Source organism: Poecilia reticulata, chromosome 20, assembly GCF_904066995.2.
Source record: "Poecilia reticulata chromosome 20, P_reticulata-male-v2, whole genome shotgun sequence".
NCBI lineage: Eukaryota > Metazoa > Chordata > Actinopteri > Cyprinodontiformes > Poeciliidae > Poecilia > Poecilia reticulata.
In genome coordinates, this window is record NC_088849.1 from 2,941,531 (window position 1) to 3,065,778 (window position 124,248).

General features: G+C 41.4%; 3 protein-coding genes and 2 long non-coding RNA genes across 11 annotated transcripts; 2 read left to right on the forward strand and 3 right to left on the reverse strand.

The window, feature by feature from the left end:
* Window positions 1-6,764: 6,764 nt before the first annotated feature.
* On the reverse strand, window positions 6,765-65,894 carry arhgap12b (Rho GTPase activating protein 12b). Of its 5 annotated transcripts, XM_081601495.1 has the most exons (19): window positions 65,706-65,893; window positions 58,921-59,675; window positions 23,206-23,478; window positions 20,230-20,370; window positions 20,046-20,126; window positions 19,516-19,638; window positions 18,128-18,202; window positions 16,750-16,811; window positions 16,352-16,433; window positions 16,089-16,196; window positions 12,917-13,021; window positions 12,733-12,831; window positions 12,547-12,649; window positions 11,571-11,690; window positions 11,395-11,493; window positions 10,818-10,895; window positions 10,588-10,722; window positions 9,528-9,633; window positions 6,765-7,803 (listed from the first exon to the last, which is right to left on the reverse strand). In XM_081601495.1, the coding sequence occupies exons 2-19, from the start codon at window positions 59,596-59,598 to the stop codon at window positions 7,629-7,631; spliced, it is 2,643 nt and encodes an 880-aa protein (XP_081457621.1). In that variant the 5' UTR covers window positions 59,599-59,675; window positions 65,706-65,893; the 3' UTR covers window positions 6,765-7,628. The 5 variants fall into 5 exon arrangements, with proteins under 5 accessions (XP_081457621.1, XP_081457622.1, XP_008436655.1 ...); XM_081601496.1 differs by lacking the exon at window positions 18,128-18,202 and having other exon boundaries at window positions 65,706-65,894; XM_008438433.3 differs by lacking the exon at window positions 16,089-16,196 and having other exon boundaries at window positions 65,706-65,892.
* Window positions 7,813-10,795, forward strand: LOC103482335 (uncharacterized). The gene is made up of 3 exons (XR_536436.2): window positions 7,813-7,903; window positions 8,853-8,971; window positions 10,709-10,795. It is a non-coding gene; the product is annotated as an uncharacterized LOC103482335 (long non-coding RNA).
* Window positions 65,895-67,582: 1,688 nt separating the features above from the next.
* Window positions 67,583-87,401, reverse strand: LOC103482337 (kinesin-1 heavy chain). 3 transcript variants are annotated; one of them, XM_008438439.3, is made up of 26 exons: window positions 86,720-87,401; window positions 84,996-85,083; window positions 84,842-84,915; window positions 83,985-84,089; window positions 83,853-83,901; window positions 83,701-83,756; window positions 83,374-83,461; window positions 81,927-82,051; window positions 81,704-81,808; window positions 80,834-80,979; window positions 80,502-80,650; window positions 78,736-78,938; window positions 77,962-78,030; window positions 77,642-77,848; window positions 77,411-77,554; window positions 75,800-75,982; window positions 75,492-75,609; window positions 74,623-74,678; window positions 74,368-74,477; window positions 74,186-74,287; window positions 74,038-74,098; window positions 72,710-72,781; window positions 71,588-71,689; window positions 71,233-71,446; window positions 69,646-69,757; window positions 67,583-69,509 (listed from the first exon to the last, which is right to left on the reverse strand). In XM_008438439.3, the coding sequence occupies exons 1-26, from the start codon at window positions 86,843-86,845 to the stop codon at window positions 69,503-69,505; spliced, it is 2,871 nt and encodes a 956-aa protein (XP_008436661.1). In that variant the 5' UTR covers window positions 86,846-87,401; the 3' UTR covers window positions 67,583-69,502. The 3 variants fall into 3 exon arrangements, with proteins under 3 accessions (XP_008436661.1, XP_008436660.1, XP_008436658.1); XM_008438438.3 differs by having other exon boundaries at window positions 67,583-69,506; window positions 75,800-75,988; XM_008438436.3 differs by having other exon boundaries at window positions 75,800-75,988; window positions 86,720-87,396.
* Window positions 87,402-91,503: 4,102 nt separating this feature from the next.
* Window positions 91,504-120,417, reverse strand: gfod1 (glucose-fructose oxidoreductase domain containing 1). The gene is made up of 4 exons (XM_008438442.3): window positions 120,159-120,417; window positions 119,587-120,059; window positions 95,629-95,822; window positions 91,504-95,430 (listed from the first exon to the last, which is right to left on the reverse strand). The coding sequence occupies exons 2-4, from the start codon at window positions 119,837-119,839 to the stop codon at window positions 94,690-94,692; spliced, it is 1,188 nt and encodes a 395-aa protein (XP_008436664.1). The 5' UTR covers window positions 119,840-120,059; window positions 120,159-120,417; the 3' UTR covers window positions 91,504-94,689.
* Window positions 104,273-114,468, forward strand: LOC103482339 (uncharacterized). The gene is made up of 3 exons (XR_536437.3): window positions 104,273-104,490; window positions 105,155-105,284; window positions 114,386-114,468. It is a non-coding gene; the product is annotated as an uncharacterized LOC103482339 (long non-coding RNA).
* Window positions 120,418-124,248: the final 3,831 nt, after the last annotated feature.

The window sequence follows — 124,248 nt, forward strand, 5'->3', positions numbered from 1 at the left end:
TCAACTGGCGATTAACGTGCACTTTAGATGCGAAAAACTTAGCTGGCAAGAATATATTAGCAGTAGCCTCAACCCTTGGAGTCACAGAACGCAGTGAAGAGGTCTTAAACTTTTGCCTGACAGAAAAGCCTGCAGGAAAAGAAAAGAAAAAAAACATCCGACCGATTGAATAGGGCAGCCACAACAAAATGTAAGCTCTGTGATTAATATATTTAAACCCAAGTTTGAGTTTTTAATTTGAAACCCTTTAAGGTCTTAATTTAAAAATAAATCAGGAAGCACAGGCACACTGCGAGCACTGGAGTAGAGGAAGTCATGAACATATACAAATGCGTGTAAATTATGGGCAGAAACTAATGAACAACAAAAATACAAAAAAGGAGCTTATGGCAGGCCTCTCATCCCGACTCCTCCAGGTCCATGTCCATGGAAGTCGTGAAGGTGGGCAGCTTCCCCGAGCAGCGGGAGGGGCCGCGGGGGCGACGGGGAGATATGAGTGGGTGCCCTCCTGGCTCGGCCCCGATCCCCCACGTCCCTTTACTCATCCCATCTGGGGGCAGCGAGCAGAAAAGAAAGCGAGAGCAGGAGCCGAGACCCCCTGGGGAGAGATTAGCACTGACAGCACAACAAAGAAGAATGATGCTAGGGGCCCTGGGCTCTTCGACAAATTCAAATGTAATGTATGGCTTTGACTGCGCCAGCGGAGGATCAACATAATATATGATCGACCCACTTTGCGGTGCGCTCCGTTGGCAGTGATGTAAAAGCGATTTATGCCCGTAAAAATGTGCAGGCTAATTAAGTAAGACGTTGGCACGGGAGCAAATCCAATAGGCTTATGAGAGAGCTGGCACACCGGCCCGGCCCTCGCTCTGAAGGTGAAACCTGTTGGAAGGCGCGAGGGAGGGAAAAGTTTCCCTGTCAGAGGTCCGCGTGATCACATCAAATGCAGATGGCCGCGCGCGTGTGTGGCTGTTGATCCCTTAATTGAATTCTTGTTTGCGACAGCGTCATGGGTCCGGGGCCTCTGTAATTACAGGAGGAGGTGTGTGTTGGGGGTTCTCCTCCAATCAGACAGCTGTGTTGAAAAGGCTACGGATGAAATGTCCTAATTACAGCCTCGGCGGAGCCCGTCTGCACCAGGGGAGTACATGCGCTGTTAGCTAACTGATTCTAGAGCCAACAGTGTTAATGAGACACACACACACGCACACACACACACACACACACACACACACACACACACACACACACACACACACACACACACACACACACACACACACACACACCTTCGTAGATTAATCAGAGCACCTAGTTTCACTTCGTCTTTCCGTCAGCTTCCAGCTCACATCTTCATCCAGGCCTCACAAAAAAAAGAAAGAATAAAAACACTTCCGTTTTCAAAATTAAAGAAGCTGAATCCTGAATGTTATCAAAGTGTAATCATTGTGTAACAAGAAGTCCCAAAACTCAGTGGAATGACAGTCAAGAGCTTTTCGACTGTCACCAGGATCGCCTTGGGATAAGCCAGAGTTGATATTTAAATCAGCAGGAAAAGGTTTTAAAATTCCAAACTTCCTCTCCAGCTCTGTGTACGCAGACAGACACACTGCAAATTATTGTCTGACTGTTAATTTCCCCAGACCCTCATAGCAGCTGCAGCAGGTAGACCTCAGAGGTGCATCATGGTTTCATCTCCCCCCTCATCCTACCTGCTTTATTTTTTTTTTTTATTTTAAATCAGAAAGACTTATTTTAATTCTCCCAGACAGCAGGAGGAGCAGGTGAGGAAGAGGAGGCCCTCTGACTGTTGAGGTGTGCGAAGCCGTCCACGGCTAAATAAATAGATATTCTGGAGAAAGGCCATTATCTGTCACGGAGCGCTGATACAGTCTTGCCTTGTATTTATTGCCTACTTAATGGACTTGATTGTATTACTGAAGGTAAAGGAGAGGGGGGGGGAAGGAGGGGAACAAATCCCTGCCAGCTAGAAGGTGCTTTCAGCATCCTGCAATTACCTTATGTAAATCCTGGCCCGGAATGTTGATCCACTGCTATTTAAAATGCATTGAATTTCCATGGAAAATGATCCACTCCTGCTGCCTGAAGCTCATTAATAACGACGACGAGCCGGTCTGACATTTGGAATACTTACACGCTTGCTTAGCATCGCCATGCATGCAGGAACACAGCTCTGACAGCACATTTGGAGAAAGGATGGGAGCGCAGCCCGACAACTCACCGCTCCGACAGGAAGTGGTGCTTCTTCTCACTCAGGGTGTGACGTTCGGGGGGTGTGTTTGTTCGGTCTGTAACTCTGTTAAAACCGAAGGGTAGGAAGTGTGTTAGCCTTCAGACGTTGGCTCAAGTAGCTACTGCAATTCCATGGCCACCTAACCTGACAGTCGTGGAGCATTCTGATACATGGAATACTTCCTCAGAAAAGTACAGAGTGTAATGAAAAGAAAGTGAGATGCAGGTGAAGTTTCTGTAGTTTTCAGCTCAGTTATGATTGCTAACTTTGCTTTGACAATCTAAAACAATGATATCTGTGTTTTTGGATTATGCCTGCAGAAAGTCAGACCCAGTCAAGGAATGCTACTGCAGTCATTTGATGATTAATAATCATCAATAATTGTGTCATCAGCATAGAGACATAGCTATACTCTGTATTCAACCTTTTTGGTTTTCCCCATGTTCCTCCTCACCATGGAAAAAACAAACAAATAAAACATTGGACCATCTGTAACATGTCCATATTGAGCAACAGAGGACTGAGGAAGGAGCCTAGAGGAATCCCACGTGACTGATGCTCATTTTAATTTCTAATTGCCAAATAACAGTGTCCTCCCGGTTTGCCAATGAAGGGTGACTTTGTTACAGAGCTACTGATATTTTTTGTCTAAATTAGTTAACTAGTAGTTTGATAAATGTAATAGAGTTTATAGTACCTAAACTCAAGTGATGACCACAAAGAATTTTGGAATTTCTGATGAAGTAATTTTTAGAGTAATTCTGTTTAGAACAACTTTAAAACTTGAACAAGCAAGAAAGAAAATCAGCTAGCTTGTGGTGAATGAAAGTCGGTTAACTGTGATTTTTATAAACTAATATTCCAGCTCATTTTCTTTAAGATGTTGCAAAATCACATTTTTGGGGATTGGAATTAGGGAAAAATTGTCGTTTGCTGTTTACTTTAATCCTGCATGTCTACAGATTTTCACTATAATAAGTCCTAAATTGGGTGAGCTAAAACTCAACTGTAGTAGGTTCTGTTCATGTGTTAATTTTGCGTGGGGTGCACTTTAAAATAAGGTGAGCTTCAGGAACACTCAAAGGTTAAAGGTCATTTCAGAAACATGTTACTGAGTTCTTTGAGTTCAGTTGGATGTAAGGGTCATATATATCATTCTTCGAGTTTTCTTAACTTAAAATATTATTTTGTTTCAACCTTAAAACAATATATGTAAAGGTTTCCTATTAAACTTGACTTTTTTGTGCTATTTTTGAACACAATTTAATTTCAAGCATTTTCTATTGTATGAATAAAGTATGCAACAGTCAGTTGAGATGGGAAAACAATGAATATGGCAACATATTACTATTAGAGGACGTCAAAATGTAAAGTGAACAATTTGAGGCGAAGGCTCATTTGAAGCTCTGTGACGAGTTTGTTGCATTCAGATTCTGGAAGCTACTGCATCGTGATTAACTTACAGTGGAGATGAAGTGAGTTTCATAACCAGCCTCTGAGCCAATCAGGTGCTGGCTGGGCTCAGGGTAGAAAGTGGTGTCTAAAATACAAAGATGTTCACCACAAAGTGGTGGAGGCTCCCTGTCCGGCCGGCCGCTTCGCCCACAGCCCACCTGCAGCTGCAGCAGGAGTGCTGCAGATCCATAAATCTTTCATGCTCCATAATGGTTCGCTCACATTACCTGCCCACACCTCGGCCTCCACGGAGCGGCCCGGGCCGCCGCTGAGCGGGTCAGGCCCGCTGTGAGCATATGGAGCGCTTCAAACATTCAGGGCTTCGCCGGGCGCCGAGCTGCGGTCGCACCCATGAATTATAGAAATGATCTAATTGTTTTCTCATTTGGAAACACCGGTGGGGAGCTAAGGGGGGGGTAGGGCAGGGTGGTTCACCCTCTCCTCTCTCTCAACTTCAACAGCCTGCGGTTTTCAAAGGGGAGAGCCATTCAGTGCTGCCTGCCTCCAACACGGTTGTTGAATCCAAGGTGGTCCGTCCTGTCAGAGCGAACCTGCAGCTGAGGCGGCAAGTCGAAGCTGCTGGAGTAAATTAACAGATGGGGAGGTGGGGTTGGGTTGGGGGGGTCTGATTAAAGGGGAACACATGGTGAGGAACGTCTACAGTAGACTGAGAACGTTCTGAAGGATAAGGATGTGGAGGGAAGGCTAGAGATTTTACCTTATACACCAAATCAATGCCTGATGTTAAGTTGTGTTTGAATGATATTAAATATTAAACTGAAGCTACAAAGTGGTAACATCTCATCAGGGATTAATGTGGTTTAATTCACAGACAGTCTGGTTCAGTCAGGTGGCAAAGCAGAAAGGATCCTGGATCAACTTCTCTGAACATCTTAACATGGCCGTGACGTTACATAACTATGGCAACAGTGAGACTTCACCAGGGTTATTTGCTGTTAGCTTAGCTTTGCAAGAGTGTCTGCTAATAGTTCCAGGTAACAGCAGACCTTCATTGGACATCCTGCAGTTGATTACTAGCCGAGTCTGGGGCATTTTAGGTGTTCGGATCAAAGACAGTTTTCCATTTTCTTCAAGGTGTTTTTCATTTTAAAACGTTTAAAGTTGTCTTCCTGTCAACTTTCTTCATTCAATCCAGTTTATTTAACGCAAATTTATGAAGCAATCCCTCATACCGAGAATGCATGTAGCAACAGTGGAGAGGAAAAACTCACCTTTCACATGAAGAAACCTTCAGCAGAACCTGAGCCTGGCTCAGCACGAGTGATCATCTGCCACGACCGACTGCAGGTTTGACAAAACAGATACTCCAAAAAAAACAAAACAGAAGAACTGATCCAACTTGATCATTAGAGAGCTGAAGTGAAACATTTAAATAAAACATGGATGTCATTTCTGGTGGAGTCAGATTGGCACACACTGCAGATTATCACACACTTTGCTGAATCAAGAATTTCTGTCCACTACAAAAATCTGAAAGCAGATAGAAAATAACTTTGAAGTTATCCACTTACAAGCTTATTAAGATCTAATATTTACAGGATATCCTTAAAGCATATTAGCGCAGTATAGAAGCCTATTTATAGCTCTAATGATGTTCAGACTTTAACTCCCCCATGTGGTCAAACTAGTAATAAACCAGCAGCAGACATGATGCTAATTCAATATAGAAATGTTGGCTTTGGTTTGACCCCACCCACAAAACATTAGCCAATTAACAGAGGACTCGCAAACATAAATATTTATAATTTCTACATATTTATAATGTAGAAATGATATGTTATTTATATATTTTTTTCCTTTTGTTACATAGCAAAAGAAAAATAATATGGAAAATATAAATTACATGAGGTTTTTAAACTATTGTTGTTATAAACATCAGCACAGCTTGTTCCTGGTCTTCCATTAGCAGCAGACCAACAGAAAACACAAACGGCAGCATTTGGCTCCAAGCTAGCAGCTTCGCTCAGCGCTCACTTCGCCTCATGCTTCTTAATCAAACCTGGCACCATGGCAATTACCTAATTAGACATCAATTAATCGTCAGGCGTCAGCTCCACGGCCACATCTGACCCGCAGACAGAAACAAAAGCCCCGGCGAAACCGACGGCGACACAATGATGGAAGTCCAGGGGGTCAGAGGTCAGCCTGCTTTTCAGAAAATCTCCAGAAATGAATTGCAGTTTCATTTTCATAATTAACAGGTAGAGGAAATAATTGATTAGGATGTGAAAGATTAATCAGTCAATTCAATAAGCAGGATCTCCATGCTGAGTGGATTATTTCAATTATGTAATGACAGAGAGAGAGAGAGAGAGAGAGAGAGAGAGAGAGAGAGAGAGAGAGAGAGAGAGAAAGAGAGAGAGAGAGAAAGAGAGAGAGAGTGAGAGTGAGAGAGAGAGAGAGAGCTGCAGAGCTGACTGGGGGTTAAACACTTCCTCACCTTCTCTCTGCTGCTGCTGTCGAACTCACTGATGAAACCCATCAGACATTTGCATCCATTTCTGATCTGTGAGGAAAGCTGCTGATATTTTGGCAAAACTCGAATTTCTCTTTAAGAACATGATATACATGTACAGTTTTCAAAATACTCTAACATTTCTACTGTTATCAGTCCATTTATAATAAGAGTAGAGGTGATATGATAAGTAGGGCTGCACCAATTGCAATTTATGACCAATCACCAATCTTTAAAATGATTAACACACAGATACCAGTTTCTTAAGTCTGAAAAGTTGCTAAAAATAGCAATAAAGTGGCTTAATTGGCAACAGTTGGGTGACAATTTTTAACTGCACATGTGCAGGGCAGACCTGGTGGGCTCCACTGCACATGTGCAGTCAGCCACAAAGGCTGTGGCTGATTTTCAGAACTGCAGAGGAAAATTAGATTGATGGATAAAATTGGTTTCACGTTTGCGTATCGGTTAATCAACAAAAGGACATATAATCCGATTCCACTAATTATAAAGACTTTAAGCTTGATACCAACAACCAGCTTCACTTTGGATCCACCTGAGAAACACACCTCCACATTTAGTTTGTCTGTTTTATTAGACATAGCAATTCACAAACAGCAGTTAGCCGGAAAATTACATTCAAAGTGTGCAGCTGACCATGCACAAACACCTCACACACACAGAACTACCAGTCCATCAGCACTTTTCCATCCACAATTGATGCTTTTTTTAATATATTTAAATTCATAATCTTCCACTGGTTTACCTTCAAAGCATACACACCTCAGTTACAGGGACACTATTTTTTTTTCTTCTTTTTTACAACAACGCTCTGTACAAACGCTCGGCAACGTGTTGGAGGGCATCCATACAGCGTCTGCTGCCACGCTAGCTTAATGACGAGGAGATCCGCTCCGTTACGCGAAGGTCCTCCGGGAGGAGGCCGCAGAGTTTATGGCTAACACTGTTAAAAAGCGGATAGAACGAGTCCCTCACACAGAACCAACCCGGTTATGAAAGGCGGACATGATGCCAGGTCCTTCCTGATCCCCTCCCACCCGGAGTTCAAAGCGGAGTGGCCGTTTCTGATTCCAAAGACTGACCACGAAAGATCCAGTGTAAACACTCAAAATTCATCGACTCGCACAGACGGCCCACACGTCACCACGGCAACACTCTGAAAGGCTTTCTCTCAACCGCCCGCTCCTCACAGCAGGAATGGCAACTGAAAAAAAAAAAACGGGCAACATCTATACATCTATTTTTATTCCTAAACTCATCCCCAGATTCTTTGTAAGTGCAAGACTTTTGTAAACTGTTATTTTCCTTTTTTATTTTTTATTCCTCCCAGCTGCTTGGTCCACAGCGTCGTTCAGGAAACGGGACAGAAGTCTGTTAGGGAAACCCGGCAACGCTCTTCTTCTCCTCCTGTGGCTTCTTCTACCTCCCAAACACGCCTTCGTACTCCAGCAGGATCAGCTCCACGATCTGGTTCTGGTAGACCATGTGGACAGCGATGTTGCCCGTCTCAGTCTCAGGCCGCAGCAGCGTGGGTCCGAACACGATGGCCACGCTCTGGGTGGTCATGCGGTTGGCCTCTCCGTGCTCGATCACCCTGCAGAGGGAGGAGAGTTGGAGCCTTTCATATGCATCACTGGGCTGGTCGTCACCTATTGGCCGCTACCGCTAGCACCTTCAGGCGCCATTACTACGCAGTTAAGTCCATGAAACCATTCTGATTCAATGATGGATTATTTCTCATTCAATTTCTATAAAATATGGCTTAAATTAAAGTTGACAAAATTGACAATGTTTTGATATTTAATATACTAGATGTCAATCAAACATTTTGGTTTCTGTCATTTCTGTCAAGATGTGAGGACTAAGCAAATTTCTCTCATAGTGGTCAATAATTTAATTGTGCATAATTGGCATTGTAGGAGTCATGGCTTGTCCAGATTGAACAAACCATGGCTCCTAAACTTTATGAAATATTTCATCCTGTTTGATGATTGTGAAGAAAATCTCCATGTTCTATTAAATGAGGTAATTAGTCCAGTTGTTGTAGTTTATTGAACTTTGAGAAACTACAGGAAAGGAAAATAATGTCGGTAAAACAGGGTAGATCAACTCAAAACCACCCGTAATCTGCTTTTTCTCGATCCATGTGTCCGCTTTCATCTACACTCATGCTCGTTGCTATGGCACCCGACTGATAACTCCACCAGCTGACAGGGCAATGATTACGTTTAAGTGCATCAGGAGGAAAACACAAAAACATTTCCCTAGACGAAAAAGTAAAAATCTGAAAACACAGTTACAGTATTGTGTTGTAAAGCATGATGTCCATTTTGGATCATTAATAAGTGGTCATGTGAACACAGCGCTGCTTGACTGGCTCATTTAAAGGCCTGCTCTACAGAGAGTCGGTGTGTGAGTCGCATGTTTTTAGGGTTAACTGAACCAAAACACAGTCAAGCTAGCATAACTGACCCAATTCCAACTTTCTCTCTCTCTCTCTCTCTCTCTCTCTATATATATATATATATATATTTTTTTTTTATTAGAACAATTTACCTTCCTGTGAAATGTGCTACCCCAGAACCGTGTTATGTAATTGTCAGTGTTGACAATTAATAGCAAAACATTGCGTCTCTTTTTCAGATTCCTTGTGCCATCCTCCTGACCAACCGACTTGATGCACAGCAGTGACGCCTGTGTGGCACACGGTCAATCATGTGACGTCCAATGCAGTGATGGTGAGAACGGGAGCAAATATAGAGGTAAGATTTGTCTCCAGCGGCTTTAGGTGAATCTGTCTGACAGTTCTTTGAGTTTAGTTTAGATTTATGTAGAAAAACAACATGGCTGCCTTCACACACAGCTTCAGGGCTTTAGATGGAGCGTGGAGGCAAACAAACGCTCCGAAGCGCTGCGGCCTAAAGCACAATAGCCTTTTTTAAATAGAATCTACATCCCTGCATGCAGATGCTCAAAACAATAACATATTCATGGGAGGGAAGGGGGAAAAAAAGGCAAATTAAATCCGCCTGCCGATGTACGTAAACATCCGCTTCATGCGCTGAATGTCACGCCATAAATTTCACAGAGAAACACCTACTTCCTAGGTGCTGAATTACAGCAAACACAGCGTCATATAAATGCAAATTGGGACGCGGCAAATGTCATTGTGAGCGTCTGATGTAGCCGGTGGCTGCGCCGGGCTAAGAATACACACCGGCTGTAGCGTGTGTGTGTGCTGAGAGGAGGAGCAGCGGGGGTTTAGCCGTCTTATTTCTGACGACTGGTGTAGCTGTGGTCTGTGGGGGCGGGGCTTACCTGCGCAGGTGTCTGAACAGGGCCTGCATCGTGTCATGGTTGGGTTTTGGCAACTTCTTGATCAAGTCTTTGACTGAATTCACTCGCTGCTTATAGTCAGAGCATTCTGAAGCACACAAACAGACAAAACAAAACAAAACAAAAAAAAAAAACAGGTCAGAAGCGCCCTCTTGTGGGTACATTACCAACTAAAACGTTAAAAGGATAAACGGTGCCGAGTTCAGCTCTTTCATGATTACAGTACCTTGCTCAAGTCATGGTCCATCTTTTTTTATTGGAATGTTATCTGACTGACCAACACAAAGGAAGTGGAAGCAAAATAATCCAGGATTTTCAAAATTGCCCATACAATGTGGCACCTTTTCAACCCCTTTTAGTTTAATACCCAAAATTAAAATCCATTGCTACCATTCGCCTTCATAAATCACCTAATTGGCAAATAATATCCACCTGAGTGTAAATTAATGATTAATTATCCAGAACACGCCACCTCTCCCCTGCCCCACTGTGCAACATGGTGTTAGCCGCATCATTCTTGGGGAAGCTGGTCAGAGATGATGGGAGGATGAATGGAGGGAACGCTGATGGAGACTTAAACTGGGGTGGAGGTTAACAGCCTAAACATACAGTAAGAGCTGGATCAAAGCATATTTATGTGTTAGAGTGGCCTAGTCAAAGTGCAGACCCAAATCAGAATCTTTTCTCATCCAATCTAAGTGATATTTCTATGTGCAGGTAGACGTTCCTCTGAAGACCTGCAGCTTTAACTGGTGGTTCTACAAATTTTTGACTCAGGACCTGGAAACTAATCCAAGCCACACTTTTCAGACTTGTACTTGGTAATGTGCTTAACATAATGAACTACTTTGTCAGTCACATAAAATCCAAAAACACACAATGACAGCTGAGATTGTAAAGAGAAAACATTCAGGGACGGTGAAAATGCGCCGAAGAAAATATAACTCGTGTTGTATTTTTGGTCCCCAATTTAACTAAATCTACTGAACTATGAGGTGTGAAACCACCCTCAGAGTATCCAATGCTGTTATAAGTCACTTACTGATGGCGTTCACAAAGTCGTTGAAGGAGCCGTATGTGAAGAGAGGCTCAGGAAGCTCTCTGAAGAACATCTTGAGCGCGCCGGTCGTGACGTGGATGTCCTCCCACTTACTGTCGTTCAGGTCCACCTTCTCATCTGACACAAGGAGGAAACGATCAATAAGCCACTGATCCCAGGCAGGTTCTCCACAGCACACACCAGAGGTCCGGTGGAGCCGCACCAGGCCTTACCGTGATTCACAGCGAAGCGGAGCTTCTGGATCACCGCCAGGTTCCCACTCACTCTGTACAGGCCGTCAACACTGAGACCTGCACAGGTGGGAGAAAGAGCAAAATGTGCTGAGTCATAATGAACCTACTCAAACACTGATCTGCTTTTCATCCTGAAACAGAGAAGCGGCAAACTCCTTCATCCAGGAGCATTTTGTGTGAAGTCAACAGATTTGAAAAAGTTAGATATTAGCAAGCCACTAGATCTTTGTGTGTTTCCTGATGCTGTATAAATGTTACAAATATCTCATACTGAAGTTGTGTTTTTTAGATGCTTTTTTAACTCAACATACTGGGATAACAGAAGAAAAGGAAAAGAAAAGAAAAGAGGTTAAAATGGATTCTTACTGGGTCAGAAGTGCTCAGATGTTTTGAATTCTGTTGTTTTGAGTTATATTAAAGAAATGTCCATTACTACACCCTAGACAGGTTACACTTCCTCTCCAGGTGTGGTGCGGCCAGATTAAGGAACAGTCAGATGAATTCTAGGTGGCACTGTGTGTGCGTGGTTTAAGGATCTAGTCCTGGCTGACTGTACCTGTGTTCTCCACATGGTCGATGCACATCTTGACGAAGTTAGGTACCGACGTGCTCTCCCGCTGACACAGACTGCTCAGACTGCAGCCAAACACCTGGTCTGTGGAGAGAGAGACAGTAGCTTATAGCGGTGGAAGTGGAGTATGCTGGTTCTGAGAACGCATCCTGGCTGCTCACCTTTGATGTACCCTTTGTCTCTGACTGCCTGATAGGTGGGTCGCCTTATCAGGAACTTCTTCAGCTTCATCCTGGTTTTTTTCTGGTCTGATGAGTCCATACTGATGGAGTTCTTCATCACTGAGGAGGCATAGGAGGGTGGAGACACACGGTGTCAATAGGAGCAGTTTGTCATTTGGGCAGTTGACATCAGAAAGAAGAGTATAATAGCACAAAATATTTAAAGAAATGTGCCATGAACAAGTTTTCTGTTGCTTTCATATATATTCAGTCAGTGGGGAGTTTATCCCGCCTTCTGTCCTGCTGCTCTGCAGGTTCAGACGATGGGACAATCCCACTGGTCTTAAGGGCTCTGGGAGGAGCCAAACTACGGCAAGAACCGATTTTGATCGGTTCTTGCCGTCACAGTTATGTGACAAATTTTTTTAAATTTTGTTCTCTGCCACACATGGTCCACCTCTTCTTGTCACAAGAACTTTTCTGCCCCCCTCTGTGTGATTGATCAGAATTTTGTGGGGGTGTTTGTTTATGCAGAAAAAAAGTCCCAAGTACTCAACTTCCAAAAAGCTGGTTTTTCAGCCAGAGAGTTGGATGGATAGTTTTGAGGAAGAATAGTCAGAGGCCATGATGCTGTATAGATTCTGTACTGTTGGACCAAAACATCAAACTCTTCCCACCTTGGTTCTGTTCTGATGCATGTTTCATTGGCAATTTTTTTTTTCCAATAACATTGAAAAAGGAGATATTGCAGCTCATTAATCATTATTTCTTCCTAGGAACTTGTGAACTCGCAATAGTAGCTCCTCTCTGCCATGATCGCTGCTTCCTATACTGCTGTAAACCACACATACGGTATGACAAACAACATAATGTACACTGTGTATGTCCTGTGGACTTTGAACGGTGGGTGTGAAAACGGACATCAACTGGTCAACTTTTGTCCGACCTTGCTGCTGGGCCTTTCAGTTCGACTCACCTCTGTTCTTCTTGGAGTCCCGATGGTCCTTCTCTTTGTCCTGTTTCTCAGCTCCCGGAGACTCGGGCATGTCTTCCTCAATGGCTTCATCAGACTCCCACGCCTGGCCCACAGGAGACATCAGTTTTTATTTGAGCTGGTGTTCACTGCGACTGAAACCTAGATTCAGGTATGAGTAGCACTTACATGAGTGTTGATGGTCTCCATGAGGGCCCGGTACCAGTCGTTGATGACGCTGTCGATCTCGGACTGGATCAGCAGCTCCATGCCCTGACGGGTCTTCAGCTGAAAGAGGGAAACCGTCGCACGTCAAAGCTGGATTTCAGACACAAACGAGAAAGTGGAATCTGGCGGGTCCTGCTACGGATACCTCAATGACGTGTTTCTTGCTCGATTTCTCCTTGGAAGCCCACTCCACCGATGCTCCACGCAGATCAACCGTGAACTCGGGCTTGGACTGGTTGCTGCCAAATTTCTGGAATAGAAAGTTGGGATACAGAATGAGCCAGAATATGACAGAACGTGTTGGCGTTTCCGGCAGGATTTAGTCCAGTTAGAGGCAAAGAAACGGGATGAGGGGAAAGTTTGGGTCCAAGATGGGATGCAGCTCCTCAGGGTATAGTTTCTGCTCAACATTCCACAGAAAGCAAAAGCACATCATAAACCATTGCATTACCTGACAAACAAAGCAACTTTTCCCTCCATATCTCACATTCACATTTATTGTTAAAGGGGAAAAAAATCTACAACACCACGCATTTAATAATTTGGCTCACAAATTAGACCAATTTTCTGTTGTGATTTTACCATTGGACTGTCTTCCACATGTAGTTAGTGTTTGTTAGCATACATCATGCTCTACACTGCTGCACTGCCTTGCAAATCCATTCCCAGCCCAAGAACATTTTTACATTTTGTCACCTTCCAAGGAAAAACTAATAGGTATTATTGGGATTATTTGTTATACGACCAACACAAAGTAGAGCACATTGTGAACTGGGAGGAAAATGGCTTTAATTTTCTTTTAGCACTTGCAAATCTGAAAAGTGCGCCACATATTTTATTCCCAGTCCTTTTGTCTGAAACTTCTGAGTCAGGGGTTTCCAAACTGAAGCCCAGGGGCCATTTGCAGCCCTTGGACTGATTTTTTTTCTGCACGCTGACCATAATTCTGTGGTATTAGATTATCCTTGTTTGTTGTTGCTGCTGCTGTTTTATAAGAATGTTTTGATTGTAAAACTTTGAGATTTCTGTGAAAGCATGTCAGAAATAAAATGTGTCGTTATATTTATTGATACAAGAATGGTATACATTTGACCACATTGAAGACTTTGTAAGATGAAATGTTATGTACAACACAAAGTATTATTTTTTTAATAATCAGGCTACTTGGTTTTTGTTAAACTTAATAGTAAGTAGAAGCACAATGTCTAATTTTACTTAGAGAGCAGATATGATCGTATCAAAGTTAAATTGTAATTAAACTCAGTTAAATGTAACTATTGTTTTTTTTGGTGTTGCTGAAGAAAGACTTCCATAAATCCAGGTTTTGTTGATTAGAATATATTTTTTTGTTTACATAGGCCACAAATATTCAACATTCCTTTTACTAAGGTGAACCTGTCTATGTTTTGGTTCTACATGACTACATCATTTCAGATCATTGTCCTTCAAAATAAGACTACTTGTTTCACTGAATTATTTCCTGTTTAGTTTGTCACCAGTCTGTCCCTGCAACAGACTGGCCACCTGTCCAGGGTGACCCCGCCTCTCGCCCTGAACGTTAGCTGGAAATAGGCACCAGCAACCTTCCCAACCCCACTAAGGGACAAGGGTGCAAGAAAATGGATGGATAGTTTGTTGGTGAGCAGATAAAAAAATATACTAAAATTTAAAAAAAAATGTTTTTGGCATTTTCATAGTCCTTATGGCAAAAAGCTTTAATTTCATGCATCGCCTTCCTTCTACTTCTCAATGATGCACCACTTTGAATACATATTGTTGTGAAAAGGTGACAAAATGTGAAAAGTCTGAGCGGTGTGAATACTTTTCCAAAGCACTGAGTATCAAGCCAACTGTTGGTCTCCATCTGCAGGAACCATTTACTAAACATGACACCAGAAGCCAAGAGAAAAAACCTCTACAGGTGTTTTTCTCTGCTTTATTCCAGTAACTCGTGAACCAAAGCATGACCAGTGAGCTTTAGTGACCGGGTGAAGTGGCTTTTAAGAGCAAACACTGCTGTTCAAATACCAGGTTTATATGCTTCAAATAGATGAGATTAAGATAAACCACCTAAACAAACAATGTGACAGTTATCCAGTGCAATTTACAAAAAACAACCAAATCTCATTAAAAGAATAAAAATATGAACATAAAAAAAGTCGTATTAATTAACTTGCTTCCCTTTATCTGATGCTGTATAGAAGAACCTTCTGACTCGGTTTCAGCTCTCAGTCTGCTCTGGTTGAGCACAATCTCACTTTTTGACTTGACAGCATTGGTCTGCCTTCAACGGTTCCAGATCAGATTTTAAGAACATCCTGTCCACAATTCTCTGTTGGAGATCCCACTGATTTACCAGACTTTGGCTAGGCCGTGACATACTTTAATTCAAACGTATTCCATCTTCTGCTTAATCTTTGCAGGAGACACCTGAAGGTTTTGACTGCTGTGTGGAGCTATTCATAACAACACAATAAGACCTTTTTGTGTCATGTTACACGGCCAATAAGACCGTGTATTTTGACCTTTTACGGTCAAAATACATCTTCAATTTTCTAATCTTATTCAGCTAGAGGGTCTGAAAAGTTGCTAAATATAGTAACAAAATTGCTAAGTTGGCAACATTGGGGTGACTATTGTTAAACATGTTGATATGAGCTGGTGGGGGGGTCTGTCAGTCCATCCTCTCTCATAGAGCAATAGGGAACAGTGACTGATTTTCAGGGTAGATAAGATCAGTGGACAAGATTGGTTTTTCATGTACTTGTTGGATAGTCGCCCAAAATCAAGAAAATTGGAGCAGATCGATCAGTGCAAACCCAGACTGGGAGAATACTCCTGACTAATACTGCAATATAAAGAGCTTTGGATTCCTTTGTAGTCTCTTATTTTGTAGTTGCACTGATTTGTTTTGCACAAATCGGCAATCTCGAGGAAAATCTCAAATTCATCACTTGAACACTCAAGAGAACCGAAAGCTGAAACTGAATCAAAAGCTGCTTCAAAAGAGCATCAGTTGAAGGATGTGTGTATTTTTTGCATGAACCATACAGGATGTTGGTCCCATCACATGTGGAAACACTTTATAGATGCCATTAAGAGCCACTGCGCTTCACACTAAGGTTAGACAGGTGTTGCATGCCTTGTAGGGCTCTTTCACTTTGTATTAATGCATTAGGGTAATCACAGTCAAACGAGATAAAGCCAAGGGCCTCAAACAAACAAATTAATCCATTTTAGGGAGGGGGGCCATGACACACTAAGGGGGACACAAGGAGGCGCTAATTCATGCTGAGATGGGGGTGGGAGGGACATACGGCAACAGCCGTCACATAGGAGACGGCGGGGCGGGGCTTGACCGAGCGCTTCCAGCTGCTAAGGAGAGTGAGGAGCAGCTCCGGGATGGAGCCGCTGCGGTAGTACGACTTCAGAGAGGAGAGGAGAAGAGAGGCATGAACAGACGACACTGCACAGCAACAGACGGCTCAAAAGACAGGTGATTACTCAGAGAGAACCAAGAGAGCATCGTCACAGAGACGAACGGCCACGGAGCCGCTGAGGTGAGCTGACGGTTACGTACCCAGCTGGTGCTGGCGCCCTGGCCCTTGGCAAACAGGAGGGAAGAACCCTGCAGCACGGTCCAGGAAGATGTCCAGTTCTTCCTGTCAGACAAAACAACAACACAGTACAGTACTCTGCCCTGCAATAGCATTCACACCCGCTGAACTCTGCTGCATTCTGTCATGCCACAACCACAAAACTTAACATGATGCTGTCACCGCCTGTCCAGGCTGTTTCAGGATGATAATCAGGCCTTATAATCAGCTTTGGTCTATTCTTCCACGTTTCCCCACATATCACATGAAATCCCCAACACAGTCCATACAAATGTGTGTTGTAGCATGACAGAATATCAGAAAGTTCTAAGGGAGTAAAACTTTTGAATACTTTTCTGGGAAACAAACATTTGTGTCCAACCTGAGCTTCTTTCCATTCTCTGTGATTTTGGTGACATTAAGGACTCCACACTTCTCCGAGGGCTGAAGAGGAACAAACAGAAACAGTTCTGGTGTTGACATTTATCTGGTCAACACCAGATAAATGTCCTGACGCTTTACAAGCTCAAAGCAAAAGCATGCAGGGTTTCAATCTGGTGGCGAGGCATGTCATATCTGATTTCTACCAGCAGGTGGCAGTATTTATAGCTGCGTTAGCTGTGAGAGCAGCATTAGGCTGAGTTAGAGATCTGATCAAAAAGAAGGACTAAATGTACATTTTGGACTCAATAGCAAAATGTACAGTTATATCTGTCATATAAATATTGTATTTTTTAAACTTTGAAGTTTTAGTTTTGGTGCTGACACTTAATATAGTTCACCCAACAGAAACAGAAAGTCTTTGTTAAAACTGGTTTCTATTTTCCACACTATAGTGATCCACCATAACCTGAGGAAATACAAACAGCAGTTTTTAAAATTATGGGGTAATTTGTTAAAGTTGAGTCACTGACATCTATCAGTCTGGAAAAGAAAAAAAAATCTGAGTTTTGGACTCCAGTGAAGGACAGTGAGAGTCATTATTTACGACACAGAGAATCAGTGAAGCTTCCAAACAGCATGTGACAAACCAGAACTACTTTAAGAGGGCATCAACGATTCAACCATTAGGTCACAAAAGAAGACAGAATAGTGTCTGAATTTTTCCTCAACACAGAAAGCACTCCTTGTTCAGTGTTTGTTTCTGTTTAGTGTGTATATGCCGTCTTCTCAAATCCCCTGTTGGTTGTGGCGAACGGTCGTTCACACTGAGCCAGGTCCTCTGAAAACTGAAACCAGAGCACCACTAAAAACATTTGATCCAATTTGAATAATTAACTGAACTTGACTGCATTGTTTAATAACAGGATCAATCGGGATCTGTCCGTAAAGTTTACTTTCTCACAAAGCCAAGCTATTCTGGAAAACCTTTTCTTTTAAGTAAATGAAAACTGTTTGCATTTACTCAGGTTATCTTTTTCTTGATAATAAAAAGTGTGACAACATATCAGAAGCAGAAGTAATGTAGGGGGCACTGTAAGCGTTTCTCTTTTCACACAGAACTTCTCACCGTCTATAGTTTCTTGGAGTAGAAGCAGCCATTAAGCGATTAAGAGATGATGTTAGCCTGGATGCAATTAGAGATGTGACATGCAGTAGAGGAGACGTGAGCAGTGAGAGTGTATGCAGTGAAAGCCGGTGAGGTGAAAGCGGATGCAGTGAGGGCAGATGCAGTGAGGGCAGATGCAGTGAGGGCAGATGCAGTGAGGGCAGATGCAGTGAGGGCAGATGCAGTGTGCTATGAGAACGGGGATACTAACGGTTGAAGGGTGTTTAGGAGATGATGGGCAGGAGTCAGAGTCTGGAGAGCTCTGCTTGGGCGCCGAAGCACACTCCTACCAACACAAGGCACATCATGATGAGAGGCTAGAAAACTAGCAACCGACTAGAAGACAGAATGGTGTGAGGTTAGTGAGGACGAGAAAACCTGGAGGACAATCAGGACTTGTTGTTATTCAGGGTAAAGAAAAGGAAGGTTACGGTTTTAAATGAAACAATGTGAAGTAAGAGAGAGATAATGTTCTTTTCTTCTGCGCAAGGATTTATTAAGCAACTCAGTCATGTTTGCTGCAGAGCCTGAATGCATCCTGCACTTTCATTTGTTCTGAAAACACTGAATTAGAATGAATGAGCCGTTAATAACAGGCTGAACGCAACCAGTAGCACAACTAACTTAAACATTTAAAGAACCACCATCATAAAGAACCTGATGATCTATTTAACCAGGTGGCACACAGACAGGAAGGAGCCGTCAGGAATCCTGTCTGGAGTCATTCCAAACACAACATGAAAGCTAAAGAGATTACCAAGCTTAGCTTCATCACACTCAATGACCAACCGCCATCAGTAGTAGAAAACGAAGGACTGAATATTAGCAGCCAAGGCTACAGTTTACCCTCTAGGGGAGAAATGTTTGTTTACTCTAATCTGCTTTATTTATACCTTAACTAATTGCTGCTACAGGAACCAGTATTCTTAATTTGTGCTGATTTTTATTTTCTTTAACCTTTATTGACAACAAATTTTCAACAAAATTAAAACATCATCCAGCAGAAAACAGAGAAATATTATAAAACAGAAAAAAAATAAAAATAAAAGCATCGTTTTTTTAATTTGGAAATAAATAAATCTCATCCTTCCTGGGGATCTGTTCTGGATTCACAAAATACCAGCAGTCAACTTGGAACTCTTAAAGTTGCATATTTGTTTACACTGTGTGTTTATCCTGTTAACTGGACTTCCTGTTCTTCCAACTTTCTTTTCTAAACTTATACTTGACTCAAGTTGTGTTTTTGAACATACCTGCATACATTGGTACAAATATAAAATCTGTATCGATAGATAGCCAGATGCAGATATCGGTATCAGAAGTGAAAAGACATGGATCGGTGAATCCCTTATTGAGACATAACGCAGTGTTTTTAAACGTCAGCACACTACACATGATCACCATTCCGCCATCTTTACTTGGTGTTATTAAAAAGCCAAACATCTTGTTCTTTAGTGCAATATGTCATTCATCTTCACTTCTCCTAATAATTTCAAACAGGCTGTAAAATGAGAAAACTGAACTCAGAGTCTAAACGTCTGATGTGAAAACAGCAGCAGTTCTCAGATTCTGACCCTTTGCGACCCCTCCACCCGTTACCTTGTCGTTGAGGTCCAAGACGTAGGTGCTGTGCCTCCACTTGGTGAGGACGATGGGTTCTGGCTGCTTCCTTTCCAAACTCCGACTCTTAGGAACTTCTCCAGAGAGAGGGGAGATGTTGTACTGCAGGGATGTAGAAAACAGTTTACAGCTCTTTCAACGTTCACATAAAGTTTCCTCCAGAGGGTTCCAGCTACCTTACCTCTCCTCTAAGCACCCACAGCAGCATCAGACACATACCCAGAACATCACCATCCACAGGGATTTAGTATCGTACTCTGAATGTGAGCACAGTCACTCTACTGTTTGTTAAATTGGCCAATCAGAAGCTCTGCTTGATGCCTCCAGATTAGCAGGGGTGAAGACACAAATAGCCCACCCCAAACTACTTTCTGTGAACTTTAACCCCTCATCCTATTACAACTCTCTAAACGGATCCACACCCGCAGGGGGGAAAACAGGGATAATGATGTAACCGTCGCTTTAATCCACAGGAAGTGAAGCAGCTGGTGCTAACGAGCTAATCTCACCTTTGGCAGCTCCCACTCTGACCTGGATCCGTCGACGCTGTAGTAGTAGGGCCGGCCTTGCTCGTCCACGTGTTTGACCCACTGCGGATACAAACATCACTCAGCGTCCGGGAGCAGCGACAGCAGGAGATAACGTTAAGCTAAAGGTTAGCACGAGCGCCTGTATGCATGCAGAGTGTCCCACCTTCTCCTGTGTGTGTTCGGACACATAGAGGGTGTGTCCGTGTTCGTCCAGCTCCTCCGACCAGCCTCTAGGGGGCGACCCATACTGGCTGTCCGACTGGCTGGAGTGTGTGCTGTGGCAGTTCTCTTCAGAGGACAGCAGCTGAGCAGGACGAAGGAGAACACAAATAAATGGTAACTGGAACAGGAAGTGAATGTGATTGGTTGATTTTTAGACATGAAGGTGAAAGGTCATCTTTAATTCTCATGTCGGTGGTCAGATTCACAGCTGAGTGAAGCTATACACCACCTCTACCTTCAAATCGAATTAAATTGGTATCAAGCATTTGTGAAGCAAAAAAATGTTCATTTGTGCCGCTATCTATTTAAAAATATTTGTAAATGTTTCCAAAGGTCATCAAAGGTCAACCATCCCCACTCCCCACATCTCCATTTTGCATTTCGTTTGCAAAATCAAACAAAATGCAAAATCAACTGTGCTACAAAAAGTTTAGCTGTACAAACAAAAAAATTATTTACATCAATTTCGTTGAATTTTGCTAATGTCACCTCTGGAAACTGTTTTAAACATGATAACGGCACAAATGAACATTTTTGAAGCACAAACGCACAAAAGCATCACAGTTGACAAACACCATATTTTGATTGATTTTAGTTGACCTTGGGATTTAAAACCATAATGAGAATAAAATAAGTCAGTTAAATATGTAGTGACAGGGTTAATGTCATTCTTGTAAAACAGGCTAATCATTCTATGTGGATCTAAAATGAAAAGAAAATATGAGGATTCAAATTAAAATTGGTCTAAATTGGGAATTTACAAATTACCAATCATGTAACTGCTTAAAGGGTGTCAAACAGATTGATAGAATTAAAAAAAATAAATCAAGTTCTATGTGTAATTGTTGATCCAATTGTTGTTTAGACTAGATAATGTCTAAACATTTCTCATAATCATAATTTACAGTTTTTGGTTTGAGACAAAATAGGGTTGTCTTTTATTACATGACTGGAACATATTACAAGGGATCTTAATTTAACACGTATCATTAACTTTTCACACTATTGATATTTTACAAGCCTTTAGTGTAGCGGGTTACTTCTTATTAAACGAGGACTATTTGGTTGAATTTAATTAAAATACAAAAGATATACCAACACTTAAAACAAGCAATGTTATTTTTGACGGTTGAAATGTACAATGTGTTACTTTAAGCATTTCTTTAACTATTATGAAGAGGAGAACCTAAATAACAGATGTTATTGATATACTGATGCTCGGCTTAGTATGGGAAAAATGCCTGAGATATGAGGCAATGGTCTTCAGCTTCAAGGAGCAGCCTTTAAAAAAAAAAAAAAAAGAACATTCTGTTTACTAATCAGATGATGAACAATCTTAAAGAATCTTCCTTGCTCTCCTCATCACCTGTGGATGCTGCTGTGTTCCCTGCCTGAGGTCCTTGACTGTACGGTGTATCACTTCCAACATAGAGAAGGGCAGTGGTAGTGATGGAAACCATTACTCTCAGTTGAATGTCCACTTAATAAAATGTAAGAGAAGACTCCGGGACGAGCCGAGTTTCCTGTGTGGGTTGGTCTCTTATTGTGGACCACCATGTCTTTGGTAAGTCTGGTGTAGAAGCCAAAGGGGTGTTACAAGGGGTGAAAGTAGGGGGGTACGGTCGGGTACTGCGTACCCCTAAAAGATTTAGCGGGGGTACGCAGTACCTGCAAGAGAGGGGAGCGGCTGTCTGCTGTAAAAAATCAATGGGTTCACTGTGCAGCCGTGAGAGCACCCGCTAACCAACCGTGACTGGTTAGTTTTTCAAGAACAATCTAAAACACGACTTAATCAGTTAATAAATAGCTTTTTTCATACCGTTTCTGAACAGTTTAGGCTTTTCTTCCTGAATTGGAAGGCCTTTAACACTGTAGCTGGATCACTAATGAGAAACGTTTCTGCCACATCTCTCACTGGTTGGGATCAGAACAGATTCAGTTTCAGACCCATGGTGACTCACGTCTCCACCAGTTCTTTATTCTCTCAGTCATCTCCAAACCTTTCATCATCCCAACACTTTTACTCAGATCAACTCTCTCTTATCTTTATTTCTGTCACCCTTTAATTCCTCTAGTTTTTCATCCCGTTCCTTGAAATATTTCTGTCCTTTTTTTTCCAGCAGTTTGCAATTGAACTAACCAAGAACTGTCAGAAACAAAAAAAAAAACACAGTTTTTTGAAAACTTGACTGACAAAGGGAATCTTTTCCAATGATTTTAAAGCATCTTATCCAGGCAGGATGCAGAGGAAGAAGGCCATATAGTCCTAAGAAATAAAAATCTGCTGAAACGTCACAAGTTGTTGTGTGGGAGAGAGTAAGGTAGACAGGTGGTTAAAATTGCAGTAAAAAAAAAGGGATGGAGGCGAAGTCTGAGGAAATGACAGGAACAGTGAATATACTAAAAACATCTCAAGAGCTCATAATTGGACCAAAATAATACACTGAAATGCAAAATCTCCAAAATGCTGATCATTTATTGACTGTTTTTTTTTTTCATCAAAAACCGATGTTGGGCTAAACCTCCTTTAAGTGAAATCCTGCTGCAGTGCGTCATTACACCACATGGGGGCAGCGTTGGATGATTTGTCAGGAACAAACAACCTGACAGGAAGCCATAATTTCCCCCACATCAAAGGTTCTCTCATTTCCTTCCAGTCAGTAACCACAAAAACATTTTTACCACAGAGTTTTCATCTAGAAACATGAAAAACTTTGTCTATAAGTAACCGATATCTCTGATGTATATTAGACATACATTTTGAAATGTTAATATGTGACATTTCACAAGTCACATTACGGCCACACATTTCAATGTTGGTGTAATAAATGTGCAATAGAAAGTTATACATTGTTTCCACAAACAGATCTGAGAAGTGTGGCTGAATGTTTAGGGTCACTTTTGTCTTGAACAGTACCTCACTCTCCGCTGTGCCCTGGCTGTCTCCGCGGATGCTGCTGGTGCTGCTGCAGGCGTCTCTGGAGCGCGGAGGCTTCCAGGTGCGCTCGCTGTTAGCCCGGTTGTAGTAGAAGTACCTGCCGCTCAGGTCCTTGTGGGTCTCCCAGTCGCCCACAACGTGGAGCGGGGAGCCTGACGGGACGGGCGGCAAGCTGGACTGGGAGATCTTTAGCTCCTGGAGGTTGGTGTAGACCGGCGAGACGGAGCGGCCCGGACCCGTGGGAGACGTCGTCTGATGAAGGAGACGGCAGAACGGGGGTCACACATTGATTTTTGTAACGGTTACAAAACAGATAAATTGTCACAGAATATATTGCGATAAATTATAATATTGTTGTTTTGAGACCATTTTCAAGTATTATAATGGTGGCAATGGCATAATAATGAAAGAACACATTCTCAAAGATCAACAAACTTTAAATTATTATAAACCTTTAAAACTGGAACGAGAAGATATTTTAATTATTAAAAATAAATAAAATAACAGAACCAAAAAATAAAATTATCAATCACACCACACCAGCAACATACAACTTCAGATCTGATCAATGGTCAACAGTTGAGTAACATTGTTGGAATTAGAATAAATAAGTTCTTATAAATGAAAGAAGCTTAACAAATCCCCCAAGTTACTGGGACTTTTATTTTGTCTGCTTTTTATAGAAATCTCCCAGCATCCTTTGCTCTGTGCCGATGATCTTGTTGTCTTTACAAATTATTCTGGACATTTCATTTTTGTCCTTTACTCACATACATACATCCATATGAGACACACATGTTAAATGTTAAAACATTTTGATGTGGGGTCCACCAATAAATTAGGCAGCTGAACTTCAGCAGATCTCAAGTCCTGAGTTAAAGAAAATGAGAAAATTAGTTATTTGTTGCAGTGAATGTGCCACTACAGATGGAAAGAGGATCAACTGTTCAACGTCTTATTTTGAAAGTCATGGAATGGCATGTGGGACGGCCTGCATGGCAGCTGCTGGATAACATCAGGCGCCACATGTGGCTCTCAGAGCGCGTCTCAGTCCAGCTCTGAGCGCCGACGCCACATGGTCTCAGTCTTTAACGTGTCCAGTCGTATATCTATCAGCACAGAGAGGTCGAGCAGACCGTGGTATTTTAATAAGGGCAGCTTTTAAATGTGAAGAGTTCCAGGCAGAATAAAGGTTTACAAATTGCTTAAACACCAAAGAGCTAAAAGAAACGTGTTCGATCTAATCCCACAAAGCAGAGGAAGATTTAAGCTCAACTTAAATTTAGGAATAACTTAACATGTACCCAGCAGCGTAATGCAGACTTAGTGACCATATTTAGACATTAGATAGAATCTTTTTAAACTCATTTGAATAATGAACTGAACTTATTGTACTGTTTGTTAATGAGAACCAAGTGGAATGAGGTTGAATTGATTTTTTTTTTTTGTGAATGTCTCGAGACAATATTCGTTTTCAATTGGACTTATATAAATAAAGTAAATTGAATTAAGTATGTAGACCTAAACTTCAGATTCAAAAGATTATAATCTGACTTTTTTAGAAAAATGGGACCAAGAAGTATAATCTGTGCAAGCCAAACTGACCGATTTTGATTTTAGCCAATACAGATATTTATTTGGTCTAAACATTTGCTAAATATTCTGATAAAGTCACTACATCACCTCCCAAAAATCTCTGTTAAAGGCAGACTGTGGAGCAGGTGTTTTAGAACCAGCAGGGTGCAAAGAGGATGTCAGCAGATATAGTTGCATACAAGCAGGAGACAGAAACCTTGTTGTCTTAGCAACTGTTGTATATAAGCATTGCCTAAAATTGAGAAATGACATCCTGTGAGGGAGATGAAGACATAATGTCAAAAACAAAAGAAACATTAGCATGTTTTGCAGCAAAGCAGAAGTAAATAAAATCAATGGACTGTTGAGGACAAATAAAGTCTCACTGCTTCATGTTCTAGTGTTTGAGACATTAAAGAGAAACGGCATCCGAGGGTTTTGCAGAATATGACTGCATGGAGTCAGCAGTGCGTACACAGAGACGCCTTTCTAACATTAATGTCAGAAATCTGCGTTTCCATGGATATGGTTCAGAGTATTTTGGCTTCTGGAGCGTTGCCGAGTTTCCAACAGGAGCTGCATTTCCATAACAAATGTACACAAAACAGTGAATTTTCTGCTAATTTTGAAAAAAAAAATAAAATAAAAATTGTGCAATTGTGGTTTTTCAGTTAAATATAAATGTATATATATATTTTTAAATCAGACCTGAATAAGTTTGTTCACGTGATAAGTCATTAAAACTAGCCGCCTAGCCGGCTAGTTTGTATATCTAGTTTGATGACTGGAAGAATGCATCCGGTCATCGTCTTCTTGGTGGTTTACGCCAGCGGCCACATCCGGCTGGGATCAAATGACTCGTGTGACGTGAAATAAGTGTTTACATTGCAGTTTTGCAAAATAAACCAATTTTGATAGGGCCACAAAAAGACGTCTCATCCCATCGAAAAATTAGAGTAATTTTGAAACTCTTTCGGTTAAGCGAATTTATTTTCGTAATTCCAATCTGCGCAATTTTAATCCCAATTTTCATCCTGGGCGCCGAGTCGGCACCACGCCTTCACTCTGTGGTTTGTTCCAGGCGAGGAATGTTTGGAGGCAAACAGACTCCAGCCGGGAGGAACATCCACTGCTTTCAGCACACAGATTGGACTTCCTGTCGCTTTTTGGGATAACGGGAATATTTTCCCACACGAATGATCGTTTCATATCCTGCACACATGCTGGAGCGGAGCTGAAGGCCTGCTGTTTCCACTTTGGAGTCACGCCGCCTCTCTCTGTGTCTCAGACGCAGGACAGAGCAATGCGGCAAAGCAAGGAGATAATGGTGTGGGCTCGTGCTCAACCATGAGCGGCATGCTGGCGTTTCAACTTAGATTAAAATAAAATGTGGAAATGATCAAGTTCGAGCGCAGAAGAATGAGGAGTGGGGCCTGAATCGGTTTAAGGCCAAACAAAGCTAATGTAGAATATTTTTCAGAGCAATTTAAAAGTCAATTTTAGGCACGGCCGAATGTGTGTGCAGGAACAAAGCACTAATGTTTACAAGCACGCCATACCACATGTGTCCACATGATTTCAGCTCATAAATTAGTCATGCTGCCTTTATGGTGGGGTCTCTAAATGCATTTAATATAGTATTTAGGCTATTTTGTGCTGCAAAAACATTAAATTACTGGATATAAAAGGAAACTCAGTGAGACTTAAGCAGTAGTTGTTGGCATGGTGGGTGTTCTGTTCAGGTCTGGTTCAGGTGTAAATGATTCCATTCAACCTGGCTTTTAGTAGGGCTTTTATCTAAAAACATGCACTAAAACATGCACTAAAACAGGCCTGCTTTGTATTTTTAGTTGGTCTGGTCGATCACTGATCTTATGTTTTATCTGCCCATATCAATTTTAGCAGATACACCAAAGATTTACAACGGTGATCCTGGTAAAGATTCACGGTCAAAATAAGTCTGACGAGTCTGATGAGGTTTTTTTTAAGTTTAAGGTTTAAGGTATATAACCTTTTTTTAAAATTGAAATTATGGATGCATTGATTGTAGTTTTCTTGGCCAATACCGACCGTCTCTATGCTTTACAATCCATCACAAAACAGAGTAAAACAGGGTGAATATCAGACAATGAATGATTAAGACGAAGAAAAAGATGTACATGTGAAAAAAAAGTTGATATATACATATGTAAATTAGCCATAATTTACATTATGTATTCTGTTGTTGGTGTATTCTGTTAAACACCAACAACCAGAATACAGAGCTGAGTTTAGAAAGCACCTCTGGCCTCTGATGCTTGGAATCAGATTAGATGAATAGAACAGAAATATTATTTATTGTCCTACAGTAGCAAAAACTAGTTGTAGCAAATGCTGACTGTAAAAGAAAAGGTGCTACAAATCTCTTGATGGTGGCAACAATTTGAGTTTTTCGGAGCACAAAATGTAGTAAAATGACAGAATTCCACTAATCTTGCACAACGCGAAGCACAGCCCAAATGGGAAGTAAGGAGGAGATTAAAAAGCCCAGAAAAATTCAACATCTGCAAGCTGCAGGAAATCCTAAACTACGTGGAATGTTTAGCAGAAACAATAATGCAACAAGAAGAAAAAACTGAGAGATACAGAGTTACAAGAAGAAGAAAAATAGTGTAACAGAACTGTTACCAAATGATGCTCCAGCGTATACTTGGAGTGGACGGAAACCTGCGGTGACAACACAGTGATACTAGGCCCAAAATCAAATCAGAAAGTCTGGCAGAAAAAGAAAGTTAAAAACAGTAACAAAGGCCGAAGCGTTTCTACACAAACGGCTTCAATTAGTTTCAGGTTGCAGTCGATGTATAAATAGAAGGCTGTGTATGAGCAAAAGAAGTCCACACCATATGCTGAGACCATCTGACACTTGCGGGGAACACTTCTCTAAATGAATAATTGATGTCAACATCAAGTGTTTCGCTGGCAGACTGTGGCCGCCTTAATTCTAGCCTGTCAGGCCTCAGTTAGCAGCACATAAATACTACCTGGAAAACAATTTAACAGATTTCAGAGATTCAAAGGCTTTGCTGGCTGCAAGAGGTGGAAAAAAAGTTCTCCAACCGGAACGGCACAGAGACGTGACTCCTGAGGGGATGTGGACTGGTTCTGGATCAGCCTGACAAACGCAGGGCACCAAAGCACACTTCCAATCTGGCTAACTGCAAACACAAAAGCATTTCTATGCATCACGGTTGTCACCTTGCATGCCGGGCTGCACACAAACACGTCGTCATCATCCTCCCCTGCTCTCCGGTAGCCCCTGAACACACTGAGCGCCCGGCGCATGGCGATGCTCGGCGGCCATCAAACGAAACGCGAACACGCTTCTGTTTTCTCTAATGCTCTGAAATGTTCCGGGTGAGGAGGCGAGGAAACTCTAAACCTCGTTGCGACAGCGGCTGAGGGGAAGAGGATCTCATTACTTCACACACATATTTAACACAAGAGGAAGTGGTGTTGCAAGGTCCCTTTATAAAGACGTGCTGGCAACCCACTAATCACTAATATCACTGATATTGTGCTGTTGTTGTTGACCTTAGACAAGGACTATAAGAGAGATTGTGAAACGACGGTTTTCAGAAACAAGGATGCATATTGAGAGAGGTAGACATTAGTTTACCACCGACTGAAATAAAACTTGAAAACTGAAGTAAAAGAATCAGTTGTCTGCAAAACGGAAAACAGAGATGTCTTCTAACCGCTTCATTTGGACAAATTGGTATGCTTTAAGGCCCATTTACACAGAATATTCAGAAATATTATCACAGTTTTGTTTTCATAATGTCATGCACGCATCCATCCCGTCATCCAACCATGCATCCATCCTATTATCCAAATATGTGTCCATCTATCTCTTCATCCATCCCATCATAGAACATGGTATCTTGATTGAGTCGCTGCCTGACCAGATCTCTGCCCGGAGCATCTTCCTATAGGCAAACATTAAGAGGAGAACAAGACGTGTCAGAAAGCTTCGATGCAGTGGACGGAGTCCATCGGCCCCTGACAGGTAATTAGAACCTGAGCGGACCTGAGGAGTCAGGAGTGGAAGAATAAATGAGGGACGGATGGAACGATAGAATGAAATGCGCCGCTCAGTACATAGTTTAGTCTTGTTTTCAGCAGCAGCATGCCAGCATGGCCATGACCAATCATTTTCAGACTTCAGGTCGGTGCAGGCTGAACTACATTACAGCACATTATGTGAGTGGGAGGATGTGTGGGCACACCCTGCATGGAGAATGTAAAAGCAGATGAAAACAAAGGAACTGACTGGTTTGTAAATGGAGCAATGAAGGTCGTTGTTCAGCTCTCTGCATCCCTGATGCTTACCAGGTTTGCCTCGGCCCATTCAGAACTAATGACCCTCTGCTGCTGTATCATCCCCAGAAACCACTCCTCCAGGCGGTGCACAGTGAATTAAACCATAAATTATTCTGTGTGGAAAAAAAAGGCACAGGTCAGAGTGAGGGCAGCAGGGTGTGAGAGGTGCAGTTCCCAGTTACTTCCAGCAGGTGGTGCCCACAGAGCGGGAGGCGGGACAGAGCGGGGCTTGCTGGTAAGCAGGTGGAAGTCTGCATGTGATGAATGTGGCCATGAGGAGAGAGGAGTGGGAGGGTTTCCTATCGGTGTGCGCATGACAACGGGCCCTGCAGCGGTGCAGGGGCCACTGCCTGCTCAGCTGAACGCACAGAATCCAGTTCTGTGCTTGCTTAGATTTTTTATAACACCGAAACAGAAAATCTCTCATACCAGGGCGGAGCCTAAGTGCTGGAGGCAATGTGGAGACGCAGAACCCAACCACTGGCATATATTTTGGGACTGTACAATTATAAAACATTACTGGGAAGAAATACACAAAAATCTGGAAAATATCTTGAATATAAAAATACCTTTTAAATTTAATATTCTTATTCTAGGTGACACAGAAGGTCTACCTAATAACGCAAAATATCTGTTTTAAATATTAAACACGGCATGTAAAAAAAAACTGTCACCAGACGCTGGCTCCTCCCTGAACCTCCTACTGTAGAAGAATGGATCGAGTGTGTTAATGAAATCTATCAGATGGAAAGATTAACATTTCTAATTCGTTTTCAAATGAATAAGTTTATCTTCTTGTGGTCCAAATGGATCTCATATGTCAACCAAACACAATATTCACTAAATTGATGAGAATTTAAAAAGAAAGGCTTCATCCTTCAGGAAGTGTCCATTTCCAATATACTTAGTTACATACATAAAAGTATGGCTCTGCAAAACAATACTCCCTTGTTCCCCTTTTTGTTTTACTGTTTGCTTTTTGTTGTTTTTTGTTTGTTTTGTTTTGCTTTCGCAAATGGAAATGTAAGGAGAAGAAATGTATTAGATCACAGACTGAAAATGTGCTTTTGTAATCTTCTCAATAAATAAAGAATTTTAAAAAAAAGAATGTTTTAGCTACAGATGCCAATTTTCCAGCACTTCCTAAAGGAATACCATTTCACTGCATTTTCAGCCAAATAATTTTTATTTTGTTATTTTTCAAAAGGAAATGAATTCTTTATTTGCCATTTTTATATATTTCTAAAATAAGCATTATATAAACATTGTGTAAAATTAGCTTAATTAGTCAAATGAAAAATCTGCAGGGTGTGATGATTTTCTTTTATCCCATTACCCCATAAATCCTTGGAATAATCAATAAAATACATGACTACAAAGATAATTAGCTGCAGTCTAAAATTACTGTAAACGATGAAAACTGCTGGCAGCATTTCAAAGCTTTAGAAAATTCAGAGATTGGAAATCGGCTACAAAATTATGATCAGTGCTTCTCTGATCATTTTCATTAGACTCATGTAGTTCTAGATGAACTGAACTGTAACGTAGCACCTTTAGTCTTTAGGCGCACCGATGCCATTTTTTCACTTCCGATACCAATATTTTTGGTTTAGTATTGGCCAACACCGATCCAGTGCAGAAAAACAAGAAACAGTGCCAGATTGACTTCAAACATTTTATATTTGTTTTTTTTTATCAAATAAATTACAGATTTATTTGATAACTCTGCACAGCACATTTATATCCACCAACAGCTTCACAAGCTGGTCAAACATGTAAAAACTTTAATTAGTTCTGTCAGTGAGATTAGGAGAACAGCCAATAGAAAATAAATAATAAACATAAAAAATAAACTGCAACAAACCTTCTTTCAAATGGTTCAGAAAATGCTATTAAGAATTGTAAATATGATGCAAAATAAAAAATAAAGCATGACGTCCTCAGAGCACAAAGCATAGAATTAGACTGAATAGATGTGCGCTTATGGATCCGGCACACTGTCACGATATCCGATCTAGAATGATTTTCAATATTGGGCCCGATAGAGATAATATCAGATCAGTGTGTCTCTACTTTAGTGAGCGTTCTAGTTAAAGCCTGAGCCGTGGTGTGTGTCTCTGGGTGTTGTGTGTAATTGTATTTCACAAAAGCAGGTTAGTGGAAGCGTGCCACAGCGTGGTGACTGTGCCCGTGACCATGGAGACACTCGGCCAATCTGGCAGTCACACTGAGGAGCGTTTGAAGCCAGGCTGCGAGGGGTGTGTGTGTGTGTGTGTAGGGGGTGGGTTCAACCTCCAAAAAGCCACATCGATCTTCTCCTGCTCCCTCCGTTCTTTTGTCCTCCACCGCTCCCTTACTCAGGTTGCCCTTTTCCTCTCATCCTGCCCAGCCTTCCTCTGTTCTTCCTCCTCCTTTGTAGTCTCTCCCTCCGCTCCTGGAGGTAGGCCTGATGGCGGCCTTGTTCACATCCATATGACCAGATTAACCTACATTTCCACATGGCTGAGTGTCAGTCAGACCACATTTGTCCGACTCGGCAATCATCACATTTCGCTGTGCTTCACAAGCCGACCGACCGATCCCCTCCGGTCCCCAACCCCGAGATGCAAGAACTACTCACTGAAAGTCAAATACGGTTTTGGATTTTGCCAATAATTGGATCTGGTACGTATATGCAGAGTCGGCAGAGAATAAAAAATAAAAAAAACTAAGATGAAAACTCTGGTGTGAGCGTGAGTCAGCATGTTTTCATTTCACGTACCAGAGGATTCGCTGAGTTAACAGAGACGCGAGCAATTAACCTTTCGGTCCCGCGCTGATAACGCTCAGCTAAAATGTCACTTTGTCTGAAGAAAACATGGTGGCTCTGCTAAAGAGCTGGAAGCTGACTGAGAAAGAACTCGCTCAGAGGCCTGCGCCAAACTGGGTTAGTTGTACCAAAAAAAAACTGAAAATGACTGACAGGCGACTTGAAGCTTTTGTATGGAAACGACGCATATGACATCCTTTAAGAGAATCATGCTGGGTCGGAATTGTTCGAGCGACATTTCAGATCTTTTCGTGTCATCTGTGGGTGGAACAGAAGGAGTTTTACGGTGAGGAACAAAGCCTCGCCTCTTGAAATGTTAATGAGGAAGAAGCGGGATGCGGGTTGGGGGGTAGGGGGCCTGTAGCCACGTTCAGCCTGCAGCATGTTGGGAGACACTGTGGTTAGGGGAAGACGCAGTGTGATGCACTGCGCTGCATGTTGTGAAGGAGGAGACAAAACGGTGGGAATCTGGGACAACACCTCTGCTATTTCCAGCTAGGATTTTACCTGGGAGGATTTAATCACTGCAGCAGCATTTACATTATACATGTGTGCAAATCTGTGTCTGTTTTCCTTCAATGTAAAAAAATAAAAAATTTGCAACTGCGATGTTTCAATAAGAAATCAAGTTAGAATTCCACAAATAAGCTTGTTCTCTCGCTATGTCATTAAAAATCAATTTCAAAAGATTTTCAAAATTCATTCATGGTGCTGGCACTCGTCTATCAGCCAATCCGAGGAGACATGAGCGTCTTCCAGCGGTGTCCAAACATTTTGCAACACAAGCCAGAATCCCAAGTTTGAAGATTCTTGGGAGGCCATGTTGTTTTTCCCAACTTGAAACACAAAATTAGATTGTTAATAGATTATTTACGAAACAAATCTCTAATGTTACTTTAGATCTTTCCTGCCCACAGTGCCGCCATCAACAACAACAACGCTGAAGATACTTGGCTCATATGAATTATGACATTTATTTTCCTTTTTGGGTAAACAAAAGGAAAACTTAAACCTTAGTTCATCGTCTGCTGAAACTGACATGCACATGAGACAGAGAGAGAAAGTGGACTGAATCTGTGCTAGACCACCAGTCAGAGTTTGTGGGACGTTACGATAAATCTGCACTGCAGTTTGTTCCCTGTGGACTAGGACAAGGCGGCTCCTGCAGAAAAGGCCACTGATGAATGAATTCTGGCTGTGCATCAGATGAGCTGCCAGAACTCTGACAGCAACTATTTGTTCTGTTTACCAGCAGGCGGGGGGGGGAAAAACGTAATGCTGAACGGCTAAAGAAAAACTTCACCTTCTCTAATGAGACAGGCTTCAAATTAAACTTTTTATTTCTCCTTTTGGGTGAGCACAAAGACTCTGTGGGGGTTCAGTGGCAGTGTTGGGCCCGACACACTGCGCCTTCCTTACGGCGCTGAACGTTACACTTCACATCCTGACACTTCACGCTGGGAGAAGTCGGCTAATGAATGTTACGGCAGATGGTGTGCCTGTTCCTTCTCCGTTTATCGGTTTCGCAGACCGGATGACTGCAGTGCGCCGCACAAGGCAAGAAGAGAGCAGCGACAGACGTTAGCAGCTGCCGTCTGATCAGCCCGCCCTCGGCTCTGGCTATTAATGGATCAGGAACTGTATTTCAGGAACTATTTGCCTTCCAGATTTCTCTCTCTTTTTTCTTTTTTTATCAGGAGAACGGACCTGGAGCAGTGGCTGAGTGCTCAGCAGCCCAGCTAATGGCTAATCTTGTCCTAATACCTTCAGCTTCATTGGTTCAAGCTACTCTAGTGTTATTCACTTTCCACTGATTGGCTGGTTGGTGGAACCTGAGTGGACCTTCATGAAGTCACTTAAAGGTTCTACTTGTGTTTTTAGAGCAGCGAGTGCAGTTTTCTGGCTGATCACCAATCATTGAAAATACAAAATTTTAGCCAGTGCAGATTTTTTTTTTTTTTTGTCTGAAAAGTCGCTAAATAAATCACACTTTAAAAATTAGTCATTAAACTGTTTTATGTATTTGCTCCTAAATCCTGTATGTCTGCAATGGCACATCTTATGCAAGAAATAACTCATTTAATCATATTCCATAATTCAGGACTACAGGCCTACTAACAGAAAGACCTCAGTAGACCCTACAGTGTTTCCATTGGTCTGTCTGGTTGTGGAGTTCCTGAACCATCAAAACTAGTTGTGTAAAGATTGCAGTCTTCTAGCCGATCATCGACCTTTCAAAACCCTAATCTCGAGATTCAGATTTTTTTTTGTCTAAAAAAAAACTGCTAAATATAGAGACGAAGTCACTAAATTGGCAGATGTGGCCTGTTGGGCGAATCAACCAAAAAGGGAAATTCAGGTGAAAAGACTCAAAGATTTATAAATGTTTAAAATCTTGAAGCTTAGTTTTAAAAAAGCCAAAGTTAGGACGTCTACCGTTGTGTTTTTAATTACAGACTAGGAATGCACCAATCCACTCTTTTTCACTTCCGATACTGATACCTCAGATACTAAACCGATATCTGAGGTTTAGTATTAGCTGATAAGGATCCAATACAGAAAATCAGTGCTGAATTTAGTTCAAACGTTTCTTATTTTAAACAGACACAAATGTGCTTAACTATGAATTTAGTTGATAACTCTGCACCAGTAGAGCACACTGAAACACACCGACAGCTTCACAAGCAGGTCAGACATGTAAAATCAGCATAACCTTCATTTGTTCAGTCAATGTAGCTAGAAGTGTAACAGCCAATGTAAAATAAAATAAGAAACCTTGATCAAACATGCAAAAATAAACTGTAACAAACCTTTCAAATGGTTCAGAAAGTGCAATTAGGGATTCTAAATATAACGTGAAATACATAATAAAGCCTGATGTTGCTCAGGGCACAATAGATCAGCCTTTATGGATCAGGCACAGTTTTTCTAGTGTCGCTTCTTCATACTTGATGCATTTCAAATTCTTCTGTTCTGTAGATAACATCCGCAGGCAGAACAACTCCTTAAAAAGTACTCTAAGCACATGTAGGAAAAAGCCCGCCAGCATCTTCTCACCAGTATTGCTGTGGTTTTAGCAGTTCATTAATATTTCCTGAAATCTGCTCCGTTTACGTGAAAACCGACTGAGCGAAGCAGAGATCTCTGGGGATTGGTGGAGGCGAGAAAAACAGAGATAGAATGTAGAGAAGGACCGCTCCATCAAAATCATAATTATTCTGGTGAAATTAAAAACAATTCCTTCATAAACATATTTACACTCTAACAGTTGGTTCATTTGTGAAAAAAAAACTTTACACAAGCAATAGATGACATCCATCCATATGTGAATGTTTACATCTAATCCCAGAACAAACATGCAACAGATACCTTCACCCATCTGCTTTTAGAAAATCCAGTTTGAAAGTTTTCTGCTGGAAAACAACTCTGAGACTGAAGAACATTTGTAGAGCTGAATTCAAGTGAAAAGACTCAAAAACTTATGATCGTTTAAAATCTTGAAGCCGTCAATAATGTCAATTATGTTAAAAATATGAAATAAATACAGTTTCTGAAGGTAAAATATTCTAATTATGTAGCAATTTTGTGAGCTTAGTCTCATACTTGGCTCATCCAATAACGTCATAAATAATATTTATGGCAGTTTGCGGTCACTTGGTTTTCAAAGACGTGTGTAAAGTAAGCTAACTGTGGCATTCGAACTCATTAAACTATTAAAGTCTGTTGACTGTCTCTCTACATTATGTATTTACCAGGTCTCCACATGTCAGTTTTTGAGATAAAGAATGAAAAGAAATGAACAAAAGAACAAACTGTTAAGATCACAATAAGTGGTGAAATCAGGACAGCTTGTTTTAAAGATGTTTTGAAGACTTTAGCCAGCAGGTGCGTATGGGATTTTTTAGCTTCTTCCGTTTACAATGGAATTAGAACTTCCTGTAAATCCTGAGCAACCGAGAAGAAAATAAGAGGATGAGTCAGAAAGCTTACCGACAGTTTCTTGGCTCAACTACAGTCACATCGCTGAAGAGCTTGGATGTAAAAATGGAGAAAGAAGGAAATTAAGTAAATGGATGCTAAAATAAACAAGTCGGTTGATGCAGGAGAAGGCCTGGATGTGGCGAACACGCAAGGCACAGATGCTAAACAAGCATGTTGTTTTTCTCTCTGATATTCTAGTTTCTGTCCACATAAGAAATGCATTCAAGCCGTTTCCATGGTTGCCTGTGTAGACGGGAGACGCGTCTTCCTCTGCAAGGTTCTGATTACACTATTCTACGCATGGATGGACGATCAGAAACTTTTGTCGCTGGAACCGATCGCAGTGATCCGAGAAGAGATGTGGGCCAATTCAGAGTCCTGCTTTTATTCTTCAGAAAATTCAGTGCAAAGCTACAATTCACCACAATGACATGATGCAGTCTGTCGGGGTTCTTATTTTCTTTTAACCAATGAGATTTAGTCACAAGAAGAATTTCCTCAAGGTTAGGTAACTAGATAACAGAGATGGCAACTCGGGATTGAGACTTCGACTCGAGTCGCACTCAAAAGATTTCAAACATGAGGAAGATTTGTGCCATGAAGATCTGAGACTTCACTTGGACTCCTGGTGTGAGACTCAAGTCCTCAGTTTTTATCTCACGTAGTGAATAGTGAGTTAGACACTACAGTCGCTGTGCATGTCAGAGGAGACCTAGATGTTGTGGATTTGATGTCCAAAATTGGGGTGAAAGTCTTCAGATTGACTTGGAAAAAAATATCTTAACATCTCTCAACGATATTCAGAAAAGCAAAGTGGAAATCTTTAGGTATGTGATCAATAATAGTTTGACATTTTTATTGTTTTTTTCGGACATTGTGCAGCTGGCTCCACCAGAGCTCTCGCAGCATCACACAGTTCAATCAGAAGTTGTGTGTCACTCCAACGTGTTGAATCAGTTGCTGTTCTGTAAAATCAGACAATTTCCCCAAAACGTCGCACACTTAGCTGCTCCCAGGCTTGTTGGTCTGATGCCTGAATAAGACGCAGACTTCTACTCTGATTTGCTAATAGATTATTAGCGCTAGCACCATGACCTGTTTATGAATATATCTCATAAGTGCTTACATCCGTCACAGCCGTGATTTTTAATGACTTTTCATGTGAACAATCTTAATCGTGTGATTTCAATTTCATTTCTTATTTAATGGCAACACGGCAATTGCAAAATTGTATTTATTTTTTTTCCAACACTAGCAGATTATAGACAAAGATGTGTGCATCTGTAATGGAAACGTAGCTAGTGACTCACAGAGTGTGTCGGGGTGTGACGTGCCCCGGCTCTGCCGTGTGTCTGAGGGTCTATTGGTGCTGCGACCCATGAAGTGCAGAGACAGCCTGAGACAGAAGAGCTCTTGGTACAGAGCAAGACAATAGTCAGTCAGGCCAATAACAACAGCTGGCTGTCTGGCGATGACAAGAGGAGAGGTGGACAAGAGGGAGGGGGGCACTGTAAGGGACGGTTGATGAGAGGTGAGAGGTGTCACAAGAGTTTATTTACCTAGTCTAAAGGACGCAAACGTCCAGAAACAGGAATAAAGGAAGGGAACAATAGAGAGTAATGACACCTCATAAGGTGGAGCCGACTGTTGTTACTGTGGAGACGACCAGGAGGGGGCCCGGGGTGAGTGGGTGTTTGTAAGCTGTACCTTTGTGTTCTCCATCTTTCTTTCTTAAGGAGGCTGGTGTGACAAACATGGCCGAGGGAAAGAACCTCTACGTGTTCTAGTTTAAAGAGACGCTTCAATCATCTGTGCGCACAGGAAGCAGAGAGTTGATATTATGGGATGTGACAGCACCTTCAGGTTGAACACGCCGTGTTCGCAGACAGTCGTCAGCAGACCATTCAGGTTCAACTGCTTTTGGTCCCGAGTGAGATGAAGGTCAGCTCCTCTTCATGCTTATTACTGAAAACAGTCATCAACTTCCACTGTTCCCTGCAGGTTCAGGCAGCCAGCTGAGGCTAGCTACTACAGTAAACAAGCGCCGGTCAATTGGTTCCAGAAATCGGCCAGAAATTACAGGCAAAACCACAACCTTCAGTCTGAGTTTTGAAGGCTTCTGGTGTGTTTTGCTATGGCCTGTGCTTTGCTAGTTGGTGTTTTCTGTCATCAAAGTGTGACTTATGGTAAAAGGGTCTTCAGTACCTCCAGCAGAAAAGTTTCCCACAAAGAAAATTAAATAATTAAACCTGAAGTTTACACAAGCTCATCCACACTCATGCCATCTGGGTTTTGTTTTGTTAAATGTATCAATGCCAGATTATCCCAATGGGAATTTAAACCTTTTCCCCAATATTGACCCCTTCAAAAACCAAACCGAAACGACCATAGAATGGTTTAGACCAGAACTTTATTTCTGTGTTAGAATGGCCCAGTGAAAGTCTAGAGAAAGTTTAAATCCAACTGAATGTCGATAGCATGAATTGAAAACCCATGTAAACAGGTGATTTCTAGCTAATGTGACTGAGTTTTAGTCATTTCAGAAAGCAAAACAGGTACAAATTTCAGTCTCTAGATCTGCAAAGCTGGTACAGAAACATTCCAAAAGATTTGTAGCTTGTATTTGCAGCAAAAGGTAGTTCTACATAGTCGGACAATAAAACAATTTCCATACTTTCTTGAGACGCACAAAGTCGCTGTTTACAGATTCTAAAGAAAGCATAAAACTTTGTTTTAAAATATTTATAGCGCTGTTTTTACAGAGAGTGTTCTCTCCCAACCAGTACACTCCTGTAAGGATAACCGAATGTAGCTATTGGATGAATAGATAGATGGATAGAAGTTCTCCAACACACACAGTGTGACATACCCTCTGGCCAAGGTTTCCTAAGCATTTATTTTAAATAGGTTTTGTTTTATACAACAGTAATAGTGTTAAAGACAGATTTAGTTGTCGCACTGAAATCATCTTGAATCGCACGCGTCACTTTCACTTAAAATGGTCCATTGAGAAGGTGTTCTTGCAGAGTAGGTTTGGCTGTTCCGGCGCATTTATGAAGGCTGTCATTTTGGAGAATCATTGTACACGACGAGAATTAAAAAAACACCGCTTACTTGACTCATACACAAACCTCTTAAAGCTTGACTATAAAGGCTGAGTTAGTTGCTAGGTTTCCATTGAACGAGCAGTGAGGCTGATGTGAGTGCATGCATCTTTGTGAACAAAGAATAATGTGTCACACATGCTCACTCAGTGTGCGTTATGGCATGCACACTTGCAACTCAACAAAGTTAATGTGAACGAACCATACTGCCAGCCAATCACAGACAAGTATTTTTCATCTGGAGAATTCCTTGCAAATCCTGCCTTTGTTTGTATAAATAACAACCAATCAAAACCAGCAAATCAAAATACTACACCAAGATATTAGGAAAACACAAGAAAACTTAATAAAATTAAACATTTTATATTTGTACCATAAGAATGTTTAGTTTAGCATACAAATACTCACTTAGCATTGCATATCTTGTTTTAAGAGCCACTGGCTGATTAACATAAGATCTAACTGAAGTGCAAAAATTAACATTGTGCATTTTATTTGTATTTTTTACAAATATATTGAAATTTCCTTACAACTTTGAACATCTTTTACACAAAAATACAGTGGGCCGCTGGTGCCCCTACCTTTCGGCTTAGCTAGTTTCCTTAATTAGCTAAAACAAATTCTTTTAAAATAGAGTACATGCCAATTGTTTAAAAAGTATTTTGATACAACAATCTATTAACTAAACAGAAAAACAATTCATAAAAATAGAAAGAAAAGTGACTGAACATATAAATGACTCAGTAGTAAAACTGTAGCAGACCGTGTCAGCTATCGTGACAATGACCAACACCCGCTAACACCTGCTCTATTTATCTAGCAGCCCAGTAGCCCAAGTCTCCACACATTCACTTCCACTGAGCTTTCCATTGGACAGCACAAACCCAGCTACTCACAATATACTGAGGGCTCCTCAGGTATGAAAACATGGCCCAGCTCCCAGGACACCAGTCGGTGCAGGGTTGGGGGGACACAGGCGTCCCGTGCAAGTACGTGGCAGGCAAAGTCTCGCTGCATTCAGAACTTCACCACACTGAAAAGGAGGGGCTCTCCGTAGATGATTAAGGGATCTAGAGGGATCTATTTAGGGCAGTGGAGCTGGCCTTAAATAGCAGCTCTCATTAGCTGAATGACCTGAGCCTTTCAGAGACAGAGAGGCAAAGAAAATACGGAACCCGATGAAGAGAAACAAACAGAAAGAGTCCAAGGGGATAGCTTGAAGGGTGGCCGTGCTTTAGGGCCATGAACAGGTCAAAGGTCATGATCCCTGGGTCACAACTTCTGCAGTTCACACGGTCCACTTACAGTGACAGATGGTACGGTTAAATCAGTTCCAACTGCGACCAACAAACACACCAGCAACAGCTCGGCGCATCTGCAGCGCTTGGGGAAGAGAAGCCGAAAGGCGCTTTTTCACCGCAGATCGCATCCGAGAGCCCTCAGTCGGCAGTCACCGAAACCCACAGTGCGCGTTTACATGAGACGGGTGTCGGGAGAAGATTACAGAGATTTGATTTTGGGAAGGGTGGAGGGGTGAGTCACCAGCTGCGTGTGAGAGCAAAGCGAGCAGCCGGAGGTCAGCAAGAACAGATGAAGACGATGACCGCTACCTTCCTCGTTCTGTGCGTGGCAGATTAAGATTAGGAGGGAGGAGTTTTCTGGCCAGGTGACGTTACGACTTCATAAGAAAGTTGATGCTGTGTTGTTTCTCTGTGGAAAGTGACACCGATACGCCACTATGAGTGCACAGAGACATCCAGTCTGAGACTTTAAACGACAACACAGAACATTGATCAAGTCTTTTGATGTCAAGAGTGAGGTATACATTTTTTTCATCCCTCACAGATTATGGGATCTGTGTTTAGCCAGCAGCTCAATACAAACTTGTAACAAGGAATTCCAAGCAAGAGTGAATATTGGAATTTCTCTTGCATATTTTTAAAATGCCAAATGAGAAGTGATCTATCCATGTTAGATTTGCAACAATGAAAGCAACAAGTGACACATTTATTTCCGTCCTGAGCTACTCACGCTCTAAGTAGGATTATGAATATGGGCGTTCAATGGAAAATGTTGACCATCATGTCCAAAGCCCTTCAGCTCAGTCACAGGTTAAATACAGACTGAAGGGTCAAAGCTGCACACAAGAAGATGCAGGACGCAAATTTAATCCACTAACAAATTTCATCCATTAACAAACCCGGCAACCAGTTCACTTCTCTGGTATTTCTTCAAACAAAAACAGATTTTACTACAGAGTTCTTATCCTGAATGCTCAATCTTAGTATCAAAGTATCATTACTGAGATTGGATTTTGGGAAGGGTGTTAAGGGTGAGTATTTTATCAATCTTATCAACATATTACTCTCATTATTCTCGTCGGGAAAAAACAGTAACACTCCTTTCAGTTTTAGGTAGAGGTGCTCCAATTGAAGTTTTCTGGCCGATCACTGATCTGTAAAACCTGCAGAGCCTGATCATACCAAAATCGATGGTCAATGCCGACCATCGATTTTGGCCAATTTTCTTTATTTTAGAATAACTGTGTTTGCTAAATATATCAACACAGTTGCTAAGGCAGTAACAGTTAACTGCACATGTCCAGACATGACCTGGTGGGCTGGTCCGTCAGTCAGTCCTCTCATTTAAGAGAAAAATGGGACAGTGGCTAATTTTCAGACGTTTGTGGAGGGATATAAGATCGGTGGATAAGTGTTGACCGATCACCCAAAATTAAGGAAATTGGGTCTATTTATCGGCTGTTCCACTTATCTGTGCAGCTCTAGTTTTAGAGTTAATCAGATTCAACCTTCATTAATTATAAAATAAAAATGAAGCCAAATACAGAACTTATGTCTGACAAAAAAAAATAACTACAACTTCACTGACTCCTCAGGTTTTCGACAGGGAAGCTGCAGCCATGTGCTACTGATTAAAATACTTCATTAATAGGCCATCATCAGCATAGCTAACTCTGTTACATTCTGAATTTTAACCCAATGACCTCGCATAAATTATTGCTGCTGCCCAACAACCAGTGATGTGAGCAGAAAGTTTCTGCTAGCTCGGAGTCGGTGCCTCGGTCTTCTGTGTTACATCTGTAGAAAGATAAATGGAAGAGACAAAGACACGTGTTTCTGTCTGCACTAAAACTCCTGATGACATTAAGGGAAAACAGGGCGAGAGCTTCTTGAAGCTGCTAAGCATGCAAGTTATGGCACATCTGGTTGTTAACCTCAAAGAAATGAAGTTAATTGAAAAATCATAGCATACATAGAGGAATGCTTTAATCTCACAGAAGCATTTCGTCTTCAGCCGCAGGCAGAAGCGGCAGAGCGATGGCAAAAAGCAGTGTGAGCATCAGAGTTTGCATTAGGGACGCACCAAGATGAAAATTTTGACCAATAGTTATACAAGATATTAATATTGCTGTTATGGCAGAGAAACATTGATGATGGCTGCATATATTATAATAATTTCCCTTTTAGCACCATAAAAAAAACATCGTGCTGAATATCATTATGTCTAAGTTAATTGTTGGTTACCAAAATAGTATTTGCTTTTTAACTTAATTTGGAGTCATAAATACATATACAAAGAAAAGAAAAAAAATATTTCATCTTAATTTAGTGTTATAAATATTCAAGCAAGTTTATAAAAAATAATCAGAATTTGTCAAACAATACAACTTAACATGATAATATAGCATGATTTCATATAAATTTCATATATATTGAACTGGGCTAAGACAAATCGCATTGTCCCTGCTCTTACATGCTGCAGAAAATTTTTGTAAAGGTTGCGTTACAATTGCAGTTTTAAAAGTTACATTTGCCAAACAAGTGATGTGGCATACATGTTTACCGCGCAAACATATATGTTAGCGCAGTATTCTTTGAAAATGAGGCCTCATGAAGAGAATGTATAAATGCCAGCTCAGTTGAACCTGCTCTGTAGGAGTACTTTCCACATAGTCCAGTTAGACCGAACGGTGGTGCACAGAGTTCCAAAAATTGAGAGCAGTGGTGGAATGCCGCACTTGCCGTGCGCTCGCTCCCTCTTGCCTAGTTCAATGCGTCAACTATAAACCTAACTTTATTCAGCATGGATCGTGTGCTTCACCTTCACTCAAAATGCACTACATGAGTAGATTCGCCTTTATATGATCAGGTTTTCAAACAGTGTATTTTAAGCCTGGCAGGCCGCCAGGCTTTATTTGCATCCCCACCATGCTAAGCATTGTTAATTTATTAGTGGTTTTAATGTTTGCCTTTTTCAGACTTTATAGTTGGTGTTTAGGAATCGTTAATAGTGTTTTTCAATAACACATAAATACCTGGTAGCATTTTCAAATCCCCGTCAACGTTAAACCTTTTTTTAATTCATTTGTGCCCGAGCACCCCTACCACCGGGTTTAGCAAGTTTTCTGGAGAAAACCCTTTATGATCCCTTGATGAAGTTTCTTTTGGAGACGACTGCACAAACATAGCTATAACTCAGCCTTAATCAACTAAAGCTCCACATTCTCCATCTCCAGAATGTAACCCAGATAAGAGCCACCCTGCCACCCTGGAGCTGTGAGTGGCAGAATTCCTCACACATCCTCCTCCTTGCTGCTCCTGCACTCCAATCTGTCAGGCCTGTGGAGAAGCACATTGTGCCTCTGGAAGAGATGTGAAGGTTTGCAGATGGCCCCATTCAGAATGGGAGTATGGGTTTTAATTATTAGCTTCTTCCTGTTTCAAATTGTTATCACAGTGCTGAGTGAATCCACAGCAAAGCTGTAGGCCAAGTACCACTTCAACATGAAATACCTACAGCATTGGAAACGGAAACGGTCAACCCACAGCCTGTAATTAACACCACACACATACACACACACCCAGCCACCCACACACACACGTAACCACTCTACACACAGAGAAGCAGGAGTGTGTGCTCCCTCAGCTTGAGGTGAAAGGTATCTCTATAGGGATAAAGCAGCAAAAAAAATGCTGCTTTTCTAATACTGATCTGAACAATAGGCCACCAGCAGGTTATGTTGGTTCAGACCTCATTTTTTAGCTGTGGCAAATTAAAATGAAAACAAGATTTGTATTTGATCCAGTTTAATTGGCCAAGCAGACAAAAATAGGTGCCGCTAATATTTCAAAACTATTTGGTGGATTGTGAAAGCCCAAGACAAGTCTTAGAAAACTGTAGTGAGCACAGAAAGGCTACGAAGCCAGAAAAGAATAAAAGATAAATGTATGATGTGGAGTGCCTGGTATTTTAAAGGACCGGGAGACAGTAACATCATCTTCAAACAGGAAGGTTCAAAGTTATGTTAGATAGCGGAAGATTTCTGCATCTTTCAGAAAGACAATGAGGTCCATCACATTCATCCAAGGACTCTTCTGCGTGGTTAGCCAGTAAAGCTGTTCAAAATGAACAATGTATAATGTGATCCCCCTTCCTCACCTAAACTTGACTCAGAAATTATGGTTGCATAAAAATCACAATAATAGTTGCTCAATAATTTTATACATGTAGATATTCTCCTAAAAAGGCCAAAAGCTCACTTCCTGAGACATTCATGTTTGAAGTTTATTAACATTTTCGATTAACCAAGAGCACCGTAGTTATTTATTACAAAATAATCTTCAAAAACAATCCTTGCCAAATATTTGTCTAGAAATCTAATCTTGGTTTAAATTATTATTTCCTTTAGCAAAATGATCTAAGGCTAACACAACAAATAAGTAGCAAACGTTGCTACAGGCCATGTTAACTTGTGAAGGGCGTTTGTCTTTGAAGATTAGTAATAACGACAACCTAAGGCGACGTAGAGGAAAGGAAAGCAGGCTAGTAGGCTACACACACATCTACACACACACACACACACACACAGAGTTAAAAGGACATATCTAAACCTTTGGCCCCTCTACCCATTGGCCCACATACCATGACTCAGGGTGCTCAGCTGTGCGAGTTGGGGGTGGAGAGGCAGTGACAGAAAGATGCATTGTGTCACGGGTCATGGATCACTCAGCCCACAGCCCAGAGACTGGCAAGCTGACCAGCCTTCCCACTGCTCCCATCATTCTATGAATCCTCCCAGACGACAGTTCCAGTACGAGCCCAGACACTGTCAAAGGCATTGTCCGTGCAGTCCCTGCTACAGAGAAGGCTGCCTTGTCATCTCTACAGGCCCATCACACATTTAGAGAAACGGGTTTATCATAACCAGCATTCCATAACAAAAAAACATGACCACACAGTGACTTCTGAACAGCCTCACGATTCGCTCATCAAAACAGGCGCCTGCTGCCATTCACAACCTGTCCAGAGGGTCTGATTCATCTGTGATGGCGTCGCTACAAATCAGTGGAAAGAAATGATTGTACTGACAGTAGTAGCAGAGCCCACTCTTATACAGCAACAGGCTCCAATACCTCTGAGCAGAGGGGCCTCATCTCAGTTGTCCTCAGGGTGACCCATAAATGGGTCCTGGTGGGCAAATTGATTGTTACAGAGCTGCTTCTGTAGAAAGCAATTCAATTTCCACTGGGCATGTTTTGCCACATTAACAAGACTGCCGCCTTTGTTTTGTGGAAACAGCGAGAGCACGTAAAGCTCAGCTCTGCCTGCCAAACTGTCCATGGGGCCATTGACAGAATGTGTGCCGGCCAATGGCAAGAAATGGGGCAGTCGGTAACCTAGAGCCAAGAGATGGTCCTCTCCTGCTGAGGGGTGCTGATAGGCATCCAAACCATGGCTGCTACTTCAATAGCAGTTTCTAATAAGGTCAGTGGGTTTTGCGTCACAGTGACAAAGGGACACTGAAAACAGGCCCAAATGAGCCATTGAGATGATTTAGAGATGTTCCTACAGCATGTTCAAGAGTATATTAACCCCCCAACATCCGAGAACCACTCACTACCTCACTTTGTTGCCAGATAACTACTCCACATGATGTTTTCTTCCATATCTATAAATTTGAGATGCATCAGTCAAGCTTTTCCTAGACAATGCAAATCTAAGACTACCCCAAGGCTACTTTCTCATAGCTTGCCACCTCAGTGTGTGGGTGTGGGTGTGACTGGGTGAATGTGAAGCACTTTGTGGTCCTGTGGTCTTGATAAGGCGCTGTACAAGTACAAAACCAAATCAAGACAGAGTATTATGGATAACTGGGATTAGGCTATGATTTGAACCCAGGACCTTTTTGCTGCAATCCAAGTTTCCTAATCTGAAAATCTCTAAAGTGTGTTACCACAGACGTAAGAGAGTCACATTTCACATTGCTATCGTGAGTCGAAACAACCCCCATGTGCAATAAAGTGGCTACTGCCTGATTTGAATGTGTAACCATGGTTCCAAACACACTTTCCTTTCAGCGGCAGCGTCTGAAGAACCTGTGGATGGGCTGGCACATCAATAACAAACAGCTCCTTTAACTGAAAGAAGGGTCCTGACCCAAACAGCCACATCATGCTCAGTTCTAAGGACTCCAGATTACTCGCCTTTCAATTATTACTCAGGGTTTTGTTTGAGAAACAAAAGAGGAATGATGTGGTGAATGAGGCCTCGAAAAGGAGCTGAAACTGAGCAGCAGCTCTTCACCCATTTAAAAAAACTAACAATGGAAGATGTGGAGGAAGTCATTTAAACTTCCCAAAACTGTGGCAGCTTAAGGCATAACAAGGTTTTAAAAAGTTAGTGCTTCGAAAGCAGTAAAATGTCACTCATACCTTACCTAAGGTTTAGTGTTATTAATGAAGAGAAAATCAAAACAAATCTCCAGTCAGCTTTTATAATGCAGATTTTCTAAAATACTTGGGCAATGTCATCAAATCAAATTATTCTCAGGAAGTAATTTTTTCCATTGTTCAACATAAACTTTTTTTTTTTTCATTGAAATGTACCACAAACATATTGAATCAACTTTTCGTGTACCATTGCATCCCTAATATTACCTAATATTATAGAATTAGGTAATAACATACAATTAAGTGTTTGGACCAATGATTCACACATTTACAAATTTTTCTGTGGAACTTGACTTCAAATTATTTGCAAATAGACTGAAAAAAATTCCTGATTTTTTCCATAAAGGATATCTAAATATTCCACAGAAAATGCCACTTGGAAAGTTTAAATACCAAAACACAATGCTATTGGATACATTATTGACTTGCCTTCAAGCAGCCAATCCAGGGGCAGGATTCATCTTCCTTCATGCTGATTAGTTATACCCCCACGAGTGGTGATAAGGAAGACTGTTTCCACTTTTTGAGGTACATATTTTTTGCTTGCTTTAACTTCTAAAACTGACAATTGATGCCATCCAATTTCTGTTTTAGTCATAGCTGACAATGAGTCTGGGAATGCCCCCACTGAGAGTAAGTGATGAAAGATATGGGAAATAAAAGAAGGGGTGAGAGGTGTTGGAAGGGGCTTTATTGAGACAGACGAGATAAGCACATTGTCCAACAGGATAAGAAAGGTTGAGACATGCTGGTGTCTGATGAACAGGACCTGGGGGTGGGTCGGTGTGTATTAACACAGGAATGTACTGTATACAACCCCTTAATCCGGAATTGTAAGAAGATTGTAGAATGTGGGGGCTTCTTGTCTGGGCATCGGGTTGACCTGTGAACTTCTCTGTCCCACAGCTGCTGGTGCATGAAGCTTATCAAGTGAAGTCTGAACACTCCTCCAGATAGTTATGTTAGTGGAGGCTGCTCTGTCCCTGTGGTTTAATCCATGGAAAACAATATTCTACTAGCAGCTCTTATATTTGGAAGAACCGAAATCTCCCTGATATTCCCCTGGATCTTTGATGGCCCAATATGTACAAAACACAGAAAGTAGTCCTAGTGAAACTAATGTATCCTGGTAATAGGGATGTTTAATACCTACTGTATTATTTTCATCCTATAAAATACCTGGTGATCAGTTGTTTTGGAAACCATACATTTAAAGCAAGTCTGGGATAATAATGTCTTTCTAATTTGCGTCCCACTTTCATGGACTTTTAATATTTAGTCCAGTCTTGTAATTAGATTTAGTCCGATTTTGAAATTTAGTCCAACATATTCTCTTCCTCACAAAACAAAGCTGAACACATATGAGAAAATGTGATTAATTTGAGTGAGGTTCAGCATTTCAATCACATTTGTTTTGTCATGTTTGTATTATAATGTGAGATGGAGGGTTAAAACAATCCCTCCGATCATTTTTGGGCAGTGGTGTCAGTTAGCTACCCCAAGCTGAGGGATTTTAACTTTTTTTTTGTTAATTTAATCTAAACAATATTTGATAATGTTAAAAATATGTCAAATCACTTTGTTACTCATTAATATGGAAACATGAAAAGTGCAGGCAGGCTGGAATAAAAAAATGAAAATCTGCTTAAAGAACCCCATCAGGTCTACTCTTCTTCCTTTGGGTTAAAAAGGTGCTTGCTCTACCTTGGTAACTCTAAATCCTTCTAGATTTATCCCCACTGCACCGTCAGCCTTCATTAACCTTCGGTCAGAATTGCATTCAATGACCAAACAGGAACACATTGGGAGATCTGTGCACTATAGAAACAAGACCAGCTTTGGATACTTGGGATTGCAGTATTATGAAGGAAATGCCATGAAAAGACATAAACAAGATTTGTGTCTGTGTGAGCAGATGACTGTGATTGTATAAGATAGGACCAAAGTGTTTCTCAGCTGAGGAAATGAGCAGAAAGGATTTGGTTTGGTCAGCCTCCCACAGCGGGAAAATAATCACATCGTGCAACAGAAACAAAAACCGCACGAGAATGTCTGCTGGCATCGACATTGGAATATTTTTATTTAATTAATTTTCACAAATTTTTCAAATCCGTTATCAGAACAAACTATGACTAATTGTTTGTACTCAGTTTGCAATCAGATTTAGTTAATATAGTAAGTGGAGAGGGAAATAAAAGTTTGGAGTGACTCAAACAAACCTGTTTGTTTTAGACTAGATAATACTAAACAGAACAAAGTTCACTGTGAGCGACAGGAGGGGAAAACAAGATGAGATTTTGTAATGGTGAGAAAAAAATTCAAGTTGTTTCAGGCTCTACAGACACTTTCCATGCATGTGCATATGTGATTTAACAGATTTATGGCTACTGCTAGCAAATTCCTGCATCAATTTTTAAAAAAATGCTATAAAAATCATGACTGTGATCAAAGCTGAAGCCACAATGACTTTACATAATCTCATACTGCACTATGAAAATCCTGAGTATGCACTGATGACACAGGAGTGAAGTTGCTCCTTTCCCACCTTCTTCAAAATAAACTGGTGTCAAACGCTTGTGCAAAAATTGTTCTTTGTGCCGCTATCATATAAATAAATGTTTCCTGAGGTCATCAAAGGAGACTTCTGGAAACATTAAACCCCTGAACATTTACAAAATCAAGCAAGTTTGGTGTCAGTCAATCAACAAGATCGGTGGATAGATTTATCAGTAATTTTCAGTATCAATGAGGTGTTTAAAATGCGGGAAAAGGTTTGAGGAGTCATTAAAAACTACTTATTTTCTATAACATTGTGACATGTCTGCTGTTCATGCTGTGAGAGAGTGAGCGAGAGCAAGACTTAACAGTTATAAGAAAGGCTTACTGGATTATAGCAACGTTGCTCTTTTTTTGCATTTTTGAGCTTTAAACAGTTTTAAAACATGCAGACTTTAGAAATGTCAGGGTAAAGATTAGGGAATATACACATCGTTTTTTGAAATTCTAACCATACTCTGTCACCTCAACATCAAATGAAAATAATTGATTGCTTAGCTAGAATACATTTATTTATTGCCATCTTTACATTTTCTTATAATTTAGTTCTTAAAGAGAACTTTGAAACCAGACAAAATTTGAATCGACTGGCCAGAAGTCCAAAAAAATCTGAGATTTTAAATAGGTCGAAACATTCTGATTGATGTATTTCTAATAATAAATGTCATGATTCTCAAAGGACGTCCATCATTTCTTGACTATGTTTCACATTTGGAGCAACACAACAAGAGTTCCAGATTCATAACAAAATTAGAAACGATGTGAGAGTGGCTTAAATTGAGCCTGACTTCTAAAAATAATAATCATATTTCATGTTATAGTTTCTCCTTGCCATCATTTATTAAAACATGTTCTAGTGTCCATTTTTATGACTGAAAATCTGTCGCCCTTCAATGACAGGCTAATGAACAAACCGCCGATGTCTGCAAAGAGGTGATCAAACCAGCCAACGGTGCTGTGGGGAACACTGCACCATCCGTTACCGCTGGCATATCCATTTCACTAATGGACACCAGGAGAGTCACTCTGTCCGCCAGACATGAGGACACTGAAAGGCTGCAGGCTGTGCACTGCACACAACTTTGATCCCTGCTTCTAGTGTCTGTTCTTTCTCTGAGGCTATTTTTGTCCCGCTTTGAGGGAGAGTACAGAGACAATAACCTCAATCGGCGAGAGCGCCGTTGGAGAACCTTGTTGATGCTGCGGCACAATTGGACTTCCTGTGTGAAACGAGTGGAAAGCGAGCAGAAAGAGCGAGACTCGTCCACAGTGGGCTGGGTCTCTCCCTTTATCCTCCTTTGTGTTAAAATCTGGAGCATTGCTGCTCAGCAACAGATGCCGGTGGAAAGTTCTGAGGCCTAAAAAGTTCTGGAAAGTCAACGACACATCCATTCTTAAAAAAAACACACAAAAAAAACACAACGTAAAGAATGATGTTAATTACACAATGCAGCACACCTTTCCGCAGCGCTGCCAGAGACTCATTTTGAACTCTGGTGCGGCAGCTGCTACAGGAACCGTTTCACCGTTGATTGATTCTCAGCTCAGCTATTGTCTCTGTGGCAGCCGCGGTGCATAATTAAGGATATCAGAGGCGTATGACAGAGACAATACGTGCCCCTTAATGGCTCCAGACTCCTACGCTCTGATGCTTTCAGCAGTCCTCCCACATGCTGCCATCCAGCTCCATCTCTCCTGAGGAAACAATCAGCCAGAGCACAGAAACTACGGACGGCTCGCGAGTCACGTCTCTGACCTGCATATGCCTCCAACTGCTGCAAAATCTGAAAATGTGGAACCGCCACAAGATATAATAAGTTGGATCATCTTTCGTCTGAGATCTGTATGATCAAAAGGAGATGTGACAAAGTACAACTGATCAGATCGATTCAACGGAAGCTGGAAAATACCTGCAGCATGCAGCAGTAGAACAATTATTGGGAATGAAGGTCTAACATTGTGACAGATTACAAATGACAAAGGATCTCAATAAGCCTAAAATAGCATCTCAAAGCTAAGCATGCCGACATTAGCATTGCTGACAACACTAATGTTAGCATCCACAGTTTACAATTTTAAGGAGGACTTTTTTCAAAGAAGTTCCATGAAGGATCAAGGATTCCTGAAACACTTGAAAGTTGAGTATAACAGAATTCTACACCAATATAATGGTTTATTATTGTTACTATGATTATTATTATCAACATCTTTTCAATAATTTAGCAGCAAAAACATTTTTGAGTTGAAAATATTGCAATCAATTAATTACAGACCCTGTAATTAACTTGATTAACATTTTTAAGCAAGTCCCACCATTAATTAATACATATAATTATTTGGAATGTCAAAATTAAGGCGTTAATTCACATTTTTTAACACTGTAAAAGAAAAAAAAATTACACGCAATTAATTGCACAGGTTTCAGTATTTGTTGGACATCATCTGCGCTGTAGTTTGAACAAAATCTGTTTCAGACATTTCCAGTTTTTTAAAAAAGTAAACTGTCAAAGTAGCTCCACTCTCTCTCCTCCTCTCTTACTCGCGCTGCTCTGTGGCACTGCAGAACAGAAGCACTTTAGCACCGAGAGCACAGGAAGAACCATACAATTATTTTACTGTTGTAGACAAAACAATCTAGCAAAGTATCATTTTACATGCTGGAATTGACGACTAAAGCAACACTAAGCTACTATGAACAAATAAAAAACATGAACAACAATAAATACAACAGCATCAAAGACGTGTTAAAGGTTCCAAGGTTCTGCCAATCAACAGCCATGATAAAAACATAGAACCTTTGTAATGGTACAGAACTCTACTGAACCAATATCCTTCACTATTGATTGATAGAACATTATAATTCATTGTTTTCTTAAAAGTAAAAATTGATTAACTCTCTTTGGTTTCTTTAGACGGATTTGTTCCATAGATAGAAATACAACATGTCATTTGTTTAGTTCTAACTTTATATTTTTGTTATTATCTTTTTGTTATTTGTTGTTATCTAATCTATTTGTTATTATTTAATCTAATCCCCCATCCATCCATTTTCTTCCGCTTATTCGGGGTCGGGTCGCGGGGGCAGCAGCTTCAGAAGGGTGGATGGAAGGGTGGATCCTCTCAAATTATAAAATCTATCTCCTTTAATAAATCTTTTTTGCAATTGTACTGGTAATATACAGTTATGCATTTCAAAACATAACTTCCAGAATATTATAGTCCACCACGTTGGAAAAATTCATTTACTTTAAGTTAAAGAACAATGGATTTGTTGGAACTCCCTCAGGTTTTCTGCTTATAATTCTAAAAGCTTTTTTTTTTTTTTTTGCAAAAATATCAAATCAATATCAGCCAAGTTACTTGGATCAGGGTCAGAATGGGCCGTCATTTGCTATAGACTCTTAACTTCTTGTAAGTTTGGTGCTTTGCAAAGCAGAGACGTGATCAGAACAACTCAGTGATGCTGAGGGAATCAAAACCTGCTGGCTGTTCTCAGATCAGCTCAGTAGAACCTCATGGCCCATCTATCTGTTCCAGTAGTGAGAGGCCACTGTGGGGAGTGACTGGGAACTGGTGTGAGAAAGGTTCTGGTTATGTAACGGTGCGCTGACACAAAGCCATGATATTGCTGGTGTTGGAAGTCTCCAACAAGGTGAAATACCACAGAGACTGGGCAGCTCAGCCTGATTAGACCGGACCGGGTCATGAGAACGCAGAGGGAACACGAGCTGCGGCGGTTAGCTCAGGATAAATGAGGGCTGTACTATCAGAACCAGGCCAGCTTGGTGTCCTTCCCTTCTGCGGGTACATACCGTCCCGGTCCGCTGAGCCACTGAAGTGAGCCGAGCCCGGAGAGACAGGTGAAGGACTGGAGGAACCACAGCAAGCAGCGGGATGAGGAAGAGGAGGAGGAGAGCAAATGAGATAGGTGAAGCACGCAGTCATCTTCTTTTGGGAGTAATCGGCGCTGCGCGCTGCATCACATTCTGACAGGCGGAGAGAAGAGAGCTGCAGAAAACAAGAGGACTGACGTCGCTCCTCTGTCAGCCGCGTTCTTCAGTTACACGCCTGCTGCTTTCAGCCGTTACACAACAGCAGATATCTATTATCCTACCCCAGTGGAGCTGGAGCTAATTATGTGTCTTCTCAATACGCGTGTGTAGGTATGCAGGAAATTTAAACTGATTTCATATTAAAGGTTGGAGCTGCATGTGAGGCAGCCATGCATCAGTAAAGAGACCGCAGCCTGTTGAGAAGAGTTTAAACAGTTGTAATGGTTACCATTAAGACTGGGCGATATGGATCTCAAATTTTAACATAATATGTTGTGGTATTATTGTGATAAAGGTGAAGATAATGATTAAAAAAAACTATCACTTCTTTTTTAGGTAGGTATATGGATGTGTTAGCATGAAACAAACACCGTTATTGAAAAGCATTTCTGTTTAAAACAGGCTTCTTCAATACATCACTTGAAAAGTGTAATTTATATAAATGTAATTAATAATTTTTGAATGTATTGATATTCATTGATGCTCTCGTGGAGCAAACAATGGAGAAAATAGAGTAGCAAAAATAACATTTCTGATAAAATACTTTAAGTTTTGTTTTTTATTATTCACTGACTAAAAATACTTGTGACATCAATAAGTTCTTATGATAAGAAATTTTTCATAATAAATGATCAACAACATGATAAATGTCCACACCTTAAGTCAATTCAACTCCGTTTTTCCGTATCGGATCGGCCGATACTAAACCTCTAATATCGGTATTGAAAGTGGATCTTTAGTTACCATGGTAAAATATTTGAAAGTATCATTTTAAAATGCAACGACCATGAAAACTGTACTTGATTACATGTAATTTAATAAAAATAAAAAAAATCCATCTTTTTTTTTTATTGTCCATCATACAGCGTCTCAGATGCTTTGCAGCGCAAACAAGCAAAAGGCAGAGCAAGTAATACTGACCTCCCAGAATGCACCATGATCTGCTTGAGCCCCATTTCCATGGAACAAATCCGCTAAGTTTGCAACTTATCATTCATTTATCCGTGATTATCAATAACCACGAACGTGCAAATTTGACCTGGTGGTCGGCTCTATCAGGTCTGGCTGATTTGCGACGGAAGATGGATCAGATTGTGCCCACATGCAAATATCAGCCAATCGCCGAGCTCTCAAAATTGATGAAATAGGTTGATTTATCACCGTTTCCCTTATGATGGATGAAGAACAGAAGTAACCTTCTAGTTTTTACCAACAGACTTCAGCCCAAGAAAAATAGAAGAAAAAAAAAGTCTCATAAAGGAGTAGAACACAACAATCTCAACATGATAAATCTTTGGTCAATGTTTTACATGAAAACTCTTCTTAGCTTAGCATTCACAAAAAACCAAGACATGTTCTCAGCTGAGAACAGATGTGAGGATGAGAATAGTCTCCTCTAAAAATTACAGCTGAGCTCCAGACACAGGTGTGCAAGGAGGAAGACGAGACAGCAGAGGAAGGGTCGGAGACGAGCTGAACTAAGAAGAATGCAGGCAGGCAGACAAAGAGCCAGACTGTCACATGATCACACAGGATGCACCGTTTGCTCAAGCTTAATATTAGATTTACAGAGCTCCGGCACTTCCCGTTAGAAGGTAAAGCAGATCTTCTCTGGCTCAGCTCCCCTGCTGCCTCACTCTGCGTGAGTGCGTGCGTGCGTAGGCAGGGCTGGAGGTAGGAATCCCAAGTATGCAGTGGAAAACAAGCCGGGGCCTCTTCTTCAGCCCATGCTGCAGTAAGACTCAGCAGAGGAACACTTGTTTCTAGTGGGATTTACGAGGTCTTGGTGAAACGAGAGCGTGAACTCTTCTTGGACGCGCTTCAAAAGACCTTCGCTTATTTAGACGCTGGCTGGAGGACAGAAGACTCCGACTCCGCAGAGAACAAATCCACTCAGCAAAACATACAATTAGCCGGGAATTGTGGCAACGGATGCTTAGGAACGGGATGTTTCCATACAGTAAAACTGAGGTGCAATCTGATAGGCTAACAAACACCAATGCATTCATGCTGCTTCATGCGGGAGAAAGCTCTCGTCACACAGCAATAGTGATCCAACTCACTGGGCCTAAATAGCAGCGGTAAATTGATCAGCCCAGCCTGGGAGAGAAATCGTTTTCAAAGTGCACTTAGAGATCCCAGCAACCACACAACGGCCATACATTCCCACTCAATCTTCGCTCAGCTACGGTCAGCCTTACACAGGACGTGCTCAGGCTGCGTTTCTTCACAGGGCGATGGACAATCCATCAAAATCTGAAGACATGCTCAGACACTCATGTTCCTTCAACTGTATTGTTCTCCTCCGCCTTTAGCAGTGACCTTGTAAAGAAATCGTTCATCTCTCCCTGACAGCCATTGGGAGCATCGGCCGTTAGGGTTGGGTGAACACCCCAACCTCCTCCTCCTCTTCCTCCTTCTACTCCTCCTCCTCCTCGTTCTCCTTCCCATGTCCCTTCAAGCACTGCCAGCAAGTAAGAAGACCACACAGCAGGGCAACGGAAGCCAGCCACAAGGTCCCGACTCAGCTGTTTCCTTTTCACAATCTGTGCAGATGCATTTACAGGCCGCTCGTGTTGTCGTGGCTACTGGCATCTTTACAATGTCCCTTCTAGGAAATTTCACTAATGCAAGGTGTCAGATGTTTAAAGATGGTTTATTTTAGGGAAGTGAGTGATTAGTAATCACAGCAAACAGCCGGAGGAACAGACAGTTCTTGTTCTGAGCGATCCTTGTAGGACCACCACATGTGATGAAGGGTGTTGGTCATGTCACCCTTTCAGCATTTCCCACATTTCCGGTTTCTTACCTTTCGTGCAATGCTTTCTTAGGTATAATTAAGAACCAAGCATTTTTCTGTCCCACTTTGGAGACATTATGTACCCAACACGTCCACAAACTTCTGATCAATCACACAACACAGAGAATTCTGCGTGAAATAACTTGTCCCTGGCCAGGGGTCAAGAAGGGAAAGAGGAAGCCTCCCTACCAAAGAGATGATGCAATTTTCGTCAGGCGACTACGTCAATGAGAGCTGATTTCAGAGCTTCAGATGGAGCTTCAGGTGAGCCTTTAGTTGTTTGGAAAGACGGAAAAAGAACGGTATCCCGTAAGCAGGACTGTGCGACGTGCTTGTGATGACAATAAAAATCAAAGCAACCATTGCTAACCATTGCTAAATTCTACATCTAGTGTGAGCATCAAAGTTCATCCAACTCACTCCTATATCAGCATGAAGAGTGATGATGGATTGCATTTGATTTAATGCATCAGAACAATCCTTTGCAATCGCATTATGGCACACACTGAAATTGTATTGATATATTAGGCAGCTCTAGCTGTAAGACCTAATCTTTTTCAGTGGTAAGGCTGAAGAACATATTTGGCCTATAACACTCTTGGGTCGCTTGCTGAAGTGAAAAAATTTAAACACAAAGAAGTCAAGTGGGTTTTTGATGATTTTAAACATTCTGATGTAGAATGTTCTTGGATTTCAGACAAACATTTCTGGTTCTTGATATTATTATATGTTGAACTGGCACCCAGCAAACCATCAGTAGTAAACCTGCTGCTGAGGGAAAACTCAAACAAATATCTGCTAAACTGATTGAAGTCTTCTGTTTAAATTGGTACTGTTCTCTAGAAACTCTGCAGGAACCCCTGCAGATCTTGTTCACTGCAGTGAAATTAGGTGAGTTGAAAGAATTGCGTTTTACACTGAGTCATTTACACGCCTGGCAACAGGCCAAACAGAATGCCCTAACAGAACGCCACAAAGCAACCAGAAGAGAGTGGGAGTGGGTTCCAAACGCCCCTTTGACCCCAAACTGTGCTGAAGTCGACGGGGAGTTGTGGCTGAACGCTGTCAGCTGTGCGCTTTATATACACCCTGCCCCTTCTACTGCACCCCGACTATAAAAAGATGGTTAAAAAAAATATCGAAAGAGCTGCCAATGTTAATGTGAGTGGAGTGAAATGTGCGCTTATTTTGGTCTCTGTGATTTGACAAGCATGAAATAAATTCCTAACGTTTGCTGAAGACCGGCAGCGACAAAGAAAACGAGTCTTTCCTCGCCCAGATTGGACCCTTTGACATGAGTCCCAGACTTGACCCACAAATTGTTCAGCCATCATAACACTGGAGGCTCTGGAGCTGCAAACTGTGCTGCCATTCTCACATTTCCTTACTTCATACTGCACATCAGACATGGCGTTCGCGCTTCCACATGCTCGTGCTCACACAGTGGACCCCATGGCAGGGGGGTAGGGGTGATGACAGGGGGCTACGCAGGATCCTCGGCAGATTTGACCTAGTTTCTATTCAAGCCAGTCTCTTTGTTTGCTCCGTGGTGGAGGAGGCTGCTGCAGCAGTGCGTGGAACAAAGAACACAAGCAGCTTTTGGAGCGTTCAAACAAGCTGCCCCTGCCTGGATACGGCCACAGTGTGCAAACCGTTTGCGAAGGCGGTGCTGCTCGGACTCCCACCATGTCAAGGTCATGTGCTTTGATCTACCTACGCAGCAGACGAAGGGGGACCAACCACAGCTCCTGCCGACCCTCTCACCGCTCTCCAGACTCGGAGAGATGAGAAGGAAACCATGGAGGAGTGAGAGGAACTGATTTAGTTCAACACTTTCACTGGGAGAGAAATAGGAAGTCTCAGTTCCTGCAGACACCTTGCAGAGATTCTCTGCCTTCAAGCACCAGCCATGTGGTGACACCATCACCCATGTACCAACAGTGGAACAGCAACACAACTCACCATCAGCTGAGTTTGACTGTTTATTTTATTACTGTGCATTGCAGAGGTATTCATATCTCATATGTGTATTTTACTTGGATTTAGTGTTGAAAACTGGGGATGATTCTGGTTTATACAGTTTGAAAAGTCAATAAGCATAACGACAGTCGGGGACAGTGACTGACTTTCTAACTTTTGAGGTGGTAGATAAGATTAGCGTGCAAGATTGGTTTCTCATGTAAGTATCCGCTGATTGAAGATCTCCCAAAATTAAGGAACATGAGCCTAATTTAAGTAAAATAATATACTTTATTTTTAGAAAAGAAATTAAAATCTGAGAAAGGTGCCATGCATTTGTATTTAGCATTCTTTACCCTGGGAGGGTCAGAAGAGAGACAACTGTCATGCAGAACTTTATGATTAGCAGAAAATGGACACTACATTATCCTGAAAACACCACCCACACCATGAAAACATGTTTGTCCTCAGAGATGCAAAAGTTGAATTTTGGAGCCTAATACATGACAATTCAGTAACAAAACTGGTCAAATGCTGGAAAAGACAGACAATTTCGCAGAATGTGAGGAAACCATCTGGAATCTCAACTGAAAGGGGCGAATCTTACTGGGACAAGAGCTGATAGCTGAGATAACAAGGAGGTAATTTGAGATAATTTGACATTTGAGACGGGTACAATTCTCTGGATTATTTCCCTAAAACCACTAAACAAACCCATAGATGAGCATTCACAGCAGTTTCCTACCTGCATGTGTTCTGTTGAGCTGCTGCTCAGCTCGTCTCCAGACTCCGAGTCGTTGCGCTGTTTGACGGACCCTTCTCCCGGCGCCTCGCTCGCAGCCGAGCTCTTGTCACTGTCCGGACTTTTGCTGAGTCCGTTTCCCGCTTTGAGTGGAGGTGAGTCGGCCCGTGTCCGTGGCAATGACGAGTTGTTACTGTGGTGGTGGTTGTTGTTGTTGTGGAGGAGAACCAGCTCTGCCACCAGCTTGCAGTGGTGCGGACTCCCCAGGTTCTGGTTGGCATCCTTGGGGAGAACAGGCGGCGTGACGCGGTCTGAGGACGGCGACGGGGTGGAGGAGGGCGACGGACGGCCGAAGCTGGACATTTCCGGCTGAGGCCTGTTGAGGTTCTCGTTGGATTCCCTACAGATGTCCAGAACGGTGGGCTTGGCCCTCAGGGCGGGCTTCTGCGGCGGCATCAACGCCCGTCGCACCTCCCTGACGTACTGCGCCGGAACATAGAAGGCTTTTGCCCCTTCCTCCTTCCTCACCTGCCACCAGTCCTCGTTGGTCTTCTTCACCAACATGTAACATTCTCCCTGGCGGATGGCCACCATCTTATCCTTGGCCTTGTACTCGTAGTCATACTCCACCTCGACGTAGACCTGGCCTGGGGCGATGGGAAGCCCCTCTCTGTCCGCCATGTCTGCTGGAGCACGCGCTTCGACTCCGACCCTCAGCTGCTCAGCGACCCAGGCGGCTCCTCATGTTTCACTGAACACTGCAGGAGACAAGACCAGACAGGAAGTGGAGGTTATGTCTCAGCGGGATATCACGACACAGAATTGAAAGGGCAACCATGCAGTTATTGTAAAAATGGACTACATTCTCCATCGTTATCAGAATGGTAAATATGAAAACTACACCGAGCCCTGTCAGTCACGTGTTTCATATTAAGTAGAGACGCACCGATCCGATATTAATATCTGCATCGTTCCCGATATTGAAAAAAAAAAATTCTACATCAGGTGTCAATGTTCCCAATTCATAAGAGCAGATCTGTTCAGTTTAATTCTGAGCAACGTCATGCTTTATTATTTATTTCACACTATATTTAGAATTACTAATTGGAGTTTCTGAATCATTTGAAAGAAAGTTTGTTCCAGTTTATTGTCATTTTCATGTTATTATTTATTTTACATTAGCTGTTATATTCCTAATGGCACCGACTGAATAAATTAAAGTTGTTTTGTTTTTACATGTTTGACCAGCTTGTGAAGCTGTTGGTGTGTTTAAGTGCTCTGCACTGGTGCAGAGTGGTAATTCGGTACATTTGCGTTTCTTTTTTAAACTAAGCCTCTGATATCTGTATCGGTACTAAATGTGAAAAAAGTGGATCCCCGAATCCATGCTAACATTAAATAAAAATAAACTCTTGTGTTAAATATCACTTGTCTCACCGAGGCTTAAATTCTGTCTGAAAAATAGAAATCACCTCTCAAAATAAGCCCAACTGATTTGGTCCTTAAGAAATTTACTAGACTAAACTCGATCATGTAATGTGTCACCTCTTAGGGTGGATCAAAAAAACGTCAGAGTTTCTTAATTTTGTGAGACTGGTCGATACCTGCAATACAAACCGATCTTTTCCATTGTGATCATGTGATCTTTTCCACATCAATGGAAAAGATGTTATCAACTTACCAACGTTCACGCTATATTTACTTACTTTTCAGACAGAAAAACAAAAATCAAAATTGGCACGTCTAGAACGAAGCTGGTGGTAATTTGTCTCCAAACATCATATGAGCTAAACTCTAGGTGAAGTTTATGGCATTTTAACTTTATATTTTCTTTATTTGTATATTAGTAGAAAAAACTTTATAACCAGATATTACTTCTAAAAAGGTCATTCCTGATGTCTGTCCACCTTTGCATTGTTTGCTGCAGCTGAGCAGTGAAAGTTTCTAACTCTTTGGAAGTGGTTTCATTTCCTGTTGATGAGCTAATTTAACCATTAGCACCTGGATGCTACTAGCGCTCTTTATGTCAGCTGTTATGAAATAATGTTTAAGGTAATGAACTTGTCCTCCTGCTCCACTAAGGCCTTATTTACCAGAACTACACATTATTAGTCTTTATGCATCAACTCCTAGGATTAATTTTCATCGTTGCGGTAACTCCTCCACCTCTTTCCTCACCACCAACCACAAACCTCCGGGGTCTTGGTTTCTACTCCCCGGCTTATTAGTCACCCTTAATACCACAACCACAAAGTGCTGCTGCTGCACACCGACACTATGATACGATGGCCTGCCGTGCATGAATGGTGAGTCAATAAAGAGCGCTGCAGGGTGACTCCTCCTGATCCTCGTAAACCACTGGACTCTGATTGCTATGGTTACCCATACGACTAAGGAGCCTAGTCTGCAGCGCTAGCGGTGATGACAACAAGACCTCACACAACCAATCCTCCATGCAGTCCTCCAAAAACACTGGTCTTCTTATTCCATCCCAGATCTGAGCGGTGACATCATTACTCACAGTGCAGACTCAGTCAGGAGCCTTTAAAACCGTCCTGCTGTATCAGTCAGAGTGTGAGTCAGGTGACAGAGGCAGCTGGGGCCCTTCTCCATTCCTCTGGGGTTTGCTTTGGGACGTGGCCCGTCATCGATCCCCCTGTCAGAGAGTATCCCTTCGTCTGCTAGCCTAAATAAATATGCAGGGTGTTGAGCGGTGGATCCCCCCTCTTTACGAATTCCCTCTCATCCTCCCAGAAATAGCAGCCACAGCACTGCTGCTAGAGAGCAGAGCAGGTGCTTTTAGTGAGGCGTGAGAACCTGCTGCTGAATCTATAAGAGGAAGGAGGACGGAGTGACAGACCCACACCCTGAGCAGATTTACAGCTCAGGAGAGATGTCCACACCAAGGGGTAAAGGTCGCTTTGGGTGCTTCCATCAAGCATTTAGGGCCAGTATTGCGTTTTCTAGGCAAATGGTGCCATTTTAAGGCACAATAACTATATTAATTTCAGTTGTTATAAAATTGCTGTATGTATCAGATATGACTTAAAAGAAATTTGACTTTGGAATTTAGCGCCTTGAAATTGGATCTTTTTAAGAAGCTCCTGTTCTTTATGAAAATCCGCCTACAGGAAGTCATCACAACATGGCTCCTATATCAACCCTTTGACGATGTTTTTACCACGTTTCACTGAGAAGTAGCTCCTATAATGAGCTCACAGATACACAGTTCCACCAGGCGTTTGCTAAATGCTGCTGGCTAGTCTGAAGGAGCTGAGTTGGAGTTGCGTAAGGTGGAAGCTCTGAAGCTTGGAACCTGCTGCTCAGAGGACGAGCTGCTTCTTGGAGGCGGAGTCAGGTCCACCCAAGTGTTTTGCAAGGCCGAATGGTTGCCACGGTAATTAAAAGATTTCTTAAAAATCTGTGAACACATCAAGGCAACACTCTGAACTTCCTTTAGACCCTTGCTTTCATTTAGCAAGCGCTACTTGTGCTTAAAAGTTCCATCGTTGGCATGCCCATTTAATAAATTTAATAAATAAAGAGTCAGCCATATCCTGTTCTTGTTGCCGAAAATACACAGTCTGCTGTTGTGTTTTGTTTTGTTTGTTTTTTCTAAATCAAAAAATCTGCAAGACCCTTTTTTGTTTAAAATCCACAATGATTTATGGATCCCTGGTCCACAGAAATCTTTGCTTATTGTATGAAAACATACTGTGCTGAGTTTATTGTTTATTTAGCTGGTAAATATGAAAAAAATATGTTGGGTTTTTTTGCATTTTTTTCTTTAAACAATTTTTAAAATTTGTGGCCTCAAAAAGTCTGGACACCACTACCTTTAGATAAACATGTAAACTGAAATATCAGAGGCGTCCAGCTAGCAGCGCCACCATGAATGAACCCGACCCACCGGTGGTGGGTCGGGTTGGATCCTGGAGCTCAGAACCGACGGTGGGAAATGAAACCCAGAGAAAGCTCAGGAACTAAAACTGGCTCAAGTTCAAGCATGACGTTTCCCACCTTGGCAGGGGCCAACAATCCCACTGCAGCGACTCACTACTGTTTTACCACACACACACACACACACACACATACACACTACTGCAAACAAAAACAAAAAAACCCTGACAGCTCAGTTGGTCCTTCCAGCTGCTCTGCGGTCTGAGCGCTCTGCCAGACGTCCCGGGTGAGTAAACTTCCAGCAGAAACAGATTCCCGGCGCTGTGTGGTGTCAACACAGCGGTGAAAGTTGCCCGGCAGCGTGCCAACCGACTTGTTGATCACTGGAGATTTGAAAGCATGTTGTGCAACGGGCGAGTCTGCCTGTTCAGATGTTAACATCCAGGAAACCCGCTGCGGTTCTGAAACCTGCAGACTTCCAGAGCGACATTCTGGAAATCTGATTGAGCAACTGATTAGCTGCTCAATCAGCTGCAGCTAAAACGTGATACACTAGGCCTGTCTCAATCTGTCTCAATGAGCAATAAATCAACAGACCGCATGATAAATTGAAACGAGCTCAGTAAGTTACTGTTTATCTCATTTTTCTCTTTCTACCAAAAACTGGATGACAGAAGTTGTTTTGTTTTGTTGTTTTTTTTTTATTTTGGATCTTAAAAATGTCTGCCAGCTCCAGTGTTAAATGTCCATTAGAATTTAAAGTTTATTGAGCTCAGTGTAAGATGTTCTTGCTGTATAACTTGAAAACAGTCTCAAAACAACAATATTATCGTTTATCGTGATACCTTCCTGGACAGTGTGTCATCGTGACAGGTCTGGATACACTGAAAAAAATCTAACCCGATATAGGGGTTGGGGGGTGAAAGCAATAAAGTGAAAAGAAATATTGTTGCCGTAGCGATAACGGTCCTCATCTGCAGACCAGCAGCAGCGATATACCAGCCACATAGCAGTAGTGAAAGGAAGCAGCTGGAAATCTCACTTTTTCCCACATTATTTTTTCATCAACTTTAACCTGTACTACAGTAATGTAGAGGTCAAAATGCCACTGCAAAGACACAATCTCTAACAACAATCAAACCGATACCCAACAGTTTGCCTGGATCGGTATGAGATTCACACAGAACCTGGAGAAAAATTACAACAGTTTCTCTCCACCAGATTAATGCATTACAAACAACCAAAAAAGAGGATCATGAGCTAAACATATGGCTTATTGGAAATCAGTGCCGATTTATTGGCCGGCTGATGTACGGGTGCTGCACCCTTAAGAATTATTTATTATAACTATTTGCTGATATTCTGATTTTTATAAGTGTAGTCTCCTTGCGACCAGCACAAAGCCAGTGTAAGGTAACAGGTGGGGGAGGGGCATACTGGGTAACTATGATTTGAGCTTTTAGAAACTTTCTCTGGTATCTCATTAAATAGACATTAAACTACAGGAACTGGGATGCACCAAAGCGAAAGTTTGGGCTGATATCGACATCTGATATTAATGTCACTGTTATGACCCGCTAACGATATTTATCAATGTTTCACTGCAGTTTCAACATCTTTGGGAAAACAAATCCCCGACCAGAAACAAACGGCAACAAGATGAAAATAATCATCAGTTTTATCAAACCAAAAAAATTACTAAAATCAGCTGATGTCGATGTTAGTGCAGATATATCATGCATCCCCTACAGGAACCATGCGACAGATATTTTCAGCAATTTTTGAAACCAACATTTTAAAGATGTAAGGCAATTACCAAAACATAGTGGCAGTGAATGGAAGCAGCTGAAAGTCTTACTTTTCTATGCCAAGTTAATTTCTGGTTTTCTCATGAAAAGCTTAAAAGCGCAACTAGCAGTGTGAAAACTTTCAACTCCAAGGACAAGGTTGTTCCGCTCTCACCGTGTTCACAGTCAGCGCTTACACAAGAACATCAACGTCTCTCCTCCTCACGGATTTAAAGGTACAGATACAGCAAAAGCACTTAACTAGAAGCCTTATTGGGAAATCCAGAGTGAAAGACATGATAAAAAAAATCTCACATTAGAGAGAACAGGCTTTTTGTCAACACACATCTGCAGGGCGACTAGAGCAGCAAAACACACCGAGACTGACTGCCTTTGTCCCTGCGCTTCATTCAAAACAGATGTGACCCAGCATCCACTCCAACATGCGCTGCAGCCTCTGCGGCTTATTAAAACCACTGCAGAACTGTTAAAGCCTGCAAACATGCACGCTGGGTTGATTTTATTTAGTTAGTTAGTTATTTTGGGGGGGGCGGTGTGTGTTAATGAGGGAGTGGGTGAGTTGCCCAGGGGTTTTTAGATGGGGGGCAGGGTCCATTCTTTCCCTGCCTCAAACAGGCTGCAGAAAGCAAACACAAAGGAGTTTAATCCTTGTGCGTTAACAAAGAATCCCCAGTCACCATCACCACAGCTTCCCAGGAACCGGGACAGAGACCCCCAGACCCCCACTATCCCCACCACCACCTGAACCAGCGGGGGGAAACGAGCCCAACAATTAGGGAGGTGTGTGCCAAAACAGAAGGCTGCAGCCATCACCTGCTATGCTTAATTACACCACCTGGCACAACTTTTACCGTTAGAAAAGTGACGCCAGCCGAACCGCTCCCTAGTCAGAAGGATAATGCCCTGAATATTTCCACAGTGTTGCTCCGCTGCGGACAAAAAGCACTGCAGGTTCACTGGGAGCCCCCAGCTCTGCAACAGCGTGCATAGCAACAAAGTAACTCCGTTAGAAGCCAATAGCCTCTCACCGGGCCAGAACGTCACGTAGAACCAAACCGAACCGAACCGAACCGCACTCACCCCCTCCGGAACGAGCTGCTGTGGTGTCGGCCTTTGTGCTCCGTTAGCCACCGCTGAAGGAGAGCAGGAGAAGTTTTCCGGAGCCCTGTTACCTAGCGTGCGTTACCCCGACAGAGCCCGCAGCAGCAGCCCTCCAGTCAGCCGCTCGGTTCACAATCCCCCGCCTCTCTGCTGGACGTCAAGTTCAGGGAGACAACAGCGGCCACATCCGGTCAGCGCTGTTAGAATAAAAGCTTTATCGATTTCTTTTTTGTTTCTTTTATTTCATTTTTATTCAGTGGGTTAATCTTTATGAACAGTGTTATTGTGTAATCTGAAATCTGTGTCTAATGTTCGGTGGTGGCTTGACCCGGCCAGCAAAAACTTTTGGGGTGGCAAAAATAATAAAATATATATACATATTTTTGGATTTCTTTAAATTTAATCTTTTATATTTATTTATTGTGTTTCATATTTAGGTCTTGATTGAAGAAGATGAACTCATCACGATTGTGTTCGGGGTGGCGGGGGGTGTCACAGGATTTTTTTCAGGGGTGTCTATGCCCCCTCCCATACGCCCCCCAGCTCCACCTTCCTGGGGGGATGTTGACTAGCTAAATATGAAACAAATTATCTATAATCAGTGGGGGAGATATGACTCTCTGCCAAAGGCAGCATGCCCTGGGAAGTATCATGAGCTACAAAATAAATGTTTCATATTTTTCCAATTTGGAATACAGAACTTTTTGCTTCAAACATGTAATTTCACTGCTTTGTAATATTTTTTGAGATACCTACAATTCACATGTTGATAGTATGTGTTTCACATTAGGCATGCAAAGTGATAAATATAAGTCATTCAATATATCCAAAAACATTTTGTGTTGAGATGTGAGTTTGCGATGTTTATTTTTTAGATGTTTATGTATTGGTTATCTACACCCACACACAAAACAGCAATGAAAAATAAAACATTTCACATGTGACATATATTTCTTTGGAAACAATTCATTAAAAATGGCAGCTTTCAGTTGTTCATTACGCTCTAATATTAACAAAAGCAATTCAATATATAAACATAATTAAATGTTATTAGGCCTTTAGCTTTTTAAAGCTTAAATTAACTCCAAATTCATCCAAGTTTCCTGCTTTTATTTTGGAGACCCTGCCGGATATGATTGGAGCTTTGCTCAGCAACTTGATTCAGCTGTGGTCTCCACTCAGCAGACACCGGGCTGTCTCTCACACCCCTCCCGTCTGTCTGTCAGCACTGATGGAGCGCATCCGGAGCCCCGTGGCCGGCGTGCCGCGCGCGCCTCCCGGCTCGACACCTCCAGCACAGCCCGACGGTTTCCAGCTCCGCAGAAACTCCGGGACTTTCTCTGCTCCAGCTGGAGTATTTGACATTTCCTTTCATCCCGTCGCGTCTTCAACGATTGATTACAACACATAAAATCCCGGGTTTAATGTTCACATTCTTCAGGTCTTAAACGTGTAAAGTTTCCTCGCGGCTCCTCCCGTCGGCGCTGACTTCTCTTTGGCAGACACAGCGGGTAGGATCATGAATGATTTAATGGTTGGATGATCCAAGAGCACAGCAGGCCTTCAGTGGAAAACACTCACCCAGACTACAGACAGACTGACATCAGCCTCAGGACAAAGAATAAGTGGACAGGATTTCAGGATAATGTAGGAATGTTTGTTTAAAAAAAGCGCCACACCAGGGAAAAGCACAGCGTGTCGGCGTGAGGAGGAAATGACAGATGGAAGCACAAATGGGAATCCATTAATTCTTACTTTCCAGAATGGAAATATGGATTCCATGGAATGCAATATAATCATTTAACTATGTAATCCCCCCCCCCCCCCCCCGAAGCAGGAAATAATTCCACAAATAATGAGTTTCTTCAGACTGCAATTTATTATGCTTAGAAAAGAAAAACAAAGTCTGGAGAAATTGATTGTTTTGATCCATTTTGTCATTCAGCTTCTGTTAAGTGAAGACATTTATATAAATATTTTGTCAAATATGGTGACAGACCTACAGCTTCAGTCAGTTTACTTACACATAACTGCAGTGAATATCATATCAATCTCCTGGGTTTTTATGATGTATTTTAACAGATTTTTTTCCCCCTCAAATAGTACTTAAATGTGTTTGCCATCGCTGACTGGTCAGAACACAGAAGTGTGTTGAATTTCACCCAACTGACCAAAACTCATATGAAAAGAAAATTGACATGATGTCCAGGAACGAGCCAAGAGCCAAAAAGTGATCCAAGAGTCCAACATGGAAGGATGGAGAGGAGGCCACTCCGACCAACGAAGGAGCTGCTTCAAAAACCCTCACGTGAAATTTGCAAGCTTAGGCATGGGGGTGGTAGTACCACTGGTACTGGTACATCACACGAAGTGGAAGGACAAAGGAAAAATACGGACTTGATTTGAGGCTTTATCTCAAACCAGAAGTTAGATGAACACGGTTGGTTGTTCTGGCAGCACAGTGATCCCAAACACACAAGAAAACTGGCAGAAATGTATTAAGCTACTGGAGTAGCCCCGATCTCAACTCTTGGCTGAAATGTACGAGTCTGTCCCAAAACCAGTCAGCTTAACTGAGGTCTACCATTTGTCATACACAAATATCAAAAATCAATTTAACCCAGCAGTTAAATTATTCCAGAAGCTTGTTGATGCCACTGAAAAGTGTTTTTGGTCAAGTCAAGTTTATTTGTCTAGAATGTCTAAGCATTTTACACAATACAAACGTGACACAAAAATAAAGAGAAGTAATAAAAAAAAGTGATCCAGACTGGAATGTTCCAGGTATTATTCATCAAAGGGAACTCGAAGCAAATTGGCTTTAGGCCTTGATTTAAGGGAACTCTGTGTTTCAGTAGTTTTGCAGTTTTCTGTGAATTTATTCCAGATTTGTGGTGCATAGAAACTGAATGCTGCTCCTCCATGTTTGGTTCCAGGAATACAGAGGAAAACCAGAAACAGAAGACCTGTTGCTATGACACCAGCAGATCTTTAATGCATTTTGGTGCTAAGCCGTTCAGTGATTTATAAACTAACAAAACGTTAAAACTGGAGCAATGTGGGTGAAACTGTTTGTCTATGGTGTATTTTCCTAGTTTTAGTGAGTAGCAGCGTTTTGAATCAGCTGCAGCTGTTTGACTTTTTAGACAGACCTGTAAAGACGCTGTTGCAAATCAATAAAAGCATGAATGAGTTTCTCTAGATCTTGTTGGGACATTAACCTTCTAATCCTTGAAATGTTCTTCAGGTGATAGAAGGCTGACTTTGTAACTGTCTTTATGGGTCTCTGAAGGTTCAGGTCAGAGTCCATCACCACACCCAGATTTCGGGCCTCATCTCTAGTTTTTAGTTGTAATAACTGAAGCTGCGTGCTTCACTCCTGTTCATGTCAAGAAATAATAACTTCCGTTTTGTTTCTACTCAGCTGAAGAAAATGTGGATTTGTTCTACGCATATACCCAGCGGTTGAATGGGTTCATGTTTACTTGTTGACGCTGTAATGTAGACGGCTATGTTAGAGGTCTTTGGTGCAGCGTAGGCTCGCTTTCTTTTACAAGCTGCTGATTAATGCGCCGGTGAAAAGAACACAAAGTTCTCACAGTAGAAGCAGAATTTTCTGGGCATTGGGAACCATCTTGCTTGCATTAGCAGCTTGTTAGCCTTAAAGAGCAGCAGTGCTTCTCTATACAGTATGTACACATTTTGACACTGGAGGATTTGTGCAGAGTGTCCAGGACTTAGTGCAGTCTGCTGGTTTGAGGTCTGTCTGAAGATCCTTAACTGCTGTGAGGTAGAACAAAAGGAAAGTAAATTATTTCTGCTTACTGAAGTTATTTAGCCTCTTCTATGTTTTTCCCTAGGGAAAGACAGAGTTCATCAACAGAGAAACAGAGTGATGGAGCTTGATATGTTCTGGTACCTGTCATTGTCCTCTCCAATGGTATCTGACTGGCTGTTCTGCAGTAGTAGGGCTCTGTTGATGCCAATCAAGGGAGACGCTCCGGGCAGCTGGCCCGGTCTGATAGGCTTCACTGGGTTTGGCAAAAAGACAGAACGCATCAGTTGTAATGTTTTAATCAAGAGAAGTTTGTTTAAACGCACATTAAGGCACAATTAAACCAGTTATAAACCATTGCTTCTTCCCCGTCGGCCATCTTTGTTTAATCTGAACTCACATTTGGCCTTGAGAGGTTTTGCGAGATTTCCTGTCTGACATCTGAAAGTTGGTGAGTGAAATCAGTTTGTGTGTTAGAGTTTTATCGTCAAGTGTCTCGGGTTTTGAAAGTTGCCTGACAATCTTAAAAATAAGAAGTATTTGAGTATTAAAGACTTTTTAATACTTTTTTTAGGGACTAATTTGAGTTGCTTTTTTGTAGAGAAAGCCAAAGCATGGGTCCAAAGAGAAGCTACATTTCCTGACAAAGTTGCAACATGTGATACTCTTCACTCTGACTTCATAAAAATATACACAGCTTACCCAAACCTGACAGACCTACTACCTTAGTGTGGCAGGAGGAAGGTGGAGGCTGCACCTGCTGGCAGGGTGATTGCAAGTGAGCCAATTGCGCCAGAGGGCACTCAGTATAAAAGCTGAGGTGAGCTGCAGATGGAGACTTGTGGTTTGCTGTTGACACGTCGCGCTTCCATGTTGAGCTGTCTGTATGCCGAGTACAGAAACGTACGAGCGTATTTACCTCCACGTTTGATCGTGAGTGGAGTGGTTCCTGCAACAAGTGCCGACATTTGTGAGCGTTCCCATTTGGGTGGGAGTGAGAAGAGCTTGGCCTGATCGGAATCTCAACTCATCGCCACACATAACGCTGCTGCTTTGTCTGGACTGAGTCACCGCTTACTTAGCGGCCAAGAGAAACCGGCGTGTGGGACACCCCCACCCCCCACAGAAGACCAGCACAAGGAGCGGCTGCGCGCTCCGTTTCGGGCTGGATCGCTTGTTTTGCCGTGCTTGTCAAGCACAAGGACTTTTATTATTTTTATTTACACATATTCTTATATTTCTTTTACTGCCTGTATTTTAACAATTTGTTTTATTTTTATTTTCCTTAGAGGACCGCCGGTGGTGCGCTCGGACCTGGAGGTGGCGTCCCTTTTTGGTGTGATTGTGCAGTGCTTTACACAAATGGGTGGAGGGCATTTCAAAGAGTGAGTGACTTCACAGGTGTTTGTTTTGATTTTCTTTGATTTGGAGCCTACCATCCAGGACCTGGTTGTACCCACCAGTAAGCCTAGTTGGATTTATTTTGTGTATTTTCTTTTTTTATGTACAGGTATTTTTATTCTTTGAGATAATAAATTATTGACTTGAAACCTGTCTCCTGCTGATTGCAAAACCGGACCTGCGTCCTTCTATTAATTCCTGGGTGATAACCCCAGGTGGCGTTGTTGGCAACAAACTAATTATATGGTCAAAACCACTGAATGCCACATTAGGCTGCTACATTACAGCGCCCCTGGCCTCTGATCATCATATTGCTACGTTTTTGCCCACCTATGACCGCAGAGGCTCTCCTGCCCATGTTTTTGGGCTTGACCGTGTCCTTGATGCGCTCCATCTCTTCCTCGTAACGCTTCTTTTCGCGAGCCGCGCTCTCCTTGGCTTCCTTCAAGGCAGCTTCCAGCGCTTGGACCCGCGACGCCGTGGCACGCAGGCGCTTCTCCATTTTGGGGATCTCACAGCGAAGGCTGGCGTTGTCTCTCACCAGCTGCAGAGAGAGAGAGAGACAGAGAGAGAGAGAGAACTGTTAGATAAAATGTTTCTAAAGGTGGAGACTGCTTCTGAGGAGCTCATGTATGTGTGTGTTGTGGGGGGGAGGTGTGTGTGCGGGGTGCTTGTGAGTTTTTACCTGCTTGTGAACTTTGGTGAGCTGCTCAAGGTTGCTCTCCAGGAAGCTGATCTTTTGTTTCTGAGCAGCGCAGGTTTCCAAGTCATCCATATCCTGCCCATTCTGTCCAAACATAGCAAAGAGTTTTAACTTTTATAAAAAAATATGTTTTGGTCATATTTGTTCAAACCCTCACCATGTTGTGACAGTTCAGTATGAGACAGATAATCTGTGAAAAGATGGAGTTTTGTCTGAGGAAATGAACCCCTCCAGATCAAAAACAACCAATCAGAGACAGGAGGCGTGTCTTAGTGCTGTTAATCATACCCATGTACTCGCTGTTAAATGTACTAATGGTGCAGAAACATCTCACCATTACAGGAAAAACTCTTACTGGCTGTTGTTGGTGAGTATGCTAGCTAACTAGCCTTAGCATTCACAACAGACTCTGCTAACTCACCGTAGCAGACAAAAAGGGCCCACCTCCTGACTCTGATTGGCTGTTTCTAGACACCACTGGGAGATAACAAAGGATCTTGATTTTTTTTTCACAGATTATCTGTCCCATATGTGACAGTTTCAACACATATGTAAAGGAAATATGTATTTTCTGCATAAAAGTTTTAAGTTTTAACCTTTAAGTTTGTCACATTTTGACACATTACAATCCCAAACCCCAATCTATTTATTTTACACAACTGCAAACCTATCAGGCTGAGCATTAAAAGCCGACACTAAATCTGAGGCTAAAGGACATGATTAGTAGCAGATTTGCATTTTTTGTGCGAGTGAACGGGAAAAGCCTGGATGTGCCTCTTTTCATCTCGCCGTCATCTGCCCCGGGCTGACGGCTGAAGATGAGCGCCACGCTGAAGCCCCGGGCCCCTGATTTACATCCGCTACCTTTAAAGAATCAGATGGCCTACTTATTGCAGACGCTCTCTGTTGTGTTCCCTGGACTCATTAAAAAACCATCAGGGTGCAAATGAAGCTCAGCACCACAGCAGTGCCAAATCGAAAGACGTTTCGTCTGATCGCTGCTGATGATGGCCGCCACGTGGAAATGGCGTGTTGGTGGCTTTCAAACAGCAGGCAGCACGAGTGTTTTGGTGTAAAGATGAAACAGAACATGACAAGTTCTACCTTTCTTACTCTTCTGGATAAATCCTGTACGAAAAGCCTCCGCAAACTGTGGAGTGTCTGCAGCTCCCGAGCCTGAAAAAAGAAGAAGGTGGCAGAAAAGATTAAGCTGTATGTCTTGTCCATTATTAGACCTCAGTAGACAATCAATCAATTAATCTCTTCCTTCTCTCCTTATCCTCCTTCAGTGTCTATCTGGAGCAGTCGTTGGGAGAGACGCTGGCTACACCCTGGTGACCCCGGATAATTAAATGTTTCAGGGTGAACATAACCATCAAAAGGCCTCAGGTCTCCATCCGTTGTTCCTCACTATCTTTTAATGCACTTCTGAGAACAATGGACGTGAATGAATCTGTTCTCAATAATCACACAGACACACGCACTTATTGGCACCTCTGCTAAAGAAGTGTAGAAACTCCCAACACAGGCTAGCATAATCTCACACTGAAACACTAAACCAATTATTTGTATTAAAAGTATTTGGAGGCAGAGATATCCAAGAAAAATCAGTACAGTTATTGGTGCCTCGAATAAACGCTTCCAATGAATGTAACAAGAAATTATTTTGATGTGGACTTAAATAGTTGTTAGAGCAATTTCTAGGATTATCGCATTAGCTGTCCTGTTGCCATGTTATGTCAAATTTAGGTGACAGGATTTTTTTCTATCCAATTTTCAAACAAATGTTGAGCAAACTTTTAAAATCTCGTAAAATAGAGGAAAAAATGATAAATTAGACATGTTTCCACCAACTGGTTTGAAGCGTATCACTCAGGCTACGTAAAGCATGATTTCGTATGATGTCGATACTAAGCAAGGCTGTAAAGAACTAGCAACATCTACTTCTGCATAAAAGTTACATACTGTACCATTACAGAAAAAACATTTATCCGCCGTCAGCCTGACTGTCTGATTGAAGGCTCAGTCTATTTTTCTTCTAGTTTGGACTCCCCCAGTTGATGCGTCCAAACTAATTTGGCAAATGTGTCTCCATCTCCCCTTTTGCACTTTAACTTTTAGCAACATTTTTGAGAAATTGAGCAAGTTATTTCAAATTTTGCTGTTTCCATCAACCTTTTCTAATGCAATGCTTAAAAATGCGCATTAAAAAAAAACCTTGATGAAAAAACACAGCTAAAGAGTGGCACCTCAGGGTCAGGGGTTATCCACACCTGTAGATGTTTGAGGAGAATCTTAAGAATAAAAGAAGCTAATTTTCTGCTATTTGATTGAACTATTGCTACCTCTGATCCCAACCCAAATCCTCTCCATGTCAGATCAGAAATATGTACTAAGTAAATTTGTCTCCTATAATGGAGGTAATAACTGACCACAGTCTCCTCCAGTCCTTTCAGGTCCTGCCTGGCCTGCTCTCGTCTGTCCTGTAGAATCCTGCAGAGCAACAATCAGGTTATTACCACCTACAGGTTGTCATGCCGACAGCAACAGCTTCCCTTCTGACCAAACGACAACGTTTACGTGAGCTCCTGCAGCTGGCGGCTCTTCTCCTGGTCGGCTGCTTTCAGCTTCTCATGCTCCATTTTCAGCCTCTCCTGCTCCAGCACGATCTCCTGGTTGGAGCTGCAGGGACCGCAGGAACACATTCAGCACAGCTGCATGTTCTCCAACGACAGAGGGAGGTTTTCAGACGTCGCTCTTACTCCTGCAGCTCCATGATCAGCTTTTCTTTGCTGTCCAGCTCGTCTCTCAGGCTGCTGATCTGCTTCTGATGGACCTCTCGGTGAGACTGGATCTGCTTCTCCACAGCCTCCTGGACACACACACACACGCGTGCACGCATACACACACACACAGGTGTGCACGCATACACACACACACACGCACACACACATGGTTACATGTTGTCCCCCTGTCGCAGCAAGGTTGAGAAGCGAAGGCGTAGAGGCGTGGAATACCTTGACTTCATTGGCGGACTGGATCTCATTCTCTTTCTCCATGGCATTTACTTTCTCTGAAAAAATAAATAAATAAAGTAATTTTGCAGAAACTTCACTAAAATTTGGTGAACCTTTTCTGTGTTGATTATAATATTTTGGATCTGTGTTTTGTTGAAAGACTAATTTTAACAGGAACACAAGTTGTAGCAAGAAAATAAAGTTATAATAATACAAGAAGAGTTATAATATTAATATGAGAATAAATATTACCAGAAAATGGTTGCATATTAGGAGAATGGGGAAGTAATTTTATGAGAATAATAACAAAACTACTTGCTTTCCTTTCATTAAAACTACCTTTTTTCTTGTAGTTTTACAGCTTTCTTCTGATAATATTGTGTCTTTATTCTAATACAACAACTTTATGTCACAATATTCTAACTTTATTCTCCTAATTTCAATGAAACCTCTTAGTCTGGCCTTAATACTTGAACAATTTGTTGAATATAGTTTCGTTTTTTCCTTTGTTGAACTAAAGGGCTTGTCTCTTAGTTTGATGGTTTAATATCACTTAATTTAACTTTGTAGAGATCAGGTATTCCACAGGGCTGATTGCTCGGCCCTTTATATAGATGGTTGCCCTTCCCACACGGATGGGCCCATTTGAACCTCAATCTCTTACATCTGACCACCAGAGGAGATTTAACTATTTGGCCTCTATTACAAATTGTTTAATGCATCCAAATTGTAATTGTAACCAAAGGGGTCACATTTTTCTGGTCCCCCGATTTACCTCAGTCAAGTGGCTCTAATCTTGACTTTCCGTCAAATGGCGTCATGTAAACTGTGTCTGAGTTTGAAGCTAACCCAGTTTCGCTGGCACTCACCCTCAGCTCTGATCCTGACGATCTCGTCGTTCAGAAGGTCCACGTTCTCCTCCAGCTGTCTCTTCTTGTGCTCCACATTCTGGAGGCTGTCTGTCAGGGACTTGATCTTAGCCTCGTACTGACCGCCGGCAGGAGAGGAGAGACGACACACACGGTACACACACAAACAGTCTCCATGAACGCTTGTTTTAAAAGCACCCCTAAAATGTTACATCTGCAGACATGTATGGCGTACGACCATAAGATCTGAACGGTGCGTTACTATAGCGACGGTGTGCGTGATCGTGGATGGATGGAGCAGCGGTTACCTGGGAGACGCGGAGCTTGCAGGCGGTCAGGTCGCTCTCCGTCTCCTCCAGCTTCTGGCTGCTCTCGGCCTGGCTGCTCTCCAACTGTTTGCTGCGCTTCACCATGGTCTTCACCTCGGCCTTCATCTTGCTGATGTAGAGCCGGGCCACGGTGAACTCCTCGTCGATGAGCCCGCTGCTCTCCTGTTGCTGAGAGGTTAAGAAATGGCACATTGTGGCTTCGGTGTACAACGGGTACAGTTAACTGGGTTGTGTTCTGATGGCAGCAGCAGCAGAAGAACAGCAGCAGCAGTGCTGTCGGTGCTGATATGAAGGGTTTGTATCTTTATCTCCTCTGCAAATAAAAATTTTTGCATGTTTTTTTTAAAAACAAACAGCAAAATCACAGGAAATTTCACTTGTGCAACTTTCATCTGATATAACCTACAGCTGACTAACAGATAACAGAAGCTATAGTAGCAAACGCACGCAACTCTGGATGTCTAAGTCATGTAAACGCCTCTGCTTCTGTCTGATATCCTGCTAAACTCAGATACATGAAATAGTAGAAAAGTGTCGTATTTAGAACACGTCTGAGCTCCTCTTTCAGCCAGTTGTGAACACGTGAGCCAGATTATCATCATGTTCTTGATTTCTTAACCTGCTGCGTCCAAATAGTCATTTTCAGATGGAGACATGCTACGTTAATTAGCCCTTTTCTTTTTGTCTTCCATGTGAACAGTGTTACATTTGTATTATGTCCTTCATCAGGGATTTTAGTGTGTTGCCTGAGTCCAATTAGGAGACTTTTCCATAACAATCAACTACTAATTGCAGTTCTGGCTCGTTGATTTGACCCAGCTCCCAGTAATGTTTAACTATGAGCTATCAGAAATAGATGAAAAAAATATTGAAGGAGCGCCATCTTATGGCCTAGAAAATACACTGCCTTTCAAAATTATTCACATCTTTAACAGGCAGTATTTTGTGTTTTCCAGGCACATAGTGCTATTTTACAGCACAACCAAGTAACTATGCTAACTTCAGTTGTTATAAGAATGCTGTACATATCGAATATTTCTTACAAGAAATTTGACTTTGTAATTTAACGCCTTGAAATTGGATTTCTGTCTTTTTAAAAACTCCTGCTCTTTCTGAAACGACGCATTAAGGAAGTCATCACAACATGGCTCCTCTATTATCACCTTAACAATGTTTTTACCAACATTGAGAAGCAGCTCCTATAATGAGCTCAGCAGATGAACAGTTCATCCAGGTGCTTGTTAATTCCTGCTGGCTAGTCTGAAGGAGCACAGTGCTCTAAAGGATGGAAGCTGCAGCTCCAAGGAGGAGCTTTGTCCTCAAAGGTAGAGCTACGTCCACCCAGGTGTTTTGCACAGTTGAATGGTTGCCATGGGGATTACAGGATTTCTCAAACAAGCATGAAAGAATCAAAGCAACACTCCAGGTTTGGTTTTGATGAAGGAATAACACTATAACATGATATAAAAAATATCGATTTTCTGTCAAACATAGGGTGAACATTTTCTAGACTTTCTTTGTACATCTCTTCTAATTCAGAAGTTTGAAAAACACAGATTTCTTTGTGTAATGTGAGAACGAAGGACACACCTTCATGTCATTGCTTCCCACTGCGATGCCGATCTCAGCCAGGTCTTTCAGCAAGCACGACATCATCTCAGTGACCCTCTTTTTCTGGTGGTTGGTCATCTCCTTCAACTTCTGCAGCTCCGAGTCAATGGAGGCCAAGGAGCTCTGAGGATGGATGGAGGCGGTAACAGTCAGTGTGAGGAAGAGCGTTCCCAACAGCACTCCTAACATCTGAGGCCGCCACTGCCTTACAGACTTCTGGTTCAGCTCCTCGCTAAGCGCCTCAAACTCCTTGGTTTTGTCCTCAACCTCCTGACTCTTTTGGTCGTAGTTGACGGCCAGCTCCTCCAGCGCCTGCAGCACCTCCTTCACCTCCTCCTTGGAGGCTTCGTTCTCAGCTAAAAGCCGGTTCAGCTCCGTCTGCAGGGTGTCGTGGTCACTGCGGGAGGACTCCAACAGCTGACGGGGTGGAGGGGGAGGAAAAGGATGTTCACTGTGATGTGAATCCCAGGATTCAGACTGGGTCAGGAGAGGCGAGAGAGAGAGAGAGAGAGAGAGAGAGGCAGCATCACCTCTTCCTGGTCCAGCAGCTGCTGCTTCAGCTTCTCCACCTCCTGGGACTGCTGGTTGATCTCATCATCCTGGACAGCAGAAAGATACAAAACAAGTCATCCAATAATCTGGTAGTTGCAGGAGCGGTGTCCTGCAACATTTAGATATTTCTCTGCTTCAGCGCACCTGGTTCCAATATTAGCTCATTAGCAGAGCTCTGTAGAGCTTGACTGCATGGCAATTTCACCATTTTATTCCAGTTTGTAGGACAAGGCACGAAGGGGGTATTGATAAATCGGCCAGCTGATAAATCAGCCCCAATTTTCTTAATTTTGGGTGATCGGCTGTTGCTCACACGTGAAGCCAATTCACCAATCTTATTTACATCAGCAAAGGTCTAAAAAGCCAGGTAAAGTCTGCAAGCTCGCAGTTAACAAAGTTATCCCACTGTTGCCAACTCAGCAATTTTTTTGCTATATTTGTCGGAGAAAAAAATTGGTATCTGACAAAATCGGAAAATCGGGCTTCTTAAAGATCGGCGATCGACCAGAAAACTGAATCGGTGCACCCCTACATCTAAAAGTTTCAGCACTCTGGATCTAGAAGACTCCAATCTGAGATCACTGCTTTACTTATTTTTTGAAGCCAGTTGCGCCATCTGCTGTCAAGAATAAATACTGCACCAGCTACTGACTCCAAACCATGCAGAAATCTCAAATTTGTTTTCCCTAACGTGCCTGGACTGTTTTCTGTGGGTCTTGGGTCGTTGACAGGCAGTGAGCCAGAACAGTTACCTTGTCGTCCAGCTCCTTGTACAGCTTGGCCATTTCTGCCTTGTACTTCTCCTTCTCTGGACCTGTCAGAGCCACTCCAGGCAGGCTGTCCAGGGAAGGCTTGGGCGCAGCCTTATCATTGTTGTTGAGAGCAGCATCCAGCGACACCACCTCAGCTTTAGCCTTTTCTTTGTCAAACTGCTCCTCCACTGGCACGCTCTCTCCTGCAGGGGGCAGCAGAGGCGTCATGTTCTTGTGTTAAGTGAGAATGGGATTGGCCCCGGTCTCGCCTTGGCCGCATTTTAAGGAGAACGGCTGTGATTTTGCTCATGACACTGCTAACGTGGAGACAAAGGATGCTTTGTTTTGGAGCTAAAAATAAACCAGTGTGTGACTCAGATTCAGAGTGAATTGACAGGAATACCCTGTTAGCATGACTGAAGAGCTTCTCCCTCTAAACACTCTAAAATCTTCTGAGTTCATTCTTTAACCCGACAGTTTAGTTCATGCTGGTAGGACAGACATTAGATCAAACATTGTGACTCAGTTTGCTGGGTTTGAGAAGAGACCAGAAGGAGCTTCATCATTCTTTACAGATGAACTTTGTTAAACTTTTGCAACCAATTAAGGAATGTTAGCTGGTAATCTGATGCTGTTTCTTCGATATGAATGTGAGCGGGTCATATTAATCACTTTAGTTTACTTCAGAGAGTTTCTTCATTTAAAACAGTCCTCTATCTGTTTATTGGTTAGCATGAGCTATTGCTAACAGTGTTCAACATTCACACTTTGACCAAAGAATAAAACTTAAAGTCAATATATACAGGCTGTGTTTATGTTTCAGATTAAGTACGAATTCTGACATATCCAGTTTGTCAAATCTTATTTACCCTAATTATTTTTTTTTGGACTATGGGTCGTTCTTTTCAGCCCATCCTTTGATTAGCACAAGTTAATGCTAACTATGTTCAACATTCATATATTGACCAAAGAATTAGCCTTACAGTGTATATAGACAGGCTATATTTTATGTTTTAGATTGTGTGAATTCTACCAAATCATTTGTCCAATCAATTTCTTTCAGATTATAAGTCATTCTTTTCAACCCACTCTTTGCTACGTTAGCCTTAGGGATTAGTTTGGGTTCAAATTCAAACCTAATGTTGGGCGATCAAGTGAAACAAAAACAAAAAATCTCATTATTTTCTTCACATTGTAATTTTAAATGAACAATTCAGATTCTAAGGTAGCAGTTACTAAGAACATTTACCTGCTCACAGATATAAAAAATATTGAAGAAAAAAATTGCAGCTTGGGAAGTTGAAATACTTTGGTGCAATGTTACTTGACACGCTATTGGCTGGCGTTTGCAAAGCAGTCAATCCTTGGTGATAATTGGCCAAATCCTAAAGAGTGGTGATATGGAAGACTGTGGATGTTAGCTTCTGTGGAAATGCTAAAATAGTTTCTGCTGTACGTATTAATGGATGTTAAGGTATATTTGGTGTTTTAACTATCAAAATAAGATAAACTGACATTATAAGTTAATCTCATGCTCTGCTAAAAGCAAATGTCTAAAAATAAAGATGGACTTTGAGCTATTTTGGGTTGGGTATATTGGGTTATTTTTCAGATCAGCTTTTATTAAGAGTCTAATTTCACCAAATCATGGAGATACAGCAATTTTAAATGAATTCTGCCTGTCTTTCATCCACGTGCTTCACACACCAGCAGCAGCATATTCAACACGTCAAAGGTCCGAGTGTTTTGGAGCCGCTGGCCCTCACCTTTCCTCCAGCGATTGAGCTCCGTCTCCAGCCAGGTGACGGTGGTCCTCAGAGTCTTGTTCTTCTCCTTCTCCTTCTCCCACTTCTTCTTCCACTGCTCTGCAGTCAGCTCCACATTCAGACTCACCGTGTTTTTGATCGTCTTTGCCCTGTTGAGGAAAGTCACAGTTTTCATTCATGCCGTGAGTAACTGAGTCCATCCCAAAGTTTGTTTGTTTTTTAGCCATGTCCTTTTCCATAAGCACCTTCTTGACTGTTGAGGGAAAAATTGCAACTCTTCATGAAACCAAACAATACAAGACAAGACAGCCTCTCTGTGTATGCCTCTGTACCTCTGTCCAAACAGCAGAGTGGACCTGGTCTCTGCGTCATTAAAAGCAGAAGGTGAGCAGCAGATGACCATGGTTGTCCGACAGTTTCCTCCCAGGGAGTCCTGCAGGATCCTGGTCATCTTACTGTCTCTGTACGGTACGTAGCTCTGGAACGGAGTGGGAAATATAAAGCAGCTGTAATTGTTGAGCTTTACATAGTGTGGTATGTAGCGGTAATTTATACTACATACTTCTCTGCCATTCCAGTGTCATTCCAATCAGAAAGAAAATGTTAAAAAAAAAATACATGCTTCCATCCTAACACAGTGGAGGGTGTTGTAACTGGAGCTACAATAAGCCCTTTAACAAAGTCAGCTGACCTTTGTTATGATTACAGAAAGTCTGGCCTTTTAAACCAAAACATAAAACAGTTCCTCCAGTTTTTTAAGATTCTGAATGTTCGGAAATTCAGCCAAAATCAACAGAGACTTGCATTTTTTCCATGCTAATGCGTAATAGTGAGTTTACTGCTAATTTTTGATGCAAAATGGTCAAAAACATTGGGTTTGGGGGAGTTCTAACTCACACCTGCAGGTGGCAGTGTTTCTTTCTTTTACAACACTGCTGCCTCAGCATTACCTGATGTAAAGTTATAGTCCGTGATCAATATTGTGACAAGCACAGGCCGTAATACAATCCAGTTTAGCAAACTGAACTAATCTCAGTCCAAACCCAGCTGCTCTGTGAAGGCCTCGGAGGTTAGTTAGACAATATTAGAGAGCAAACAGCATCATGAAGACCGAGGCTGTTTAAAGCAGTGTTAGGTTATGAACCAATATCCCAGACAGTGAACACCTCCATCATCTGGATATCCTGTGTGAGCTGTCTCACCGAGCCCTCCGCCAGGGCAGAGATGACATTACCCAACGACGACAGGGACTTGTTGATCATCTTCGCTTCGTCCAGAACTGTTCCCTCTGCTCCGGTTTTACCCACCTGCCAAGAAAATAAAGCCAAGGAGTCTCATTAATCTCTGTGTCTGTGAAAAAAATGTCTTGCAACAAATCAATTTTATGACAATACTGTAATGCTATAATTGAGGGGGGAATCTCACTTTTTCACTCCCTGCCAGATCGACGAGGTAGAGTTTGCCGGTCAGCTTCTGCTCAGTCTGGGTGTTTTCCTGCTTGATGTTGATGAGGAAGATGCTGTGGCTCCGGGAGCTGTGCTCGTTCATGTCTGAGGTGGACAGAGACAAACTGAGCATTTTCCAGAAAAATGACGAGACACTATTGGGGGAAATATTGAGGTATTCAGATGTTGTTCAAGGAGCTCAAACCTTGAACAACGTGTAATTTAAAGTTGCATCTAAAACTAGCTAACCCTCATTGCAAAGTAAGTTTTCTTTGAGATTTTACATTATCAATGTATAGTGCGTAGTGGTGTACATCTTACAGTTCAGACATGGAGAGAAAATAATGGTTTTCTCTTTCTGCCACCAGGTAGCGATGCCACTTTTTTTTCAACTTTAAGCTTAGACATTAAGCTTCCAACTGGGCCTCGAGCAAAATTCCTGGCCTTTGCTGTATTTTTGTGTCATTTCACACATTTTTAGTGAGACGATGACATTATCTGAGCTTTACATGGTATAAAATGTTGCCATCAACAGCCTAAATATCTGAGCTGATCTATCTCAAGCACACCTGATGTGTTTAATCAGGGGCTTCGTTAGCTGAGTCCACCTGTGATTTCAGATGTTTGAGTATTCTGTTGCAGTAGTCATGGAAATTACGCTTTCCATGACTACTGCATGTGTAGCAGTGTTGATTTTGGATCAAATCCTTGGAATCTTAGATTTGTTTAACTATTCAACCTGTTTTTATGTAATCTGTTCTAAACATCTGAACAGTTGTGTATGTCAGCTATAAATATAATTGGCATTAATAGTGCAACTGCAGTAAGTATGTTGAATAAATTCTGACATTGATGCCAAGCAGTGAAAGCATTTTAGCTTCTTGCTAAAGTATTGCACTCCTTGTCCATATTCTTTTTTCACATTACAAAAACAAATTTCAGTATATTTGGGGACATTTTATTTGACAGACCAATACAAAATAGTACATATTAGTGATGTTTAGAAACAATTCTGAGTTTTATTTGAACTTTTTAGGATAAATATCTGGTCTACAAAACAACAAAAAGTGTTACCAAAAAAATCAGTATCAACTAAATTCTGAATCATCAGGTCAGGCCTTTTAAGGATTGGCGATTGGCCAGAAAAGTGCAATCGGTGCACTCCTAGTGAAAAGCTGAAGGGGTGTGGATACTTTTGCAAGGCACTAGTTACATCCCATCCCCCCCCTCCCACACACACACAAAAAGACCAGGCGCTCTCAAATTCACTACTCATTACATGTTAGAAAAAGTAAAGGAGTAAAGATTGCGGGGAGCGTCGAGCAGAGGCCGCTGCTTGGCTTTGAGTGTGGCGGCAGTCAGGAGACCCACTGAGGCTGAACCCATGAGAACCAGCAGCTCTGAAGGCGTTCAGTGTGCAAACTCACTTGTGACAGCCACGTGTCTGTTGTTTTTGCCTTCATCTATGGCATCCATAACTTCCTCAGGGCTGCATACGAAGCGCTCGGTACATCCCTGCGGACACAAAGGCACATCACAAGGAAGCACTGTGTTCAGCCACTGCGCAGCCACACAGAGACCTGGTTATGAAGGGTGAGACCATGACATAGTGCAGGGGGAACCGTGGAGAAAAAGTGACTCCCGTTACTTCATCTTCTCAGTATTTCCAATCTTTCTCATCTGATCACATAAATGCTGAACTATTAATAGCTCAGGGCAACAAAAAACGTCAATGAATCCAGGAGATGTCTCACCTTGACAAAAGGCACCCTGTTCTTGTCTTCATGCACTGAAAGGTTTGTCTTCGTTACTGTAGAGAAAAGTCAAGGTCAACACGGCTACAGTTAGTGTGCTGTCAGAAGGTAAAAGCATATTGAAGCAGGGCACAAGAAACCCAAACGCCTACCGTCCAACAAATCTCGGATTTTGTCCAGATAGATTTCGAAATACGAAACCTGCCAAACAAAAGCTCTATAAGAGAAGCTTCATAAATTGTGAAGATGTGAGCTCCTCATTGTTTGATCGGGCGATTACATACTTTGATGTGGAACTCCGAGTTCTCATCCATGGAGTAAATGTAGTTGAAGATGTCTTGGACAATTCTAGGAATGATTCCCATCATTTCTGGGTCATGAAGTTTCCCCTTCGGAGGAAAATATTGAAAGAAAAAAGTGAGAAATTATGGCAGAATCCACTAAATGTCTGCTAAATTTAGTCTACAGCACTGGAACTGGGTTCCATCTTTTGCTTTTTTGTCCGTCTTAAATGTTTCAGATCTACCAGCTAATTTTAGAGTGTCTTCACACCTCATAGTCCGGTAGACTCGGTTCAACTGAGGACCAAACTTACAACATTTGTTACATTTTCAGCTGGTGAGGTTCGCTTTCACACTGCACTGGGTCAAACGAACCAAACCCTCTGAAAAACCTTTTCACCTCTTCGCCTGTAGTGAGAACCACTGAAGGAAACAACGTAAAAACCTCTGGAGAAGATATGAGCGCAACTTCCTTCTTCACGAAATGCAAACAAAAATGGAGTGGTGTCAGATTTTAGCAGTTGGGGGGTTTCTCTTTTGTCTTTAGCTAAAGACCATGAGACATTTATATAAAAATTAACTTTATTTGACACAGGTTCATCCACTCGAGAAGGTTCCCCACTGTTCCATGTTTTCTTAATAGACATTGACTCTCACTGTCGTTCTCTGGAGTGCTAAAGCCCAAGAAATGGTTTTGTTGCCATTTCCAGACTGATGGATGTCAATAACTTTGTTCCTCATCGGTAGTGCTTTTTTTGTTTGCCATATGTTGGATGATCTCAGACATTTAATTTGAACGAGAAAAGCAAAAACAGAAGAAAAAAGTAACTACTGTTTTACGCAGCAGCCCTTTGCATTACCTCCATTGTGTGTGTTTTTCCAGATGAAGTCTGCCCATAAGCAAATATTGTTCCGTTATATCCTTCCAGAACATCTGCAGGGTTTAGAAAACCCTTTGAGCACCGACTTTGAACTTGCAAGACTTTACTGTGTTGAACTAATGTCAAGGCTTACCTTTGACGATCTTCAGAGCCACAGCGTTGTAGAACTGCACCTGAGTGGTGTTGGACTGGAACACGCGGTCAAAGTGGTACGGCTTTCCCTGGTAGCCACAAAGAGAAGATGAAGTACTTCCACTTTGTAAGACAGAGGGGGCCAGCATGTAAAGTCATTGCATCTTAACCAGTCACATCAGAAAGAGGAACTCTTGTTTCAAACCCTGAACATTCATTCTACAAAGCAACAATGTTAATCACTGTGCAACCTCACAAAATAACACACTTTCACTTTTTTGTAATGTAAGAGGCATTTGGATTTTGAGCCAACCTTTACAACAAGCTTTCAACTTACCTTTACAATTACAATTAACTAGGTGTTTTTGGGTGTGTCTCTTAACAACTTTACAAACATTCATTCTTCTTTGAAAAACAGCTAAAGCTCAGTCAGACTGGATGGAGAGTTTCTGTGAACATCAATTATTTTAGCTTGTTTTGCTCCTCGACTCAAACTAAGATGAAATAATTTTGGTTTTCAAAAGACCAAACTACACGACGCCTGTTGATGTTCACCGTATATAATATAATGACTGTGTGGGTAGAGTTAAAACAATTAGAGGCAATCTCTGCTGTCAGTCAAACTCAGTCCACGAGTTAAAACACAAGCTAACCTGTCCCCGTGGTAGTATTTGAATTTACCATGCCTGTAAAAAGTGTTGACCCCTATGGATGTTTTACTCTTTTTATTGCTTTTACAAATAAACCAAAATTAAACAATATTTTTTTTGACAAATTGTTTTTTGTTTTTTTTTTTACAAAAAACCCCTTTAATATCAAATTGGCCAATTTTCGCTCGTAGTCTCACAATGGGTGGAATGGAGATCACCTGAATGCAGGAAGGTCCATTCACTGGTCCCCTGATATTCCTGGCTGAATACCATGAAAATTGAAGGACATTCCAAGAAAATCAGAGAAAAAGTTTTTCAAAAGTAGAAATTGAGAAGCTGTCCTCTTCACAGACTGGCTGTGAAGAAGGACACTAAAGAGAGAGGACATCAGGTTACCATGACTACACTGAAGGAAACACGAGCTTCTTCAGCTGAGACGGGAGACAACAACTGTTGGTTCTTGACCAGTCAAAGCTGTACGGGAGAGTGGCAATGAGAAAGGAACTGTTGAAGATGTGGGGGTGCAGGGGTTAAGCACAACCCACATATGGAGGCCTCAGTCCTCAACGCAGCCATCGCAGGTTCGGTGGCTGCGACCTTTGCTACATGACTTCCCCCTCTTCCCATTACCCACTTTCCTGTCAATTAGCTATCAATGAAAGGCCACTAGAGCCAATAAAACCTTAAATTAAAAAAAAAAAGTGAACCACTGTAGGAACTGTCAGTATGATTAAGATCCTGTAGTTAACAGGCTGAACTAAAACATTTCTGTAATGAAGAGTGGGTCAAAATACTTCCAAACAATGGAAAACAATACAATGTCTGTTGTTTGAGTCTGATACTTCATCATCCCTTAAAACACTTTTGTCTGAACAACTGGTGATAATTATTTAGAAATAAAATAAATCTCCTAAGAAGGGGTTCATTCAAAGACATGTAAAGTAACTTTTTTAAAAAACAGTCTTTAGAAATTCAGACTAATAATAACCCCAACAGATACCATGTCTAATCCAAAAGTATGCCGGATTTTCGTCATAGAAAGACAACTCCGTTCTTCAGTTCTGCACTCACTCACCGCAATCTGCACGCAGTCGTCTCCAATAAATTTGGGGATGTACTTGTCCCCCCGGGCCACCTCTGCGCTGTTCAGTGGCCTGAAGCGGCAAACCACCTTGATGCTGCACTCCCCGGGGTCCGCCATGTCCGCTGTAGTAGATGGAGCGCCACAGGACCTGAAACGGAGCCACTGCTCAGCCGCTGCTCAGCTGAAGAGACAGGCTGCTGGAGACGTCCTCCCTGATGCTTGCGGCAAGGAAAACACAGAGTTCCAGCTGCTGGTCCTCAACCACTCAGCTGAGGCGAGAAGGAACACATTAGTCCTGAATATTAAGAATAAAATCCCAACCCCAATAGGGATGCGTCAGCAAATAGAGAGTCTTTAAAAAGATTAGATCAGAGCTCTAAAATAAAATGTAAACTGAAAAGAAGTGTCTGGATGTCACTGACTGTTATAAAAGAGTCCAGCTGTTAGAGGGCAGAACCAAAGACAGAGCACATGTCCCTTCTGTGCAAAGAACAATCACATGGCTCTTCAGGCTGTGTGAAGCTAAACTAAAAAGGGTTGATAATAGAAGTTATTTCTGGTCTTTCATCTGTTATATCCCCTTTGGCCTCTTTTTCAGCCTTGCCGTGCTTCTATAAAATAACAAGAGAATCTCAAAGTGCATCAAAAGCATCATAAAAGCAACAAAAAAGAAATTGGCATGAGTTTTTAGAGCACAATTGCTGTTTGGAGGTTGTGGAATAACAGGCGTAACAGCAGAGGTCAGATGCCGGACTCCAACGTCGGCCACACGGAGATTTAAAGAGGAGCAGCAAAAGCAAATGAGGTGGATTAGCATCGCTTGTCAACAACCGATGGTGTCATCCAGGATGTGTTACTGTGGAATATCGTTTCTGCTACCCTGATGTTGAGCTGTTAGCATGTCAGGATCGTCATGAGACCGTCATACACCAACAGTCTTCTGTTAAAGTGTAAAATGACATCAAACATAAATCAGTGCATGATAAAGAGTACAGCAGCGTATATCAATGTACTACTAGCATCAGTAATATATGGAACAAATAACAACAGAAGTCAACAGTCAGGTACGAGACCCACTGTATTCTGTATTCAAAACAGAAACTGCTGTAGGAACAAAGGAGTGTTTGTACCTGTTACTTCCAGATTTATTGCAAGTCTGACTGCTGCTGGAGATCCTTCCTCCCCTCAGCGTCACCATCCATAATGACTTTTTGAAGAACCTTGGATGATATGAATTAGGATAACATTTTAACATCCCTTGGGATAAATAAAGTACTTTTTAATTGAGTTGAAATCCCAGGAGTTCTGCACTTGAGTTCTTGTGACGGAACAAGATCAAAAAGAGCTACTGCCCTGCAACTTTTAGATACACACACCTGTGAGTATCTAAAGGCTAAGGTTTCCCTCTACGCTGTGGATGATTGTTTTCTGAATAAGTTGACCTTTGGTCAAACTGTGTTGACATCTCGGTGCATTTCGAACAATTGGTAGAGACACATTTTTTTATCCATACAGCTGGAGAAAAAGTCATAATATTAACCCAAAGTACAATACTAGTAGTAAAACTGTGGCACAAGTTAGGATTAAAGTTTTTATCACAAGGGATTTTCTTTAGCCAACAAAATGAGAGGTCAAAGCAGAAGGATCTTTGTACTTTGACACCAACTTTAACTTTAATCCATACATCACCTGGAGTTAAAGGATTTAAATGTCCATACAACAACAAGCAAAGAGCTACAATCCCAAAACTGAACACATTCAGCATGGCTACCTGAAGGATCACGCTTTGGAAAACTGAGGTGGTAGATGTGAAACACTGAGGACCTCTAGTGGCTGAACACAGGGACTTTTGCACAACACAAGTAATTTGACAGCAAGAAAAATTCTCCACAAAGTCACAAAAAGTGTAATAAAAGGTTTGTAGTTTTGTTGACAATTCAGCGATATTTATTAATCTCTAGAAAATATCTTAACACTCTCTTTGGAATACAAAACATTCAGCTGCCACAGCTGCATGTTGAATGTACAGTAAAAACAGAGGAAATGTTACAATCAGGTTATCACTTTATCTGATTCAGATTCCACCATTTTAAATGAAGCACAAAAATCTGGTGCTGGGAAACTGAACAGATGTTTACTGATGGCACTAACTGGTGCGAATGATGCATTTATAAAATCAAATATTGATTAGACACATTGGGGTCAGCCAGCAAATATAAACCTACACGCATGATGGACATGTAAAACTAGTAATGCAGAGCAATGTGGCACAGGGATATTATGACCAAATAAAGAATAAAATGAATAAATAAAGCACTTTGAAATGCCTTGCTGCTGAAATGTGCTATACAAATAAAATTTGACTGAATTTGATTGAAATCCAAATCTTTTAGACCTCTGAATTGTAACATCAGCTTGAGACACATAAAGGCTGTAATTTAACTGGAATATTTTATAAAAAATATGCAACTCTAGACTTATCAACACATAAAGGCTGTAATTTAACTGGAATATTTTATAAAAAATATGCAACTCTAGACTTATCAACATACTCCATAGGAAGTCCTATTGGGAAATCCAAATCTTGTGTGTGTGTGTGTGTGTGTGTGTGTGTGTGTGTGTGTGTGTGTGTGTGTGTGTGTGTGTGTGTGTGTGTGTGCGTGCGTGCGTGTGTGCGCGTGTGTGTGTGTGTGTGTGAGACATGCCTCATAATGACACATATGGTCCAATGTCAAATTTAAAATAAAATTTTAAGAAGCGATGAAACACTTGACAGAGGTCAGAGGTCAGAGGCAATACTGTTTCCTCTGGGCAACATTTTCACAGGAGTGATGCAACACCACCGGCCTCCAGCAGGGGTCAACAGAGACTTTAAAATTATGTCATTACAAAACTGAATGCAACACCACTCAAACAAGAAAAACATTATTTAAAAAAATTTCTAAATATGTAGCAATATAATTTGAAAAAACATCCATCCATCCATCCATCCATCCATCCATCCATCCATATACTCACCAGTTTTCAGTGTCCACCAATCCCCGACCAGAAATAGGGAAAAGTAGCTACGTGGTGTGGGCCAAATGAAAACATCTGAAATGTGTATTGAAATGTCCAAATAGGCTTTACTCACCGTACAAAATATCTATCAAAATGCTGGCCACGTTTTCAGGTAGAGGTGTGTAAAATGCCTGAAAATAAATATAAGCCTGTAGTTTCATAGAGTGAAAGTATAGGACAAATACTTCCACAAATCCCATGTTGAGGTCTACCTTCATGTTTGTCTGCATTGAAACTGTAGCATTAGATAAACCTGTACTTTGGTGATTACCAATGCAGACGTTTTCCACAGTAACACTCCAGGCTCACAAAATGTGATAAATGCGACACAAATTAACAATGAATTTAAAAATGTCAAACTCCTTGTTGTGCATTTATCCCTGGGTCAGCCAGACTGGGAGTTAGGGCGAACATACTGGGTGTCCAGAACAAGGCTGGGTCCTTTGAATGCACCTGAATTCAGGCACACCCAGAGTCTGAGGAAAAGTGGTTTGTAATCCATGACTAGATGAGAATTTGGCACCATGGCATCCGGTAACTAAGCAACGCCTCCAAAGCCTAAAGAAGCACCTTTGTGAGGCTGTTGGTCCCAGTTCCTCCCTGGCCGAGAGAGAGAGAGGGTCTTCCCTGACATAAGTGTCAATGCTTCTGAAGCAGAGAGGAGCACCTTGTACTGACGGGGGGTCAAAGTTAAAAATGCTGGAACCATGGTCACTTCTGGGCTTATTTGTTTCTGCTGTTCTGTTCATTTCAAGTGCAGCGGTCACAACAAATAAGAACACAACCAAATTAAAATATGGGTAGAACGTAAGCTGTGACAGCTGTAACAATATTTTAATACAAATAAAACCACTCATAACAAAATAAAACTAATAAAAAGTCAGCATATTTGTAGAATGCACCAAATCCTCTTTGTTTCAAATCAAAGTCTCAGATACTTGACCCTGAACATGGTGAACATATACATTAACAATAAGCAGAAAAAGAATGTTTTATCAGCATCCTCACTGTCAGAATAACTTACCCAGAGGGAAAAAAAGCACACTTTAGTTTCCGATTCTGTACCTTGCAGAACATCATTCTCTTTGAGTGACAGCCCTGCAGTGTTGGCCATGGTTTTAATTTGAGGCAGAAGCTGGCTGGCTAAGACGTTTAACTGAGTCAACTCAGAGGAGAGCTGAGTGTGGGCAAGAAAACCAAAACATCCACAGAGTGGAACTGAAAGAAAACTGGTATGCAGAGAACATGACCTTTTTCTTGTTCAAAATATCCACTGAGCAACATAATTGTCAAAAAATACAAAAAATACAAGCACATTAATATAAATTAAAAGGGGAATCAATTACATTAGATTAACTCAAAAAGTTAGACTCGGAATGCTATATCCAAGCACATTATTGGAAAGTTAAGTGAACGGAAAAGGTGTGTTTAAAAAAAACAACAACAAAAAACAGGGATTAGCCTTAAGAATCCTCCATGGCTAAATAAAAACTAATTTAATTCCTTAGAGTTTATTATTTTTATAGACAATTATATTAATTCTGGAAATAAAACCCATTTTCATTTAAATTAATCAATTTTAATAAGCTAATTTTAATAAGCTCTTCTAAGTTACCTAACATCAACATTTTCTCACTGCTGATAGACATGGTTGTAACCGTGTCTATCAGTTTAACCGACAGGAAAGGGAACATAATTCATCCACATAGTGGAAATAATGAAAAATGAAGAATTTATTTTCATAAATTCCACAGTATATAAGGGCGTTCACATATCTGATGAGGAAAAGATCATCTTTGGAGCAATTTACTGCTCTTCTTTTACCAGTTCAGGACTTATATCGAAGTGCCTTCATAAAAGATGAAATAGCAGATTTAATTTTCAAAATAAAAGCCTAAACATGACAGTGAAATAAACCCTCATGAGAAAAGTCCACATCCTGACAACAAGTTTTATAGGTTTACATTTAAACTCTAATCTGACGTAGGGGGAAAGTCTGTATGGAGTTTTGATAAGGCGTTTGGTACACAAGGGCCAATCTTTTATCTTGAAGAGCGATAGCTTATCTGTGTTGAGCTCAGACTTTGTTTTCCCAGGCGCATCATTTGGCGAATAGTTGTTTGTTTTTTTTTGTCCAAAGGTATTTCGGATGAAAGTGCAAAGCAGTTTGGATCCTGACCTCAGGGAAGCATGCTGTAACCTGGCAAACCACAAGAAAAATAATTAAAATAAAACAAACTAGACAGTCATCAGCATACAGTCGTCACAGATTGTAAATGTCGCAGTCTGGGACAAATGGTTTTCAGCAGCGACGTCGGGTTCTGGCTGTGATCCACACCGCAGCCTAACAACAAACATAAAGCTTTTCAGTGAGTTTAACCGTTTTATTTTGGTTCTGTAAGGGGAGGGGACAAAGAAGCTAAATGCTCCAAAGGCCTCAGTCTGTTAATCTCACAAATAAAAATAAACTGCAGGTCAGTCCACAAAAATGTAAAACATCAAAACCACACAATAAATACCTTAAAACGCATCTAAACACATTCCAATTCCTTGGTTTTTACACATAAAACACATACAGTACTTGTTTAACTGTTCAGACATACACTTGTTTTGCAATATTTTTCATATGTACATTTTCAGTAGTTGCTACACAGATAGTACTCCAGCACATTTTTTGAACTTGAAACTGCAGATGGAAAATGAGAATAACAATGCATAAACAAACAAACAAAACAAAAACATCTTTTTGGCTTTTTCAAACTAAGTTGAACTTCAGCCTATTTTGCTAGCTTTTTCAGGAACATGGCCAAGGAGTAGCTAACAATTATAAATATAACCTGACCCCCACAGAGTTTTTAAAAAACATTTTCTAGAGGACATGCACAGGCCTCCTGTGGTTTCAATCCTTGTCCTTGTGCTAATTTCTTTGGCTAGCACTGCGTTAATTACAACCAGATTTAAAGCTAATGTGTTAGCCAAACCGTAAACATCAATCATCGACATTCATTTAGAAACTAATGTGTTTATGTTACAATTTTACGTTCCACTTTGATTTTAACCATATTTTTAACACTAGTGATTATTTTAGCTATAAAATGCTCCACTATTAGCCAGCTACGCTTTTACCATTAAGCTTTGCCAGTGGTTTGTTCATCAAAATGGCTGCCATCTGCTTGAAGCAATGTTAATGTGTTAAATTTGCTTTAGAGTGAAAACTATGACTTGGGAGTACTCACTTCAATTTTAAATGTGTTTGTTGCAGTTCTGAAATTTTTTTTAGATTTTGGTGAGTACTGCTAACTGCTGTTAGCAATATTAGCAAAAAATATATTTCTCGGTATTTTATGAATTTAAAAACAATAACAACACTTTCTTTCTTTAAGAATGAGCAGAACTGAGTCCATGACTGATTTATTCAGATACAAAGTATCAGCAGTGCAAATTAGCAGTTTATTTCCACAGCTATCACTGTGCTGTATACAACTGGCAGCCATTTTGGATTTTAGGCTTAGGGTTGGCTTAGAAATCTACAACATTTTCAGTCAAAGTTCTGACTTACGGAGCACCCTAGTTGATTTATTGAACTTGGAACTCAGAAGTTCTGACTTCCAAGTACAAATGAAATACAGCAAAAGAGCAAGAGCAGTAAGGTAATAAAAAATGACTAACTTTGTTCAAGGTAAAACACAGATTAAGCCTCTTTGACATCTCAGAAACGTTAACCCCTTCTAATAATCGTTAGCAATAGAGTTCAGAGTGGGACAGTCTGAAAATGTTACAAAAATTAGCCATTATGGTTACATGGGACCTAATGACATTTAAAGCACAGTATATACCAAACCGTACCAACTAGAACCTCATGTATTTATTTATGTAGTCAATGGTTGATGGTTAATTGTTACTGTACTTTTAGGCATGTTGAACAGGATTATTAAGGTTAGCTTAGCATTAGCAACGTACTACACCCATGAACAGAAAGTAAAAGCAATAGATTAAGGAAATATCCAAGTATCACTACTGATCACCCGCACAGAACTAAAAGGCTAATGCACAGCCAACTGCATAAAGGCATAAAATGTGTAAGGTGTGGTCTAACCCTTTATTTAAGGCTGCAGCCGTTTTATATTGCATACATTAACCAGAATGTTAAAGCCTCTGAGTTACCCACCAGCCAATGTGTTATTTTTTTTAAAAAATTTTTCTGTTGCTTCACACACAAACGATAGAATACACAGTAAACAGATAGAGACTGTCGAGCGCACTGACTTTTCAAACGTTGACTTGATAAAACTAGCAAGGACTTCAGAGTACAGCAACGATTTCATTCTTCCTTGGCTGTCCTTGTTCGGACCCACAGTGTAAGGTATTGTGTTTCCACTCCTAGTCATGAAGTCGTTGAAATAATGCAGGGAAAGGATGCACAATACTTGTTTGATAAAGCAGCCAACAGGATGGTAATAGGCATCAGGACTCAGAAGTGTGAGCTTGTTGAACGGAATGATCAGAAGCAGGTTTCTGACAGGAAGTCATTACTGACTGACCAGCTAACCAGCAAGTAGTTTCATTTCCCGATACGCTTCCAATATCATTCTTTTGTGAATTAGTCTGGTTTACAAGTACATCTAGCAGAAGGACTCGAGTCCCTTATCAAATGTAAAAGAAAAAACAGATGGAACTTCTTATAAATACAGATTTGATTGTTGAGAACCTAGTTTTCCCCCCTGCTGCTGAGGCAGCAAAACCACAGATATCTGCATCACATTGGCATAAACTCTCTGCAACAGTAACAGCGCACATTTAAATAAAATTAGAGATGAGATAAATTACATCCAGCAGTTCTATGAAAGAACTTTGAACTTGACCAAGGCCACTGTCCTCCACAGCTGTACATCAGCCAGATGTTAACAGTAGAGTGACATCCTACTGCGTCGCATGGCCTCACTGATCAAATAGGCAGGGCTGACCTCTGGCTCCTCCTTCATGACCACAATGTTCTGCCATTCTCCACACTGGTTGGACTTCTTGATTGTATCCACCACACAAAGAGCATATAGGCAATCCTCAAAAGTGGCAGCCATCGTCAAGGGCCTTCCATCCCAGGTCCGCCGGTCATCCTGGTCTTGGAAGGCCTGCCGCACAGCCTGGATCATGCGGATTGTCCCGGTGAGGTACGGGGATGGAATGTCACTAAAGGCCTTTTCTGGCAAGGAGGCCTTCTCAAGAGGAGTGGTGTCTTTGAGCAGGAGTTCAGGACCGCCACCGCTTCCCCCGCCGCCACTGTTCTTCTGTCCGTACAGGTCCGTGCCCGTGACCATTAACCTCCCGACGGTTCCCACAACAATCACTTCCTGACGAAACTCTCCAGGGACGTTGAAGTTGAGGGTGACAGTGCAGCAAGCGCCTCCTTCTAACACCATCTGGAACGTGCAGAAGTCGTCACTGGTTATCTGACGGATGCCCCGGATGTGGTCCGTCTGTTTGACAAAAGTCTTTAGGAAGCCGTGCACCTTGACTGCACGCTGACCTGTTAGAAATGTGAGGAGGTCAATGATGTAGCTGCCCACCGAATGCAGTCCACCGCCTCCCATCAGGTCGTCACAGCTCCAGTTGTACTTCTTCCCCAAGAGACTGCCACTGTGGACCTTAGTGACAAAAAAACAGAAAGATATGTCAAGGTTTTTGCTATTGCTTCAATTTCCTACTGCAAAGAACCCCCAGAATGAGTCATAAAATTAGTGAAATCAGAATCCTTTATGTTTTCTGTAACTATTTCTCTTACAGGAAATATGAGCAATACGACAACAGAAACAACAAAGCAAGCAAATGTTTTTTCATCATACCTGGGCCTCACAGACCAGCAGTTCTCCGATGTATCCTTCCTCCAGAAGTTCCTTCATTCGAACAAAGGCCGGCAAGAAACGCAGCACATTTCCCATAATGCTGAGCAGCTTTGGGTAGTACTGAGCAGCTGACATCATTCGGAAGGCATCCAGAGGAGTGGCAGTCCTATCACATATGACGTTCTTGCCAATACCTTTAAAAAGAAAAGACAGAATAATGACTTTTGTGTTCTTCAGTTGCAAAATCAGCTTTTCCTTGTTCTTTCTTACAGTAGAGGTCTACACTTGAGGTGTGGAAAAAAGAGGAGTAGATTTAGCAACACCTACAGACATCCTCCTGTGATTGAAAACATGCATTCCCACAAGGAAACAATGCCTCCCTGCAAAATGAGGCAACTCCTACAACAGCTGAGTCTGAGATTTTTGAATGGAACAAGCTCTCCCCTCCGAGTTGAGGAAAGTATATATGCTAGCAAACTTTTAGAAAAGCAGACCAAATAGTGAATGCATTCTATATATCCTGGGGATATTAACAGGTAGTTGACAACTGGGAAGATGTCACTCTAAATTTGAATCCTTGCATGCAATTTGGGATAATTTATACACCAGAGGGCTCAAAAAAAGACCTGATTAGAACTCGAGGGTATAAGACAGCAGAGATCATAGAGCTTAGATAAGATCAACTGGTATAACTGAAGGCTCAGTAGAAGGCCAAAAGAAAAAAAAGGAAAAAAAGAGTAGAAAGAAGCTTTAGACACAGAATGGAACCAAATTAAAATCTCGTCCAGTGGATCAAATGGTCTACAGCTCCAAGCAAAACCCAAACACAGCAGAGACAGGAAAAGCGTCAGTGATGTGAGGACAGGCAGATTCAAGGAGATTTTCTATTAGAGCTAAAATGGAGAACATGACATTAGAAAACAGTAACAGCAGTCCAGTTTCAACCGACAGATCCTAACATGACTCCTGGATGGCTCCCAAGTGCTTGGGGCTCCAGGGATGTGTGGGGATTCCTTTAATACAGTTTTCATGCTAACCAGGAACAGGTTGGATTTTTGCATTTTATGTTCTAATTTTGTCCTTACTGTACAGTAAGTTATTCTTAATGTTATATATTTTTATGCTTTTATCTTTGAGTGAACCTACAGCCATTTTGCTGCTGTTACATCTGAATTGGACAATAAAGGATATTTATATTCTATTCTATTATCCAAAACTAATATGCTATACTGGATAATAGTATATCAGTCTACTACAAGTAGTTCTGTTTTCTTTTTCTATGCTCAAAAGAAAGGAGTCAGATTCACGCACAAACGCCCTTCCTTCAGTTTAATGCTCCCACATCAGGGCTAAAAATTCTAATAGCTTAATTCATCATCTTCATTGTATTTGCAATGAAAATGCTATATGATTAGATGGACAGTGTGCACTCATAGTTGGAAGTGCTGCTTTTCCTTCGGTCCTGCCTAAGGGGTCATGGGTGAGCAAACAGTTTTGTGGATGTGGACGCCCCCCTAATCTGCTATTAGCTCCAATTGGCTAGGTCAAGACATAAATCTGTTTGACCCAGTTCTGAGAAGCGCCGCCACCCAGTTTCCAACCAGAGCCGACACACAAAGCCAAGAAACAACAGATGAGCCCCTGCCTCATTTTTTTTGCTAGTTTAGACACAAAAGATGAATTTGCTTTCTTGGTAGATTCCCAAAACATCGGGTGTTTTATCGGAATTCATATGCAGCTGTACAATTTTGCAAAGCAGCGGCTTAAATAGCTTCAAAAATAAATGACTTGAGGTATTCAATGCACCCTGACTGACTAAATACTAAAATGCCTCGTGGGGCTCCTCAGTTAGAACTTCATGAAGGCAGAAACAGGGTCAGATCAAAATATTGGCAATGACCTTTTGTGTTTCATGGGCAAAAGTTTGAAAGGTTAAGACTTTGGCATGTTAGCTGGGTGACACAGTGATGAAGCTTCACTCACACTGAGTGTGTTGACATTCCTTCTTATAGAGGAGGACTTAAGGTTCTCCCATTCTTCATTCAAAGTGTCGAAATCAGCCCTCTCTGACGTAGTTGAGTGACAAAAAATGCATCATCTCGTTGACAAGGAGGATTCCTCCTCTTTTCGACAGTAGAGGAGGACAAGTGTGCCAAACTATTTCGACAGAGCTCTGTGCAGTGTTTCATGAAGTTTGTTGCCGTGCTTTATGCTGAAACGCACCCGGACAGCAATGTTCATGTCTCGATTCAACTAGCCTGCTTCCAGTATCCGTCTTTTGTATCCATACGCGAGGAGCAAAACATTTGTATGATTCTTTACTAAATAACTACAAAGATCGTCAAATGGCTAAAAACTCCTGGATGTAAATTGTTACAACTTTGTCTACAGAGGAGGCTGTCTGCAGAAAGGTGTGGCGCTGTCTCCGTGACCTAAAAGCAAAATGGAGGATGGAGGGAGGTGAGGAAAACCCTGGCTGGAAGGAGAGTGACATATACTGAAGTGGGATGGGTCTCCCCTGGTGGCCTGGGTTTTGTATGAAAGGTGTGCGAGAATATAAATGTCCCACATCCATGCTGACACTTTTAATGGACCTTAAATGCAAGTTTTAATGCAACCTTGCATTAAAAGTGTCATTATTTACCAAATAATGCAAAGTTGACACTTTTAATGGACATTTGGTGCAACGTTTAGTGCAACTTTGCATTAAAAGTGTCATCATTTACTGAATGACACTTCATGAGAACAGCCATAACCATTTATAAAGACTTCTTTATGTTCATAACAGGTGTTATGTCATTTTATGACTGTGTCATGCCAGTCTTATGCACACCCCTTCAAAAAAAGTGTTACCAAGATTTTTACTACTCATGTATATCAATGGTTTTAAGCCCAGGGGAGTTGACAGCACCTCTAGACAAGCCAAACAACGGGTTTCTCCTTTGCACAGTTATGTTCTGGGTGGCATTAGTGACAGGAGGGCAGCAGAGATCAACAACATATAGGACACCTGATAAAATATGCCAGTATTGCTCCAGTTAAACTATGGTCACCAGTAGTTTGTGTTTGGGACCCTCCGCTGCAACGGCCATCATCCAGTGACCCTTCTAGAATCTGTTCTCCTTCACTGTCGATGGTGCCAATTGACACAAGTCAACAGATATAACCAAACTCCCAGTGTGCATTCCTCAGAGTTATCTTCTGCTGTAAGCTTTTGATTTGATTGTTCTTAACAGATTAAGTTCGCCAAGCTTAGACTTTAAAGTCCAGGTAGTCATGGAAAGAACAAAAGACTGAGAATACTTGAAGGTAAGTTAAGTCCTCTATGACCAAAAGGAGATTTGTTCCAAGAATAAATTTAAGGTGGTGACTGCACCGCTGTGGGAGTGAGATGTGGTCCATTAGTACGCAGAACTACAAGACATCCTCAACAGCAATGATGTAAGTTAAAGTATCTTTGATTAAAACTGTCTTAACTGCCATTTGTAAATGGACCGATTAGTTTCTCAAGTCCTGGGATGCTTTAGGTTGGACAACAGCAGAAAGAAATGGCCCAACACGGGCAGGAACTCTGGCCAGGGGCGAGTGGATGCATCATTACAACTGAACGCCAAGCCTCCACACTCCACTGCTCCTCCCGGCTCACTGCCAAGCTCAGCGTCTGGGCCTCTCTGCATGACTCAGGGTTTATAACGCTGAGTACCAGTGTTCACAGCAACACACACAAATAGGCCACGGTCTAGAGATGAAGAAGGGTGATTACGCTTTAGCTGCGGTGAAGGAACTCCTTAAAAGTAAAATGTTTTAGATATGTTTTAAAAGTTTTAAAAGTTAAATGCGTTCTGATTGTTTCAGGACAACAAATCAAGGTAACATCTGCATACATCCAGTGTATCTCTACAGTAATGTGGTCCGGTGGGAACAGCTGGAATTCACTACGTAGAGGAAGCTGGTGGATTAAGCTTAATGCCAACAGTGTAAACAATAGACCTCTTTGCCTGGTTATGCTAGAAATAGAAAAGCTAGGAGAACAGGTCAGCAGGACTAACCATCTGGCACGCTGCGTCGTGTATGTGCTCCAGCAGGGAGGAGGTCAGGAAGGGGAAAGAAGAGACACCAAAAAGTAAAAAATTACAGTAATACAAGCCTCGAGGAAGGTTTCCTATGTCTGGCTGATTAGCAAGGATTTACTAAGCTGAACTGTTGAATTCCTTCCTTAGTTTGAAGCTAGCAGCCGATTGATTCTGAATACCTCAGTTTATTTTTCTTATGACACTGTTTTCTATTAAAGTTGGGGATCTTATTACAAAATATCCTTATTATTAATTATTATTATTATAGTCACAAAGAGAGTCCAAATTTAATTTACATGAATGAGAATTTAATGCCTGCAACAGACTTAAAAATATTGTACTAACGGTTGAAGACTTCTGCAGTAATAGCCATACCAGCTCAGGAAATGAGCCACTATATGAAAAAAAGAGAAAAAGACAAATCTTTTGTTTTCACAACTTGATTAAAAGTTCCATGAATCACAAAATGTGTTTTAAAAGAATCTGTGTACAGTATGAAATGATTCAGTGCTGGTTTATTAGTTTTTTTGTTTTATTGTTTTTTTCACTAGAATGTGTCTAATTCTAAAGGTGGTCCTAATGCCAGATATTTCAGCTTCCCATGTTATATTTATTTTTGAATATTTCAGATATGCGAATTAATTGTGGATTTTCCACGTTTCCCAGAAATAGAGCAATACTATAATTTCTGGACTACAAGTTGTTACTTTTTTTACACGATGCAGCAATGTGTTTAATACGTGGCTTTTTATCCAATGGGTTATGAAAGGCTGGACTGCTGGGCGAATTTGCTTTGAGTGTATCGACCATGTGATAAAGGGTTGTCAGAGATTAAAGCTGATTTAAATGGAGTGACTTTAATAAGTAGAATCACTTGAGGACATAAAGGTTACATATCACATTCAGCAGAGGTTTATAACCTTGGCCTATATATTGTGTCTCTGCTCTCAGCTCCCCAAAAACAAGGAGTGATGGTCAGTGTATATTTGGAAATTGTCTGTATTTCAGTAGCAGGTTTGCATGGATCAGATGTGTGCTGACTGAGCTCGTAGACCAGACAGCAACGCAGCAGGATTAAAAGATCTGAAAAATCATGAAACATGTTTCCTCACCGAAGCTCTGGAATTAGATGTGTGTTAGCTAAACCTCAATAAGAGTGTAACTCAGACTTACATTTAATCAGTTACTCTACCTACTAATACTAATAGTCTCAGAACATGAGCAACAAAATGTATAAGAATAAAAACACAAATAAAGAACACACAAGTTTGGTTAAAAATAGTAATAAAATAATAACATTTCTAAGCCACAACATAGAGTATGTGTTGTAAAAAAAACATGTCTGTTATAGCTTCAACAAAACATACGGTAAAGGTAGAGACAAGACAGTGTCAGTTATCCTAAATCTAATCTACCATAAAGCAATTACAAAACAGGGATTGTTGGGAAGAAAAGGCAAACATTTTTGCAATACAGATGCTACATATGACTACAGGTCAATATAACTTTATCATAGTACCACTATGCTGATATGAAATCGGCATGCAATTTGGGATTAAACTCGCAGAGTTGATGAATGCTCTTTGTAGCTAAATAAGGAAAACTTGTTGCATACTCTTTATTATTTAAGTTAGATACTAATTACTAGATTCCTTAATATTAGATAAATGGGCTACTGGATAAAAAATAACAAAATAATTAATTGGGGTCTGGAAGTTTTTAATTTTAAGATAAGAAAGAAACCATCACAAAACAGCAGTTTTAGCTAAAGATGCGATGCTAGTGGGCACTAGCTTTGTGGTCAATCGTGACTAATTGGTAGTTATTAAACTGTGTTTTAATTACAATTACAAAAATGCATTTTTCTTAAGAAACTCTGAAAATTACTGTCTTTCATTCTGGTTCATAATGTCGTCCTAGGAATTATTCTAACATGTCATTCAAACTTAGCTAACATAGCTAAAGTGTAGCGCTCCTGACAAGTATGCTAGGATTAGTTAAACCGTTTTTGCTATGGATTGACTTCAGAAATAAATTGCATTGTTCTATAAAATATCTTTATGTTTCTATACCACAAAACACATACTCTACCATTCAAAAGAGATTTTTTGGATCTGAAACAAAAAGCTACCACATGAAGGACAGCTAACATACTGTGATGGTGACAGGACAGCATTGCAGTGTGTACACTGTGTGTAATGTAGCTCCAGGTCCATTAGCGTATATCAGAATCATGAATAATGGGGAGCATTAGCCTCACTCAGCCTGCTCTAACCCTCAGCTAATGTAAAGAGGTTAGCGTTCCACAATGTGTCTAAATACCACAATTAACCTCAGTACCAGAGTGGCTTGTTTGGCATGCATTATAGCCAAACAAAGGGTCCTGTCCAAGCCCAATCACACCACGTAGATACTGATGGTATCCACAGATTACCTCTTTGTAAAGTGCTTTCATGCAAATAAATAAATAATAAAAGTAGATGGATGTGTGCGTCTTTGAAGCCTTACATCTGCAGTCCCCCGCTGCTCATGATCCTCTTGGGTCTGATTAACTGCTGGACTGAGCTGCTTCCCATCTCCTCTCTAATCATTCTGACACATGCACAAGCAGCAGCCCTGGTAGCTCACAAACAGCTGAGCCAGTGCTACTGCTGATGGATCTGTCTGCAGCCTCACAAAGAACCATCTCACACCCTCCCTGTGACATTTGCATTTTATCATCAGAGCGGTCTACAGCTGCTTTCGTCGGGGTGCAGGGAAACCAGGAAAGCCGTCCAGAGGCACTTCAGGTTTTAGCGCGTGTAAATGCCACATTCATGTGATTTAAAGATCGGTTTTGTGTTGCTGACACATTAATAAATTGCTGCGGTGTTCACGTGTCTTTGTGGGCCACCCAGCTAGTTAATTACAAAGGCATGACTACAAGGTCAATCCATGCAGCTTGAAAGGTAGGATAAAGTAAAGAAAATGTATGCTGAGGGTTGGCTATTTTTCAAACAGACTGTCCTTCTTATCACATCCGTAGAGGCGGTCAGAAGATATAAGCAGGTACTGAAACTGGTTCTTTGTTTCACAGGAAATGCTTCTAAGTGACAGTTTTGTGCAGGCTAAATTAGACTAAAAGGACAAAGATCATTAGCTGTGTGTAACAAAGAGTTATTTTTTTAAAAAGTTAAAAGCATATTTCACAAGAAAGAAAAAAGATTCAATGTTTTTACAACTGATAGTCCGGTAGACTCAGTTCAATTGGTAACAAAAATTGTAACATTTGTTACATTTTCATTTGGTCCGATTCGCTTTCACAATGCACTCAATGGTATCCTTTGAGCAGTTTAGCTGTGGGGGCGCTGCATCAAGAACCACTGAACAAAACGACATGAAAACCTTTGCTGCAGAGCGAGGAAATCAACTCCAGTTTCAGCTCTACAGGTTGAGATGGGTGAGATGCTGCTAGAGCTCAGGAGGGAACAATTAGCCTTGACTTACTGGGCAAATAATAAAGGACATAATGAAGCTCACCCTCCATGTATGACATTATAACGTTGTCAAGAAAAAGAAAAGAAGCAAATTAATAGTTTTGGATGGATTTTTTTAAATAAAATATATGATATTGGGATTGATAAATTTCTAATTAGTCCTGTGGTTGTTACTCCTGTCATTCCGTTATGGGTTTGTGAACAGGCTGAAGTTGATTTAAAATTATTGGAAAAGGGAAGAGAATTGGTAAAGAATGAAGTGGAAAATTGTATTAAAAAAGAATATTCAGAATATATTCAAATATACACAGATGCCTCAAAATTGGTAAATAATCAAGTAGGTATATCATTTATGCTCCAGATTTAAACTTTATGAAAAGTAAAAGAATAAATGATAAATTGACAGTGCATACAGGTGAGCTAATGGCAATATTAATGGCTTTAGAATGGGTTGAGGAAATGGAAAAAAGAAAGTTTTTAATTTCCTGAGATTCTAGCAGCGCATTAATTAGTATCCAAGAGGTAAATTCAGAATCAAGGCAAGATATTATATTGGATATAATTTACTTAATTTCCAGGATTAAAAATCAGGGCTCTCAGGTTAAATTAGTTTGGATTCCTGCCCACATTGGCATGGTAGGAAATGAGTTGGCAGATAGTTTTGCTAAGAGTGCCTCAAGAAAGGAAATTGTTGATTTGAATATTAAGATAAGTAAAAATGAGATAAAGAATATTATAAAGGAATATATCAAGGGAAAATGGCAAGAACAGTGGGACAGAGGAGAGAAAGTGAGGTTTTATTATAATATCCAAATAAAAGTTGGGGAATGTAGGAAAGATAACAGAAGTAAAAGTGAAGAAGATGTTATTTCTAGAATAAGGTTTGGACACAGGATTAAATAGTTAATTAATAAACATAATACAGGTTGTTGTAGTCATTGTGGAGAATTAGAAACAGTACAACATATTTTCTTAGAATGCAACAAATATGTACAGGAAAGAGAGATACTACTTAGAGAGTTAAGTAGAAATAAAAACAAGTTAGATATTAGAGAGTTGTTTCAGAGATCATCAGGGGATGTAGTTTTTGATAGTATTTTTAATTTTCTTAGAAGAACGGGTATTATGAGAAGGCTATGAGCTTCTGATCCATACTCCAACCTGGAAGGTAGCGGTAATGCACCTTAAAGTTGTTTGCCAACCGCCATAAAACAAAAAAGAAGAAGAAGAAGAAGACATGGAAACCAAATGGCAAACGGACCAGAGTTTGATTAAAGCGGACTGAACAGGGCTGGTGTGACTGCCAATAAGCTGTAAGTTGGTTATAAACAATGCTATGATTTAAAATATTTTTCTTGACCCATTAAATAATTATGAATGGGTTGAGATAAGGTTCAACATATTTTTTTAAGCTTAATTGGTCTAATTGGTGACAGGCTGCTTAGCAAAAAGGTAAAAACTTAACAAGAATACACGGCGCTACCAGGTTTGTGCTGTTACAAAGTCTAGAAGATTCAGTGTTAGGGAGATGTTTTAATGTCAAAGGCAGCACAGAAATATCTGACGCATCTTAATTAAAAGGACACTATTTTCAACATGTTAAGACAAGTCTACGGTTCATCCAGGCTGTGAAAGAGAGATAGACTTTTGGTGGATAACAGGAAAGTGGAATGACTTTCAGGAAAGTTGCTCTGTTTTCCCCTTTTTGCCATTCCAATCTCCATTTGTTATGAAACAGGCTTAATTTGTAAAATGTCGAAAGCCGCTTGGAAGTCTCAGAGTTCAGGTAATCCACATTCTCCCAGTATACGGATATAGAGGCGGCTGATTTCGTAATGCTAGCTGCTATAAATGCTAACGTAAGACGCTAATTCTGCAGTATGTCTGTAGTCATCATTAGCTTTGTTAATTGGTCTGAACAGGGAGTAAGGACTTTAAAAATAAAAGCACATGATGTGTTCTATCTTTTTCTGGCAGATGCCGTCGGAGCAATCAAGGGAATCTGTGTCTGATGAAGCTACTGAGAGATGAGATGCTAGGAGGTAGCACAGGAGAGGAGGCTCAGGATGCTAATGAGCCGCAGTGAGCTAACACTTATCACTTTAAAGTAGGTCACTTTTTTCTTGCACACAACTACACACACTTCTAAAGTTCCCCATACACAGCTCTTTTATGGAACCCATGACTCGCAGCACATTAAGGAGTCAACTTGTAAGCTTATTACCGACAGTTGGCAGTTCAGACAGAAAAGTCAGCTGGTTTAAAAAGACCCCTAAAGAATCAACATGGCAGAAAGAAAACTAAAACAGTCAGACCATGAGGTCAGAATTAACACTCTTCTTTTAAATGTGACTGGCAATTTTGGATTTTCTTTATTCAAGTAAACTCTGTGAGAACTGCCAGTGAAGTATCATAATTCGGGAACAGAGTCTGAAATAAATTATTTTTATAGTATTTCTAAAAATTTGTACGTTCTTTTTTTTTTTGTTCCTTAGAAATAGAAGCAAGTATTTTTGGTAATTTCTACTCAAAGAAGCACCAATCAGAGAATCTGGTCACTTTTTGATGATAGATTTTCTAAACATCTGATTTTGATTTCACATTAAAAACCACCAACAACAATAACAACAGCAGTACTCCCTGTGTGATTTAGAAATTGAGGTTTCTTGTAGCAAGATTTTAAAAGCCTTTCTGTTAAGATCAGTCATCAAATATTGTGTAATGACTAATAACTAGACATCACTATGTGTGAGTGATGGAGAGCAGTCGGTGTTACACAGCCCTGCAGTTAAACAGGATTTAACTAATACTACTAATTGAAAAAAAATCATTGCAGTGCTGACACTATAACTTTAAAACATTATGAATTAGCACTAGGGATGCACAATATGTCAGCTTCATCTGTGTCAGCCGATGTTAGTCATTTTTTAACATATGGTATGGGTCCGATAAGTAAAACTGGGCCAATATTGCAAAGCGATGTCGAATTTAATCTTGTGAACATTTGTTTATGTATTTTGGATGGACGGATGGTCAAGTGGCATTTGATCGGCATGTGCAGTGCAGGATTCTGGGAAGCGTAGCAGAAGTAGAGTGGCAATGCAGACAGTATGATCACTGTTAAACTGTGTTGAAAGTACAATGTATGATATCAGTAAATATTAGTTATCAGCCATAAAAGCAGCATTTATGTCGTATTTACATCGTTATTGACAAAAAATGTTTGCATCGTTGCCTCCCTAATTACCTCTCATTACAGCAGGCTTAATATGGTTAGCATTACTGAGTGCAACCCACAAAAACTTAGGTCACAATATGTCCAAGATTATATTGTTTTGTAAACACTGTAAAGAAATGCCAGACATATAAAAAAAATTTAAACTCTTGATTATTAGACCATATTGAGCAGAAAACAGTGCCTGCAGCAAGAGAGAAGATGTCACACTCATCAACGTGACAAACACGGCTCATAAAAATGTGAAGTGTGTTCCCAGTGGTCACTGGTATCATAGCTAGGGGGAAACAATGTCTCCCATCTCTACACACACTGTTTGCTGGAAGCAGCACCCTCTAACAATGTGACCGCTGAGGCGTGAGGCAGCTCTGTCTGAAGGGCCGGCGGTCTGAGCCACCAACATAAGACATCAACAGCGGTGTTACATAAACCAACTAAAGTGGCCTCCGTTAACTTTTGACTGCATGTCTCCTTCAGATGGAATATGACAGGCTGAGACGGCGAATCCCTGACCCCTCAGGTCGGTCCAGCCTGCTTTTATAGGTCAGTGTGATAACGGCTGTATGCTTAGGAGATCGGCAAGATACAAAATGCAAAGTACTCCTGCTGACAGCCGTGAGGAGAACACACACAGCCAAAGAAACCACTGTTACCTGCTAATGCTGACTGAGCATCACTCTCTGCAGAACACGGCCAAGAATAGTGGAGATAACGCAACTGATTGTAAAACTTTATGCAACAGCCATTCATACCTGTTCATACCGCACTGGAAACATTCATACATGTTTCCAGTGCGTCTTTAAATAGCCGAGTATAAATACTCTGCATGCAAACACTTATTTGCATCTTTACGAGTTCATCTGGACGGGACAGATGAGCTGATTTGTGTAAAACTGACTCACTTTGGTTTATTTCTGGCTCACCATTAGGAATTTATAACTGATTCTTAATGAAAACTGTATTTAAAATGTTCAGTTCTACGTCATATTATATGGTGGAACCCGATAGAAGTCTACTGAATGGACTCGGTAGATGTAGGATTAAAAGTTGGTGCCCAAGCCATCTGAATTACTGTCTCTTTAAGAAGACGAATTGTTGAAATTACACCCAATAAAACCCAGCTTTCTCCACCGGTGTGGTTTCTACAAGACAAATATATGGGTCAACGCTTTGCAGAACCACTTCTTGCTAAGATAGCAGCTGAAAGTATTTTTACCATAGAAAATGCATACCTAGACCTTAAACTTTGCCCTGTTTGTCCAGCTTAGACCTTCTTCCACATATCTGCTTTTCAGATATACGATTTGTTAAAACAAATTCGTAACCATTTATCCTCTCCTTCCTCGTCAAAATGATGCTTTACGTTGTGTTGGTCCATCCCATAAAATCTAGCCTACATCAGACTCCAGCCTATTCACGGTCCAGTATTCACATGTTTAATTATTCGCAGTTTCTTCCGTGGAAAGCAGATTTCTTTGGAGAAAATGTAAAAAATTTATGAATAAAATACATATTTGAAAGTCGTTATACCTACACGCAATTCTGGTAGCTGGTGTTTGCAAGGCAGCCAATCCAGCAATGACATATAGTTTCCTTGTTGCTGATTGGTTGTACCCCCAAGAGTGGAGATGATAAAAACTATAGATGTTAACTTGCATGGTAAAGCTAAGATGGTTTCCATTGCGTATTAATGCATACCCAGATATATTTGGTGTTTGAACTCTTAGCAGTTATAAGCATTTTTAAAGGAAGTCTCAAGTCTTGTAGAATTTCAGCCATTCGCGGGTGGCTGTGATTTGCTACCATCTGGTTAGCATACTGGGGTTCTACTATAGGGTGGAAATTGAGGTCATCAACTGAAAAAGTTCATTATGAGTATTTTTTGCAAAGATCTGTATATGGAAAAAGATGGCTGCCCACTAAACAAAAGCATCTCCTCCTGACTTCCTTCCCTCGGAGTGAACAGCCATTACACACAGAGTGTTGAAAGCAGGAAGTGATCAGAAGAACCTTCAGTATCGCACGCAGAGGTCACAGCCACCATCAACATAACAGGAAGTGAGAAACACTTCACTGTGGTACACCAAGGCCTCACTTCCTGCTTTAGAAATACGATGATTTCATCTGCAGCTCGTCAGTAATTATCAGCGTTCTGCTGTTTCTTCCTGCTTTATCAAAGGAAATAAACTTGTAGGTGAAAAAGTGACGGAACCGGTGGCAGAAAGGAGAAAAAACAAAAAGAGGCTCTGACTGACGGCTTCAATACGTCTGTCCTCTCTGATGTCTGTAGCTGCCACTTGTCCTCCATCCCCTGCAGGCCAATTAGCAAGGACAGTCAGGCCGATTCTTGAAAAACCGATTGGAGCAGGTCTGGTCTAATAGGAAAGAACTGGGGATGTCTGGGAGCAGCAGTCAGTAAAAACCATTCAAAGAGAGACGAGAGGTGTGGCAGGCGGAGGTGGACAGGACGTGGTGTGTTTGTGCAAGATAATTACACAAGTGATTTCCTAACTCCACAGACAGACAGGGAGGTGTGTTTAAGCTGATGCAACCACTTGGTATTAACTGTACCACTTTCGTGTTGGTTCAGCCAAATGCTCTGTTATGTTTAAATTAATATGATTTTTTTTCATAAAAAGACTATATATAAGTTGAACCACATAAACTCAAAAATTCTACTCATTTGTCCAAGAAATGTAAAAAAAGACCATATTTCAAATTCAAAAGTACAGAGCTACTCCAACATGCTCCCACCATCACTGGCTCAATTCTAGATTATTATTATTTAATACTATTAAATAATAATAATAATAATAATAATAATAATAATAATAATAATAATAATAATAATGTTTTATTAAATAATAATATTTGGAAGCTAAGGACATTTTTATTTCCCACCAAGCCCTCCACCTTACCATAATTATCATAATTTCTCAAGCAGAAATGATAATAAGAAAAACTGAAAAAGTCCTTTAGCGCAAAAGGACAGTTCTACTTTAGCTTTGTTAGCGGCTAACAGTTAGCCAGTTATATTCTCACAGCGAGTACAAATATCACATCACGTGTCACGTTTTTTTATTTAGTGGTCCACATTTAGAAATAAGTGTTATCAGCCAGCATAACAAGTACTCTTTTTTTAATCAACTGGCATCTCAAAGACTAATTCTTTTGACACTTCAAAATAAGAGTTCTGGAAATAGGTACAACAAGCTAACACAGTGTAAGCCAAAATGCGGCACCTGCTTTTATACCTACTAGCTAGAGCAGTGGTTCTTAACCTTTTTTGAGGTACCGAACCCCACAGTTTCATATGCGCATTCACCGAACCCTTCTTATCTCCCCCTTCCCCCCACCCCGGCCGACACACAAAATACTTTGCGGTATTCTGATGTGGTAATGTAATTATATTAGTTGTGTTACCACCCCCACGCCACTAGAGGCAGTAGCAACCCCGAAAAGATGCAACTAAGGAGCAGATTTAGACTAGAATTTGGTAAAAACGGTGAGTTTTGCTGAAGTAATTAAAGACACAAGTTCAAATCCATGCTGAGAGTGGAGCTCCTTCAATCAGTTCTCCTCCGCAGCTCTGATTGGCTAAGCAATGTAACGTGATCCTCTGCAGCAAGTGATGGCAAAGCGGGGCGTCATCACGACTTTACACAAGTGTGTCTTTACCTCTGCGGCAGAGGCTCCACCGAACCCCTGAGGTTCGATCGAACCCAGGTTAAGAACCACTGGGCTAGAGTGAGGTGAGATATTTTGGTATTAACGGCACCGTCGGATGATGAAAATCAAAGTCCTATCTCTGATGTTACTGATCAATGTTTAATCAGTAAAATTAGGAAGACATTAATAATTGATGGATATTTCCATCTCGTGGCCATTTGTGTGTGTTTTGGGATAGGAATGGTCTGGTAATGGTCATCTGATATTGATAGCGATGCAATACAGTACTGTAGAGTGTTTAGGTGAAGAAAAGAAACAATGTCAATGGTGTGGACATATTTTCATGGCGTTAAAAGGATAGGGAATATAGTATCAATAAATATCCTTTATTGGCTACAGCAATGTTAATATTATTTATCAGTCCATACATTCACATTTTTGCGTCCCTAAAAACTGCCGTACAAGCTGGATGAAGTCACATGCTGACTGCAACCAGGAAGCACTACAAGAAATGCCTTGAAATGGAAGGAATGTGTCTTTTTTTAATATCACAAGCGCTTGTTATGCCCCCCACTGTCTAATGACGAATGATTTCCTTTACAACCATATTTCACAACAATGACCACATGGTATACACTTACACAACCATTAGGGCAGTCTTTGTTTTCTGTCACGTGCAATGCATGACAAACTGAAAATGATCCCTATACACACATGCATGCACACGCACACACACACACACACACACACACACGCGCACACACACACACACACACACACACACGCGCGCGCTCGCACTCACTGTGAGTTTTGATCACATATTAGGACATCAGGACGTCACTGGGAAATCCCTGAGCTAAGGATCTTTGATGACAAATTTCTCTTCCTCCTTTTCTGTTCTGTTGTTTTTCTGCCCAAATAAAAGCACTGACCCTCGAAAATCCCTGAAAGTAAATAGTCGCTTTCCTTCAATTGAGTTTGCTCAGAGAGATGCAAAATCTTTCTTCACACGTCTGCCTAATGATGCAGAATTATTTCATACTAGAAGCCGGCGTCTGATTAAATCCCGTTTGAAAAGCTTGCCCTCTGCGTGGCCCTGGAATTTACCACCACAATGTGATCCTCCATCCAAAGCTTCCAATCCAAGTTCGTTTGGAATGAACCTCCACAGAGATCCCCCTGGCTCTCTGAAGAGATGGGTTCTTCAGGGATACTCACTTGTCAAGCGCAGTGTGGCAGTGTACTAAGAGAAACTCCCCCCAATCCAGCCATTCAACTCAAACACAAAAGCGATTTCACAGGATGACAAGCCTTCTCTCCGCTCTGCACCATATACCCGTCCCCTCCTGTCTCTCCCAGACTTGCACCGACCCACACGCTCCCAGGCCATCATTAGCATCTTAATGGGCGTTTGGGGGAACACAGACGAGAAGCAATGGGAACCTTGTGCTAAAAACGCTGAAAGGAGAAGGCATGGGAATGGCAGCACAGCACTCTATCAGACCAATTCTCCTGGCTGGCTTGCCATTACGGAGGGCGTTGATCTGACTGGGCTTAAATCGGTCGGAATCTACTAAAACCCAAAGGTCCTGAATCTATTTAGCCAACAAACTGAACAGAAGTCAACATCAGAAGAAAGGAGCCTTTCTTCTAATAAAACCAGATTCTATTCAGTCATGTCTGAGGCCAGAAATGCTGCAAAGAGTCTGACAAAGGCTTTCATCAGGAGTTGGGTTTCCTCACATCGATTTAATTTACACCTGATGTGTTGAACTAAAGCAATATACCTGAGTAGTTTCCTTAACAGAGTTTAGCAGGGTTCTTTACACTGACATGCTGAATGTGCTCCTAACCAGTGAAGAGTGAGTGGACACCATGTTGAGATCCAAAGAACCTAACACTTTCTGAAAGAAGACAGTAGCACCATAAGATCCTAAATGAATCCTATATAAGTTTGACACAGTCTGCAAGTAGAGGACATTCAGGAAAAACGGCAAACATGCATAGATTTGAAACATACAACTTGCTGCAAGTTGCAACAGCAAGACTCTAAATATCCTAAAATGTCAATACAGAACCTACAGGAGACACTAACTGCTGCTATAGAGGTGGATGTCTTTCTAATCTTGAACAGATTGTCCAATATTAGCTTTCATGGGATGTGTGCAAGGAGGTAACTACTGCTAAGAAAAATAATAAAGGCCAGACTGAAGTTTGCTGGACAGAGCCTAGACAACCAGCAGGATTTCTAGAACAATGTTCAGTGGAGAGACGAGCCTAAAATTCATCTGGATTCCAGAGCAGTGGACATGTTCGGCTTCAGCATACAGCTTTCCAGGAAAAAGAGCTGTGAAGCAAAGAGCTGGAGATGTCATGCTCTAGGAATCTTTTTCTGCAGCAGCAGTTTCCTCATAAGACAGGCCAAAACTGATCTGAATTGGTTCAAAGGAAACCTGTTCAAACAACCTCCACACCTCTCAGTACCAAATTCATCAACACTGATGGCATCTCTGAAAAGGAAACCCAATTTACAGACACCCCACCCTACAGCTGTCGAGGCAAACAAAAGGCTGATTGTTAATGTGCCAATACTAGGCACTTCAGAACACCCCATAATGACCTTTGACTTTTGCCCCAACTGGCTGGAGCTGTTTGGTGGAGCAGATTTTACAGAACAGATCTACAGGAAACAAATAATAAAAGATTGTATTAGTGTCTTCCACCAATCCAATTTATGTAAATTTTTGCATAATCTGCATGATTTTGGCATCACTGTCCCTTTAAACAAATGGGCCTGGTTGCCAAACAGCCCATCCCTGCTCTGAAGCGAGCTTGCATAAGAGCATCAGAGGTGGAACATGTATTTATGATGATGCCGGCTTGCCCTTTGCAGACTGGTTATAAATAGCTGCATGCCGCTGGGTGGCCAGTCAGAGCAGGCAGGTGTCTGAAAGCTCATCAGAGCCCTGATGAACCAGCTCATGTCAGCATTAACAGAAATAACACCCGGGTCATGTGCTGTTTACTCTGTAGTGACGAGATCTCACATCATCATGACTCTCTAATAAAAGAGCCGTAAACACCGATTTACCAAAGTGAACTTTCCCACGTCTTGTAACGTTATGGGCACAAACGTCAACACATTTTAGTTTGATTTATGCGTGAGCAACACAAGGTAGTGTGTAAAGAAGGAGTCAAAATGTTCAAGGTAAAAATTGGTATGCATATAGTATTGGCATGATCTGCAGCTGACGCCTTAAACCGGCTTGTTTAACGGTGTCAGCAGGTGTTGAATCAGTGCAGGAAGGAGTTCTTCATCACAAAGCTAATCAAGTTCCAGCTGAGAGACGCACACCCTTTTATTAACCTTACAATCTGCTCCATCAAATCAACAGTTCTACTTGTATGTCTGTTCTGCTCTCCACTCTGGCTGATGAAAAGGGAACATGAGTTAGGCAACCATGACATCATCCATAGTTACAGTTCAGAGTTCATTTGTTTTTCATTCAACTGGTCAGAGGTCACAAAGTTAGGTCGGTAAACATTTAAAGGTCAATGTCTGGCTGTACTGTTGTGCAATGTCAATGTTCCGAAGAACCAGTTCCGAGTTCAGCTCACACTAATTAGAAATGATTCAATTATAGTTTAACTGTTTAGAAACTCTGGATTCAATGTGACCTTTGGCTGAAGGCAGTGAGGCCTGCAGTGCTCCAGATGTTCTGGATTCTGTTCTGATCTCCTGGATGAGTCGTTGATGCCATAAGTCCAGCCCGTTTCTAATCTGTCCTTGATTTCCTTTATATTGGTATGTAATGTGTAGTTAAGCCCATTTCATGTTGCCACAGAGGTTCTTTTAAGGCAACTTCATGACTGTAGGTCAGACCAAAGGAAGGCAGGGGAATGAATTCCACTAAAGCAAACAAGGAGACAATAACCTTCTTAGATTGGGTCAGGCTGGCTTGGAAAACTCCTTTCCCTTTGATTAAATCTTTTCTTTTTTGGACTCATTTACATTCTCTTTGTCAGGTATTGATATTTATGTGACAATCAAGGAACCCTTATTGATTCAAGGAGTTAGAATGCTGAGTTAGTAAAGCTGCAGGCCGTGATGTGTTGTTGTTCAGTGCAGACAGGAGGGTTGCTCCCAGACTGCCTGTCCTGCTACCAGGCTATTCTGAGATGATGCAGACACACACTGACCAGACACCTGATACGCTCTGCCTCTCACATGGGGGAGCTCAGAATCACATCTGATGCACTTTGATTAAGACAGAGATAGCTTTCCAACGCATGTCTCCACACAGACTCGGCCTGATGCTCCCTACTGACGCAGAACGCCGCCGCCATCTCCCTCTGACATGTCCATCTCATGTTACGACGCAGTCTGGTGCACTTTGGAGGCACCAACAGTTTCACACCAGAGCTGCCTTAAAGTGACGCTTCCTGTTGCTGGAGGAGTCCAGCGGTCACACAGAGTTGAGCTGCAGGGTTTCTCTCACCACATCCTGCCTCCCACAAACGCACAAAGAGGCAGGCAGGGAGAGCACCTGAAACTCTGCAGTGGGTTGCATTTCAGTGCAGCTCTCACATTCCCAAAGGCTGCTGCATTAAAATCACCAAAACAGCCCGGTGTGTAATGTCCACCTAATAAAGCCGTTTGTCAGAGAGTAAATCCAGTCAGTCAGTTCCTTAGGGTGTCTTTAGTCCCCTGAGCTTTCGGCCACATCTCACAGCCCAGCCTTTCTAAAGAGCTAAATAATCTATGTTTCTCCTGAAGTGGATTTTCTACGCTCAGACGCCCAGAACTTTCCTCCACTTACCGGAGCATTAAAGCTGCATGGTGTCCACGTTGAAGTGAGGACACTTGAGGAGCTTTTTTTACGGCCGTTTGATGCCTCTAAGAGGAAGTAGGTCGCGAACCGAGGAGTTATCAAACCAGAACATCTGCGTGATAATTCAACAGCTCCATGTGGTGTGAAGTATAAGTTTACTTTAACTACACAAACCCTGAACTACTTCTGCTTAAAAGGAGAAATATTAATTTTCAGTTTCAGATCATTTGACACCATTTGGTGAGGTATTGATGACGTGTTGCAGGGTTACAGTACCAGCCGGATCTTTGGAACCGTTCTCCTTTGCAGCTTCTTTGAGATAAAACTGAACAAAAGTTGCTCATTTGCAACTTTTGTTGTACTTAGCAACATTTGCCCAGGCAGCTGGACTTTCTCTAGCAATACCAGAAAGATTCAGCTCCTTACCCTCCTAATTAAGTTTTTAACTCTACTAGAATGGCGAGTACAACCAGAAAAAAAATTATATGTGACCCTCTTTAACCGACAAGGCAAACAAAAGCATTGTTTGGAAATACTTTCCCTATGAGGCAGAAGGGCGGGAAACAAGGAAATGCCAACGGATGACACAGGCTAGCTGGGCTAATGCTACAGGCTAACGCCACCATGTTTGTGAGAAACTTAAAGAGGGTGAGTAAAGCTCCTGTATATAGAGCTGACAGAAGCTAGCGTGTTTCACAGACATGATAACAGGGTTCTGTTGATCTGAGATCGAGATGCAAAGTTTCAAACCAACAACACTTCGTTCTTCTCTGCTACGAATGAATGCAGGAAAAGGTTGAAAAGGAAAATTATTTTATCAGTAATATTTAATGTTTTGAAGAAACAATTATGTTTTGCTTTTCTGCTTTAATAAAATATAGCTAGACTATGTAACACATATCTTTTTTTAAGTTTCTACCCAAGTACCAGGATGCTGTACTGTTTATGTTAGGTTCCACTGTGAGAATCTCAGATAAACTGAACAAAACATTACTTAAATGAAGTGGGACAACACAAAAATAGCAAAGTTTGATATTTTCACCAATCAGTGATTGACTTCAGATTAGAGGTCAATCGGCCACCGATCATAATTGGCCGATTTCTGTGAAAAAGTGTATGATCGGTGATGGACGATCACGGCCTCTTGTTGCCGATCACACAAACCGATCACCTGCTTCTCATTTCGCAGCCTGCCTGTGCAGCTGGTCTCCTCTTTCCTTCACACTGCGCAAACGCGAAGCAACAAATCCTAAGCGATGTGGAACTATAACGCACTGAGTGAATGGGGAAGTTTGCGTGTTGCGGCGGAAAATTGAAGCACGTGGGGTGAAGCAGGTCAAAATGCATCAACACGACGAATCTAATATGGCATAAAAACAATGCCATACTTGACGAAGTTTGGCTACATCGAGGCTCACTGCAGTAAAAAAGACATACGGAGGATCAGATAGCAGGTAAAGCAGTGTACAGCTACAAACACTCACCCGGATTAGCATGACGGTCAGAAAGCTAAACAAATAACCCGCAAAATTATTTAAGTCTTCGAGCTGCGATTTAAGACGCTGGTTCTGATCTCGCTATTGAACCGCTGCTACGCGCTACAGGTAGTAATATTTGACAGACGGAGCGCCGCTTCTGCTCCACCTGGTAGTGACTCTCACACCAAACCTCTGCTTAAAGCTGCAGCATCTAACTTAAAAAAAAAATACATTTTACATACGTATTAAAACTTTCGCTGTCCTAACATGAGACAAATGATCTATAAAAAAAGAATCGATCTCCTCCCTGTTCTGCATAATTACTCCACTCAGTCAGAAACAGCCACTCATAGCTAGCAGTAATCAGCTAGTAACTTTGGATTTGTTTATTGTAATGGATCCTGTATTTGCCTTTGAATCTTAAGTTTTATACTTGAATTTTTTTGGCAATGTTGAGAGGTTTTATTTTGGCTCTTTGCATTATTTAGCCTCTTCATATGTTATCAGTCTGTTAAAGATATTATTATAGATAGCAGTACAATTTGCACAATGCCTGTTTTGTTATTATTACATTATTACATGCCGGTAATGATGTGTAAATAGGAAAATATTTTTCCTATTTAAAAATATTTCCTATTTTTAAATAGGAAATATTTAAAAATTTCCTATTAACTTTAAACATTTGTTAACTCAAAAACACGGCGGGCCGCTAGATGAATGACCGCCAGGCTTAGCAAGTTTCCTGGGGGAAACCTTGTTGTAAGCCTTGAGAAATCACACCTTCCTTACAACAAACTGGGTCTGAGGGATCCCCCAGGCCGTCACGGGCCTGTCCTACATGGCAAATCAGAGTGAGTGTGTGTGTGTGTGTGTGTGTGTGTGTGTGTGTGTAGCAGACAGCGTGAGGTCCTCTACTACTCCTGCTGCTGAGATAAAAGCCTGAGTGACAGCAGCGCCTCAGGAATGCTGCTGTAGTGAGAAAAGGAAACACGAGGAGGTGAAAGAAAAGGAAAACTGGCTGGAGCACGGAGAGATGCTGCCCAGCAAGACCGACTGGTTCTGAGCTCAGGTGGAACCAGAACAACTGCTGAAATGTTCCACTAACTCATCACTGCTGTTCTCGTTTTCTTAATTACACAACAAACCTGGCTGCGACTCAAACTGATCGGCCATATCAAAAATATTCATCCCACTTTCAGATTTTTGTTATTTTACACAAAAACACCTTCAGGGTTTTATATGACGGACCAACACTAAAGGGGTCTGTCACGATGGCTAATGTTTCTGGACAACACATTGTCCCAGTAGTTATTGCGATAATCAATATTATTGTTTTGATACCATTTTCAACTAATAGAATGGTAATCATGGCATAATAATGCAAGAACACATTCTCAAATATCAAGATTTAAATTCTAAAGAACATTTAACACTGGAACTGGAAGATATTTTAAATATCCAAAACAAAAATGAATAAAATGAATTATGAAGTCTCTGTAAACAAAACTGTCCTTCAAAACAAGCGCTAGTTAAGACCAAAGCACCAGACTGAAGACTTTTATCATCTAGTTGTTAAAGAGAAACGATAAATCATTATGAAAATGACTGAGTTTGTTTTAATTTATCATTCGATTAATCAATTTATTGCTTGTTATTGCAGCAGATCTAGACGTAAAGTGACAAAATCTGAAGGATCTGTGGGTGAAACCAGCGCAGACCAGAGTAAATATCCTGGTAGCTCTGCTGGACATGAACACAAGCTAATAGGCTAATCAAGCTTCTGATCCAAGGTCACATTTCTCTGATTAGGAAGCCTGATGATGTTTATGAAAGCCAGCTTCTTGTCTCACAGCCTGCTGGGGGCAGGAAGTTAGAAAACGACAAGCGTGCTGATCCGAGAGGCCGATGCTGATGTTCCAGTGGTCAGCTGACAGCGATCCAGATGGATTCCATGTCAGAGCCGGAGCAAGAGGCCATCACTGCCAGCTTTTACTCTAACTCGGTTTTTACAGGTTTCGCTTCAAAAAGCATTTCTTGGCCCAAAGGACCAAACTGTGGTTCGTACTGGTCGGCCCAGCAGAGAGCAAGCAGAACTGGACCAGGCCTGGGCTGGCTGATGAGGAAGAGGGGAGGGTGGGAAGGAACAGGCGGCGCTCACACAATGAAGCCGTGAGGAAACGAGCCGAGAGGAAAGAGCAGAAGAATGGCACGCAGGCCGGGCCGAGCCGAGCCGAGCCGAGCCGAGCCGGGACGCATATCCATTGGATACAGCTCATCTGTGACACACTCTGACACAAAGATGTCCTGGGTGACACTGGTCTTTCTGCTGCCATACACACATACACACACTCCAAATCCTGTCATGAAACCTTTTCTATTAAGGCCTAGATGGTTGGATGGCTAAACTGACAGTCGTTACATCTGCACATGTGCTGTTAATCAACAGACTGTTGCCAAATTAGCCACTTTGTATATTTAGCAAATATTCAGGCAAGAAAGAAAAAATTGGTATCGGCCAAAATCAGAATTGGCAAGTCTGTCTTTTTTCGGCCAGAAAACTGCAATGGGTGCTTCTCTTTCAAATGACCATAAGGTTATTAAAACAGAGAAAGACCTGACATCTGCTAAAGTCAAATCGATTCAGCAGCTAAGTGAGAGACAGGAAGAACTGTGCCCTCTGTTAGTGAGCACCGATGCTGCGATGTCACTTCCTGTTCTCCGCTTCTTGCTGTAGGTGTGCAGCAGTAGAGAACTTCAATGTTTCCAGTCACAGAGCTGACCTATGCTGACCTATCGGAGCTTCCAGCTGAGCTCTGCTGCCAGGCTGCAGCGGTGAATAAAGCCTGTGTGTGCAGAGCGGCTCCAGGGACGCCGCCACCGTTCATTCATCTCGGTGAATGTGATCTCCAGAATAAGCTGCACTGCTCCACATTTTAACTAGATCAGCCTCCCTCTGAGGGCCGTGTGTGTGTGTGTGTGTGTGTGTGCGTGCGTGTGTGTGTGTGTGTGTGTGTGTGTGTGTGTGTGTGTGTGTGTGTGTGTGTGTGTGTGTGTGTGTGCTTCTGCTGGAAGGAGTCCAGGTATGACTTTCATTAACACAAGGTCACATCTGATGTTTGACTGAAGCAGAGACAAACACAAACAAAGATGCTGGGATGCAGCAGCAGGGCCGCAGCATCCACCAGCGGGACTCACCCAGCGTTTTGACAGCTATCTGCCGCGTCAGAGGCGGCGGCAGGTTGATGCACACCAGATCCACGTCCTGATGCAGCAGCACGTCGTCGATCCGGTTGGTGTAGAAGGGCACGTTCATCTCCTTGGCCAGCTCCTCCGCCTCCTCCTGCGTCCGGCCCCACAGCGCCTTCACGGCGAAGCCTTCGTTCTTCAGCAGCGGGATGATCACCCGGGCAGTCAGGCTGGTGCCGAAAACCCCGACCCCTGGAAGCATGGCTCCGACTTTTAACTGTTTATTTTCCTCCGATTCAAGTCTGGGTTATTTTCGTCCTTTTCACTGATCCGGGTGAAGCCAGCGCCGAGGCGGCGGCTGCTGCCAGCCGATCTGGAGGGGGGGGGGACGGCGGCTGAGACGGTCAGGTTGGCCATCCACCTGCAGTCACACACCCGCCGCGCTGCATTCTCCTCCCGCTCCGATCAGACATGTAGTTCAGCTTCCACCACCAATAACAAAAACATTAATAAAAATCAGCCCATAGACGAGTGGAAAACTCGATCAGTCCTTCGATCAGTTAAGAAGAATTTTAATTCACCATTCCGGTCCTCACCCCGTCCACGTCTGCCCGCGATCAGACCGCAGAGAGGCAGCGAGGGGCAGGTCACCACCGTCCACCGGGTTAGCTATCCATCCATCTACCAGCGGGCCTTCAGATCGAGGAGCCCAAGGAAGTAGCTTCATCCAGCGGCAGGTGGATCCAGAGTGCGCCGTCAGCGCTGCTAGCTCCCCGGAGGAGGATCTCACCGCAGCGGCAGCCCTGGGCTGATGTTGCGGCTGAGTCTGCTCACACTGCAGCAGCTCAACGCGGACAGGAAATTCGGCGCTACACTTCAAAATAAAAGCCGCGGCACACGCTCCCGTGTCAGAGAATCGATTGGAGCTTCTAAAACACGTTGTTTCAAAACAAAGTATCGAAACCGAATTAGAAGCATCGGTTGTAGGAAAATAAAGCACTAGAGAGACAATATCGGCTGTAGAAGACTTGCTAAAAGCTTTTACTTTGAAGCAATGTTTCTGGTCGTCTTTAGAAACTACCTAACTTTACGTAGCAATTGGTTGTTAGTTTTAACCCCTCAGTGTCCAGATAGAATTTGACCTTTCATACATAGTGGCCACTACAGTGGACAGCTACACAGAAGGTGCTTTCTGTGTGTGAAACTGATAGTTTATTTGCATATGAGCAACTTTATAGTGCTCAATATAGTTCCACCTACAAGACAACCACTGTAGGTGCAGAAAAAAAATGCCATATATTTTCTATCGCCCAAATGATTAGGTCGCTTACCTTTTCACACACACATCAAACGCATCTAATTTTTAACACAATTTTTTTTAGCATAATTTAATGCAGCCACAGGAGTTTAAACTTTTCTTGGAAACAACGAATATAATAATATACAACATCATTGGGATAATCAAACAAATGCATATAATTGCCCAGATAGCACACAATGTTAAATCAACGTTGAATTATAGTTGGAATTGTTGATTTTTGGTTGAAGTCGACAAATGATGGTGGATCAACCATCAAACAACCATCCAGCTCTAGCCAAGTGAAACTGTGTCATTGAATCAATGCTGTTTTGTGGTTGAAATCTAATGACTGAAATGTGGATGTCTAAGAAACATCTGATCAATGTTGAATCAATGTATGTTGTTTTGCCGCACCCCTTCTCCACCTCATCCGAGCTCTGGGTCAGAGCATTTTATTACTGAGCGGGGTTATCACGTTTTAAATTAAGCACTAGATAGTCGGTGCCGATTCCTGTCTGTACATTTTCTTACTTGTTCATAACAATTCTCACTGCCTGTTTGAGTTTTATCTTTAGGTTTTTTGATAAACAGCCTTTATTTTAAATATCGATTCCCTCATTTTAACATGAGTGCAGAATCATAAATCCTACACTAGTCTGCAGCTTCTTAGGTAAATGTAATTGTATACGTAAACATTGATAAATATAATGAAAGATTAAGATAAAAATTAACAGTGAGTGTACATGGGGAACTATATGGTTGGTATTTGTTCTCAAACCTGTAACCAGTACACTGTTTAATCTTTCAATGTCTTTCAGAACCTTTCAAATGTTTATCATCTTTCTAACCGGCACCTTCCTCACTTTTCAGCCGTTGCTCTGTAGTTTGACCAAAAGCTGACTCTTGAGGACCGCAGTAAAACTGTCAAGAAGTGGCTTCATTACACGCCAGAATGAGAGGAAGACATCACAAGGAATCAAAGTGACGCCAACCAGAGTCTAACTGAGGTTACCACAACTTGTACCGTACAAAGCTTAACCTCATGGACTCTGTTCTTCTGTGGACAATACTGTTATTCTGACAGTCAAAAAGGAGTCAAATATGTTTAAAGATTTGTCCCTCTTAAATAAAATGTTATATCAAACCTATGTTGTCATTTTTAAACTTTAGTACATACTTTACCCATGATCTGCCAATAATAGTGGTACCCATGATCATTCCACTAAAATAAACTTTTAGTGGTATGTTGTAATGCAGACCTATCAGACCTAAAAATGTACATAAATCCTTAGCTTTCATTCAATATGAAATCAACCCAAATCTGCATGTAGATCCACATTCAGATGATGGTTGAATCAACGTTGATTCCCAACTGATTCAATGTAAAACCAATATGTATGCAGATCCACAGTCAAATGAGTGTTGAATCAGCATTAATTCAATGTAGAATAAACACAAATATGCATGCAGATCCACGTTCAGATGAAGGTTGAATCAACATTGATATGTCAGTTATGGTTGAAACCCTAACGTTGATTCAACATACAAGTCACCGACCACTTTCAATGTTGTTTCAATGTCAGCGTTCAACGTTAAGTCAATGTTTCTGGCTGACATTGATTCAATGTTGTTTCAGTCATTCTGTGCTATCTGGGTGGTGGGTTCTCTCTGGGTACTCTGGCTTCCTACTACAGTCCAAAAACATGACTGTCAGGTAAATTAGCCTCTTCAAATTCTCCCTGGATGCTAGTGTGTGTGTGCATGGTTGTGTGTCCTGTGTGTCTCTGTGTTGCCCTGCGACAGACTGGTGACCTGTCCAGTGACCTCGCCTCTCGCCAGAAAGGTTAGCTGGAGAGGCACCAGCACCCCACCCGACCCCACTAGGGACAAGGGTGTTAGAAAATGGCTGGATTTTTTTCCCAATTTAAGCTAGGAGAAAGAGATATTTTGAAACGGGAAACTCAACTACCAGATACTTTATTTTGAACTTTGTCTGTTTATTTCATTTATTCTGATAAATTTCAAATTCCACATCTCAGTATCACAGTACATACAAAACTGTGACCTCTGCGAGTTCTTTAATTAAATAAATTGACCTATAGCCAAATTAATTTATATTGAAATTTCAAACATAACACACCATAGTAAGCTTAGCTTGATTTTTTTTGCTTGTTAAAGTCACTAAAACTTACTTTGATGCAACATAACTGAGTAAATTCAACAACCCAGTATGTTCCTTTTAGTCACATACAGTATATTGCATAAAGAGACTGCGCATGCTCAGAAGCTTGACCAGTTTTATGAAGGTGCAAAAAGAGTAATTTTGTAGATTTTTTTCAGTCTTTCACAAATACAAAACAGTTACCGTATTTTCCGCACTATAAGGCGCACCAGATTATAGGGCGCACTGTCAGCTTTTGAGGAAATTGAAGATTTTTAGGTGCGCCTTATAGTGCGGAAAATGTGGTACATCTAATCAAATTCTTAAGCACAAGACATTATTGAGTCTTACTAACAAAACTAAAGGTGCAAAACATCGTCATACGATGCGCTGCGAATAAATGTTGGTTTGATACATGTTGTCCACTTCTACTGAAAGTGACCTGCCTTCGTCCTAAGAAACGACCTCGGCACTTTCCCTGCTCTTTAGTGGACACACACCATCTTTTTTTGCTCCATGTAAACTGCAGTGAGGGTTGGTTTATGCTTAAAAAGGGAAAGGTTGCCCCCTTGTGGTAGCTTGCGGTTTTACCAATAAAACCCTAAAACCTACTTGTCACTACTTTTAATATTTAGGGATTATTGAATGATAATCCTGACCTTTTTAAAAAAAAAAAATTATATAAAAAAACCCTACGATTAAAAAGTTTACTGAATGCCGACTCAAGTGGATGTTTAGACTGAAACAGTAATGAAAAACCAATTAGTTGCATGCAAAATGGCCACGTTTGACCAGCTCTACTAGTCAACAAAAGGAACCGTTACTTTCTTGTGTTTATTTTTTCCCCTCCCTTTGGTTGGAAACATTTTTACAAATACAAAAAATATGGACCACTCTATGGCACTAAGAAAAAGACTAATAAATGGACTCAGTGATGTATAAACCTAAACAAAAGTTTCTGAACAATAAAGGAACTGAAAGACTCATTTTCAGCTTCTTGTATATGTAGATGATTCATATTGAATTCCATTCCCCCTTTTCAGAGTGACTGTCACTAGGATTATGCTAATTTTGACTTGAATAATAACTTCAGTCATTAATAATTTTGTACATTTTCTTTCTTTGAGCTTTATAACATTTGCATAATTGGCGTAACACACATAACTGAACTAACCAGCAAAAGCACAAAAACTGACTTTGATAATAAATT

Bases quoted from the DNA above. Each gene is read 5' to 3' on its own strand.
- arhgap12b (XM_081601495.1), bottom strand. From the start codon at position 59,598: ATGGCGGACAGAGAGGGGCTTCCCATCGCCCCAGGCCAGGTCTACGTC. The intron at 10,723-10,817 runs GTAAGGCCTGGT...TCCTTGTGTCAG, and splicing joins CCGCTTCGCTGTGAATCACG to ATGAGAAGGTGGACCTGAAC. The intron at 7,804-9,527 runs GTAAGCCCCGCC...CTCCCTCTGCAG, and splicing joins CTGTTCAGACACCTGCGCAG to GGTGATCGAGCACGGAGAGG.
- LOC103482337 (XM_008438436.3), bottom strand. From the start codon at position 86,845: ATGGCGGACCCCGGGGAGTGCAGCATCAAGGTGGTTTGCCGCTTCAGG. The intron at 78,939-80,501 runs GTGAGGGCCAGC...TGCCCCCTGCAG, and splicing joins GCTCAATCGCTGGAGGAAAG to GAGAGAGCGTGCCAGTGGAG. The intron at 75,989-77,410 runs GTGTGTCCTTCG...TTAACCTCTCAG, and splicing joins TGGGAAGCAATGACATGAAG to CAACAGGAGAGCAGCGGGCT.
- gfod1 (XM_008438442.3), bottom strand. From the start codon at position 119,839: ATGCTTCCAGGGGTCGGGGTTTTCGGCACCAGCCTGACTGCCCGGGTG. The intron at 95,823-119,586 runs GTGAGTCCCGCT...TTCTTTTTAAAG, and splicing joins GATAGCTGTCAAAACGCTGG to GTATTGGCAAGAACGTCATA. The intron at 95,431-95,628 runs GTATGATGAAAA...TTTGTCACTAAG, and splicing joins TGCTGGTCTGTGAGGCCCAG to GTCCACAGTGGCAGTCTCTT.